We start from the raw sequence: 144179 nt of genomic DNA on the forward strand, positions 1-144179 counted from the left end.
GAAAGAAAATGAATTCCCAAGACCGAGAGATGGGTATGTAGCCTTTGTGTGTTCTGTTCCTTCTGATGCCATGTATTGGGACATTGACATCTCACTGTACAGCAAAGCATAGGGGAACAGTCATATCTATATATCATTAATTATGTTCTCGATAGAAAAGGTGAAGAAAAACCTGTGAGTGTCATAATCATCTGGGGGCTCTAGATTTAGCGTTGAATCCCAAAACTTTTGCATCACTGTATTTGCTACATCATTGGCAACATCAGAGTACTTTCAACCTTCATAGAAATATTTAACCTTCTCAATTCTCTAAACTCTCCGAAAAAATCATCACTACCATGTTCACTTTAATTCTATTTTGTTCCCATTTTATTAAATGTTGATTCTTATTCATATAAATAAAAGCATATTTCAAGAACTTCTAACCCGGAATAAATGCCTCAGTAAAAGAATATGTACTCGCTTTCACAAAAAAATTCTACTTCTATATCATAAAGAACCTCTAAAGCCTAAATGTGGTTGGAAGATGGATTATGATCCTTCCACTGTTTACAGAGTGGAAGTTCATAAGAAGCCTGATCCTAATTTATGGGACAAGGTAAATGCCAACTTCAGAACAAAAATATACACTAATATATTCCTAGATAGTTGTATTCTCTTGTTTGCTTTAATTGTACTGATTATCTTCTTTTTTTTCTTTTCCACAGTTCTCTCAACAAAAAAAGAAGGGACAGTGGCAATTGATGTTCATGAATGTGCAAAAGGCGAAACTATCGAAATTTGAAAATCGACTGCAACAATACAGATTATACTTTAACAAGCTAATGGTTTTAGATATTTCAACTTTACAATGCACATATTATATTTTTAATCTTAATTACTTCTTCAGTATTCTCTCTTGGTTTAAAGTTCACCTGTTATATATTGTTCACCTATTACAATACATGCAAGAGTACAAGAGTGGTTCAGCCCTTTTGATGACAGGAGATACCTCAAGGTTACAAGTTATGTATGATACCCTAGTTCACTTGAGCTTTCTATTCTTCTATATATTTCTGTTTCTCATGCTACTTGCTAGATTTATCACTAGATAATCCCCGGCTAGGCTTTAAAATTTGCTTCAAAAGAGTCATTTTGGGTACATTCCAATGTTCCACATGCCTGAAAAAGATCCAAGCAGGATGTTAGTAGTTATGTACTAGGATGCAGAATTCAAAACTCGGAAAAGCGCAATAGCTACTTGCAACCTTGAATTCATGGTTGTTGTTCCCCCGAAAATAAGAACTTGAATTCACACACACACGTGTATCCATTCATACATACCTGCATATCTTTCCAGATTTGTCATCGAAGTAGTACTCTGTATATGGTTTTCTGTCATCGTTTTCCTTTCCTAATGGCATGCTAAATAAGGAGGAAAGTGTTGGTGGATGAAATATCAGGTGTGGTTTTCACAGTTCATAATAACTGAAGAGGTAGAATTTGTGATTAGGACAAACCTAAGACGTGTAGCGTGTGCTAGAATAACAAACCAAGCAGACCATAATTCTCTGCCTTCATTTAACTGTATGTTTTAATATACACCTGAAAGAATTGGTTTCCATGGAAATGATAGCTGATAAAGAAGGCTTGAACATGCGTTCCCTAAGTGTTTCTACAAAAGCTGATGGTGCTGAAATACTGAGAGATCTGCACACACAAAAAACAAAGCACAGCGAGTCAAGAGCCTCCCTCAGAATATAATATTCTTCTAAAAAGCCAGCAAGTGTTTCTAGCTTACGCTTCAGTGTCTCACAAACAAGAGCAAATGTAGCTCTCTTGTTTCTGATGGAAGGACTGTAAACTAAAGAAGACAATTATCCTATAAGAATCAATATAATGCATCAAATTATAAGCATGATGATCGATATATAAAAACACCTATGCATCACAAATTCACGCGGCGTCGCCCATTTGCCGATGATCCATGTCTGCAAAAATGCATGGTTCAAGATTTGCATATCAAGTCTTGTCTGTGTACGTGTAGCTTGATGGATTTCGTGATACATTTCAGATAGTTCTTTGTTATGTACCATAGTGTTGAAGAAGAATGCATACATAAATGATGCCAAAATGTTTACCTTACAGTTTTTAGCTGCTTGATACTTGGTAACCCGTACCAAGTATTTTTGGCAGTCCGCTGGTGCTTCTTTTTGAATCTTAATGAATCTCTCTGTCGATGGTGTTAGCATCTGCGTGTAAATCGGATGTTTTCGTAAATTCTTTCAGTTCCACATGATACTAGGTCACATTAAAGTTTTAAAAAAGAGGGCATGAAAATTTTGTAACGTCTCCCCATACCAAAACTTTAACCTTGCGTGGAGCAAGATAAAGGGCGATAGCCCTGCCAAGTTTAGAGGTGGCCCCTGTCAAGCTAAATCATCTAGTACCTGAACATACTCGAAGTACCTGAACATAAGTATTGGTATAAGGGTTGGAGAAATGGAGAGGGGTCCAATAGGTTTCGTCCATGAATTCTTTGTATCCACTCCCATCTTCCTTCAACGCTGAAGCAGCCACCACAGAGGCAGTGTAGATAAGCCTTCTCACTGTTCCTGATCCGATACAAAGACTTGTAGTGCTCCTAGTTGAATCAACATTCGCATCCATCGTATTATCGTGCTGTCCAAATCAATCATATATATATAATTTTTTGCTTGAAACAAATTAAATGGGATATTGAAATATATATATAGAAAATTAAAGGAAAGACCTTGAATCCCGTAGAGTGGAGCAATGGTGTCGCAACATGGCAAACAAACTCACAACCTCGAATAGCTTCCTCGAATTCCTCCGGTTTATAAATAGAAGCAGAGCTTCAAAAATTACAATAACAAGAAACTAAGACCACATCTATAACTGGCAGGATCAAAATTCGAAGCAATCAAAACTAATCCCAGGAAATAATACTATTATACATTTAGCAGCCTGCCATTAACAACAGAAAAATTATTACTTTCAATTTATAAGTTTAAACATTTCCAAATATACAGTATTAATGTTGTTTTACGTGTATATAACACACACACACACATGTAACCAGCTGCATGGATCCAAATGTACCCCCACTGTCGTACGTACATGTGTCCTAACCTCACCTTGTTTCATTTTTCCATCACCACGTATCCTCTCCCCCTCTCATTTTATACAATGCCCGTTCCCCATTTGCCCAAAGCAGCCTACACAAATTGATTAATGAAAATTACCCCATTGTAGTTTTTGCTTACTTCAAACATATAATATATTTCTTTCTCTACTATATATAACAACATCTAACTCATGTCTCGTATCATACCAAGTTCCAAAGTTTTGGCAACCAAAGCTTTCTTCAATCCCACTTCTTTTCCTTGTAATTACATCCCACGTTTACCAGCTAAGATGAGCCTTTGTTGGTCTGGGGTAATTCCCTCCTTGTCCTGGATTTTAGCCTTGACATTGTCAATGGTGTCGGAGCTTTCAACCTCAAGAGTTATGGTCTTGCCGGTGAGGGTCTTGACAAAGATTTGCATGCCTCCACGGAGTCTGAGCACCAAGTGATGGGTGGACTCTTTTTGGATGTTATAGTCGGCTAGGGTGCGGCCATCCTCCAGCTGCTTTCCGGCAAAGATCAATCTCTGCTGGTCTAGGGGAATTCCTTCCTTGTCCTGGATCTTGGCTTTGACGTTGTCGATGGTGTCGAAACTTTCCACCTCAAGGGTGATTGTCTTGCCGGTGAGGGTCTTTACGGAGATCTGCATCTGTAAATTAAAAAAATAAAAATATTGACTTAAAAATTCAGGATAAATGGCCAATTCGCCATGAGTTAAACAACAATCGGATCATCATAAATATTAAAACAGGTAAATCATGTGTAAACGAGTCAAAAACTTCGGAAACAAATCCGATAAAGAGGAAATTAACGATCTACCGCAACCAAAATACAATCTGCCTTGATTCGGTAGGAAATATCATGTACAAATCCACACGTACAAATCCATAATCACGTAACGATAATATATGTTGGCAACTCCGACGAAATAAAACCCAATCGAAAATCGATACAAAATAAAACTAGAAATCTCGATTGGTTCGAGAACACAACCAGATAAAATCAATTAAAACCTCAACATCTACTAAAATACCACGAAGCTTGAGAACGAAGCAAGAGAAGAAAGCAACGAAACTTACACAGTGATAGTCGCGACACTGAAGTTCCGATCCAAGCTTTAAACTCACGATTGAAGTCACGATTGGCGTTGCTAAGGCTTGGGCTAGATGCAAGGAGGTCGGACGACCATTTTCCGGCAATCGATTGGCGCCGGATGTGAGCTGGGTTGAAGGGGGCGACGGGTTTGGCTAGGGCTTGCAATGGTGTCTTTCGTTTCTTCACTTAAGCGTGAAATAGTAGTATATAGGTTATTGTATGTATTATATTGTGTATAATTTTTAAAATAATAAAAATAAATAAAAAAATAACAACGACAATGGATTCCAAATGTGTTGTCTTAGACCTCCAAAAAAAACGCACATAGACAACGGTTTTTAAAAACCGTTGTCGTAGACCATAAAAAACCCGCTCATAGACAACGGTTTTTAAAAACCGTTGTCTTTGACATATATAAGACAACGGTTTTTTAAAAACCGTTGTTGTTTTTCATTAAAAAAGGGCCAACCACAACGGTTTTCGTAAAAACCGTTGTCAAAGGTCAAAAGACAACGGTTTGTGTATAAAACCGTTGTCTTTTTAGTGTGGTTGAATAGCATATTTGTTGTAGTGGTTTGTTGAGCAGATTTTTATTGATGTTGTTATTATAGATTTTCAAAACTTGAATCATCTACGATTCATAAGAAACGGAAGGTATAAGATGACATCAATAGTAGGGATTTGAAACTCGAGACCGAGGAGTCTTGATTTGCCCAAAAATCACATACTTGTTTAAATATATGTTCTTGATTGAATTTGAATTGAAATCCATATCAGGTAAATGGATATTTGAATTATATTGCTTACCTTTGATGTTGAGTCGGTTATGATCTACAAAGTTTGGATATATCCAGATCAAGATCGGTTACGAATCTTGATTCCAAGATCGGAAATGAATAAACGAATCTTGAGACCGAGATCGGATACGAAATCTCGAGGATCGAATTACTTTACTAAATAGGCATTTTATTTACGTTATAGCTTGAATTGAGATGCTATCGTTAATGCATGTTTATGTCAATTATACTAAGAATTATATTCTCACCAGAGTTATCCGATTGTTGTCTTGTTTTGTATGTGTGCATGGCAACAGATGAGACAGGAGCTAGTAAAAAACGTCATGGGTAGCTTGAGAGAAAGATTTAGCATGTGGAGACTCGGGTTTAGATGTTGAGTTTCTGTCAAGTGTTGTGTTTGGCACTAAGTTTATCACCTGTATATTTTGTTAAGAAGTGTTTGAACTTAGTAGTTGAAGGTTGGATCTAGACTTGTGAAGTTGTAGTTGTTAAAACATGTTGAGTTGCTTGTCCAAACTATTCCTTGTTAGTATAACATGTTTTGGTGATGTTCTTATGCAAATTTGAGTTGTACAATCACAAGTCCATTGGAAATCCTTATTTTGATAGCAAAAGCAGAATTGCGTTCAGACAGAACTCAGCTCGAGCGCCAGTTGGGCTCGCTCGAGCAAGCCAGGAGGGGACTGGTCCCGAACCCTTCTCGCTCGAGCGCACCATGTGCTCTCTTGGGCGAGCCACCTAAAAAAATAAAAAATTCTTGTGTTGAGTTGATTATCTTTTAATTGTTATGTTATTTCTTAATTTTTCCATAAGATGATATTAGTATCCGAGGTCCCCACAATTTCATTGACGAGTTGTAACATTGGGCCAAGCAAGAGCTACAATGACGAGATCTCAAAACCTTGGATGATACTATTGTTGTCGCCGAATCCTTGTCCGAGTACCAACGTAGTAACGATGTGTCCATCAAAATAAATATGCACGTAACTCGGGAAAAAGTGGGAGAGAAAAGAAGGAGTTCAATAAGAATTAATTTCAAGCTAGGACCCGCGACAAGAGGCCCGGGTACAAACATAACGACTACGAGAATAAGAAAAAGACTTTTGTACCCAAAGAAGGATGTTTCGTATGCAAAGGGTTGCATGCAATGAGTATCTGCTCGAATCTTGGTTCTTTGTCGGCCATACTAAAAGGAAGTGAAGAGAATGATCCAGAGGCCGAACATATGGGGTCCGTCCAAGACCTCAATGTTTGGAAAGCCAAGCCCGTGTTCACTACATCAAGCAAGGGGCTCATGTATGTGGAGGAAAATATCAATGTCAAACTTACTAAAGCAATGGTAGACACCGGAGCCATCCAACAACTTCATTACCTAGAGTGAGGCAAAACGCTTGGGATTGCATGTCACTCAGTGTGCAGGATGGTCAAAACTGTGAATGCATTCGCCCCATTTCTCAATGGTGTTGTCAAGGATGTTGAGCTATCCTTGGGTACTTGGCATGGTCGAGTGGATCTATCAGTGGCACCTCTTGATGACTTTAACTTTGTGCTAGGCATGGACTTCTTGAGAAAGGTAAGTGTTATTCTGATGTCTCACTTAGACTCTATGTGCATCTTGGAAAAGGGGTCTCCATGTATGATTCAAGCAACAAGTGCTCCACCCAGGGCAAGTTCAATGAAGCAACTATCGGCCATGCAACTAGCCAAAGGGGTGAAGAAAGGAGAACCCACGTTCTTGGCCACGCTACACTCAGGTGATGGCCTTGACACTCCTTTGCTAGAGGAAGTTCCCACTTGCATCAAGAAGGTCCTTGAAGAGAATCAAGATGTGATGCCAGCAAAGTTACCCAAAGAATTGCCCCCACGGAGAGAAGTTGATCACAAGATTGAGTTAGAACCCGGTGCCAAGCCGCCGGCCATGGCACCATACTGCATGACACCGCTCGAGCTATAGGAGCTTCAAAACAACTCCCTGAGCTATTAGATATCGGATGGATCAGACCATCCAAAGCACTATATGGCGCTCCCGTGCTCTTTCAAAGGAAGCATGATGGCTCATTGAGAATGTGTGAACTGCCGAGTGCTTAATAAGGTAACTATAAAGAACAAGCACCTCATTCCCTTGATAGCTGACTTGTTTGATGGCCTTGTCAAGCAAAGTACTACACCAAGACGGACTTACAAAAAAGGTACTATCAAGTTCAATTTGCTAAAGAGGACGAGCCCAAGACAACATGCATTACTCGATATAGATCCTTTGAGTGGCTCATCATTTCATTTGGCCTAACCAATGCCCCAGCACATTGTGTACACTCATGAACAAGATCTTCCACTTATATTGACAAGTTCATGGTAGTGTACTTGGACGACATAGTCATCTATAGCCACACATTGGAGAAACATGTCCAACATCCTCAAATTGTATTCCGAGTCTTACTAGAGAACTAGCTCTATGTGAAGAATTAAAAGTGTTCCTTTGCACAAGAGATGGTTCAATTCTTGGGGCACACGTGTAGTAGCCCGACTCTATTTTACAAGATTTTAGTAAAAATGCTTAAACATGAATTAAGAGCATAATTTGGAATTAATTGGACAATTTATAAAATTTGATCAAGGTGAATTTGGACCATCCGAACTAGGGATCAGAGGATCCGAACCCTTCGGAGGCTTGAACTAAGGATCTGAGGATGCGAAGGGATCGGACCATCTGAACCCAGTTAGGCCATACAAGTATGAGGTGTCAAGGTTGAACGGAAACCTAGCAAATCGGAGCGTTCGAAGTGAGGATTGGACCGTCCGAAGTGTGCATGTAGTGACGTGTCATGCATGCAAAGATCGGGCCTTTCGAAGTCCCCGATCGGACTGTCCGATCTCCGCCTATAAATAGGCCCTCCGAGAATCAGATTTTTCACTCCATTTACACTTTCTTCTCTCGTCGCTTAGAGTATTATAGTATTTTTGAGGTGTTTCCAGCCTTCCTGGGCTTGGTCCGAAGGTAGGCGAGGCACTCCAAGGCTCCAGGAGAGAGGTGCCCAAGTTCTAGGCAGTCGTCATCAGCGGACTGATGACGGACGCAGGTATAGATCTGGATCCTTATAGTAAATAGGGAGTATGCTATAGCGTAGTTAAGGCTTTTTAGAATAAGGTTATAATGCATGAGTACTTTGCATTGTAGTGTGGACTATAGGATTGGATTTAGTGCTGGTCTAGCTTGCCTAGTTTATTAGGTACAGAAGTATTTATTTGAGATATCCAGATGAGTATGCATGTATTATGTGTTTTGCATGTATTATGTGATTGCATGTTTATATGCTTTTATATACAGCATGTCATGACTGTATGTTGCATTAATAAGCATCTTGAGCCTTTTACCTTAGAGGTAATCAATAGTAGGGCGCTCACCTTACGAGTCGTGGATGGTTGGATACGTAAGTCTTGTGTCAGGTCACCATGATTGGTTGGACACATAAACTAGTATCAGGTCACCATTATCCACTGGGTATAGGAGCTACCTCCTGAGGCGACGGCGCAGCGTGCTATATACCCTGGGCCCGGTTTATGATAATTTCTTGACCTCAGAGTCTTGGTACCCAGTTTCACTTGCATACATGCACGTATAATATCGTATAATCATACTCTCGTACTGAGCTTATCATGCTCATGTCCCGTACTTTGTTGTATCTGGACACCCTATTCCATGGGGCAGGTCTGCGACTGGATGAGGCGGGTGGTTCCAGGAGGACTTAGGTGATGGAGGACCAGCAGAGTTATTGTCTAAGCTTATGTTTTTGATGTATTTGGATAATTGGATTAATACATTCTGGACTTTAGATATGGTTGTATAATATTTTATTTGGGATTTATTTTATTTCTGATGTTTATTTCTGATGGTTATTTAACTAAGTTAAATGCATGTTTAAGCTTCTGATTAGTAGGTGATTACAGCGCGGGTCACTACAATACGATTGAGCATACTATCGCAGGTTCAAAAAATGTTATTCCGCGAGAGCTACACCGCTGACGGATCTCCTTAAAAAGAACCGGTAATGGGGATGGTCAGATGCATGTGACAAAAGCCATCGATGACTTAAAGGAAGCGGTAAGCAAGAAACAAATTTTGGCTTTGCCAGACTTTGGCAAAGAGTTTGAAATGCACACAGATGCTTTTGACTTTTCTATTGAAGGAGTTCTAAGCCTATGAAGGCCGGAAGCTCAATGAGACGGAGAGGAGATACATGGTGCAAGAAAAGGATATGACCGCCATCATCCATTGCCTAAGGGTTTGGCAACATTACTTGTTGGGGTCTCAATTCTCCGTCAAGACCGATAACGTTGCCACTAGCTACTTTCAAAGTCAGAAGAAGCTTAGTCCTAAGCAAGCTAGGTGGCAAAACTTCTTAGCCGACTTTGACTTTGTGTTTGAGTACCGTTCGGGCAAAGCCAACGTAGTTGCCGATGCGCTAAGTCGGAAAGCACCTCCTATAGTAACAACATCTTTTGACAAAGACGTTGAAGAAGTGCTACCCAAATGCATCGAGTGACAATGCGGAGTGCAACCTAGCACTCAATATTTGATCAAGTGGAAGATATTGCTAGAGTCTGAAGCTACATGGGAAACCAAAGATGACTTGTGGCAATTCAAAGAATTGCTCCACCAATTTGAGGCAACGAGGACGTCTTCCGAATAGGTAGAGGAGAATGTCACGAACCGGCACCTTCCTGTGCATTCCGGAAATCTCTAAAGTATGGTGTCTTATAAGAGGTTGCATATATCTTAGAACATTTTAGATTATAGCACTCTAGAATTCACTTGTATATATACTCTTGTATAGAATCATGTAGAAGAAAGTATACTTGTGTAGATGCTAGAAGCTTCTGGAGAGTTAATCTTCATCGTTGGAACAAAGAGATCTTAGTCATTCATTGTAGGAAGCCGCCTCATTTGTAAATCATCAACGTGAAAGCAATACAAAAGCATTATCAAAGCTCTCTTGTGTTATTACTTTATCACTTGTACACACACTTGTGCTATAAAGGTTGCTTTGCTAGTAAACGCAAGAGGCGAAGTTAAGAAACAAAGGCCGCACGTAATCTTAGAAGGGTTAAATCCGTGACAACGATACTTCTTTAATCTTGATTTTTTTTGGATCAATTTATCATGATATGATATAACGATTAAACATGAAAAACTCGGTAGGAGGTTCTTTTAGAATGTCAGTTCACACAAATTAATGAAACTAAAAACAAAAGCAATGGTATAAACACACGTGTACGTAGACCTGGTTAAGGGCCGGGTCAAACCCGAACCCGACCCGAAACCGGCCCGTGGTCAATGGGCCGGTTAACCGGTTCAACGGGTTTGACCCGGAACCGTGACCGGACCAGCCATCGATTTTTCTTTATGAAACTCGTCGACCCGGCGGTTTTGACCCGGGTCCGAACCGACGGATTGACCCGGGTCAACCCGGCGGGTCGGCCTATTTATATAATATATTTATTATTTTGTTAAAATTTTAAATAATGTATTTAAAACCTAAACATGTTGGATTTGAACTCAAGACCAAATGGTATTGAGACATCACTTTTGTCACTAAACCAATAGATCATTTGACATTAAAATGTGATTGAAAATAATTAAATGTAATAAATTTTGTATACAAGATGTTTAAATTGAAATGTAATAGATTTTTTTTATTGAGATAGATATAGTTTTTAATATAAGATGTTGAAAGTTGAAATATAATATATTTTTTTATTGAATAAATATAATAAATTTTTATTGAAATATATATAATTTTTAATATAAGAAATGTAATATATTTTTTATTTAATAAATATAATATATTTATTTATTGAGATAGATATAATTTTTAATATAAAATATTGAAAGTTGAAATGTCATATATTTTTTATTAAAAAATATAATATTCAAAGATGTTAAAAGTTTAAATGTATATATTTTTATTGAGATAATGTAAATATAATAGAGTTTTTAAAAAATTTATTGTAAAAGTTTTTTTAAAAAAAATTAATTTTTTTTTAAAAAACAAGGGTTAACTCGGACCCGAAACCGGCGATTAACCGGACCCGAACCGGAACCGTCGGTTCACCAACTCGGACCGAAACCGGCCAAAGTCGGGCCGGTTAAGGGTTGGTAAAATACCAACCCGGACCCCACAGTTCCGACCTGGAACCGGCCCGTGGCCAGGTCTACGCGTACGAATGCAAATAAATATAATGACATACAAAATGAAATACAATATCAGATTTAATAATAATATAAATCTGTAATTGTCTAAAAAAATAATATAAATCCGTAGAATATATATATTTTTAAAAATGAAATAACATATTATAAAGAAACAACATTGATTTGAGATGCATAATTATTTATAGCCTCTGACACATACACGTTGCGTGATTTTATATATATATGTTATTTTTTATTATACTTTTTTAACCATATATAATTAATTTAATTTGAATGAAACGAAAAATGTAAATACATAGCTATTTATAATTATGTTAGGTATTAAATAAAATATTTTATTTGGTTGGTTGATTGAAAATCAGAGAAAAGGTTGATCAGGAAAAATTACTAGGAAAAATTGGGGATATGAAAATGTTGGTAGTGATGACATTTATCGATCCCATGTTAGCACCGCGGGATGCATTTTTCACCAAACACAATAATGTCAAGCTAGAGAAAAGAATGAAAAAAAAAACTCATTTTCTATATGAAGCACGAGACAAAAAGGAAATCGCAGCATCAGTGCAAATAGTACTCAAAGTAGATGTGGCATTATTAATACCGCACGATGTCCTGTAGGCAATCATAGAAATGTGAAATGTTGATTTTTTCTTTCCCAGAATAAATGCTTTCAGCACCCCCACCATGTTCACCCTGAGCAGCCATTTCGACCACCATAAAGAGCTTCTTGATGGGCATCTACAACACAATGAAATCAAATCAATTATACATGTTTGGAAGTTTTTCTTCTCCAATCTGCAGTCCACATAGCAATGAAATTCAGCTAAAAATTATGCGATGAATTTACATTCATGGACTTCAAATCCGTTAAATCTATAGAGAATAAAATCTAGTCTACTACGAATACAAAGAGATATGATAAAATATTTATCCCAAGTGTTTCTTACAAAATGTAACGGTAAATACATGGGTAAATACTTACCTCATTCAACGCATCTGCAGCAGAATCGAGATCATCACTCGAGAAAACATTAAGTTGTTGCAACACCTGTAAGGAAGTAAAAGATCAATACACAGTTCTCATGATGTGATACACTAACATATAATCAATAAAACATTATTTTCAAGGGAAGTGTGCATAACATAAAGAGTAGTAACAAAGCGTTAAAAATTAAATGTCAAGCATTTCCCAAGTCTTCAAATCAAATTTTAGGGAAAATAACATAAAAAAAACTGAGGAAGAGGCTCCTGCTGATAACCTTTTTCGCGTCTTCTGCCTTGAGAGTTGGAACATTGTAGGTGACAGAAAATGCATCTTGAATACCAACCGATTCCAAGAACATGACTTCACTTGTAGTCCCAATGACAAGGATTTTTTTCCCCTGAGAAATCAAGTAGTAGGATAAAATTATGTCTGAAACAAAAGAATAAGCAGAGTTCCAGTAACACTCCATATTATGTAACAGTTAAGTGAAAAGCAAATATTAACCAAAATTTCCAAGAGGAACAAAAAGAGGAATTTAACTCCAAAAAATACTCTAGAAGAACGGGTTGATTTGAAAAGTATTAATGGATGCGAGTTAGGACAAAATTTGAAACATACTGTTCTACATTTGAAGTGTTGTAGGTCTACAAGTTGCAGATTTTGAAAAGTTTCTGTGATTGTCATTTGTCCTAGGATGCCAGAAAATTTAGCCAAGCCCAATACAACATTGTACAAGCTTAACTTGATTATCAAGAAAATAGTTGAGAATCTATATTCGAGCTCAGTGTAACAACATAATTAAACAAATTTTTACAGGTTGGAATTGGTGTGGACACGAGTTAAACCTCAAATACCTCGACATTTCTCATATTGTTTTATCGTATTGTCTTTTATAGTACCAAGCTTTAGCCAAGAGCATAGACGACTTGTGAACATGACCAGCTCGGCTCCAAGTAGAGCTATTTTCAGGCTTGTGCCAAGCAAGCTCTTTAGTGGATCTTTAAGCCAAGATCTTCCAAACATAAAATAAAAAAAAAAGCTAGTTTTTCACAAAAAAAAAGCTAGTTTTTCACTAAACTTAACATTCTACATACATGAACAAAGTACAAAATACATTTCTTAAAAAATTACAAAATATATATAAATTAAATATTTTCAAAGATTAATCCTTCTATCCCGAACAGACTCGATTTTTGATGGGTCGAAGAACTATATACGATACGATCGATACCTCGATTAAAACTCAACTGCTAAATCAAAAACAAAACGAGATCCAGCCTTCGAAAATTTTTAACGGCTAGATTTAAGCTCATCTGGTTTGCAATCCCACTAAAGAATAAAGATGCACGATAACCATCACAACATTCACACACATGTCAATTCACTAAGATCAAATTCGATGAACCTCATTCATTACTTATGCAAACATCAGGAAAATACCTTTGGTGGAAGCCGCTTTAGGAGTACCAACAATGTCTGAGATATTAGATTTGAAAAACGGGGCCCAATTGGAACATATTCCAAAAGCCTAGAAAAACAAATATATATTAGAAGAATTCATGGATAATGCTAAATTAACCAATAGCATTCATCTCCAAATCAGCAGCGCTACCTTTCAATATCATCAAGGATAATTATGCTTAATGGTGACTTGTAAGCATCTTCAAAAACCTAAAAAAAATATAGACAAGATACTCCTCAAGCTTATGCACAGTAAAGAGTAAGTGCTCCTGAAGATTGAGGGGCATGGTTGAAATAAATGATGTCATAGATTTCCAGTGCTTTCCAATGTATAACTACAAGTTGGAGATCGAAAGTTAGGCTAAGGCGTCGGACCTTAACAATCTGAGCACATTTTGTGGCTTCACTGAGTCCAAGCATCGTTTCAGCAGATATCTAAAATTTTGCAGAGATAGATGGAGAAAAATGCTTAATGAGAGGAGTAGAGATTTAAAATGATGCTTATACATATGGTCCACAGGCATAGTAAATCACTTACAATTTTGACATAGGGGAAATCACTTTCAATTCCAATTGTTGATGCCATTGCAGTTTTACCACTGGCCAAGACGAGGGAGATTTAGTGGAGTGATAATTTACAATAATTTTAATAAGACACAATGACACTTGATTACCTGCCACTGGGACCTTCAAGAAGGCAAGTAACAAGCTGGCTTCCTTGACTAACTTTAACTTGTTCTGCTAATAGCATAGTTCTTCGATAAATGTGATCATGACGCCCACCACATTCAATTATGCCATTTGATCTGCAAGATGCATAGTTAATTATTGAATTTCAGAAAGAAACAATTGTGGTCATCCGTGGTTGAATAAAGATAATTAGTGTGGATCAGAAACTGACAGTGTCACTGTGTGTGCTTTCTTTATGTAGGAGTAACCATTAGAATTTAGAATGTTGTACATGGTATATTTTTGTCTCAATAATTATGGGAATATATTAATATGTGCAATGGCCAATGTGATAAGAACACGCTAGGCGAAGTAGGAAACTGAGCAAATAAGTTCTGGAAATTTTGTTTGACAGAGAAGGAAAAGTAATAGTTCATCGATTTAGGGAAGGAGAGAAAATGAACAAATCTTCACCTACATCAATTAAAAACATATCCTACATCACATGCCACTCAAGCAGATTACATGCAGAAAAGAGACTCCGATCCCCCGCCTTTTCTAAACCGTGTTTGTAAAAGATTGATTACTTCTTTCCATTTTCAGATTATCTATCCCCACTACAGAGTATCTTTAACAGTAGTGCTATACAATTACCATTAGGCACAAAATTAATACCATAAAACTACAGATGACATGTTACTGGCAGATAATAGAAAAGGTGCACACGCCACCCATTTAAAACAGGGTTATGCACGGTCCTTCATTCCATAGCACAACCAAACTGTTATATTAAGTTATTAACTCTGCTTGGAGATGAACCTAAAGCTTTCATGAAGATTAAAACTCATAAACTTGATGTAAATATTAATCGAAGTTCCACTAAACCTAATACGAACACATATTTGATCACATTTAACACCCCATGTTTGAGATCCTAATCAGTTCAAAGTACAGCTTCTCATAAAAATCTTTCTTTAGGTGAATATTCATACCTGCGACGTTCAAGATCATCAGTCGAAGCTCCAAATGCTGGAATGATTTCTTGAAGGGCATTCAAAAAATCATCCATGGTGACTCTTATACTTTCTTCGTCCACTGGTTTGGTAAGATCATCCATGCTTAGTTGCCTATTCAGAGCATATGAAACTGCACTTTTTACAACACCTTCAAGCTCTGCTCCACTATAATTTTTCGTCCTAGCGGCTGCATACAAGAGAAAAATTGATGCTAAAATTTTACAAACCTGCGAAATTATCTATTCCTTTCAAACATTCAAATCATGCATCAAGTGAAATGTAAATCTTCACAGCTTCTTTCTTTTGATGAAGCCCCCAAAAAAGAAAAACTCAACGCGGTGATTACAATGCATAAAAAATTTAGACAAAAAGATGAAATCAATATCAGCATCAAATCAAAGAACAGGTCAATCAAATGCATGAATCAATTAAACATTCAAATGCATGCCACGTCTGACTAGTGCAACTGCACTGGAAGGGGTGTTTCAAACTAAACAATAAAACACAACTTAATTGAGAGAAAATAATATGAAACTGAAAATATTATTAATAATGAATGTAAAGTTTTGAATGCACATGCGATGTTTAAATAGACTATCAATTCTAGTCCTAAACCAAGTGGGATACCAAGAGTACTAAGAATTATAACTAAAATACTAATGCTAACGTCAATGCAATTAAAATACTAAGAGTCCTAACGTAATTAAAATACTGACAGCGTTTGGTACCAGAGATTAGTTTGGATAGTGGTCGGTTTGATTGGTTTAACCAGAGTTTGCTTGGATTTAAAACAATTCTAATCAATCCATTCTCCAAATGACAAAACCATATTAATTGAAGGAAAACAAACCTACCTCTTCCGCTTGTAATAACTATCACTTTTTTAATCATACCCATTATTTCCAATTCTACACTTTCACTACACCCAAAAAAAACACCAATCTATTCAATCCCACCGATGATTAGAAAAGTGATAGTTATGACAAGAAGAGGAGGCAGGTTACCCATTATTTCCAATTCTACACTTTCACTACACCCAAAAAAACAACCAATCTATTCAATCCCACCAATTATTCTCAATTTAAGGATAATTTTGTCCAAAAGTAAAAAAGATTCTTAATTTATCTCACAAAAACCATACAAGCACAATATTACTTTACCACCTTATATTACATTTCTACATCAATCATTCTTTTTATCATTTATGAACCAAACATTCAATAATCTCATCCTCCTAACCAAACTTAGCCTAAGAGTTCTCTATAGAGTACTAATAAAGATCTAATACCACTAAAATGTTAATCTTGTCCTGCATCACTGACAGAAAGATTCTCTGCTTATAAATCATATACTTCAGTTTATAGGACAAAACTCTTTTAAGTTCAACCGCGCAGGGTTCACAAGTATTGTGTGCTTTCTTATTTCAATTATAGCATACCACTTCCAAAGGAAAGAGTTCAGTAAGCAACTTGTGTCGCCCAAACAACTCTAAAAATATATAACATGGGTACTTTGGTTCCTCGACAAGAAGTGAGGATATTAATTCGAATTATGAGGTACCATTGATCTACTTGCAAGAGAGAGAAAGAGAGCAGCAATCTTAGCAAATTGATATACCAAGTTCTTGTAAGTTCACATCTGGACTAAGAAATGAACTTTCTTTCATCTTGTTTGTGTGAATCTGAAGGATTTGTAGACGACCATTTTCATCAGGAAGACTAATCTCCACTTGGACTTCCAAACGCCCTGGCCTGATACCCAGAAAATAAAAATCACCAAATAGAATATCAGATTATAAAGCATGAATATGTTGTCACGATCTGAAAAGGCTTAATCAAATTACGAAGTTATGCATAAAGAGGATTTTATATGGTTAAAACCTGCAGAAACAAAACAAAATAGACAGCACAATTCACCTCAAAAGAGCTTCATCGAGTAAATCTTTCCTGTTTGTCATTCCAATGAGTAACACATTATTCAGGGATTCCACACCATCTATCTACACAGTATGTAACCATGAATGAATAAATTCCATGTACAGCCTTAGAATTTTTTAAATTTCCAATTCACCATAAACTAGAACCACAAATACCTTGGTCAAGAGCTGGTTAACAATACTATCATGGACTCCAGTACCATCTCTTGTTGAACCTCTAGACTGAAAATTAAAAACCAAGAGTCATAACTGAAATCAGATTAAGCTTGAACCGGCACAAGTATTCACAATCAAAGCATGTGATTGGACGATACATAGAAACATGCACACACCACCAATATCTATAGAATGTCCGTTAGATATATCCAACACTGAATGTCAATGGAACAATCAAGATTTTCAATAAACAATTCGCACAAGAAAAAGAAGTAGCTTTAGACTCTATCTCAACTTGAAAACTCTAATACCAAATCTCGTTCCCACCATTATATTATCTTATCTTATACTTAAAAAATGTCTGTAGTCAGACCCGATAGGTAGTCAGACAATTTGAGTGTTGGTTACAACACAGACTCTTTCCCTGCATAGTCATGCAAACACACCTTACAATGATGGCTACAGGGCGGAGAGATGCAGCTGATAGAAGAGCAAAGCAAGATAACATGAAATCGAAGAGGGAAAGAAGTAACTAATTAATATTTCTCAGTTTGGGATGTTGCCACTGACCAAACCTAATGTCAATAAAGAAAGATCTCATTATGGTTGTCCTTAACTTTATTTCGGTTTCATGTGGCCTGGATCTTGGTAGGGAAGACAAGTAAACTATGTACCCACATAAAGCAACTAGCCAATAAGATGGCCAATCAAATGAAGACATATTGAACTTCCACATAGTATATCATATACTCTTGTCATTCTCCAACACATGAAAGTAAAATTAATGAGAAATTTCAGACGAGCAGCAGCAAAGAACAGCTATCTAAAACTTTTCAAGTTACTTACCTTACAAATAGCATCGATTTCATCAAAAATTATGACATGCAAATCACTCTGATCACCTGAAAATATGAAAGAATGCGACTATGACCAGAGGAACAAGTGAGAATTATGGACTTTGGCCCTTACAAACACAATACCTTTGGTTCTTTGATCTTGTTCGGCATCAGCAAATAGATCTCTCACATTCTTTTCAGTTTCACCGACAAATTTGCTCAACACTTCAGGTCCATTCACAATCTATAATTTCCAAATCATCAATTAAATTTGGGAATATCAGAACGCTTGCTAGTGCACAGCTCATAGATCATGCAGCACAGATCTAACATCCACCCGCACAGTGTAATTCAAGGATGTCTAATTGGTTCCTAAAAGGTGCTATACATAGACAGCCACAAAATCATAATAACAAACTAAAGGTAGGAATGACTCTTCGCATGGAATACAAAATTCTCAGCAAACTGAATACATCATGATAGAAAACCAGGAGAACCAAAGGGCTCACTACATATAATCAATCTTCAAAAAAGAATGTAAGTAGATGATAGAAAACAAGGACTTAAAAGTTCTGTAATATATCCATGAAATCTTAAAATAGACAGAATGAGTAAATTTTGAACACTATCACATCGACCCATACAGAAGTCAGGTATGACAATATGTTCAAATGTCAAGTTCATTCCATTATATAGCTCGGGCTAAAATTTGCATGAGATGGAGATAACAGAATTTGAGAGATATGGAGTCGTGCCCCCATGTCCCCATTCAAGAAAGTAAAAACATTTTACTTTCTTCTTGGCCTTTGTATCTCTCACAAATAATTTTAGAATTTCTTCGTCAAAACAATATAGCAAAAACACCATTCCTTTGCAAGTTTCTTTCCGTCATAACATGTCTAGAAATACTTCATGCACACATACCTTTGGTTCTTTCCCATTCAAAACCTTTCCAATCTGTCGAGCCATTAAAGTCTTCCCAGTACCAGGAGGCCCAAAGAGCAGCATTCCCTTGACGTGCTTGATGCCCAGTCTAAAAGAAAGAATGTCATTAATGGTTATATCCACATAAACGGAATCTTCTAATGTCAGGATATAAATAAAAAAATCTAAACAATGTAGAACAAGCATACTTAGAAGTCACATGCGGAGGGAAAACCCTTGAGGCAAAAGCTCTTCTGAATATATCTGCAAACTCTGCACTCAAGCCACCTATACCTAATGATTGAAGATTGAACTCCTTATGCTTAAAGATGTTGCTGCTTGCAGCTTCACGCTGATTAACAATCTGCAATGCATAAGAAAATATGTTAACTTATTGGCCATTCTACCTTGATGCCAAAGATTCCAGGAAACATCATAAATCATTTGAAATATATCACACACACGCATATATAACCACATATTTGTCAAAAGCTAAAAACGAAACCTTTATCCCACTTGAATTTGGTGCTTCAAAGATAATGTATGTATCAGATGATATAATTCCTCTTTCGATACTATTAGACTTCTCTAGCCCCTCCACAGCAGCTTGATTGACAGTGAAAATATATCCAATGCCATGGTATTCAAATGTTATTCTTTGACCAGTTGTCATAATCTGCAAAAGAGGAGAATAGTTTTCCCTATTATTAACAAGCGAGAGCCAATAACTTAAACCCTATTTGATTGCTACACCAACAGAGTAAGATCTAAGCATATTTAAAGTATTTACATACAATCAACAATTCTCCCTTTCCTCTCAAAATTGACAAATATGCAAACCTTCCATAATTATGCCATGAGATTGCCCTCCCGGTAAATGGAAAATATCCTCGATCAATTCTAGACTAAATTTAATCCCTTAAATATCGTGCATCCATTTTAGTTCATTGTTTCGGGTATTATAAGATTCTTTCAACCCAACAAGATCAAATAAAATTCCTTTGAAAAACATCAGGATCATCCAAAGGCATGGCAACATATAAATCGAAGACAAAATATCTGGATCTTACGTGGTTGAGAAATCTCTTCCGAATCTGCTGGGACATAAGAACAGCATCCACCTGCAAGGTTATGCAATTAGTTAATACAATTAATCAGAAGCACGCTCGCTTACACATATAAAACTTTATAAGAAACATATTCATGATAAATGTACTTCGTAATAGAAGAACGGAAATCAGTAAACGGGATAAGAATTGACTCGAAGAGAGAACAAACCTGTTCGTCTTTAGCCCCTTTCTTCACAAACTCCAGTTCCAGGGTAAGCAATGCAAGGTTGAAATTTTCAGGAGGTGTAAATCTATAAATTTTAAACCACATGGTCAGGAAAAACCTAAGGATCAAAGAGTGACAGATACAATAATTAAAGTGGCATCACAAAAATTTAAAAACATTATACCTGCTTATAGATATTGAATCCCCGGTGGAAACCTTAGCATGTCGTCGCTGAATGGCATTGAGAGCAATATGGCCACTAGGTATGGATTCATGGCTAGTACACCGTGGTTAAGGTAAACCAAATGCGCGTTATTGAAAAATCTAAGATCCCAACTCCATCAGATATAATAGAAGCAATAGCAGCAGTAGTACTAGCAGATTAACAGCATAGTAATTGAGGTGTTGGTGATATAATTGTTCTACAAGAAGGACTAGCAGTGGCAAGCAGCAAAACGAATGGTAGCAATGGAATGTGCAGTAATAGAATGTTTCCGGTAACCGCCCCACAGCTATTTAACAGCAAGACTCGACTTCACACAGCCATAGAGCAAATGCAACCAAACTGTGGGACATTTTTAAAAAAGTGTTTCAACATTTTGGTTTAAGGAGCACTTCTCACACACACCAGATAAAAACAGCTAAATGATGAGGCTACTATCAAACTCCAATAGACTATTCGCCAATTTTGAGAAATGGTCCAGGGCCAAGTCATCCAACAATCCTCGTAAAGATCCAAAAACACAAAAATTAACTGGTTTAAAGACCCGCTCTTCATCAACATCACATCTTTACTGGATCAAGCTAAAGCTAAAATTCCAATAACTAGATTTTCTCCTCATAGCTTTCGCCCAAATTCCTAATCACTTCACAGATAATGAAATCGTAACAATTTTACTCTACCATCAAAACTCGATAACATCATCAAAATTTAATTTAGAAAAAAAATCGTGAATCGTGAGATGGAGGAGGTACAAAGGATATGTTACAGTGAGGACGAAAACATCGCCGATCAAAGCAAAGGCGAGCCTAGATCCAGGCACGAGGAAATTGCGTAGATCCGTGGGAGAACAGTAGGCGAGATTGGTGTAGGCGAGATCTTTCCCCGGCGTGTTGGTCACAATCATCGTTCCTCCCATAGCTTTGCTTCAAAGATCAATTTCTTTCTCTGTTTAAGTTTGGTCATTCGTGACTGAAAACGTGTTCATTTCCTTTTTTATTATATATATTTTTTTTTTTATGACATGAAAAAACTGCATCAATTTTTTTAATTATTGATTATTATCAATATTCTTACGGTAAGTTTGGGTGTTTGAAATTTGGAATTGAATTTTAAATACATAAAATTGAAATTTTATTTTGGTGTTTGGTTAAAAGTTAAAATATAGTTTAAAATTTGATAGTATAAATTTTAGATAAATAAAATTTTGTAAAAAAAAATTTGAAAAAACTTAAAATTTATAACTAACATATATAAATTTATTTTAAAATAATTTTATTATTTTTATAAACCTAAAGGTTTTTGAATCCTTTTGAAGGAAATATCAAAGATTCTCGAGAAAACGATACCCGAAATTGAATACACAGCCCTAAACCGGTATGGAATCAGCCAATTCAAACTTTTAGTTCACCTATTTCGGCCCTAATAACTACTACCATAACCATAGGAGAAGATTCGTCGTTCAAAGAGCTTTATTCGCTGTTGTTCCCCTTGCAGATTTTTATGCGTTACTCACCTGTTAAGGTGGATGTAATTGAGGAGCGGGGAAAGGGATCATAGGTTGGTTCGATAGGACTTGGGTTGATGTCTCTACTACAGCAAAGTCTGTCATGGTTGGAATCAAATAATCTTTCTACTTGCTGAGCTTCTTCATGATCGATCTAGGCCCAACTCAGGGATATTTCATAAAATTCGACTAATTTTATAATTTTAAAAATAATTTTATTATTTTTATAAACCTAGATCCCATAAAATTTGACTAATTTTATAAGGATAGTTAAATGAAATTCCATCAAATATCAAGTCCGTTTTGAAATCCCGTTTTGCCAAACACTAAAACGATATTTTTAACTTCAAATCCCATATAATTATGTGATTCCAAACATAGTGTTAAGATTCGATAAGAAGATTTGATCAAGATAAATAAGTCAAGATAATATTTGAAAGATTCGATAAGAAGATATGATCGATATAAATATGTTAATATAATATTTATAAGATTTCTATTTTATTATTTTCTCCTGAAAGTGATTGAGTTCAATGAAAATTGAATCTAATTATTGACCATATGATTCTCTCTTCTTTCAAATTCTCTCCATAGTATTGACCATATGATTAGAGGTGTCAAAATGGACTAGGTCTGTCGGATTGGCCCGCCCCGCCATACAAAATTGGTGGGTTGGGTTGACAATTTCAAAACCCGCCTAAAAGGTGGGCCGGCCCGCACCGCCCCGCCTAATGGTGGGTTGTGGTGGGTTGCGGATTGGCCTGCAAAAACCCGCCAATATATACGTGAGCCCGTCGGGTTGGCCCTCTCCGCCACCTAAAATAGGTGGGTTGGATTGGTGTTTTTCTAACCCGCCTAAAAGGTGGGCCGGCCCGTCCCGCCCCGCCTAATGGTGGGTTACGACGAGTTGTGGGCCGGCCCACCCCGCTGGCCCGTTTTGACACCTCTACATATGATTCTCTTCTTTCATAAATTCTCTCTACTCATCTCTCTTTTATCTTATGATTTATAACATGTTATCAGCACGATGTTGTAACCAACTCAGAATTATCTTATGATTTATAACACGTTATCAGCACGATGTTGTAATCAACTCAGAATGAAAATAATTCTCGTTTTATTGATGTATTGGAACAACCCAACCTCTTGTCAAATACTCAATTTTATTAGAGATATGTTCATTGATGCTCTAAAAGTTGCACAATGATAATAATTGATATATTAGTGCCCATGAAATAACATGATATATTATTTGTCACATTTTTTTAATGAAAAATGACTTGATATTCAATGATAATTGCATATGCTATGTACTAAAAATTACGAATGCGCGACAATAAGACCGCAATATCATCAACCGAGAAAGAAAATAAAAGTTAAACTCAATCAATTGAAATCATTATCTATATTGGGCAATGACACAATGATGAATTGATGGTAGCATATGTATGATGATGGAAACGAATTGATTAATGACTAATTTCAAGTTGCTTTATTTATTTATTATCGAACTAATTTATTTTTGGTAAATTAAGTTATTATTTTTGTTTAAATTAAATTATTGAAAACACTAGCATGTGTTTTGTTTTGATTCACATAAAACTATTTTGATTATATAAAATAATATACAAATTTTTTTAATCTATTCTATTGGTCAATATATTGCATGAGATATTGATTATGCGATTTGCTGATAAATTTTTTTATTTGATAATTTTTATATTTTTAAGATATATTGAGTTGTTAAATTTTTATTCAATAAATTTTGGTTAATATGGATTTTAAATTCCTCAATTTTAATTGTGAATATAAATTTTGAATTTTTTCAAAATCATTTGATTAAGCTATCATTTTTTTAAATGAATAATAAAGTATTTTTATTACATATTAATATATTACATGTTTTGCAAATGTAGTAATAAAAAATTCAATGTGAAATGACATAGATTGAATGTTATTGTTAAATGTAAAAGATCTATTTGACGCATACAAGAATTTGAAAAGGTACCTCTAATTTTTCTATGTCAATTCTTTTAATATAATAGCTTATTTATAGTATTTTGTTCAAAGAAAGACAATTATAAAAGTTGTCTAATTAAAATAGAAGTAATGTTAAATTATTGTTAAATTTAAATATTAAAAAGATGGTTATATTCTTGTTCAAATCTTTTGTTAATTAAAGGGCATAATTTTTTTATATATATATATATATATATATATATATTAAATTATTGTTTAATTTTTTTTATATAAATTTATATATAATTTAATTCTATTAATTTAATTTAATGATTTAAAATTAAATATATGTTATTAATAATAATAATAATTTTACTAGTTAACAATATCTTCGTATCTTTCTCCGAAATCGATGAGTATTGTCAATTTTTTTTTGTCAATGATTATAAATTTTAACAATATAAGACTATTAAGATACTGATGCTTAATTTAAAATTTAGAACATTTTCAACATGTAGCATCGGATAAAATTAAAAGTCGACACTACATTTCCATCAAAAATAAATAATTCATATATTTTGGGTCTTCATTTCGATTAACACTATTAATATGTCAATTTTTTTTTGTCAATGAATATAAATTTTAACAATATAAGACTATGAAGAAAATCAAACCTTGTATATTAAAATTGTAGGACCGAGTGCTTGCCACTTTATCAAAAGTTATAGCTGGTGGTAATGGTGCAACTCAAATCTTTTAAACCTCACAGCAGCCCAAGCGCCATGGTTTGATCGCTCTACCCAGCAAAAAAAATTATTGCACCCTAACAATCTCCCTCCCAATAATTGCACTCCTTTCAATCAATGAAAATCGAACACATTACTTTGACTCTAATACAAATTGTCAGGATCGGGTTGTTATTGCTACTGGGGTAGACGAGTAGTGAGTTACTAGTGTCTTGAAGCTGATTCAATGGATTAATAGCTGATTTCTACTAGTGAGTTTAGTAGTGTTAGCCAATGAAATTTTCTTTCTCATGTATCTCTAAAAGTCAACCAACAAGTATATTTGTGCGGAAGGAGGTCAACTAGAAGATTGGACTGCCTCAGTTGGTTCTACTGGTGTGTGAGTGTAAAAGGCAATAAATAACTTAGTAGATTATTTCTGGATGTTCGGAGACTCAACTGCTCCTATGTCACCCGTTCTTCTAGTTCTGCCAGAAAATACTATTAGAAAACTTTGAATATTACAACCCTTGCAATACTCCACCTCAGCTAGGACTTACCTATTGCCTAAAACCGAGACTCCTAGACTCAACAAATCAGCTCTCTACTGATTTTTACAAGAATTTTTTGATCAACTCACTCAACTGATTAGTTTACAAAGATTGTACAACTCAACACATATAGCACGATATGATCTTATCTGATATGATATACTAGCTGTGTGTGATGGTGTTCTTCGGCTTCTGTATGATCTTCTATGTAAGTGTTTGAACTTTTTTTATGTAGATATAAACAACTGAAAGTGTTCAGTTGTTCTTTGATAAACTGTAAGTGTTTGTGAGTTCTTGTAAGCCAGATCGTTCTTCTATTTTGTTGTGGTATCTTTTTATAAGTACAAGATAAAGGTCTAGATTTAAATATGTATCCTTTGTGTTGTAGCCGTTTTCTTGGTTTTTAATTCACTGTAAGAGAGTACACTTTGGCTGCGTGAGTCTAATCAATAGAGACATTTAGTTAATAGCTTTAACTAGTTCATGGAGAGCATCTACTGATCTGCTCTTCTATTTTTGCTTCTGTTTCTGTTTCTGTTTCTGCTTCTGCTTCTGTTTCTTAGTTTAAATAATCACTTTGTCTACTGATCAACTTTTACTTGACTTCTGTTGTTTCACTTGCTTCTGCTCTCCTGCTTCTGTTCTAGTGCTACTACTGATATGCGAAGATTTGTTTTGTCAAACGTCGAAACTCGAAACTCAGATATTTGATTTCCTAAAAAATTTTCCTTTCTGGTGTTTGGCAAAACTTAAGCAATGTATCATCATTTGTCATTTTATTTTTCACTTTTGACAAAAACATCAACTCTTGTAGCTTGTTGGATTCATTCTGTAAAGAGCTTGAAATTTCAGAACTCGATACATCGTTTGATCTTTAGTTCTGTTCTAATGCTTCATGATACTTCAACTGATCTTCAAATTTGCTTGGTAAACTATTGATTGTGCTTTTGGTGTTCTTCTACTAGTATCATTTGTTAGGATTTTGTTGCGTAATTTCTGCTCGCATGCACACGATTATCAAGTTTTAATATAGAGTAAATAAAGTATCATTCCCACAAAAATTATGTATTGAAAATTATATAGTGCTTGTAACTAAAATAATCTAAGCTTTATTTAGAAAATTAAATATGAAAATTTTGTTGTTAAAACTTAAATAATTAAGAAAAACTAATAAGCGAATCAAACACACTTGAGATAAAAATCACTGAGAGATAAATGTCTAGAGGATTTAATTTCACTTAGTTTCGACAACGACTACTTTTAATTAATTTATGCTCATGATTTCCTTTCATAACCAAGAACACTTAAGTATTTCTATTTTCCTCTTCCGAGCAACAAATAGAATGTATAAAATAAACTTTGATTACAATATCCCTATTAAAAATTTAAGCTTAATGATATGTGATAAACAATGTTCTTACACAAGCTCTGTTAAAGTTATACACCCACCCGAGCTATATAAACATTAACATTGTATTTTCTATTCGTCCTATTCAAAATTCCCTCTCCCGAGTACCGATTTCAATAAATATGAAAATTCAATTATTGATCAGGTAATTGAAAGACAAGCAATTTTAGAAAACACAATTAAATTAAGGGAATTCAATCAAAAAAAATTAAAAAATCGTAGAAGTTGTCTCTACTAAGCTACATCATCCTCTAGACTTGAAAATTTAGTTAATGATAAAAAATAAACAAAAACAAATCATGTTCTTCAAACTAAACATCAATTCAGAATTTAAAAAGAAAAGATAAAGAGAAACAAAGTCGAAGTAGTGTTCGCGTCCTTCATCTTCGAAGTTTTCTCTTCCTTGTTCCAGCTCTTCATATGTAGCTCTTCTTCAACGTGTGTACATCATCTTTTCTTCTTCTTTTCTTCTTCTTTCCTTCACGTTGTTGTTGTGTTTTATGCGTGAGTTGTGTTCTCAATTTTGTGCCCTCTTATGCGTCTAGTTCCTCTCCTTTTATGCGTGCTCAAAGCCCGTCAATCAAAGCCCAAAGATCCCAGACTTTCAGATTTCCAAAATTATGATTTTTTCTAATCTTCAGTCGTAGCGCGGAAGCTCATTCTCATTCAGCGCAGAAGCTCTTCATGTTCGAACCCCATGTGCTAAAGCTCTTACTCCATTGCGATCATGCGCTTCTGCTTCGTCCATATAGCTCACAAGAGCTTCTGCTCTTCCATCGAAGCGCTGTTGCGCTTCTTCTTTGAACAACAGGCGCAACTGCTCTTATTTTCTTGCGATTCTGCGCTGTTGCTATAGCACAACTGATCTTTTTCTTTGCGCAGCTGCTCTACTGCTCATAGCCAAGTGCGCGTCATTTTTCAAAAAAATCATATCTCACATTCTAACCGTTGGATTGTGACCGCTTAATTCGGTGTGATAAAAAATCTACTGGCAAGCTTACCAGGTTAAGTAATAGATAATGGACATGAGTTCAGATGTCGAACCCACAGGGACTGTTATTTGTAAGTACCAAAATATAATTATCTCTACTTAATCTAGACTAGCGAATAATAAGAATTCAGATTTTAAACTAATAAATAAAATTGCAAATAAAATTTAATTAAAATAAACTCAAGAATTTTTTTGGGTTGAATTCAAATGTGAGAAAAGCTCGATCAAAGACGCACGTAGGTACCGAACAAATCATGTAACATGTAGCCAATTCAGGACTCAGATTTAATCTTAAATTACGGTGAATTCTCCTAATTTGTTTAAAAGTCTATCTCTAGACAATTAAACCTATTAAAATGTTGACGGATCAATTTTCATAATTCTAATAAAATTCAAATGCATTAGGAACTATGAGAATTTATTTTGTACCTAAAACCGCACGATAAAATCGAATACTATTTCTAGTAAATTTTACCTCGTGTTAATTATTATAGTGATCAAAATCAATTCCTCCTCTGTCGACTTGGAATCGATTAACATGCAAGAAAATAACTGGCCAGATCATTCACAAGACATATATAAATCTAATAATCAATAATCATAAAACTAAATCTGAAAATCCTAAACAACATCCAAGTTTTCTACATAAATTTGTTCGGCCCAATTACGTGACCTTGATCGAAAAGGAACGAATACTCAAAGTTCAAAATGATTCAAAGTAAAATTTTTTCAATCCAAAACATCAACCAAAAATCAAAAATAAAAGAAAAGAAGAAGGACATAATGATAGACGATGAACGAGCCGCCTCTTGCCTCTTCAATCTCCTTGTAACTCTTAATCTGATGGAAAGAAAGTTATTTAAACGCCCAAAAATCTCCACAAGATAATGTCCAACTCAAGCAAGACTTTCCAAAATAAAAAACTCTGCACGTGCATCTCGCTCGAACGAAGGAAACTCGCGCTCGAGCGAGAACAACTCTGAAATTTTTCCTCTTCAACATACCTCGCTCGAGCAAGCACATCATGCGCTCGAGCGAGAATAACTCTTTCCAAATCTTCAACTTTCTTAAAATTCCTTACAAAATAAACCAGGAGAGACATTATGCAAGCAAATGCATGAAATATACTTAAAGTAATAAAAAAAACAATAACAATAACACATGAATTCATGCAAAACAACAATGAAATACCACAAAAATATGCATATAAAACACACTTAACAAATCCCCTATACTTAGACCTTGCTCGCCCTCGAGCAAGACATGCAAAAATAATATGCAAATATAAACATAAGTAAGGACGAATCATGAATATAACAGCCTCAGATAAGTTCCAACACCAACAACTAAAAATCACAAATGTTTCTGATTTTCCAAAATACACTGTCAGTCTAGCGTGAATGTGTGTGTATCATGCTATTTCAGTTACATGCAACTTCAAAAGATTCTGTCCTATGACTGCTTAGCTACATATGACAAATCAGTGCAAGTGTCACAATCAAGTGCTCCTTTATCCTAACAATTTCTAACAAAAACACTACTCTCTTGAGATAGATTACGCACCCCTGGATTTGTCACCCGATTTTCTTAAGCCCCAATAATTATCCGCAAACTTAGCTATAACTGTGATAGGATTCGAATTTCAATCCCTTCGTCTATAGCCTGGATGGAGCTACAATCCCATTAAACCCGCAAACTTAGCCATGGAAAAATGATTAGGATTTCAATCACTTTCCAGACCCGGATGGAATTGTAGGTAATTTTATTTTAAAATTTTCAAATTTTTAACCACATTTGATCCGCATACTTAGTAAAAAACAAGGTGATTAGGATTTCAATCCCTTGCTTATAACTCGGATGGAGTTAATGTTATTATTTTCACATGTTATTATTTTCACAAAAATTCTCATAAAACATTTTAACAGGTGCGCTCAAGATCATACATGCAATGTTAAAAAATCATCGGGACTCCAAAAACACTATCACGATCAACAAACACTTATTGTCGTGCAATGGTCAAGCAAACACAAACATCATCAAATACATCGCTGCATTTCACTAGTCTAACATGTGTGCTTAAAAATTGTTCACGATTCAACCAACAGCTTCTCATGTCCAATCAAAAACAAAAATTTTCACAAAAACAATTTAACAACTCTATCATCATAGACCAACATTCATCATCCTACTTATGCAACGAACCAAACACTAAACACAATGACATGTTATGAATACGAACTATATGCACTGATCTAAACAATATAGAAGCAAAATACAATTATCAACGATGCACAACCTAATTAAACATCCCCATACTTATCTAAAGCATTGTCCTCAATGCTTGAGAAACACAAACATAACTAATAAATAACAAATAACAAATAAAAAAGTAAACAAAATGCAAACAAAACAAAAACTCCCCTAGTTTAAGGTTGGGCGGGTGCATCATTATCCTCTTCAAGCTCAGGTGGTGGCACTTGAAAATTAGGCGCAGGAGCAGCGTACTGAAATGGTGGTGGATACGGAGTCGCAGCTGGGACAGATGAGGTGTCAAGGCCAAGGTGTGTGGTGATCCCTCGGATCAAAGCGTCCATAGCTTGAAAATTAGTGGTGGCAGCAGTCATATACTCATTTTGATAATGAGCAAACGTTGTGAGTTCCTGGATGGCTTCAGGTAGTGGGCGATGACAGGGTGTAGGTGGACGTGAGGCAGCTAGCTCGTCCTCCATGAGAAAAATCTTTTGCTCTCTTCTCTTTCTTCTTCATGACAAGGGCCCTATAAATTGGTTGCCTAGGTTGCAACCATTCCTCGTCGGCTCGAACTTGTACCCCAGATTGAATGCAGAGCTCAGAGATAACGGTCGGGAAGAAGAGGCCCACATTTGGAGTGTTGATCGATCTCCAGATCTCACTGTGAATTATGCGGCATACGTTTATCGACCACTGCAAATCCAGGGCATAGAGAAGAAGAGCACTCGCCATGTTCACATCACTAGTATGAGATATGGACATCAATATTTTCGAAGTAAGAGCAAACCATGTAGACGGCTCCACCAGGAGAAAACGTTCAGGAAAATGTAGGTACGTAAATGTTTCATGGCATGAAGCCCCGTCATAGCACAATTGCTTAATAATCTCATTGTAATCCGGGTCGGCTTTCTAACTTTGATATAGACTATCATCAAAATTTGGAGTTTAAAATTAATAATACTTTCATCAAAAGAAACAATTTTGCCCCGAACGTACGCCTTTCCATCCTCACATTCAGCGGCGTTGGCGTAAAATTCACGGACCAACAGAACAATTGCGGCCTTTGGTTGCTTATAGAAATTATCCCAATTCTGATGCCCGATTTCAATAGTCACCCACTATCTCTAAAATTCAATTCAATGCCTTGTTCGGGAATAGGGGATCGATGTAATTTGGCATGGTCATACCTTTCTTTGGCCGCTTGATTGTCAAATTTGCCAGCGATTCCCGACGAGGAGGAGGATGCTGCAACACATTTGAGATAATGATTCACCGGTGAGATGGGCACGCTTGGGCGGCATCTGGAAGGTGGCTTTGAAGAAACAGAGAGGAAGCAGGGACGACTGCTACTGGGACAGAGGTGGCCAAGCACGGTGGCTTCAGGGCGGACTAGGGTGATGAACAAGATGCAGCCACGGAGTGGATCGGCGGTGGTTGCAAGGTGAAAAATTGTTGTGGCGCGGCAGATGAGATGGAGGAGATCTGTGGTGAACTTGTGACGGTGATGATTGGCACTTGAATCCTGCAATTTGAGAGTGAAATAGAATGATAAGAAGAAGATGGAGAATTTGGGGATTTAGGGTTCAAAGGAGAAGGAAAATAAATAAGGAAAAGAAGGCAAAAAAATTCATTTGATATAACGCGCAGGCATGCTCTCGTTCGAGCGCAAGATATCACTCGAGCGAGCGTGAAAATCTATCAGAATCAGAGAAGCCCTAGCTCGAGCGCATGAAAGGGCTGCTCGAGCGAGCACTAAGTTTAAAATTTTTCCAGAAAGTTCTCGCTCAAGTGCATGATGGGCTCGCTCGAGCGATACTTTTGTTTGTCCAAAACCAAAACTCTCCTCGCTCGAGCGAATGAAAGCGCCGCTCGAGCGAGAATTTTATTTTGTATTTTTTTCAAAAAAATAAAGAAAAATTAACATAACTAATTTAAAAATCACTAAACAAACCAACATACAAACACATACCACTGTTGACTTGCAGGACCCAACAATTTAAAAGAGAAGTATAGTCGGGATATAGACTATAAATTTAGTGCTGACTGAGAGGCAACCCAGTGTTCTTTTCCTTCATTTAGTTTATTAAATTTGATCCACATTACCACTTCGATAAATTTTTATCCTCTGGCCATTTAATTTGAATGCTCTTGTTGCAAGACTCTAAATTTTCACTGTACCAAACGGTAGCACTTTCTCGATAGTAAACGGTCCTGACCAACTCTAACGCAGCTTACCTGACATGAGCTTCAAGCGTGAGTTATATAGTAAAATGGTTTGGCCTACCTCGAACTCACATGAAATGATGCGTTGACCATGCCATCTTTTGGTTTTTTCTTTGTAAATCCTGGAATTATCGTATGCATCCAACCTTAGCTCCTCAAGTTCATTCAATTGCAGCAACCGCTCCTCACCTATGGCAGTAACATCAAAGTTCAGAAATTTAGTAGCCCATAATGTTTTATGCTCAAGTTCAACAGGAAGATGACACGCTTTACCATATAACAATCTAAAGGGAGAAGTTCCTATAGGTGTTTTAAAAGCAGTACACGTAACGCTTCATCTAACTTATTGGGCCATTCTTTCCGATTTAAGTTTACAGTTTTTTCCAATATGCGTTTTAACTCCCTGTTTGAAATTTCAACTTGGCCACTAGTTTTGGGGTGATAAGGTGTTGCCACCTTGTGAGTGACCTCATATTTATTCAAAAGTGTATCAAATTGATGATTACAAAAATGGGTTCTTCCATCATTAATAATGACTCTAGGTGTACCATATCTAGTAAAGAAAAACTTTTTCAAAAATTTTACAACCACCATAGAGTCGTTAGTTCTACATGCAAGCGCTTCAACCCATTTGAACACATAATCGACCGCTACCAAAATATATTTATTTCTTTCAGAAGCAATAAACGGTCCTATGAAATCAATGCCCCAAACATCAAAAACTTTGCATACAACTATATTATTCAAGGGCATTTCATGTCTCCTAGATATATTTCCAATTCATTGACATGCATCACAGGCAATCACATAGGCATGATCATCCTTAAATAACGAAGGCCAATAAAATCCTGACTGTAGCACTTTAGCAATGGTACGACCTGCGTCGAAGTGACCTCCGGTTGAAACTGTGTGACAGTGTGAGAGTATAGAACTTACCTCTTCAGTTGGGATACATCTACGAATTATACCATCTACACAGATCTTAAAAAGAAAATGATCTTCCCACAAAAAAATATTTCAACTCAAAGAAAAATTTCTTTTTTCTGAATATAATTCAAATGCGGGGGAAGAAACTTACTTGAAAGATAGTTAACAATGTCTGCATACCATGGTAGATTCGTTATATCGAAAAGCTGATCTTCTGGGAATTCATCATGAATCACTTGCATTTCTGTTCCTTGATTCTCCAGATGGGAAAGATGATCCGCTACTTGATTCTCTGAGCCTTTCTTGTCAACAATTTCCAAGTCAAATTCTTGTAAAAATAATACCCAACGAATTAACCTAGGTTTATTATCCTTCTTTCTCATCAAGTATTTTAGCGCCGAATGATCAATGTGGACTACAACTTTACTTCCCACCAGATAGGATCTGAATTTGTCCAATGCAAAAACTACTACAAGGAGTTCCTTTTCTGTTGTGGCAAAGTTCAGTTGGACGGCTGACAGGGTGATATTGGCATAATAAATCACATGAAGTACTTTATCTTTTTTTATCCAAGAACGGCCCCCAATGCGGTGTCACTGGTATCACACATCAACTCTAAAGGAAGACTCCAGTCAGGTGCCACTATCACAAGTGCAGATAGTAAGAAGTTTAGCAATAGAAGAAAAATATTTAATAAATCTCCTATAGAAACCCGCATGTCCTAGAAATCTTCTTATCCCTTTCAAGTTTGTGGGAGGTGGAAGTTTTTCGATTACCTCAAGTTTTGCTCGATCTACCTCCACACATTTTTCAGACACCTTGTGTCCTATGACAATACCTTCTCTTACCATGAAGTGGAATTTCTCCCAATTTAACACAAGGTTACTTTTTTCACACCTCTGCAACACCTTTTTCAAATTACTAATTACAAAGACATGCATAAAAAGAAGAACCAACCACAGAAAAATCATCCATAAAAACATCAATAAATTTTTCTACCATATCACGGAAAATAGCCATCATGCAATGCTGAAAAGTAGTAGGGGCATTACAAAGACCAAACGACATCCGTTTATATGAAAAAGTACCATATGGACAAGTAAAAGTAGTTTTGTGTTGGTCCTCAGGTGCTATGAGAATTTGCATATAACCCGAATAACATTATAAGAAACAGTAAAAAGCATGCCCTGCAAGTCTCTCAACCATCTGATCAATAAAGGGCAGTGGAAAGTGATCTTTACAAGTGGCATCATTCGATTTCCTATAATCAATACATACCCGTCATCCCGTAACAGTTCTAATAGGGATTAATTCATTATTTTCATTCGCAAGAACATTAATCCCTTCCTTTTTAGGCACTACCTGAATTGAACTCATTCATTCACTATCGAAGATAGGATAGATAATACCTGCATCGAGTACCTTGATCACCTCTTTTTTCACTACCTCTTGCATCGCTGGGTTAAGTCGTCTCAGTGGTTGAGTAGATGTCTTGTGCTCTGTTTCCATCAGTATTTTGTGCGTACACATGGTTGGAATGATTCCCTTTATGTCAGCCAGCAGGCTCCATCCTATGGCTCTTATATGCTCTCTGATCACCTGCAACAACTTTTTCTCCTCGCACCCTTTCAAAGAAGACGAACAGATTACTGACAGTTTATCATTCTTTAATAAATATAAATATTTTAAATGAGAAGGGAGTTGTTTGAGTTCAAGCGTAGGAGGCTCCTCGGTGAATGGCTTCAATGGTTTTGGAATATGGCCAAGCTCCCCTATCTTGGTATTGATAGATTTTTCAAAGGGTAAGATCTCATCCAGATATCTAGCCACTTCATGGACTTCTTCACTTACATGCTCCTCATCCATTGTTCATGTCAAACAAATTTCTAATGGCTCTACGGACAAATGTTCCTGCAAAGAATACTTAACCAAATCATCATTAACATCAATTTTGAAACAATCAAAATTGTCTGCAGGATAACGAAGGCCCTAAAAAGCATTAAAAATCAAACTTTCATCATTCATATGCAATATTAGCTCTCCCTTATGCACATTAATTAAGTCCTTTTCAGTGGCTAAAAATGGTCGACATAAAATAAGAGGCATCTCACGATCCTCTTCCATGTCAAGCACAATAAAATCCACTTGAATATAAATTCATCAACCCTAACTTCTCCAATACCTAGCTTCTCAAAACATGAATAAGTCATAAGATTGATACTGACACCTAAATCACATACAACCTTATTAAAAAAATTATTTTCCAATAGTGCATGGAATTGAAAAGCTACCGGGATCTTAAGTTTCTGAGGGAGTTTATTTTGTAAAATAGATGATTATTCCTCCGACAACTTCACAGTTTCAAAATCCACTAATTTTCTCTTGTTAGACAAAATCTCTTTCAAAAATTTTGCATAACTGGGAATTTGAGCCAAAACATATGCAAATGGAATATTAATGTGAAGCTTTTTGAAAACTTTTAAAACTTTTGCAAATTGATTATCCAATTGCAGTTGTTTTGCTCTCTGGGAAAGGGAAGTTGACTCAAATCAATATTCTCGTTATTAGTTGGGTTAGAAGACTTATCATTCTTGCCCATAGGCGCCGACTCTGCATGCTTTGGTGCTTCCTCTATCCCTTTTTCAATGACTGGCTCATTTGCTTCTTCATCCTCAATTTTCTTCTCTGTAGTCTTCGCTTGCGATCTAGTAACTGCCAAGATAGCATTGACATCCCTTGGATTCTTTTCAGTATTACTAGGCAACGACCCTGTTGGCCTAGTTGACAATTGTATCACAATCTGGCTCATATGTGTTTCCAACCTTTGCAACATCACCTCTTGATTCTACAAACGAGTCTCAGTACCTGCTACATATTTCATCATGATTTTTTCAAAAGAGGGTTTTTTCTTGACTGGCTTTGAAGTGTTGTGTAAAGCTCCGAAATTATGTAATTTTAATCCGAGAATATTTAATTTGAAAATATGTGGAGTTTAGATTTAAATTCTACAATTCTACAATTATTTAGGATTGAAATTGAATTAAAAGATTTGACAAGGACTGAATTGCAATTATTGAAGTTTTTAGGGACTAAATTGCAAATTGGCTTGAATATATCCTAAATCCCACTTGTTTTTTTACATTTACAAGTGAATTGATCAGAAAGAAGGAGAAAAAATTCAGCAAACTTCCAAACGCCATTTTTGTCTCCTTAAAGATCCGGTATCTTGTAATCCAGCCGTCAGAATTCAGAACCGAATATATATTCACGATTACCTCGACGAGAGATTCATTATGGTATATATTTTTTGAAGTTCTATTGTCTTTTGAATTTTTATGTTAATATGGGTTTTGAATATTATTGATTATATGCGTATATGAGCTAGCACCGAACGTATATTCGAAGACGGATCGGAAAAAAAACGTCGTACGAAATTGTTATGATTTTATGAAGCATTTTCGACAATCCTACCTTTTGAATTGCTGTATTGAACCGTGTATGTGCTGATATGGGATATAGTTGAATTGTATGATATTGGTATATTGATTGTGATATTGATTCGGTTACCGGTTTTCAGTCGTTACGCCGTCGGTTTACAATTTGAAGATGCTTTCGATATCTTATAATTGAGTTGAAGACTTTATAAGTTGCTAGCTGATATGTATAGTTGAATATGCCTTATTTCCGATTAGATAAGAGCTTGATCGAGTCGGAAAGTGAGCCTTTGAACCGACACGATTATAAGAAGATTTGAAGCATTTTGGAACAAGATTGTAAGGTATAAATTGATATCTAATGAAAAGGGAATTTAATACTCGAGGTTGATGAATCTTGAGTATTCCCGGAGAAAATCACATACTTGATCTTGTATATACTTGATTTAGAATTTGAGTTGTTGATTCATCACAAGTAGTGGATCTTTGATTTTAACTGATGTTAGCTTGTCATCGAATTGACTACTGTATGAGAAGACCGGATATATCCATATCAAGATCGTATACGAATCTTGGTACCGAGGTTCAGATGTGAATCTTGAGGCCGTGATTGGCTTAAAACATCTCGATGACTGAAGTGGATTTACAAAGCTCTTATCGTTTTTATTTATATCTTGAATTGATATTATTGATATCGCATGTATATATCGTTTATACTGAGAATGATTTCTCACCGGAGTTTATCCGGCTATTGCTTTGTTTTGTATGTGTCCATGACAATAGGAGGGGCAGGAGCTGGTCAGAGATTACCTTGATAGCTCGAGAGAGAGATTTAGCACGTGGAGACTCGGGTTTTAGCTGATGTATGTCCATAAAAGTTGCCAAAACAATTAGAATTTGGAAGTAAAGTCTATGTGTTGAAACATATGTTGAAGAATTGGTTAAGTTACTCTTTTCATGTTTTAGATAATGAAATGAATGCAATGAAGTCTTGAACGCATGCTAAACTAATGCTATTTATGTTGTGCATAGTATAGACTTGAATTATAATGTTTTGGAACTGTTATAATGCATGAAGAAGGTCTTGGACAGGTTTTGACAGCAACAGTAATATGTGCATGTTTTGAGCAGAGCAGGCTCGCTCGATCCGTTGAACTTGACCGATCGAGCGAGGCTTATAAATTCTCAAACCCGAGAGGAAATATTTTGTGCTCGCTCAATCGGTAGAACTTGACGGATCGAGCGAGACATGTTGTTTTTCCAAATCAGAGAATGAGATTTTTCTGCCCTCTCGATCGGTAGAGTTTAACCGATCGAGCGAGGTGCAATAATTTTTTTAAAAATTTTTTTGCTCTTTCTTAGTTGCTTGAATGATGTTTTATTTAAGCTTCTAGTTATTGCCCTAATTTGAGATTAGCAACCGGAGGCCCCCACATGTTGGCTGTGGGATCAATAGGTTTCCATGAGAAATTCGGGTGACTCTTCCAGCCAGGACTATAAGTGTTGCTGTATGGATTGTATGGCTGTCTCCCTTGATTTCCCATGAAGTTCGCTGCATCGATTTCAAAGACCTGTTGCTCCTTGGGTTGCTGAAATTGTACCTGATTAGTTGGAGCTGTCTGCATAATCGCCATCTTATGTGTAAGAGCATCGATCTTAGTATTCAGCGCTGTCAGTGCATCGACTTCCAGCCTTTTTCTCTTTCTTCACATCTGGCCATCCTATATTGCTTTCAGCCATGATCCCAATAATCTCTCATGCATCTGCTGGTGTCTTTCTGAATAAACTTCCATTGGCAGCAACGTATAACATGGATCGAAACGACTGATCAGCTCCATTATAGAATGTCTACGTCTGTTGGCTCTGAGTGAGATTATGTTGAGGACTCATCCTAAACATTTTTTTAAATCTGGTCCATGCTGCATAGGGGTGGGCAACGGTCGGTTTGGTCCGGTTTTTCCCTATTACGGTTCGGTTTTTTGGTTTTGGTTTTGAAAATCTCTAATCCAAAACCAAACCATATTGTTTCGGTTCGGACCTGTTTTTTTGTAATACGGTCTGGTTTGTATGGCCAGTTATATACGGTTTGTAATCCAGAATGATGCATCACTTGATTCACGCAATACATATAACATAATAAAGAATCAATAACAATAAAACATAATTACTCCATTAAAATTAAAATTTTGAAATATAATTACGAATAATGGTAAATATGCTTTCAAAAAATATACAATTCCTTCAAAAAAATAATACTCCTTCAAAATATTTGAATTTCCAGAGTTCCAATCATCAAACTCCAAAATCCTGTTTGAAAAAAAAAAAAAATCAGTAGTTAGAAATGAATGGAATAAATTTGCTTCGATGAATAAAATATATCAGAATGAACCTTTTTTAAAAATCTAATGAATGAACTTTCAATAAAAAAATACTTTCAAGTGTTAAGTAGAGTAGTAAACTCGAAAAGTTAAAATCATAAAACAAAAAACCAAAAAAAAAAAACCAAATCGACAAACACATGATACACTTGTTGAAAAATTGATAAACAAGATAAAATAAAATAATGAAAAAATCAAAAGATAACAAAGTAGTAACTGGTAATTATTGAAATCAGAACTACCTTGACAAACTTGGATAGTTGGACAGGTGTGGCACGATGGCAATGAATCAGAGATTGGATAACTCTAAAGTAAGAATCGCGATGCCAAGTATAAGAAAGAAAGCGGCTACTGAGATTTGACTATCTAGTTGAACAAAAACCCTATTTTAATTAAATATCACACCCACTATGCCATAAAAAATTAGAACGTTTCAAAGCCTCAAAGGCCCACACTTATGGCCCAATACCCATTAAACCTTAGTTTCATTAAAAATCGGCTGGTTCGGTTTATTCGGTTATTTGGATATCCAAAATCATGAACCGAACCAAAAAACCGAATTGCATACAATTTAAAACCGAAACCGGTTGAAAAAACTAAAAAACCAAACCAAATAAACCAAATTTTTCGGTTCGGTCGGGTTTTTTGGTTTTAACCAAATTATGCCCACCCCTAATGCTACATGAAGAGACTCTCCCTCCTTTTGCTTGAATGAGATTATGTCAGAGAATAATTTTTCCATCTTCGTAGGAGGGAAATACTTGTTCAAGAAAATTTGAACAAGTTGGGTCCAAGTAGTGATAGAACCCGCAGGCAGATCGTCCAGCCACTCCATAGCTTCGCCTTTTAGAGGGAATAAGAATAACCGCAGTCACACTGCATCAGTTGTTACCCCATTAGTCTTGAAAGTGTCGCAGATCGACAGAAAACGCTCCAAATGAGCGTATGGGTCTTCCACAAATGTGCCCCCAAACCGAGCTTGTAACTGAATCATTTGAATATTGAAGGCTTCAGTTTGAAGTTATTCGCCTCGACAGCCGGGCGAACTATGCTAGAATCATAGCCTTCAACTAGTGGACGAATAAGGTCAAGAACAGTTCTATTGTCTGCCATGTCTTCTTCCGATTCAGATTCTGTCTCAGGTTCAAGATTGATAAATCTCTTAGCTCTTCGAATCCTGCTGAGCGTGCGTTCGATCTCTAAGTTAAGTGGTATGAGCTCCATAGATCGAGTGCTATACATGCACAACAAGATAGTACCTGAAATTGACAAAGAAAAGATAAGAATTCAGAATATATAATAAAATAAAATAAAAGTCTAATCTCAAGTGAAATAAAAATTCTGATATCACAAACAGTCCCCGGCAACGGCGCCAAAAACTTGACCGCTTAATTCTGTGTGATAAAAATCTACTGTCAAGCGTACCAGATCAAGTAATAGATAGTGGACATGAGTCCAGATGTTGAACCCACAGGGACTGTTATTTTGTAAGTACCGAAATATAATTATCTCTACTTAATCTAGTCTAGCGAATAATAAGAATTCAGATTTTAAACTAATAAATAAAATTGCAAATAAAATTTAATTAAAATAAGCGCAGTAAGATTTTTTTGGGTTGAATTCAAATGTGAGAAAAGCTCGATCAAGGACGAACATAGGTACCGAACAAATCATGTAACATATAGCCGATTCAGGACTAAGATTTAATCTTAAATTATGGTGAATTCTCCTAACTTGTTTAAAAGTTTTTTTTTTAGAACAATTAAACCTATTCAAATGCTGACGGATCAATTTTCATAATTCTAATAAAATTCAAGTGCATTAGGAACTATGAGAATTCAGTTTGCACCTAAAACCGCACGATAAAATCGAATACTATTTCTAGTCAATTTTACCTCGTGTTAATTATTAGAGTGATCAAAATCAATTCCTCCTCTATCAAATTGGAATCGATTAACATGCAAGAAAATAAATGGCAAAATCATTCACAAGACAGATATAAATATAATAATCAATAATGATAAAACTAAATCTGAAAATCCCAAAAAAACATCCAAGTTTTTTACATAAATTTGTTCGGTCTAATCACGTGGCATTGATCGAAAAGGAACGACTACTCAAAGTTCAACATGATTCACAATAAAAAGTTTTCAATCCAAAACATCAACCAAAAATCAAAAATAAAAAAGAAGAAGAACAGAATGATAGACGATGAAAGATCCGCCTCTTGCCTCTTCAATCTCCTTGTAACCCTTAATCTGATGGAAAAAAAAGTTATTTAAATGCCCAAAAATCTCCACAAGATAATGTCCAACTCGAGCAAGACTTTTCAAAATAAAAAACTCTGCACGTGCATCTTGCTCGAGTGGAGGAAACTCGCGCTCTAGCGAGCATACTTTTGAAATTTTCCGCACTTTCTACCTCTTTTGAGCGGAGGAAACTCGCGTTCGAGCGAGAAAAACTCTGGAATTTTTCATCTTCAACATACCTCGCTCGAGCGAGCACATCATGCGCTCGAGCGAGAATAACTCTGTCCAAATCTTGAACTTTCTTAAAATTCCCTACAAAATAAACCTGGAGAGACATTATGCAAACAAATGCATGAAATATACTTAAGCTAATTAAAAACAACAACAATAACACATGAATGCATGCAAAACAACAATGAAATACCACAAAAATATGCATATAAAACACACTTAACAGATCGAGCTGAAATTTTGACAGCAGCTTTAAAATATCTTAAGATTCATTTTGAATGGTGGATATTGGATTTTGATGTATTTAACAGCTTCAGTAAAAATTTTTAACTTGCAGCCCGGTAATTCATTAATTCGCCTCTTCTCGGTATTTTTTCTCTAATCCTTGTATATCACAAAAACAACAAAAAATACGCATAAAATCCGCTCGATACATTACAAAAGCCAATTCAAATAATATGCAAATTAAGTGCATAAAATGCACTTATCAAATTTCCTCAAACTTAGACTTTTGCTAGTCCAGAGCAAAACAATAATGTTTAATATATCGGCCTCCGAATTTTTTATATTCCATAATTTAATCCACATGTCGGCTAATTCTCTCAAGAGTTTTTCATGTGTGTGTGATTTGCCAATCTCATCTACCCACCTAACTTTTGATAAAATCATGCAATCCATAAGCTCCATCAATCCCGACCCACTGGATCAACGGTATTTCCAAAAGCAAATGTCATAAGTAAAATTGAAAACCAAAATCAAAGTCATAGACAAGATTTTGTTCATGGACGAGTTCGAGGACGTGGGCATGAGATGGACGTAGAAATGATCGCGGTCGTGGTTGCGGCCGTAGAGATGAAAAAAATCGAGATAGTTACTTCAATAACTCATCTCAAAAGGGCGTCACGAACCACCTACCAAAAGACAGCATGAAAACATGAGTGAAAATAAAAATCACTCAAAAATATCTGAGAGTGTTTGCTATAGATGTGGTACTCCAGGACATTGGTCACGTACTTTTCGAGCCCATAAGCACCTTTGTAAGCTTTATAAAGAATCGATAAAGGGAAAAGAAAAAGAGACCAATTTTGTTGAAAACAGTGACCATTTAAGTAGTTCAACTCATTTCGATGCTGCTGATTCTTTGAATGATTTCGAGGACATTGATTAATATATTGGTGTGACATGAATGTAACATATTCTATTTTTCATGTATTCATGTGTTATTATTTTATTGTATAATTATGAAACATGTTATATTTTGCATATGTATTGTCCTTAATTTTTCTTTATTGCATATTTTTTTTATGTTTAGATATGAAAAATGCTATGAGCAAAGATAAAAAAAGAAATAATCCCATGGAAGTTTGCATACCTGATAGTGGTACAACGCACACTATTTTTCGAGATAAAAGATATTTCTTGGAAGTAAAACCAACAAAAGCAATGGTGAATACAATATCAGTCATGTAAACTTGATTGAAGGTTGTGGTAAAACACAATTTTTGTTACCTAATTGTACTAAATTTCTAATAAATAATGCTTTATAATCACCACAATCGAAAATAAATTTGTTAAGTTTTAATTAAATATATTCTCATGGGTATGATACTGAGACAATAACTAAAGCAAATCAAAAATATATGCGTCTTACCACATATCAATCAGAAAAGAAATATGTAGTTGAAAAACTACCAATGCTCTCTACTGGATTGTATTATACACATATAAGTCCAATTGAATCAAACATGGTGGTTAATAATTCTTCATATTTAACCAATTGACATGATCGATTGAGACATCTTGGATCAATAATGATGCGAAGAATGATAGAAAATACACATAGTCATCCAATGAAAGACCAAAACATCTTTTAGAATAATAAGTTTCAATGTAAAACATGTTATCTTGGAAAACTTATTATAAGACCATCATCAGCTAAAATCCAAACTAAATCACCCATGTTTCTTGAATATATTCAAGGTGATATTTGTGGGTCAATTCATCCACTATGTGGACCGTTTCAATAATTTATGGTATTGATCGATGTCTCTAGCAAATGGTCTCAGAATGTGACATTTGCAAGAATAATGACTCAAATAATAAAATTACGGAATCAATTTCCCGATTATACAATCAAGATAATAAGACTTGATAATGCTAGAGAATTTACTTCACAATTCAATGACTATTGTATGTTAATGGAAATCACTGTTGAACATTTTGTTGCTCATGTACATACACAAAATGGATTAGCTGAATCATTGATTAAACGTCTAAAACTGATTGCTAGACCAATGATTACGAAAACAAAACTCTCTATTTCTATACGGGGACATACAATTTTACATGCTGCCACATTAATTCGCACTTGATAAGTGTATTTTATGCACTTAATTTATTCATGATTTTAACTGAGTTTTGATGTGTTTGGAGTGGATTTATGCATTTTTATTGTTATTTATGTTTATGTAGGAGAGTTGTAATTTGTTGGAGAAAAGAAGAAATTGTGAAGAATTTTTAATATACAAGCAGAGTTAAGAAAAATTAGAGAGATTATTGCGCAGCTGCTCTTTCCATTGCGCTTCTGCGGGAAATTCCAGAAACTTGAAGATTGAGACGCGCAACTGCATTACAAGGAGGTGAAATCTGCGTAAAAAAACAGAGAAACTGGTTTGATTCAAGCGCATCTATGCTACGGAAGAGCCGCATATGCGCCGTTTGATAATTGTGCATGAAGCGCAGCTGCGGAGGATGGGAGGCGCATCTGCGCCGATGACGAATCGTTAAAGAACAAATCACGCGCATCTGCGCGTGATAATGACCGCATCTGCGTCTGTTCGTCTGTATGGAAAAAAATTGGAGTTTTGGAAAGTTTGGAGTCTGCATCGTAGGGTTAATTGTTTGGCTTCTAAGGATGATATAAAAAGGAATTGAATGCATAAAAAAAAATCATCTATCAGCCGTCGCACACCACAAGACTTTTGAGAGAACACTTCGTGAGATTTTTGAGAGCTTGAGAATTGAAGATTGCTTGGAACGAAGACGAAGCTTTTCAACCGTACACGGAAGAAAGACTACGGCTTTGTTATCTCATCTTTATTTATTTCGTTTGATTGTTGAATTATGTTTGATATCTTAAACATTAATTGGTTGTGTTTGAATTTTGCTATGAGCTAAAATTTTTAAGTCCAGAGGTTGACGTAGACTGGTCAAGACATGTTTATGAATTTTTGATTTTATTGAATTGAGTTTCTCTAAATTAATTTTGATTCTAGTTTTGAAAGTCTTTTCAATTTACTGGCCATAAATTGATTAGTTATATTTATTTAGAATCCGAAACACGGGAGAGGGGATTTTGAATAGGATCGATAAAATTATCACTATTAATTGTTTATATGTCTCGGGAGAGTTTATAACTTTAATAGAGCTTAGAAAGAACATCGTTTTACACATATCACTACAAGTAGATTCTTAATAGGGATATTAGAATTGATCTGTAGTTGATACATTATTTGACACTCGGGAGAGGGAAATAGTATAATCTATGTGTTATTGGTTATTAATTGAAATAAATTAATGAGAATAGATTAATTAGGAATTAATATTGTCGAGACCAGGTGAAATCAAAACCTCTAGACTATTTCTCTCTACTTGATAATCTCTTAAGGATTGTATGTGCGTGTGCTTTACAAACTTCATTATTTATTTAATTTGTCTGCAAATCTCTAAAGTTTAATTTTCTAAATAAAATTAAGACTATTTTAATTACAAGTATTGAATATTTTCATATTACTCCTCGTGGGATCGACACTTTACTCATTTAATATTAAAACTTGACAACCGTGTGCTTACGAGCGTAAATTTTGCAACAAGTTTTTGGCGCCGTTGCCGAGGAGTAATTTTTGATTTTGTTTAGTCTTGTTACCAATTAGTCTAAGTTTTAATTTAGAGCTTTTATTTTATTTTAAAGTACTAATTGATTTCTTTTGTTCTTTATTGCAGTTTATGCGAAGATCTCAAAGTGCAAATTCCTTACTTTTTGATCTGGAGATCGAGCGAACTGCATGTGCTTTGAGAAGAGCGAAGAGAGAAGAACAACAAAACATGGCTGAAGAAAATGTTAATGAAATTCCCTTTGTTCCAATCAGAGATCATTTCAGGCCGACAATCCAGACTCACTACTCTGGAATCGCTCGAGGGACGATAAATGCCAACAACTTTGAGTTGAAGCCGGCATTAATCAACATGGTTCAGCAGAACCAGTTCAATGGAAGCGCCACAGCTGATCCTCACTTACACTTGTGCACTTTCCTGGAGATGACTGATACGGTAAAAATGAATGGTGTTTCTGAGGATATTATATGTTTACACTTGTTCCCTTTTTCTCTCAGGGATAAGGCACGGAGCTGGTTGCAGTCGTTGCCGCTAGGAAGCATAACTACTTGGGAGGACATGACTGTGTAATTTTTAGCGAAGTATTTTCCACCGGCCAAATTCACTCAATTGAAGATTGAGATCAGCACCTTCATCAGCATAATTCAGAACAACTATATGAGGCATGGGAAAGGTATAAATATTTGTTGAGGCGTTGTCCTAACCATAATTTTGCAGATTGGGAAGAAATCGAGCTTTTCTACAATGGTTGAACATGCCTACAAGAATGTCAGTGGACTCTGCTGCTGGTGGTACCATATTTTCTAAGGACCCTATTCAGGCCTATGAGATGCTGGAACAAATGACCATCAATAGTTATCAATGGCCATCTGAACGCATGGGAGTCAAGAAGCGAGTGTACAGTGTTGATCCTCTCACTTTCATCACTGCACAATTATGTGTTGACTACACAAGTTGCTGCGTTAAATAAAGTGAGTGTAACAGGTCCATCAGGTGTGTCAGTTGCCATCGAAGAATCTCATCTACCTGAGGAGGCTCAGTATATAAATCCCAGAGGCTATGAAAATTATCGAGGTAACCCTCCTCCCAATACTTATCATCCTAGTTTACGTAACCATGAAAATTTTTCCTATGCCAACAACAAAAATGTGTTGAATCCCCCTCCGGGATTCAATACAAACAAGGTGAAGGAAAGGCGTCTTTGGAGGATATTGTCTCTACATATGTCAATGAATCTAACAAGAGGATGTCGAGGACTGAGAATCTAATGGACAACATGGAGACACATATGTGCAGTTTGGGGGCTATGATGAAATCCATGAAAACACAGATTGGGCAACTTGCAACTGCTTTGAAGGATCAGAATCAAGGGAAGTTTCCCAGCAATACTGAAGTGAATCCAAAAGATCAATGCAAAGCGGTGGAGTTAAGAAGTGGTAAGAAATTAGCAGCTGATGAAAGAAGAGAGGAGCAGGACAAAGTCAAGGAAGCTGAAGAACAAGTAGTTGAGGAGGAAATTGTTACAGAGAAAAATAAAGAATCAGACTCAAAACTAATGTACAAGCCACATCTTCCTTACCCACAGCGGTTCAAAAAGAAAGCACTTGATGAGCAGTTTTCCAAGTTCCTAGACATTTTCAAGAAAATACACATCAATATTCCGTTTGCATATGCTCTGGAACAAATGCCCAACTATGCCAAGTTCATCAAAGATGTGATGTCTAAGAAGAGAAGATTTCAAGACAATGAAGTGGTAAACCTGACAGAAGAGTGCAGTGCAATCTTACATAAAAAAGTTGCCACAAAAGCTTAAGGATCTAGGGAGTTTTACTATTCCTTGTTTTATTGGTGGTTATAAAGTAAATAGAGTTTTATGTGATCTTGGAGCAAGTATAAATTTGATGTCTTTTTCTGTTTACAGGACTTTGGAGCTTGGGGAAGTCAGGGCGACCACCATCACATTACAGCTGGCAGATCGAAGTATCATATACCCAAGAGGTATTGTGGAGGATGTTCTGGTGAAGGTCAACAAGTTCATATTTCCAGCAGAGTTCGTGATTTTGGACATGGATGAGGATGAAGAAACTCCCTTGATTTTTGGGAGACCTTTTTTGGCTACTTCTAGAGCGCTAATAGATGTCAACAAGGGAGAGCTCACACTTCGAGTTGGTGGTAAAGCTGTGATTTTCAATATTTTTCACACCATGAGGGGCCCAAACGAGGTAAGTACATGTAAAAGTATTGAAGTTATTGATTCTCATAATTCTTTTTCATGTACAAGAATTAATGATTCACTAGAAAGATGTTTGGTGGCTGATGAGGCAGTTGATAAGAAAGAATATTGAGAGCTACATGAACAAGAAGCATTCCTCGAGGGAGCTCCGAAAGAAAACGTGGTGAGCACTAAGGAATCTGAAGCATTGGAAAATAGTGCACTAGAGGTATCGACTGAAACTCATGATCTTAAAGAATTTCCTGCACATCTATGTTATGCATTCCTTGGTGAGAATTATACGTGTCCTGTTATTATTTCTATTCATCTGTCTGAAGTAGAAAAGGATAAGTTGTTGAGAGTCTTGCGAAATTTTAAAACTGCCTTAGGATGGTCAATTTTTGATATTAAGGGTATTAGTACAACAATCTGCATGCATAAAATTTTGATGGAAAAATCTTATACTCCTTATGTTGACCATCAGTGACGGTTGAATCCCGCTATGAAAGAAGTTGTTAAGAAAGAAGTTTTAAAATTGTTAAATGCGGGTGTGATATATGATATTTCTGATAGTAGTTGGGTGTCTCCTGTTCAAGTGGTGCCTAAGAAAGGTGGGATTACTGTGGTTAAAAATGAAAATAATGAGTTAATATCCACACGGACAGTAACTGGCTGGCGAGTTTGTATAGATTATAGGAATTTGAACAAAGCTACTCGTAAGGATCATTTTCCACTTCCTTTCATTGATCAAATGCTTGATAGACTTGCTGGTTATTGCTACTGTTTCTTAGATGGTTATTCAGACTATAATCAAATTGCTATTGCATCGGAGGATCAGGAGAAGACTACTTTTACGTGTCCCTATGGCACGCTTGCTTTCAGGAGGATGACTTTTGGCTTGTGTAATGCTCCGGCGACATTCCAGCGATGCATGATGGCCATTTTTGCAGATATGGTGGAGGATGTGATGGAAATATTTATGGATGATTTTTCAGTCTTTGGGTCATCTTTTGATCACTGTTTGAATAACCTTTCCCTTGTGTTGCAGAGATGTCAAGAAAAGAACCTAGTTCTTAATTGGGAGAAATGTCACTTTATGGTTCAAGAAGGCATTGTCCTTGGACATAAAGTGTCATCAAATTGATTAGAGGTGGATCGAGCCAAAGTGGTTTCCATTGAGAAGCTTCCACCTCTGAAGAATATCAAGGGCATCAGAAGTTTCTTAGGACATGCGGGGTTTTATCGATGATTCATCAAGGATTTTTCTAAAATCACTAAAACCCTATGTAATTTACTTGAAAAAGATTCTACATTCATATTTGATGATGATTTTTTGCAGGCCTTCGAGAATATCAAGACGGCGTTGATCACAGCACCCATCATGATTGTGCCGGATTGGAAGGAGCCTTTTGAGCTGATGTGTGATGCTAGTGATTATGCAGTGGGGGCTGTGTTGGGCCAGCGAAGAGATAAGATGTTTCGAGCCATCTATTATGAGAGTCGCACCATGGATGCTGCACAGCAAAATTACACTACTACAGAAAAGGAGATGTTGGCAGTAGTTTTTGCATTTGATAAATTTCGTCCATATTTAATTGGCACTAAAGTAGTTGTTTATACTGACCATGCAGCGATTCGCTACTTATTTGCCAAGAAGGATGTCAATCCACGCTTGATAAGGTGGATTCTACTTCTACAAGAATTTGATTTTGAGATCAAGGATAAGAAGGGTAGCGAAAATCAGGTTACTGACCACTTGTCGAGATTGGAGCTAGAAGATGTTAAGGAGGAGGAAAGCATAAAAGAATTGTTTTCGGATGAACATATCTTTCAGGTAAGTTCACATATCCCATGGTTTTCTGATATCGCTAATTTTTTGTCGTGTTATACTATGCCTCCATATTTGAACCGACATCAGAAAAATAAATTTTTCCATGACGTTAAGTTCTACTTGTGGGATGACCCATATGTTTTCAAGCGTTGTGCCGATCAAGTGATTAGGCGATGTGTGGCGGGTCAAGAAGCACAAGAAATCCTAGATCAATGTCATTCCTCACCTTATGGAGGTAACTTTGGAGCAACACGGACTGCGGCTAAGGTACTAAAATCTAGTTTTTATTGTCCTACTTTGTTCAGAGATAGTTTCACCTTGGTGAAATCATGCGATAAGTGTCAGAGAACGGGGAATATATCTAGAAAGCATGAATTATCTCTCACAAATATTTTAGAAGTGGAGTTATTTGATGCATGGGGTATTGATTTTATGGGTCCTTTTCCCCTTCTTTTGGTTATACTTATATCTTACTAGCAGTCGATTATGTGTCGAAATGAATGAAAGCAATTGCCACCTCTACTAATGATGCTCGTGTTGTAGTACAGTTTCTGCTAAAGAATATTTTTACGAGGTTCGGAACTCCACGAGCAATAATCAATGACAAAGGTACGCACTTTTGCAATAAAATTTTTAATACCTTGCTCACTAAGTATGGTGTCAGGCATAAGGCGTGCGCATACCATCCCCAAACCAATGGTCAGGCGGAGTTCTCTAACCGGGAAATCAAGCAAATTTTGGAGAAAACGGTTAAGACGAATAGAAAAGATTGGACAATCAAGCTGGATGACGCTTTATGGGCCTACCGCACTGCATTCAAAACACATATTGTGATGTCGCCCTATAGGTTGGTGTTCGGTAAGGCATGTTATTTGCCATTGGAGTTGGAACACAATGAGTTTTGGGCTGTCAAGAAGCTGAACATGGATCTTGAAGTATCCAGGGAGTTGCGGAAATTACAGTTGAATGAATTTGATGAATTTCGAAGCGAAGCATATGAGAATGCCAAGATCTACAAGGAGCAAACAAAGAAATGACATGACAAACACATTGTACCGCGGGAATTCGAATAAGGTCAGAAAGTATTGTTGTTTAACTCTCGATTGAAACTGTTTCCAGGAAAATTGAAGTCACGATGGTCTGGGCCATTTACTGTGGAGACAGTGTATCCGCATGGCTCTATTGAGTTTTGATGTATAGATGGAAGGACATTCAAGGTGAACGGGCAAAGGGTTAAACACTATTTTGGCAACGAAGTACTAAGTGCTGAGAGCACGGTGCTCAAAGACCCTGCATAAGTCTGGTGAAAGTCGGGCTGATGACTATAAACCAAGCGCTTCTTGGGAGGCAACCCATGTTTATTGCTTTAATTTATTTTATGAGCGTTAAAATTTTCTTTTATTTTGTAATTTTCTTTTTAATGGTATTTAATTTTCTTTTCAGAATTTTGGTACAGGTTCACGATCATATTGAATGGAATAAGCGCAGCTGCTTGATTACAAATGCGCAACAGCGCAAAAAGACAAGGAATTTGATATTATATTGTGCATCTGCGCCCTCACACACCGCGTCTGCGCCAATTCCTCTTCCAAAAAAAGACGCGCATCTGCGCTTTCTACACGGCCCATCTGCGCCAAATTCCAAAACCTTTGGACGAAATTCACCGCATCTGCGCCCTCCCTCACCGCATCTGCACCCCAGATTCACGCATATGCGCCAGTCTTTCTTTTAAAAGCGTGTCTGAGAACCTCCACACCATCAAATAAAAAGAGACAGGGTTCTTTTCCTTTTCCCTTCATCTCGCATATACATATCTCCTGATCTTCAAGAGCCCATCGCCATGTGCACATACTACGTCCCCTGCTCATTGTCAAACTTATTCTGGACGTGGAAATTGGGTCTCCAATTATACATTCAAATCCCCATATATTCAAGCCGATTCCAGAACTTCGGGTTTCTCCGGACCGATTCCAACTTCACCATACTTCGAGGATTTCTGCTCTTTTCCTAACGCTGGGTTATTTTTAATCTGGTAATTGGCTATAATCTCTACTTTTTGGTATTTTTGGTTCAAAGTAGAGGAAGAAGAATGGTTTAGGGGATTGTGTACAACGTATTCGATAAATTATCCAAAAGAATTGGTGCATTGTTAAATTGTGGATTGTGCTTTGTGGAGAATTTATGAACTACTGAATCGAATTGTTGTGCCATGTTTGACTGAGAATATGCCTCCTAAAAAAAAAGGCAAAGGTGCCCTCGCCTCTTCTTCGTCGGCTGCCTCTTATGACAAGAAGCATTTTTGTGACGCTACGGCGGCTGAGAATTATTCCAAGCTACTTGAGAAGAACATTCATCGGGAGCGGGGTATGAACATTCGTGAGTATAATTCTACCGCATTAGTTGAATGCACGACGATGAGGTTGGGAGGATTTTGTGAAAATCCCGAATGATGCGGTTATGTCCATCGTCCGTGAGTTCTATGCAAATATGATGGTCAATCACGATAATTATAAAGTGAAAGTGCGAGGGTGTTGGGTGCAATTTGACAGAAAAATGATCAACGCTCTTTATAACATGCTCGGTGAATCGAGTGATCAGTATCGTGAATTCAAGAGCGGAGAGTTTCTAGCTGAACTTGTGATTCGCACCTTGTGCTCGGATGAGGACACTTGGAAGGTTAATAATCAAATGTGTCCTCTCACGTTCCGATCGAGATTTCTAAACCGGGAGGCTAATAATTGGCATGAATTTGTCGCGGCTCGGATGCTTCCATCTAGTCACACATTTGATGTTACAAAAAATCGAGCAACTCTTGTCTATTGTATTGTAACTGGGAAGAGAATGGATGTGGGACGTATTATTCAAGATTCTATCGTCGATGTTATAAAGGGTGCCACCACCCTTAGCTTGGTTCATCCTTCGGTCATTACAACCCTTTGTAAATGTGCTGGCATAGTTTGGGACAACAATGAGCTGATCTTATCGCCACGAGATTTGATTGATCTTGTTGGACCCTTGAGACGGGAAAATGGCAGATAGTTACCTCATGATGATGATGAGCCTATGCCACCACCTATACAGCCTTTGCCACAACCCATCCAGCCTATGCCACAGCCTTCGCAGCCTACCACTGAGCAGCATCAGTTTTCACCTTTTGAGCAAGCTGTTTTTGATCGATTTACTGCCTTGGAATGACGTATGACGTCCTATTGGGATATGACGCGGCAGCACATGGCTTATGTGCATGATTTCCACACCGTTCTTGCTCAGCGTTTTCCTCCAGCTGGACCTCTGATCCTGCTTATCCTGCTCCATCGTCCTGGTCACATACATCAATTTCTGGAGATTATTGTTCTGGTGATAGTGGAGATGATGATGATATGGATGCCGAGTCCTGACGCTCGGTATCATAGGTACATGTCCCGTGTTCTTTTTACTGTTTTCAATCATTAGGGATAATGATTGTACCTAAGTTTGGGGGGTGTTCAATTCTGTGAATTTTGTTGAGTTGATTGTTGTTTTGCTTGCGTTGATCTGATTTGCTCTAGTGTTTTGAGAATTTAAGAGTTTTTGGAGTTTTTGAGTCGTAAATACGAAGTTGAGAAAGAATTGGAAAAATTGGCCAATGTTGATAAATTTTTCTAAAATTTATCCTTGTCTTACTAACTCTGAACTGGTTTCTTATACACTCTGTGATTTCACTTTGTGATTTTTTACTTGAGTTTGAGTTTGAAATATGCAAACATAGATATGATTGAGGCGTGTTTGGATCTTTTGGGCCTAAATTTTGTTGAAATATATCCTTAGTTGCCCTTTGAGCTTTCACAAGATACATGAGTACTTTAGGTACATGTTCTGAATTCTTGTTGAAGATCATCGTTTACTACTGATGATTGCTCCTTTTCTGCACTGATGAAAAATTCATGTGATGTGATTGTGAATTGAGATTGTCTAGAACTAGTTCGTACATCCTTCGAGGAGAAATACGGGCATAACTGTGACTTAGAAATGATTTAGGAAATTTTTTTGATCTCTTTTGTGCCTTTCAAGTTACCTATTGATGCATATTATCCCTAGTACCTTGTTTGAGCTTAATTGAAAAACGAATGGCATGCGTGCAAACGTGTGATAAACCCCCATTCGGCATCTTTTCAAGGTCCTACATTCACTACATGATGAATAGCCTAAACACTAATTACTACCTTAAAGAAAGTAAGTTTTAAGTGTGAGAATTTACATGCTCCTAATGTGATATTGAAATGTGGAATGATGAGTTGAAAAAAAAAGTTGAAAGTAAAAGGCTGAAAAGAAAAGAAAGTGTAGTGAAAAGTTGTGCAAAGTTGAAAAGAAAGAAAAGAATGAAAAGAGTAAAAAAAAAATCAGTGATGAGACGAAGCTGAGTGAAAGTGAGAAATAAGAGAAGTTGGAATTTGTTGAGTGGTTAGAACTTACTCTCTTCTTTGAACTGTTATCCTTCATTTGTAGCTATAACCCAGGCCTTACGTTACAAACCAATTAAGTCCTATTGACCGAGTCACAGTCGCCCAATATACTAGTGTATAAGGGTTGCGAGAATTTAGACTATGGATGATTGATTGACACTTTTAATGAATATGAATTTTTAGCCGAAACACGCACACACTATTCTTTGAAATAACCTGATTGTGAGTGTTTTCTTTCGTTGTTTGAATATCCTTAAAAAAATTTTTTGATCCTATGTTAACCTGAAAAAGACCTCGTGATCTATGAATGTGTGAATTGGACTTGGATAAAAGTGATTTGAAATATGAGTTGTGGAGTTTTTGAGCTTACAAGACTAACCATTACTTGAGTTGTTTTTAGTGGTTGATGGAGCATATGAGCTGATTTTAATAATTCTTAAAAGTAATTCTGAGGCCAGCTGATCCATAGTATTTCATGAGTTCGTGTTGTTATGGAGTGTGTTTGTTTTGGAGTTTGAATGGTTGATTGAGCAAGTTTTGAGTTGTTTTGTTCGGGACGAACAAGATTCAAGTTTGGGGAAATTTGATAAGTGTATTTTATGCACTTAATTTATTCATGATTTTAACTGAGTTTGGATGTGTTTGGAGCGGATTCATGCGTTTTTGTTGTTGTTTATGTTTATGTAGGAGAGTTGTAATTTGTTGGAGAAAAGAAGAAATTGTGAAGAATTTTTAATATACAAGCAGAGTTGAGAAAAATTAGAGAGATTATTGCGCAGCTGCTCTGTCCATTGCGCTTCTGAGGGAAATTCCAGAAACTTGAAGATTGAGACGCGCAGCTGCATTACAAGGACGGGAAGTCTGCGTAAAAAAACAGAGAAATTGGTTTAATTCAAGCGCATATGCGCTACGGAAGAGCCGTATATGCGCCGTTTGAGAATTGTGCGTGAAGCGCAGCTGCGGAGGATGGGAGGCGCATCTGCGCTGATGAAGAATCGTTAAAGAACAAATCACGCGCATTTGCGCGTGATAATGACCGCATCTGCGTCTGTTCGTCTGTATGGAAAAAATTGGAGTTTTGGAAAGTTTGGAGTCTGCATCGTAGGGTTAATTGTTTGGCTTCTAAGGATGATATAAAAAGGAATTGAAGACATCGAAAACTTGTTTGGGTAAAATGGAAAGATTCTATCCAGGTTGAATTGGATTTGCTAAATAAACGTAGCGTTTTTGGATCTATAGTCCTTACGCCTGAAGTTGTAAAACTTGTTGGATAATGAGTTTTTGTTCGAAAGCGAAATGAGTAAAATGAAGTATTAAGATATAAAGCTTGATAAGTGCATTTTATGCACTTAATTTACATATGATTTGACTTGACTTTTGTGATGTATCGAGTGGATTTTATGCGTACTTCTTGTTGTTTTTGTGAGATGCAAGGATCGGAGGAAAAGTACCGAGAAGAGGCGGAAAATGTAATTACGGAGCTCCAAGTTTACAAAATTACTAGAGCTGCAATAGACATCTAAATCTGATCTCCACCGTTAAAAAATATTTTAGGATGTTTTAAAGCTGTTGTCAGAATTTCAGCTTGATCCAATAGCTAGAACTCATGATATGATTTTTGCAAGAATGCTGCGCAAGCTGGGTTTGCTACACCCTGAACCGGCGCACCCGCGCCCTGTAGCTCTTATTTTTGAGAAAATTATCGGCGATCAGTACACCTGCACCCAAGTATTGCGCACCTGCACCTGAGGATAGCGCACCTGCACCTGAGGATAACGCACCTACGCCCTGGAACAAAAAATGCGGCTCACCTGCGCCCAAGGGTGGCGCTCTCGCGTCTGAAGTATCCTTTTTTTGGAAACTTTTAATATCAAACTTTAAAAGGACTCTTTGGCATATATCAGAGTATTATTGAGGGTTTGCATTAGTTTTTGAAGGCTAGAGACGGCTAGATACCAAGGAGAAGTGATAAGAATCATTCTTGGCACGAAGACAGACGAAGCAACTTTCGGAGACGGAGAAGCATCATCTACTTTTGTTTTTATTTCGTTCTTTCTCCTAATTTTTTAATGATGTTCAAGAACATGCTTTGTTTGATTTTTATTTTTGTTATGAAATAATTCCTTTATCTAGAGGGACGACGTATCTTGACTTGAAACCATGTTTGTGATATTTTGTTTGATATATTAGAATTTTTCATTAGGTTTATTTGTGTTTTCCTGAATTGATTGCGTTCAATTAACTTATCACTAGTTGAATTGTTATATTTATTTGAAATCTAGCACTCGAGAGAGACGATTTTGAATAGGACGGTAGGAAAATACATCGTTGGTTTTTATTGAGTTCGAGAGGCCTATTGATCCATTGAATCCATAGTAAAAATTATTGTGTTGTTTACCGGATTTATATCTAAACTTTGATATAAATATTGAGTTTGCTATTAGATATGAATTTCTGCTTTACACTTGAGAGAGGTAGTAGAAAATAATAGGGATTCTTGGCTAGTAAACTGGAAGAATTTGTAATTAAGAAATCATTAGAAATAAATTGTGGTGAAGATTCAAGTAAAGTCGAACCTCTAACGATCATCTCCTATTGAATTTTTTTCTTGTGAACTCGTGGTTATTTAATTTTATTTTTTGCAAAATTTTAGTTTTATTAAACTCAAACCATCTTCGTAGCTCTACATAGGATTAAGATTTTATTAGTTACAGTTATTTAATATAATATCATTTTATTCATTCTCTGTGAGATCGACTTTGACTCATTTTTTTATATTAAATCTTGACATCGTACGCTTGCAAGCGAAAAACATGCAACAAAGCTCGACTTATTGCACAAGGTTTTTCTCAAAGGCCTGAGATTGATTATGAAAAAACGTATTCTCCCGTTATGGATGCAATTAAGTTTCGAGATTTGATTAGTTTGGCAGTGTCTGAAAGTTTGAAAATGCGTCTTATGGATGTTGTTACAGCTTACTTATACGGATCACTTGATAGTAATATATACATGAAAATCCTTCAAGGATTTAAGAGGCCTGAAGCACAAAGCTCAAAACCCAAAGAATTTTATTATGTGAAATTGTAAAGATCATTATATGGGTTAAAGCAATCTGGCCGAATGTGGTATAATCGGTTAAGTGAGCACTTGATGAAAAAAGAATATGTAAATGATACAATATGCCCTTGTGTTTTCATAAAAAATAACATCTGGATGTGTAACTATTGGTGTATATGTTGATGATTTAAACATCATTGGAATGAATAAGGAAATTCAAGAAGTTATATTATACTTAAAAGAAAAATTCGAAATGAAGGACCTTACAAATCGAACAAAAAGAATGTGGAATTTTTGTTCACCAGTCAAATTATACAGAAAAAGTCCTTAAACATTTTAATATGGATAAATCAAATCCTTTAAGTACTCCAATGGTTGTTAGACCATTAAACATAAAAAATGATCCATTCCTTCCATGTGAAGATGGTGAAGTTATTCTTGGTCCAGTTGGTCCAGAGGTACCATATCTAAATGTCATTGGTGCTCTTATGTATCTTCCAAATTGTATAAGACCTGATATATCTTTTGCTGTAAATTTATTGACAAGATTTAGCTCATGTCTAACAAAAAGGCACTAGAACGGAATTAAACATATATTCTGTTATCTACGAGGAACAACATATTTGAGACTTTTGTATTCAAAAGAGACCAATCAAAGTATAACTGGTTATGCTAATGCTGGATACTTATCTGATCCACATAAAGCACGTTTCCAAACTGGATATGTATTTACTCGTAGAGGCACTGCAATTTTTTGGCGTTCACAAAAACAAACAGTTGTAACAATTTCATCAAATCACGCCGAGATTATTGCATTATATGATGCAAGTCGTGAATGTGCGTGACTTAAATCAATGACACAACATATCCAAATTTCTTGTGGATTATCAGTAGACAAGGAGCCGGTGACACTATACGAAGATAATGCTGCATGTGTTGCTCAAATGAAAGAAGGATACATCAAAAGCGACAGAACTAAACATATTCCACCAAGTTCTTTGCATTCACTAAAGAGCTTGAGAAGAATAAAGACGTTAATATTTGTTTTATTCAATCAAGTGAAAACTCATCAGATCTCTTTACTAAGGCACTTTCTATGGCAATATTCAGAAAGAATAGATACAACATTAGGATGCGCAATCTACAAAATATGTGAAGAATCACTCGTGTTAACATGAGGAGGAGTTTACGTACTGCACTATTTTTTTCCTTACTATGGTTTTTATCCCAAAGAGTTTTTTCTAGTAAGATTTTTAACGAGACATCATAAAAACACGTAATGAAGACAATCATTGTATCACGATCATTATCATCACAAGGAGGAGTGTTGAAAATAATATATTATATATATGTGATGATGTTTTAATTTTTTATTATGTAAGTGATGACATATTTATTTTTAGACAATTCTCAATTGAGGATCTATAAATAGGCCTCAACATTTGTGATGAAAAACAATTGAAAAGAGAAGAATTATAAAGTGTGGAGTTTGATATATTTTGAGTTTTTGAGGTTTTATCTTTTTTTTTTTTACTTTTTCACAACATGTATAATTTTTTTTTTATTTCGAAAGGTTGGCCTTAACATGCAACCTATGATGGGTTGGATAGGGTTAGGGTTTCCAACCCATCAAGATGGTGAACCGTCCCGTCCAACCCCGCTTAATGGCAGACCAAGATGGGTCAGTCCGAATTGATATCTCTAACTAATAATATTAAAAAGATGTATATTTTTTTTGAAAGTTCATCTACGAACTCCAAAATTAAGTGTTGACTTGGAGTAATTATAGGATGAGTTGTCCATTTGGAAGCTTTTTAGGGTGCGTATGAATAAGGATATAAGAAAAAGACTTATATCGGTACAATGGAGATGGTCGTGAAATTTAAGGTGTTACATGACTCTCATTTTCTTTAAAAATTTAAAATAACAAATCTGTCTATATATTATTGCTCCCACTTGGTTTTGAACCCAAGCATGCGTTAGAAGGAGCTTCTACCAACTACAAATTTTATTAATAAAAAATTTAGTCTAAAACAGTGTACATCAACTAAAGAACAAATGCAAACTAGTTTACATGAATTACATATAAATTAATCATGAAAGATTATGTGTTTCTAGAATCCTAATATAATCTATCCCACAAACTTACGTTTCATCCATATGTTTTCTACCAGACTACCACAAACCCACATTTTATTAAAAGAATTTATCAATTACATTTTATTTAATTATTATTGAGGTGCACATGCAAGATTATCACTTCATAGAATAACCAAATTCTCTCCATGCTCGAAGGAAACCCTAGGCGTCTACCCCTTCACCACGGCAGCTCGACGGCGCCGGACCCGGACCCTTCGGATGGTGAAAAGAAATCTTATGCCGCTGACTTTATGTCGTCTTCTCCGCGAACATTACGAAAAAGCTTCCTGGTCGGAGAAGAACAGCTAGCGCCGAAGGATATGCTTTTGTATAAGAATTCTTCGGGAATTTTTTTCTCCGATGAAGAGGTTCAGGATATGAGCAAATACCAGGGAGAGAGTTTAGTGTATGTTGGGAATAATTAGGGGTGTTCTGTGTTCATTCGATTCAAACCGCCTGAACTAAACTGGTTTTTTGGATATATAAACCAAAATTGTGGTTCTCCCAAACTCCGAACCGAAAACAGAACCGAATTACAATATTTTTACATATTCTGTTAATGAATAATTTTTTGGAAAATTTAACAATTGATTCAATCAAATATTTGTGATTTACTACTTCAAATAATGTATTTGAAAATAACTACACTAAGAACAAATAAACTGCTAACGTTTTAAATTTCAATAATTATAATTTATGAATTTATAAAAAATAATAAAATATATAATGCAAATACGTGTAAAATGCATTAATACTAATCCATACCAAATATTAATTGATTAATAAAGAATTCAAATACAAAAAAGAAAAAAAAATCGGTTCAGTTCGGTTAACCGCGGGATAAAACCGAACCGAACTGAACTAAACCGAAAACTGAAAATCCGAAACCAAACTGAATTAACGGTTCGGTTTTCGGTTCAAATCGTATTTTCAGTTTCGGTTCGGTTCGGGCGGTTATCCGAACCGTGAACACCCTTAGTTGGGATATTGAGCATGGTTCTTTAATCATGATGTATTTTTCCTTTTTTGGGGATCAATTTATCATTGATAAGACGATTTGTGTGTTCCATTATAGTGCATTAAGCATGAAAAACTCGGTCGGAAGTTCTTTCAGAGTCTGTTCACACGAATTAACGAAACTAAATAAACAATTAAAACAGAAAAACAATAGTATAAATACGAATGCAAATAAATACAATGACATACAAAATGAAATACAATATCAGATTGAATAATATAAAAACTGCAAAATATATATATATTTTTAAAATGAAATAATAATATATTTTAAAGAAACAAACATTGATTTGAGATACATAATTATTAATAGCTTTCTCACATGCGCGTTGCGTGATTATATATATGTGTGTGAGATTATTTTATGCTACACCTGAAGTACTTCTTCCCCATGATGTGGTCAAATATTAGTCATTGAAGCATCCACACATATGTCAATTTTCATAAAAAATACAAGGGATCCACATGATCTAATGGTGTTGAATTAGGGGGTGAAACACTTCCGATGTAGCATAGACTAACCATATGTGTGTGTATGTGTGTAATTTTTTATTATACTTTTTTTTACCATATATAATTAATGTAATTTGAATGAAATGAAAAAATTAACATAGATATTTATAATTATGTTAAGTATTAAATAAGTTATTTTATTTGATTGGTTGATTGAAAAATCCGAGAAACGAAGAGGTTGACCAGGAAAAATTTTAGCAAAATAAAAATTGCAAATTTCACCAAACACGTCACTGAGAGGTTTAGCTTTAAGGTAAATTGAGACAGAGTGCGGTGATATGAAAATGTTGGTAGAGATGACATTTATCAATCCAATGTCAGCACCGTGGGATGCTTCAAGATTGTAAAGACCGAAGAAAAAACCACGAAGAATAGTATATAAACTCAATCCAATGGAATGCATACAGAATTGAACATGGTACGGAATTCACATTAAAAACACAAAAATGGTGTCAACTCAAATGGCATCATAAAATCTTTTAACTAAACCACGCTCGAGAAAAAAATGAAAAAAAAAATCGATTTCTATATGAAGTAGAAAGTCTGATGCATAACGAAACAAAAAAGAAATCGCAGCATCAGTGCAGATAATAGTCGAAGCAGCGTGGTGCGGCTTTACCAATACCGTAAGCAATCATAGACGTAAGCAATCATAAAAATATGAAAGGTTGATTTTTTCTTTCCCAAAATAAATGATTTCACCATCTCCACCATCTTCACCCTGAGCAGCCATTTCGACGACTGCAAAGAGCTTCTTGATGGGCATCTACATAAAAAAAATCAAATCAATTATATATGTTTAAAGTTTTTCTTCTCCGATCTGGAGTCTTTCTCAACATATATCATAAAATTTAGACCAGCGTAAGTGTGTTACAACTATCTTCTCCCACGATGAAATCCGTTAGAAAATGGTGGCAGTTATTAACATGAGCTAAAGATTATTCTATGAAACATTTATGGACTCCCAATCCGTTCAATCTATAGAGAATAAAGTCTAGTCTACGTCCACAGGGGTATAGGCAAGTTGGTAAGGCCTAAGGTGACGTGGAAAAAAATTTTCCAGCATTGCGGGTTCGATCCTCGTGTGGAACATATTTTTTATTGGAATATTATGGGGTATGCTCTGGGGGTTGGCCATGTTGTTCCCTCCCTCAGGTCCCTGCCACTCGTATGCACATCCCTCGATTTAACCTTGCATGAGCCAATGGGCCTCTGACTCATGTGGAATGGGTCCCTTTCGGGGTCAACCCTTTTAGAATAAAGTCTAGTCTACTAAGAAGGGATATTTTGGAATGATAAAATATTTATCCTAAGTGTTTCATACAAAATGTAGCAGTAAATACATGGGTAAATACTTACCTCATTAAATGCATCTGCAGCATAATCAAGATCATCACTGGAGAAAACGTTAAGTTGTTGCAATACCTGAAGTAAAAGATTAATTCAAACAACGTAAAAAATTAAAAACGTTAAGTTGTTGCAACACCTGAAGTAAAAGATTAATACAAACACCGTAAAAGATTAATACACAGTTCTCATGCTTGATGTAAGGCCTGTAAACTAACCTATAATCAATAAAACACTTGCGAACAAAGTGTTGAATTAAATGTCAAGAGTTTCCCAAGTCTCCAAATCAAATTTTAGAAAAAATAACATAAAAAAACTGAGAGGAAGAGGCTCATAAATACTTTTTTGGCATCTTCTGTCTTCAGAGTTGGAAGATTGTAGGTGAAAGAAAATGCTTCTTTAATTCCAATTGATTCCAATAGCATGACTTCACTTGTGGTCCCAATGACAAGGATTTTTTTCCCCTGAGAAATCAAGCAATAGGATAAAATTATGTCTAAAACAAAAGAATAAGTAGAGTTCCAGTAACACTCCATTTTATGTAACAGTTAAGATAAAAGCCCAAATTAACCAAAATTTCCAGGAGGAACAAAGAGTTTAATGCCAAAAAATACTATAGAAGAACGGGTTGATTTGGAAAATATAAATGGATGCGATTTTGAACAAAATTTAATACATACCGTTCTACATTCGAAGTGTTGTAGCTCTACAAGTTGCTGAGATTTTGAAAAGTTTCTATAATTGTCACTTTTACTAGGGTGTCAGAAAATTTAGTCAAACCCAATACAACATTGTATAAGCTTAACTAGATTATCAAGAAAACAGTTGAGAATCTTTATTCGAGCTCAGTGTCACAACTAACGGCAGAATTAAACAATCTTGGACAAATTTGAATTGGTGTGGAAACGAGTTAAACCTCGAATACCTTGACATTTCTGTTACGCCTTAAACGCATACAAATCTCGTGTTATGAGATTAATGTTTTTAATGCACAAATTTAAATTGTTTATTTAATATTGTACTTTTATTTCCCCTATTTAACCAAGTTTTGTGATTATCAAAAAGGGGGAGATTGTTACGCCTTAAACGCATACAAATCTCGTGTTATGAGATTAATGTTTTTAATGCATTAACAAATCTCATATTATTATGTTTTGATGATTACAAAACTCGGTTAATTGTTACTAACCATTTAAAGTGAGACTTTGCAGATTAGATCATATTAACAATCAAATTCTTGGAAGTTACTTTGAAGTTGTAAAAGAAATGGACAAGGACAAGCCAATATTATAAAGCAGAAACTTGCAAAATTCACCGGGCACTTTCCATTCATCCAAATCAGATCTCCAACAGTGACAATCAAGATCAGGATGTTTTCAAGCTTCTCTCCAAATTTCATAGCAATCCAACGGCTGGATATGGAGATATGATTTTTTTAACAAAGCTGCACAGTACTTACTTCTGCAAGGAATGAACTATGAAGACTCAACTTCAGAAAATACCTGGGAATGCTTCGGTTATTAAAATCCGATCTCCACCGATCACATGGATTTTCATGATGTTTTAAAGTCTTTATCCAAATTTCAAATCAATCCAACGGCTGGATATGGAGTTATGATTTTTGCAAATATGTTGAACAGTATCTATTTCTGCAAGGAGCTAACTGCTGAAGTATCGGATTCAGAAGACTACTGGAATCGATGGATGCATCCAAATCCAATCTCCACCAATCACTATCAATATCGGGATGTTACAAAGATTGTGTGTTAATTGCAGGCCAATCCAACGGATGGAGTGTGAGATTCGAATTTTTGAAAAGTAATGCTCAGAACAAAAGCGAGAACGTGATTTTTCGACTTCCGAGATTTACTGGACGTGTTGGATTCCTTCAAATTCAATCTTCACCGTTCACATTAAAGATTGAGATGTTTTCAAGCGACTGTCCAAATTGGATCTCAATCCAACGGTTAGATTGAGAGATATAATTTTTCTACAAAATCTGCTCAGTGCTGGAAAAAGAAGGCAGCGGCGCCTACACTTTGTCTCTACTCCTTGGCTTCCCAATAAACGCTCCAAGCACACAAATTCAAATTCAAATCTTTGCCAACTATAAATAGAGGCTTGCCAAGACCATTTAGAGACATCCCAACTCATTTCTTCTCTCATTTGCAAGCAATATTCTCTCTACCAAAGTGCTCAATCAATATTTGAGAGTTATTTGTGAAAATAGTTTGTGAGTTGGTTGTGCTATTGTTGTAAACACTTAGTATGAAGCCAAGTGTATTGTGCTATTGTTGTAAACACTTGAGTGTGAAGCCAAGTGTTTTTGTTGAGACTATCCTTGGAGCCATTAAGGCCAAGTGTTCGAGTTGTATCGGCGCGGTGATCGTGTTGAGTTGTAAAGGCTATCCTTGGAGCCATCAAGGCCAAGTGTTCGAGTGCTAGTGGATCCTTGGTTAATCGTACTTAACCAAGAAGGGGAGACGTAGACGATTTATCGTCAAACTTCCATAAACAATTCCTATCTCTCTTTTACTGCTTTATTTACTTTACGCATTTATTTACCGCTTTATATTTGATTGTTTTACTAGTCTTCCGCTTGCGTTTAGTATAATCGCTTTAAATTGCTAAAGTTGCCAAAGAACCTAATCCCCCCCCCCCCCCCCCATTAGGTTCTAACAATTTCTCATACTGTTTTATCATATTGTCGCTTATAGTACCAAGCTTTAGCCAAGAGCAGAGACGAGTTGTGAACATGACCAACTCAGCTCCAAGTAGAGCTGTTTTCAGGCTTGTGCCAAATAAGCTCTTTAGTGGACCTTTAAGCCAAGATCTTCCAAACATAAAAGATCTAAATTTAAAAAAGCTAGTTTTTCACTAAGTTTAACATTCTATTAACATGAACAAATTACAAAATACATTTCTTAAAAATTTTACAAAATATATATAACTTAAATATTTTCAAAGATTAATCTAGTCGAGCTCTAGCCCGAACAAACTCGATTTTTTAAGGGTCAAAGAACTATATATGACGATTGATACCTCAATTTAAACTTGACTACTACGTCAAAAACTCAACGAGATCAACCCTCCGAACTTGACTGCTAAGTCAAAAACTCAACGAGATCTAGCCTCCGAAAATTTTTAACGGCTAGATTTTAGCTCATCCATTTGAAGAACTATATATGACGATTGATACGATCGATATATCGATTAAAACTCAACTTTAATTAAAAAACTCAACGAGATCCAGCCTCGGAAAATTTTTAACGGCTAGATTTAAGCTCATCTGGTTTGCAATCCACTAAAGAATAAAGATGCCTGATAACCATCACAACATTCTCACGCATGTCAATTCGCTAAGATCAATTGGATGAACCTCATTCATTGCTTATGCAAACATCAGGAAAATACCTTTGGTGGAAGATGCATTAGGAGTCCTAGCAATGTCTGAGATATTAGATTTGAAAAACGGGGCCCAATTGGAATATATTCCAAAAGCCTAGAAAAACAAATATATATTAGATGAATTCATGGATAATGCTATAAATTAACCAATAGCATTCATCTCCAAATCAGCAGCGCTACCTTTCAATATCATCAAGGATAATTAAGCTTAATGGTGACTTGTAAGCATCTTCAAAAACCTAAAAAAAAAAAAAAATAGAAAAGATACTCCTCAAGCTTCTGCACAGTAAAAGAGCCAAAGTGCTTCTGCACAGTTAGGCTAAGGCATCGGACCTTAACAATCTGAGCACATTTTGCTGGTTCACTGAGTCCAATCATCTTTCCAACAGATATCTAACAATTTACAGAGATAGATGGTGAAAAATGCTTAATGAGAGGAGTAGAGAATTAAAAATACGGTCCACATGCAAAGTAAATCACTTAAAATTTTGACATAGGGGAAATCACTTTCAATTCCAATTGTTGTTGCCATTGCAGTTTTACCACTGCCCAAAACGAGGGAGATTTATGTTGGAAAACTGTGTTCAGATCAATTAGAATTGATACCCGGTGCAGCGGAAGTTTAAAATTTTATTTTATTAATATGGAACGATTCCATATCTGGGTATCAAAACTTTACGATTAAATTGTGTAAGTAAAACAAATAATCACTATTAAATATTTTACCTTAAAATCTCGAAGCGAGATTATGGACACCAACAGAATTTAATCTGCTCTTATTGTATATCCCCGGAACTGATGAACGAACGTTTCTTCAATCAGGTCCACGAATAGAAAACAAAACCCTCTGATTGACTGCACTAGAAATCAATCAGAAGTTTGCGTAGAGAATAAACAGATATGATCTGTTAATTCAGATTGTAATTTTTCACAAAAACACAACCCGAATTTTCTCCAAAAGGGACAGAGGATTTCGAAAATCCCCTTGAATAATATAGGCTGAAATTCGAAAATTGCAAGACTGAAAATCACACCAAATTTTCGAACACTGCAGTCCTATTTATAGATAATTTCTAGACTGGATTAAGTTATAATTATATCAGGACTCTAACTCTTTAAAGCCCACAATCCATAACTTAAGCCCAACAAGCCAAGCTTGTTGTTATAGAAATTAATATAAAATTCATCGTGACTCCGATTGATAAACTGATTTCATCAATGTGCACAGAAACCATTTCTGCATATTTTAGAGTCAAGATAATTTTTCTGAATCCGAATTCAGTGATTTCCAAAAATGTCCATCCCTATGTCATTTTAGGAAATTCCACTCCCTTTAGTTAAGAAGTCTAACTTCTCTTTCATTAAATTTAACTCTTTAAATTTAACTATATCTACGGGGTTTTAGTAATCCATTACTTGTGTAACCCTCAATGGTTCAGGAATACAGCTAGCCGTGGGCTCACAACTCCTTGTGACTCGGAACAACAATTTCCGACATATCCATCGAATCATGGTAAGAGCGTCTAGCAACATCGCCCCATGATTCCCTAAGTATTACTGATAGTGCCTGCAAGAACCAGTAGATTTTGGTTAGCGTACAGTACGGTCCCTTCATCCAAATATCCCGATCGAATCAACAACCATTGGTATATCGAGAGTCGTTCGAGATTCGATAACTATGCATAACATCTTGGAGATCTATTAGTGACATCGCATGTGTTACTAGGATAACCCATTAACCTAAAACACATCATGTACTCTGGCCAGAGATTCGTCACACTAATATCTCCTCAGATCGCATAGGATATCCACACTCGCAAGTATGTGGTGAATTTTTGACAACAAAGCATCGACTCCTATATGTGTCGTAACTGTACCCAATCCCGACACCTGATGACCCCAATATAGTCGGTAAACGAGTCAAAGTACAGTACTAGCATATAGAGTCTCAATGATGTTTCAAGTAATAAGGACTAATGGTGTACAACCAAAACCGCGGACTTTATTCACTCGATAAGTGATAACCACTTGAAAAGTCCGAATAGGGTAGTTCGATCATTCATCATATGAATATCCATTTGCATGCTTTGAACATCTCTATGTTCCATAACAATGAAACGTGGTACTCGGCATCGCAAATGCTAATCTCAATCTCGAGCGATCCTTATCCTTATTTGCGGACGGCTCAATTGACTAGGAACAGTTTAGAATATACAGTGACTATAAGATGTGTTTCATGATAGCCATCCCCATGTGCTACCACATCTTACATACACTATAGTATATTCAAGGTCTTTACCAAAACAACAATAGTATATCATAATATAACAATATGAAGAAAGATAAAGTCAATGCCATTATAAAAGTGTAAATTATATTAAACAAAAGATTGTTTTACATAGAGTCATAAAAGCCCTTAGCCACAAGTTGGCTAACCGGGCACCCACTCTTTCAATCTCCCACTTGCCCTAAAGCCAACTAGTCATACTACATAATCTCATTGCTTCGCGATGTTTGTCAAACAATGGTCCTGGCAAGGGCTTAGTAAGCGGATCAGCGATATTGTCTGTAGAGGCCACTCTCTCGACACTGATGTCTCCTCTTTCCACGATCTCCCGGATGATGTGGTATTTTCTCAGTACGTGTTTGGACTTCTGATGAGACCTTGGTTCCTTTGCCTAAGCAACGGTACCCGTGTTGTCAGAGTACAACGGGACTGGACCAACAGCTTCAGGAATTACACCCAACTCTTGGATGAATTTACTTATCCAAACCGCCTCTTTAGCAGCAGCTGATGCTGCAATGTATTCTGCCTCAGTGGTGGAATCCGCTGTGGTGTCCTCCTTGGAACTCTTCCAAGAGACAACACCGCCATTGAGCACGAATACAAATCCAGAGGTTGATTTCGAGTCATCCACGTCACATTGGAAGCTAGAGTCGGTATAGCCTTCCAACTTCAATTCTCTCCCTCCATAAACCATGAACAAATTCTTAGTCCTTCGCAAGTACTTAAGAATATCCTTCACGGCTTTCCAATGCATTTGACCGGGATTGGCTTGGTATCTGCTCGTGACGCTCAGAGCATAGGCCACATCCGGTCTGGTAGATATCATCCCATACATGATACTACATATGGCTGACGCATATGGCACGTGTGTCATCTTCTCTATCTCTTCGTCAGTCTTGGGACACATAGACTTGGATAGAGAAACTCCATGACACATAGGTAGATGTCCTCTCTTGGACTCATCCATAGAAAACCTTTTCAATATGGTGTCGATGTAGGTTGATTGAGTGAGTCCTATCATTCTTTTAGATCTATCTCTATAGATCTGAATTCCTAGAATATAGGATGCCTCACCTAAATCCTTCATCGAGAATCTACCTGATAACCATATCTTTGTTGACTGCAACATCCCTACATCATTCCCCATGAGTAGGATGTCATCAAAATAAAGTACTAAGAATGTTACCGCATTCTTAACTTCTTTCTTGTACACGCATGGTTCCTCCGGGTTCTTGATAAAACCAAAATCCTTTATCGTTTCATCAAATTTCTGGTTCCAACTTCTTGATGCTTGTTTGAGACCATAGATTGATCTCTGAAGCTTGCATACCTTATGCTCGCTTCCCATGGATGTGTATCCCTCAGGCTGTTTCATATAGATCTCTTCCTTAATGTTTCCATAAATGCAGTCTTTACATCCATTTGCCATATCTCATAGTCATACCATGCTGCTATGGCAATAAGGATTCTTATGGACTTGAACATTGCGACTGGTGAAAAGGTTTCATCATAGTCAACTCCTTGTCTTTGAGTATAACCTTTTGCCACCAATCATGCCTTGTAGGTCAATACCTTTCCATCAGGCCCAAGCTTTCTCTTGTAGATCCATTTGCACCCAATTGGAACAATTCCATCGGGAGGATCTACTAAAGACCAAACTTGGTTAGAATGCATCGAGTCTATTTCCGATTGCATAGCTTTAAGCCATAAAATCAAATCCGCATCAGAAATTGCTTCCTTGAAGTTTCTTGGATCACATCCAATGTCGGGTTCACTTTGATCCCCTTCAAGAAGAAGACCATATCTAATAGGAGGCCTAGAAGTCCTCTCGGATCTCCTAGTAATAGGCGTGTCTTGTGATGATTCTTGAGGTGTAGGATCACTATTTTGTATCTCGGGTTCTTCTTGAATTTCTTCGAGTTCCATCATCTTACCTTTCTTATCCAATAAGAACTCCTTCTCCAAGAAGGTGGCATTCCTTGAAACAAACACTTTTGTTTCAGCAGGATGATAGAAATAATATCCGATTGAATTCTTCGGATACCCTACAAAATAACATAAAGTAGATCGACTATCCAACTTATCTCCCACTGTCTGCTTCACGTAAGCAGGACATCCCCAAATCCTCAAGTACGAATACTTAGGAGCTTTGCCATTCCATAACTCGTATGGTGTTTTATTTACTGCTTTAGTGTGGACGTTGTTTAACAACAATACCGCCGTTTCAAGCGCGTAGCCCCAAAACGAAGGTGGGAGCTCAGTGAAGCTCATCATGGATCGAACCATGTCCAACAAAGTTCGATTGCGACGCTCCGAAACACCATTAAGCTGAGGTGTCATAGGAAGAGTCCACTGAGAGAGAATCCCATTCTCTTTTAGATAGTCCAAAAACTCGGTACTTAAGTATTCTCCACCTCGATCCGATCGAAGTGCCTTAATACTTTTACCTAGTTTGTTTTCTACTTCAGCCTTGAATTCTTTGAACTTTTCAAATGCTTCAGACTTATATTTCATTAAATATAAATACCCATACCTAGAATGATCATCAGTAAAGGTAATGAAGTAGGTGTTGCCACATTTAGTACCAATCCTAAATGGACCGCAAAAATCTGTATGGATCAAATCCAACAGATTTTGACTACGCTCAGGTTTCCCTTTGAAAGGAGATTTAGTAATTTTTCCCTTTAGGCAGGACTCACAAGTAGGTAGAGAGTTAATATCAGACATATCAAACATGCCCTCTCCCACTAGCTTGTTCATCCTCCTTGAGGAAATATGACCTAGCCTAGCATGCCAAAGGTTTGCCGGGTTTTGACTAACGTCCTTCCTTTTAATTGTTGTTACCGGTTTATCAACATAATTAATTGGAACGTCTTTTAATTTTAAGCTATATAGATCGTTTTCAAGTTGTCCATTTCCAATCAAACATTCATTCTTGTAAATATTTCAAATCTCATTTACAAAATTGCAAGAAAAACCATCTCTATCAAGCATAGAAATAGATATAATGTTTTTGACCAAATCCGGAACATATAAAACATCTCTCAAAAATAACTTAAAATTGTTCTGCAAAACTAAATAAATGTCTCCTATAGCTTTGGCTTCGACTCTAGAACCATTCCCGAGCCTTAGCTGGGTCTCACCCATCCTTAGCTTACGACTTCTTGTCATCACCTGCAAATCATTGCAAATGTGAGATCCACATCCGGTATCCAATACCCAAGAAGAAGTATTAAGCGAAACATTTATTTTAATGTAAAACATACCCTTTGCAGTTCGCAATTGTTCGAGGTATTCCTTGCAATTACGTTTCCAATGACCGGGTTTCTTGCAGTAATGACAAACGTTTTCATCTTTTATTTCAATTGAAGCCTTGGCCTTTCCCTTCTTATTTGGTACAATCTTCTTGGGCGGCGCAGAACGTTTCTTACCCTTTCCACTTGGTCCTTTCTTAGAGTTAGAAGAGGAGCCAACCAAGAGTACCGGTTTATCCTTCTTTAGTGTGGCTTCATATGTGACAAGCATATTGACCATCTCTTCAAGGGTGGCCTCTATCTTGTTCATATTGAAGTTCATCACAAAACCGTCAAACGATGAAGGAAGTGATAGAAGCAACAAGTCCGCGCTAAGTTCATGCTCCAAAGTCAAGTCGAGTGTTACCAACTTTTCAATGAGCCCAATCATGCGCACCCCATGCTCACGGACCGAAGTCCCATCTCGCATGCGGCTCGTCATGAGCTTTCTGACGGTGGCATACCTCTCCGATCTTGACTGAGCTTCAAAGAGTTCCTTGAGGTTCTTGTGAATGTCAGCAGCATTCACGGTATCCTCGAATCTCCTTTGAAGCTCATCAGACATCGAAGCCTGCATGTAGCATTTGGCCTTGATATCATGGTCCCACCATAAATCAAGTTTGGCCAACTCTTCCGGACTTGTATTAGCCGGGGCTTCCTTCGGAGGCGGCTTCTCTAACACGTAGAAAGCTTTTTCCGAAGTAAGAATAATTTTCAACTTACGGAACCATTCCGTATAGTTTGCGCCAGTCAATTTGTTTTGTTCGAGAATTGAAAACAGTGGATTGCGAGAAGTCATTGTAATAGTATACTGAAAAGGAAACAGACAATAATCAATGATTTGTTTAATTAATTTACTAAGACATAAAATATGGCGAATTTTATTTTATGAATTACACTCCCACTATTTTGACGATTTCACTACCCTCTAGTGAAAACGAGAAACATTTTCTTTAGTGGGAACATGGAGTCCAATTGACAAACTATGGTCCCGAATAATATCAGCCAATCATAATTAGCAAAAGGTAGAGCCCAATTGCTTCCAAAGCAACCTCCATGTTTTTACCTCATGTCCAATAAGGGCCCAATAATATGACGTCGTTTATTGTGACATGTCAAGATGACCCATCAATATTAAGTTGTGATGGACGGTCGCCATGTGGATCGCCAATAATATGAGCCAATCCCATTGGAGTTCCACCCAACTTACAACATGTGTCGATCCAATGTACAGCTTTTTGACGAACGGGCCCCCCAATAATATGAGCCGGACCGTATCCGCGGGTAGCATCACATACATTGATCGTTGATGGAAGGTAGGAATATTTAAACAATATTTAAAATTCCTTTTGTTTATCTTGATATCAATTTTAAATCATATTTAAAATGAGGGATTTTATTTTGAAAATTTGTCTCATCATGCAATTTATGTATGCTTGCGGGATTCATACAATTTTGTCTAAACATGCATACATCAATAATATCATATATTATTTAAGGATGATCGATCCCATTAACTAATCGACCCGTGGTTGTCAATCACGAGTCTAAGTCCAATCCTAGGTGATATGTAAGTATGCAATGCAATCATATTACATTGTGCTTCCAATTTATATTTCTTCGGTCTTCATTGTCTGCTGGGCCCACCATTTTTTCAAATCTTTGTCTCCCACTAAGTCTAATAAATTTACAATAAATTTCGATGACAAATATGAGATACATTTTAGGGGTGGGAACGGGCCATAAACCAGGCCCACTTTTATTACATATGACAATCATATTGGGCTATAAACCAAGCCCATTAATAAACACCAACAACAATAAGACAAATGTAAATCACCTAACATACACCTAAAACATTGGTCATGGCAATCGATCATCCTTTTATCCAATAATTAATTCAATAATTAAAATAATTGGATAAACATGCAATGACATCATAATTAAAAGATAAAATCATATTTTATCTTATCCATCCATAAGATCATATCTTATCATCAATTGTACCAAAATAATTAATTTTATAAAGTCTAATTTAAAGGATAAAATTTATTAATTTTCCAAAAATTCAAATTTATCCAAAAATCAATTTTAAAAATTTCAAACTCGAACAATTCGATCCGATGCCTCGTGATCTAATCAAAAACAATTTTCGATCGGATCAAACACTAGAATTTCAAAAATTCAAAATTTTTTCAAAAATTAAAATTTTAATTTTCCGGGCTGCCCGGGACAATCCCGGGCAGCCCGTGCCCCGACCGAGGCTCGGGCCGTGCACTGCCCTGGGCAGCGACAATCGCTGCCCGTGTTTTGCCCGTCAAAAATTTAATTTTAAAAAATTTGTTTTGTTTCAAAAACCGAGGCTTAAAAATTTTGTACAATCGATTAATTAAATCGTTTGATCTGAGCAACCTGGCTCTGATACCACTGTTGGAAAACTGTGTTCAGATCAATTAGAATTGATACCCGGTGCAGCGGAAGTTTAAAAAATTTATTTTATTAATATGGAACGATTCCATATCTGGGTATCAAAACTTTCACGATTAAATTTGTGTAAGTAAAATAAATAATCACAATTAAATATTTTACCTTAAAATCTCGAAGCGAGATTATGGACACCAACAGAATTTAATCTGCTCTTGTTGTATATCCCCGGAATTGATGAACGAACGTTTCTTCAATCAGGTCCACGAATAGAAAACAAAACCCTCTGATTGACTGCACTAGAAATCAATCAGAAGTTTGCGTAGAGAATAAACAGATATGATCTGTTAATTCAGATTGTAATTTTTCATAAAAATCACAAGCCGAATTTTCTCCGAAAGGGACAGAAGATTTCGAAAATCCTCTTGAAATATTTTGTAGTGTTTTTCGAAAATTCTAATAATGAATTGCATGTAATTTTCGAACACTGCACATATATTTATAGATAATTTCTAGTTATAATTGTATCAGGACTCTAACTCCTTAAAGCCCATAATCCATAACTTAAGCCCAACAAGCAAAGCCTGTTGTTGTAGAAATTAATATAAAATTCATCGTGACTCCGATTGATAAACTGATTTCACCAATGTACACAGAAACCATTTCTGCATCTTTTAGAGTCAAGATAATTTTTCTGAATCTGAATTCAGTGATTTCCAAAAATGCCCATCCCTATGTCATTTTAGGAAATCCCACTCCCTTTAGTTAAGAAGTCCAACTTCTCTTAAATTTAACTCTTTAAATTTAACTATCTCTACGGGGTTTTAGTAATCCATTACTTGTGTAACCCTCAATGGTTCAGGAATACAGCTAGCCGTGGGCTCACAACTCCTTGTGACTCGGAACAACAATTTCCGACTTACCCATCGAATCATGGTAAGAGCGCCTAGCAACATCGCCCCATGATTCCCTAGGTATTACTGATAGTGCCTGCAAGAACCAGTAGATTTTGGTTAGCGTACAGTACGGTCCCTTCATCCATATATCCCGATCGAATCAACAACCATTGGTATATCGAGAGTCGTTCGAGATTCGATAACTATGCATAACATCTTGGAGATCTATTAGTGACATCGCATGTGTTACTAGGATAACTCATTAACCTAAAACACATCATGTACTCTGGCCAGAGATTCGTCACACTAATATCTCCTCAGATCGCATAGGATATCCACACTCGCAAGTATGTGGTGAATTCTTGACAACAAAGCATCAACTTCTATATGTGTCGTAACTGTACCCAATCCCGACACCTGATGACCCCAATAGAGTCGGTAAACGAGTCAAAGTACAGCACTAGCATATAGAGTCTCAATGATGTTTCAAGTAATAAGGACTAATGGTGTACAACCAAAACCGCGGACTTTATCCACTCGATAAGTGATAACCACTTGGAAAGTCCGAATAGGGTAGTTCGATCATTCATCATATGAATATCCATTTGCATGCTTTGAACATCTCTATGTTTCATACCAATGAAACGTGGTACTCGGCATCGCAAATGCTAGTCTCAATCTCGAGCGATCCTTATCCTTATTTGCAGACGGCTCAATTGACTAGGAACAGTTTAGAATATACAGTGACTATAAGATGTGTTTCATGATAGTCATCCCCATGTGCTACCACATCTTACATACACTATAGTATATTCAAGGTTTTTATCAAAACAACAATAGTATATCATAATATAACAATATGAAGAAAGATAAAGTCAATGCCATTATAAAAGTGTAAATTATATTAAACAAAAGATTATTTTACATAGAGTCATAAAAGCCCTTAGCCACAAGTTGGCTAACCGGGCACCCACTCTTTCATTCACGGCATCCTCAAATCGCCTCTGGAGTTCATCAGACATTGAAGCTTGCATATAGCATTTAGCCTTGATATCATGGTCCCACCATTGATCAAGTTTTGCCAATTCTTCCGGACTTATATTAGCCGGTGCTTCCTTTGGAGGATTATTTTCTAACACGTAGAAAATTTTCTCCGAGTTTAGAATAATTTTCAACTTACGGAACCATTCCGTATAGTTTGCGCCAATCAATTTGTTTTGTCCGAGAATTGAAAACAGTGGATTGCGTGGATTCATCGTAATATAATACTGAAGAGGAAACAGACAATAATCAGTGATTTGTTTAATTAATTTACTAAGACATAAAATATGGAAAATTTTATTTTATGAATTACACCCACTATTTTAACGATTTCACTACCCTTTAGTGAAAACGGGAAACTGTTTTTCTTAGTGATAACATGGAGTCCAATTGACAAATCATGATCCCGAATAATATCAGCCAACCATAATTTTCAAAAGGTAGAGCCCAATTACTTCCAAAGTAACCCCCATGTTTTTACCTCATGTCCAATAAGGGCCCAATAATATGACGCCGTTTATTGTGACATGTCAAGATAACCCATCAATATTAAGTTGTGATGGACGGTCGCCATGTGGATCCCCAATAATATGAGCCAATCCTATGGGAGTTTCACCCAACTTACAACAAGTGTCGATCCAACGTACAACTTTCCGACGAACGGGCCCCCCCAATAATATGAGCCGGACCGTATCCGCGGGTAGCATCTAATACATTGATCGTTGATGGAAGGTATGAATATTTAAACAATATTTAAATTCCCTTTTTATTAATCTTGATATCAATTTTAAATCATATTTAAAATGAGGGATTTTTAATTTTGAAAATTTGTCTCATCATGCAATTTATGTATGCTTGCGGGATTCATACAATTTTGTCTAAACATGCATACATCAATAATATCATATATTATTTAAGGATGATCGATCCCATTAACTAATCGACCCGTGGTTGCCAATCACGAGTCTAAGTCCAATCCTAGGTGATATGTAAGTATGCAATGCAATCCTATTACATTGTGCTTCCAATTTACATTTATTCGGTCTTCATTGTCTGCTGGGCCCACCATTTCTTCAAATCTTTGTCTTCCACTAAGTCTAATAAATTTACAATAAATTTGTTGTGAAAAATACTCGCAAGCGTACGAGTGTCAAGTTTTAATATAGTGAATAATTCAGATATCGATCCCACAGGGAGTAAAATGAAAATCTTAGCGCTTGTAATTAAAATAGTCCAAACTTTATCTAGAAAATCAATAATCAAGAATTTTGCAATAAAATAAATAATCAATGAAATTTTGATAGCACGCACACAACTTTTAGATTAAAATCAATCAGAGAAAATGGTCTAGAGGTATAGATTTCACCTGGTTTCAACAACAGTCAATCCTAATTAATTAATCTTCATGAATTCCAGTCAATTAATAACCAAGAACACTTAAGTTTATTATTTCTCTCTCCCGAGCAACAAATAATGTTTATCAACTACAATTAAATTCCAATATCCCTATTAAAAATTTATCGCAATGATCTATCACAAAACAATGTTCTCTTTTAAAAATCTCTGTTAAAGTTATAAGCTCTCCCGAGTCAGATAAACAATTAACAGTGTAATTTCTAATGTCCTATTCAAAATCTCCTCTCCCGAGTGCCAGATTTCAAATAAATATAACAAATCAATTATTGATTAGATAATTGAAAAGACAATCAATTCTAGAAAAAATAATTAATCTAGAAGAAACTCAATCCAATAAAATCAAGAATTCATGAAAGTGTCTACACCAGGCTATATCAACCTCTAGACTAAAAAAATTAGTTCATAATAAAATTTTGAAAACAATAAATAATAAATCCAAACATATTCAGAAGTAACAAAATAAAAGATAAAAGAAACAAATCCATCGTCGACGCTGTGTCCGGACTATCAAACTCCGTCTTCGTTCTTCAAGTTAAGCTTCCAGAAATCCTTCAAGAAAAATCTCTCGTTCAATTCCTGTTCTTTGATCTCTTATGTGTATTGTGTGTGGCGGCTCTCCCTATTAAGACTCTAAAAATTCCTTTTATATCGCATCTCAAAAGCCCACTCAAAAGCCCACAAAATATAGAAGTTTCATTCCGATAAAATATTTCCAAGTTCAGAAATTGGCGACGCGCGGCCACTCCATAGCTCAGGCGGGCGCGTATAGCCTTCTGTTTCAATTCTCAAATCTCCCAAGGAACGCAGCGCGTTTGCTCTGAATGAAGCGCTAAAGATAAGCGCTATTTTTGGCCCAATTGTGAAAAGCCCATTAACCTCTCCTGACTCTGTACGTTGTTTCCTTTTCTTTTCTTCTTTCTTCTTTCTTCTCCTTTCTCTTCTAAACTTCTTATTTTTCTCCTCGAAATTCCATAATTCACAAAATCTCGATAATTTCCTACAATCACAAAAACAAAACAATACCCACATAAATCTGCTCGAAACAAATATTTAACAATTAAAATCATATATAAATTAAGTGTATAAAATACACTTATCAAAATTTCGATGACAAATATGGGATACATTTTAGGGGTGGGAACGGGCCATAAACCAGGCCCACTTTTATTACATATGACAATCATATTGGGCTATAAACCAAGCCCATTAATAAACACCAACAACAATAAGACAAATGTAAATCACCTAACATACACCTAAAACATTGGTCATGACAATCGATCATCCTTTATCCATTAATTAATTCAATAATTAAATAATTGGATAAACATGCAAAGGCATCATAATTTAAAAGATAAAATTATATTTTATCTTATCCATCCATAAGATCATATCTTATCATCAATTGTACCAAAATAATTAATTTTATAAAATTTAATTTAACGGATAAAATTTATAAATTCTCCAAAAATTCAAATTTATCCAAAAATCAATTTTAAAATTTTCGGACTCGAACAATTCGATCCGATGCCTCGTGAACCAATCAAAAACAATTTTCGATCGGATCAAAAACTAGAATTTCAAAAAATTAAAATTTTAATTAAAAATTAAAAAATAATTTTTCCGGGCTGCCCGGGACAATCCCGGGCAGCCCGTGCCCCAAAAAGGGCCCGGGCTGGGCAGCCCGTCGCTTCCCCGGGCAGCGACGATCGCTGCCCGATTTGCCCATTAAAATTTAATTTTAAATTTTCGTTTTGTTTCAAAAAACCGAGGCTTAAAAATTTTGTACAATCGATTAATTTAATCGTTTGATCTGAGCAACCTGGCTCTGATACCACTGTTGGAAAACTGTGTTCAGATCAATTAGAATTGATACCCGGTGCAGCGGAAGTTTAAAAATTTATTTTATTAATATGGAACGATTCCATATCTGGGTATCAAAACTTTACGATTAAATTGTGTAAGTAAAACAAATAATCACTATTAAATATTTTATCTTAAAATCTCGAAGCGAGATTATGGACACGAACAGAATTTAATCTGCTCTTGTTGTATATCCCCGGAACTGATGAACGAACGTTTCTTCAATCAGGTCCACGAATAGAAAACAAAACCCTCTGATTGACTGCACTAGAAATCAATCAGAAGTTTGCGTAGAGAATAAACAGATATGATCTGTTAATTCAGATTGTAATTTTTCACAAAAACACAACCCGAATTTTCTCCAAAAGGGACAGAGGATTTCGAAAATCCCCTTGAAGAATATAGGCTGAAATTCGAAAATTGCAAGACTGAAAATCACACCAAATTTTCGAACACTGCAGTCCTATTTATAGATAATTTCTAGACTGGATTAAGTTATAATTATATCAGGACTCTAACTCCTTAAAGCCCACAATCCATAACTTAAGCCCAACAAGCCAAGCCTGTTGTTATAGAAATTAATATAAAATTCAACGTGACTCCGATTGATAAACCGATTTCACCAATGTGCACAGAAACCATTTCTGCATCTTTTAGAGTCAAGATAATTTTTCTGAATCCGAATTCAGTGATTTCCAAAAATGCCCATCCCTATGTCATTTTAGGAAATCCCACTCCCTTTAGTTAAGAAGTCCAACTTCTCTTAAATTTAACTCTTTAAATTTAACTATCTCTACGGGGTTAGTAATCCATTACTTGTGTAACCCTCAATGGTTCAGGAATACAGCTAGCCGTGGGCTCACAACTCCTTGTGACTCGGAACAACAATTTTCGACTTGCCCATCGAATCATGGTAAGAGCGCCTAGCAACATCGCCCCATGATTCCCTAGGTATTACTGATAGTGCCTGCAAGAACCAGTAGATTTTGGTTAGCGTACAGTACGGTCCCTTCATCCATATATCCCGATCGAATCAACAACCATTGGTATATCGAGAGTCGTTCGAGATTCGATAACTATGCATAACATCTTGGAGATCTATTAGTGACATCGCATGTGTTACTAGGAACACCAAGTAACCTAAAACACATCATGTACTCTGGCCAGAGATTCGTCACACTAATATCTCCTCAGATCGCATAGGATATCCACACTCGCAAGTATGTGGTGAATCCTTGACAACAAAGCATCGACTCCTATATGTGTCGTAACTGTACCCAATCCCGACACCTGATGACCCCAATAGAGTCGGTAAATGAGTCAAAGTACAGTACTAGCATATAGAGTCTCAATGATGTTTCAAGTAATAAGGACTAATGGTGTACAACCAAAACCGCGGACTTTATCCACTCGATAAGTGATAACCACTTGGAAAGTCCGAATAGGGTAGTTCGATCATTCATCATATGAATATCCATTTGCATGCTTTGAACATCTCTATGTTCCATACCAATGAAACGTGGTACTCGGCATCGCAAATGCTAGTCTCAATCTCGAGCGATCCTTATCCTTATTTGCGGACGGCTCAATTGACTAGGAACAGTTTAGAATATACAGTGACTATAAGATATGTTTCATGATAGCCATCCCCATGTGCTACCACATCTTACATACACTATAGTATATTCAAGGTCTTTATCAAAACAACAATAGTATATCATAATATAACAATATGAAGAAAGATAAAGTCAATGTCATTATAAAAGTGTAAATTATATTAAACAAAAGATTGTTTTACATAGAGTCATAAAAGCCCTTAGCCACAAGTTGGCTAACCGGGCACCCACTCTTTCAATTTAGTGGAGTGATAATTTACTATAATTTTAATATCACACATTAAAACTTGATTACCTGCCACGGGGACCTTCAAGAAGGCAAGTAACAAGCGGACTTCGTCAACTATCTTTAATTTTTTTGCTAATAGCATAGTTTTTCGATAAATGTCATCATGACGCTCACCGCATTCCATTATGCCATTGAGTCTGCAAGATGCATAGTTAATTATTGAATTTCAGGAAGAAACACTTGTGATCATCCATGGTTGAATAAAGATAAAAGGTACCTAATTAGTGTGGATCAGAAACTGACAGTGTCACTGTGCGTGCTTTCTTTATGTAGGAGTAACTATTAGAATGTTGTACATGGTATACTTTTGTCTCAAAAATTATGGGAATAAACAATGGCCAATGTGACAAAGTAGGAAACTGCGCAAACAAGTGCTGGAAATTTTGTTGACAGAGAAGGAAAAGAAATAGTTCATAGATTTAAGGGGAAGGAGAGCAAATGAACAAATCTTTACCTACATCAATTAAAAACATATCCTACATCACATGCCACTCAAGCAGATTACATGCAGAAAAGAGACTCCGATCCTTTGCCTTTTCTAAACCGTGTTTGTAAAAGATTAATTACTTCTTTCCTTTTTCAAATTATCTATCCCCACTACAGAGTATCTTTAACAGTAGTGCTATACAATTACCATTAGGCATAAATTAAGACGATAAAACTACAGATGGCATGTTACTGGCAGACAATAGAAAAGGTTCACATGCCACCCATTTAAAACAGGGTCATGCACGGTCCTTCATTCCATAGCACAACCAAACTGTTGTATTAACTCTGCTTGGAGTTGCCAACCTAAAGCTTTCATGAAGATTAAAACTCATAAACTTGAAGTAAATATTAATCGATGTTCCACTAAACCTATGACGAACACATATTTGATCACATTTAACACCCCATGTTTGAGATCCTAATCAGTTCAAAGTACAGCTTCTCATAAAAATCTTTCTTTAGGTGAATATTCATACCTGCAGCATTCAAGATCATCAGTCGAAGCTCCAAACGCTGGAATGATTTCTTTAAGGGCGTTCGAAAAATCATCCATGGTGACTCTTATACTTTCTTCGTCCACTGGTTTGGTAAGATCATCCATGCTTAGTTGCTTATTCAGAGCATATGAAATTGCACTTCTTACAACACCTTCAAGCTCTGCTCCACTATAATTTTTCGTCCTAGCGGCTGCATACAAGAGGAGAAAAAATGATGCTAAAATTCTACATACCTGCGAAGTTATCTATTCCTTTCAAACATTCAAATCATGCATCAAGTGAAATAAAAATCTTCACAGCTTCTACTTTCTTTTGATGAAGCCCCCCAAAAAGAAAAACTCAACGCGTTGCCAATTGATTACAATGCATCAAAAACTTAGACAAAAAGTTGAAATCAATATCAAAGAACAGGTCAATCAAATGCATGAATGAATTAAACATCCAAATGCATGCCACATCTGACTGGTGCAGCACTGCACTGGAAGGGGTGTTTCAAACTAAACAATAAAACTCAACTTAATTTAGAGAAAATAATATGAAACTGAAAATATTATTAATGCTGAATGTAAAGTTTTGAATGCACATGCGATGTTTAAATAGACCATCAATTCTAGTCCTAAACCAGTGGGATACCAAGAGTACTAAGAATTATAAGTAAAGTACTAATGCTAATGCAATTAAAATACTAAGAGTTCAGTAAGCAACTTTACTTTCTTCTTGGCCTTTGTATCTCTCACAAATAATTTTAGAACAATATAGCAAAAACACCATTCCTTTGCAAGTTTCTTTCAGTCATAACATGTCTAGAAATACTTCATGCACACATACCTTTGGTTCTTTCCCATTCAAAACCTTTCCGATTTGTCGAGCCACTAAAGCCTTCCCAGTACCAGGAGGCCCATAGAGCAGCACTCCCTTGACGTGCTTGTGACCCAGTCTAAAAGAAAAGTGTCATTAATGGTTATATCCACCTAAACGGAATCTTCTAATGTCAGGATATAAGTGAAAAAATTATAAACAATGTCGAACACAAGCATACTTAGAATGCACTTGAGGAGGGAGAACCCTCGAGGCAAAAGCTCTTCTGAATATATCAGCAAACTCTGCACTCAAGCCACCTATACCTAATGATTGAAGATCGAACTCCTTATGCTTAAAGATGTTGCTGCTTGCAGCTTCACGCTGATTGACAATCTGCAATGCATAAGAAAATATGTTAACATCATACATCATTTGAAAGATATCACACACACACACACACACACACGCATATATAACCACATATTTGTCAAAAGCGAATTAAAAAGGAAACCTTTATCCCACTTGAATTTGGTGCTTCAAAGATAATGTATGTATCAGCTGATATAATTCCTCTTTCGATAGTACTATTAGACTTCTCTAGCCCCTCCACAGCAGCTTGATTGACAGTGAAAATATATCCAATGCCATGGTATTCAAATGTTACTCTTTGACCAGTTGTCATAATTTGCAAAAGAGGAGAATAGTTTTCCCTATTATTAACAAGGGAGAGCCATAACTTAAACCCTATTTGATTGCTACACCAACAGAGTAAGATCTAATTGCATATTTAAAGTATTTACATAAAATCAACAGTTCTCCCATTCCTCTCAAAAAGCAACAGTGAGGACAAAAACATCGCCGATCAAAGCAAAGGCAGATCCAGGCACCAGTAAATTGGGTAGATTGGAGGAAGAACAGTAGACGAGACGAGATTGGTGTAGGCGAGATCTTTCCCCGACGTGTTGGTCACAATCATCCTTCCTGCCATAATTAACTTTGCTTCAGAGATCAATTTCATGTCTATGTATATAAAAGCAGAAGCTCAAATATATGGAAACTTACCGCCAATATTCAATTACTGATAATAATAGTTTTTTTTTTCAAAATTTTAAATTGGATTGAATATTATGGTTATTTTTTAATTTCACTTTTTTTTTTATGTACAATTATCCAAAAATTATATAAATGATAATATATCTATTTTCGTCTTTCGGTTCAAGATTAGAATATATATATATATATCTATCTATATATAAAAACAAAAAAGTATGCTAAAAAAAAAACATTTTCCCGCCTAAAGCAGGTTACTAAGTACGGAAATATTGCATAAATTTTACATTTACATTGAAAAGATATTAAATGTAGATTAGCAAAAATTGTGCGGGATCCAGATGAGATAATAAAGATATTAAATGTAGATTAGCGGAAAATTGTGCGGGATCCAGATGAAATAATAAATAATCGATAAATTTTGCCTTTTATTAAAGTAAAAAAATTGTTGCTGAATAAAAAAATTACACAAAAATCAACATGATTTTCAGATCCATTTCACGTGGTAATTCAATAAATTCCAAGATAATACATTTTAAAAAAAATCTGAAAACTCATTTTAACATGATATTTTAAATTTTAAATTTTTAACAAACAAAAATCCATTTCAAGATCATGTTTAATTTAAATTTGTTAAATTCAGTAATCAATCCATAGAATAATATAAAGCTAAATATTTGCTTAGGAAAAAAAAACAAAATCAGCATGCTTTTTAATGTCATTTCCCCGAATACTTCAAAGATAAGACATTTTTAAAAGAATCTGAAAACTCATTTTAGCAAGATATTTAAAATTTTAAATTTTTAACAAACAAAAATCCATACAAGATCATATTTAATTTAAATTTTTAATCTATATAAAATCTATATAAAATAATATAAAGCTAAACATTTGCTTTGAAAATAATCAAAGAAAACCGATTTCATTTCTCCATCTCACGTTATATTTCAGCTTAGTCAGATTTTGATAAATGACACCCATCTTCAGCGCAATTCGTGAGGTTTCTGCAAACATGAGTTCATGTGCAATGAAGTTGCGCTAAGTTCATCTATACGAACCCAAGTCAAAGAAAAACGAAATTTTTAGTATAGAATGTGTCTTCCATGATCGTGAGGTAAAATTTAGCAATTTTTTTTTTTTGCTATACATTAGAAATATAAATATAAACCGTATTTGTGTCGTATTCTATAGGGTTCACGCATTCATGGAACGATCACAAATACGGTTATGGACAAGTTCAGGCAAATTCTTAAAGAGAGACATTTGTATGCTCTTAAAGATATTATTTAAGTATTCTTACAGAATACATTTAATTTTACCAAATTTTGTATGTGTAAAATTTTAACTTTTAACTTATATATTTTTAAAACTAATATTTTCTTTATTTATATATGTAGGTGTAGATTATTGGGATATTGGCGATCCAACATATGCATGTGGTTTTTGTGGTGCAATATTCTGGTATGAAGAAAGGTTATGTCGATACTATAATGCCAAGAATCCTAAACATTCTTTGTGTTGTATGCAAGGAAAAATCCAACTTCCACTTTTGAAAAAACCCCTTCAAGTGTTGCATGATTTGTTGTATGGGGTGAGCGCTAAAAGCAAACATTTTCGCGAAAATATTCGATCATACAACAACATGTTTTGTTTCACGTCCATGGGTGGAAAAGTAGATTCAAGTGTAAATCGGGGTGGTTCACCTCCAGTGTTTAAACTACATGGTCAGAATTATCATTTAATTGGAAATTTACTTTCATGTGAAGGGTAAAGCCCAAGTTTGCTCAATTATATATTTATGACACAGAGAATGAAATTTCTAATAGAATATCAGTTGCCAGGTATTTTTCTATATCCATATTTTTTTTAAAATTAAATTTATCCATACTAAAACATATATAGTTGTTTGACTTATATAGATATGAATTTTTTTTACAGGCAACGAAATGAAACGGATGAAATCCACACTGAAATAATATGTGATTTGAAATCTATGTTAGATGACAACAACGTTTTGGAGAAGTCTTTTAGGATGGCCAAGGAAAAGATGATGCAGGAGAGACGATTAGACGTGAGATTAAGGTTGATAGGTAGAAGAGGTGGGGACGCAAGAAGGTATAATCTTCCTTCAACATCCGAAGTTGCTGCATTAATTGTTGGAGATTTTGATGAATCTTTGGGCGATAGAGATATTTTAGTAGAAACGCAGACGGGAAAACTTCAATGTATCAATGAATTGAATGCTTCATATCTTGGCCTTCAATATCCTTTGCTTTTCCCATATGGTGAGGATGGCTACAGAGAAGATATATCTCTGTCTTCTTCTAAATCAAGTGCCGGAGGAGGAAAAAATGTCAGTATGAGGGAATTTTTTGCGTACCGACTCCATGATAAAAATTGTGATTCATCGACAATTTTGTGTTCCAAAAGACATTTCCAACAGTTTGTTGTCGATGCATACACGATGATTGAATCTGCAAGGTTGACGTATATTAAGATGCATCAAAAGCAATTACGATGTGAAATATACAAAGGCCTCCATGAATCTCTTTTGCGTGGGGAAACAGATGCGTCTAGGCAAGGAAAACGAATTATACTGCCATCTTCTTTTACTGGAGGGGCAAGATAAATGATTCAAAACTATCAAGATGCAATGACTATATGCAAATGGGCTGGATATCCAGATTTATTTATCACTTTTACATGGAGTTATTTGCACCCAAACACCCTTGTGAAATATTGAAAATGCATACTTCTCCCCTGTGAAATGTTAATAGGCATCTTCAACCTTAACCTTTTAAAAAATTAGCACACTCGCCCCTTCAGATGAGTGATTGTTGCGCACGCGCCCCTCATGCGACTGGGCAAATATTTTGATATTTTTTTTGCACCAAATACCCTGTGAAATATTAAAAATGCATATTTGACCCCTGTGAAAATAATTTTTAAATATATTCAACCCATAATACACAATTTTTATTAAAATCTAATTATAAAATACTTAGCAAACACTTTTTGTTTTATTAATTTTATTTTTATTTTTAAATTTATTATGATTATATAATTATTTTCTAAAAAAATATTATTGTTTTATCTTGTTATCATTATTTTATTAAACTTTCTTCTTGTTTTCAACTTTTCCATTAAACATGCATTCATAAACAAGTATTTAAATAATTTCAAGTGCCAAAATATTGAACTAAACCGATAAGTTCAAACATATTGCTTTTTCAATTTAGGACTATATATTATTGAACCAAAATTTAAATTTTTCGAGAATATGCATTGCAAAATCTGCAATAAATAATAAAAAATAACATGCTTATATAATTCTAAATCGAAAAAGTAACATTCATGAAATTATCATTTGGTTCAATATTTTAGTATTTTTAGATATTTTAATCCTTATTTATGAATCATGTTTAATGAAAAAGTTGAAAACACGGAGTGATTTGATAAAATAATGATAACGAGATAAAATAATAATTTTTTAGAAATAAATTAATTAAAAATTTAAATTTAAATTAAAAATAAAAATAAATAAAATAAAAAATGTTTGAAAAATATTTTATAATTAGATCTTAATAAATATTGTGTATTATTATTTAATGAAAATTCTGCAATTCATTTTAAAAAATTTAGATTTTGGTTCAAAAATATATAATACTAAATTGAAAAGTAATATGCATGAAATTATCATTTTGATTTAATATTTTGGTACTTTTAGGTATTTAAATCTCGTTTATGAATGCATTTTTAATTGAGAAGTTGGAAACAAGAAGAAATTTTAATAAAATAACGATAACAAGATAAAATAATAATATTTTTTAGAAAATAATTATATAATCATAATAAATTTAAAATTCAAAATAAAATTAATAAAACGAAAAGTGTTTGATAAATATTTTATAATTAGATTAATAAAAATTGTGTATTATGGGTTGAATAAATTTAAAAATTATTTTCACAGGGATCAAATATGCATTTTTATTATTTCACAGGGGTATTTGGTGCAAAAAAAAATATCAAAATCTTTGTCCAGTCGCATGAGGGGCGCATGTGCAACAATAACTCATCTGAAGGGGCGAGTGTGCTAATTTTTTAAAAGATTAGTGTTAAAGATGTCTATTAAAATTTCACAGGGGAAAAATGCGCATTTTCAATATTTCACAGGGGTGTTTGGTGCAAATAACTCCTTTTACATGCAACCCCAAATGGCCCGAGATCGTAAGATTTGTCGAGGCTAAGGGTTTGAAGACTGAGGATCGTCCTGATATTGTGAGCAGAATATTCAAAGCTAAATTGGATGGCTTGATCAAAGATCTTCGTAAGATCAGTATTTTCGGTGATGTTCAAGCAGGTAATAATTTTAAATATCTTGCATCAAACTATATATATATATATATATATATATATATATATATATATATATATATATATATATGTTTGTATTGATTTATGTATGACTTTTTTTAATAATAATTTAAAAAATATTTATTAACCTTATTGCAGTTATATATACGATGGAATTTCAGAAGCGAGGATTACCTCATGCGCACATTCTTCTCTTTCTCCATAAAAAATACAAATTTCCAGGTGCAGAAGAAGTAAACGATATAATTTCAGCTGAAATTCCAGATGAGAAAGAAGATCCAATTTATTATGCAGCTGTGCGTGACTTCATGATTCATGGTCCATGTGGTGTGGTGAGAAAGAATTCTCCATGCATGTCAGATGGTCGTTGCACAAAACATTTTCCAAAAAAATTTGTTGACGTCACATCAGTAGATGAGGATGGATACCCAGTCTATAGACGTAGAGATAATGGGCGAACTGTTCAGAAGAATGGTGTTGATTTGGACAACAGATATGTCGTGCCACATAATCGTTATCTATTGATTCGTTATGGAGCTCATATGAATGTTGAATGGTGCAACCAATCTTGAGCCATTAAAAATTTGTTCAAGTATATAAATAAGGGACACGATGTGACTCCATCATTTTATCAGAGTGGTGATGATGAGAACTCAGGTAAGCATGTTGATGAAGTTAATATGTACTATGATTGCAGGTATATTTCCTCATGTGAGGCTGCTTGGAGAATTTTTGGATTTGACATTCAATATAGAGATCCACCAGTTGAGCGACTGAGCTTTCATCTTCCGAATGAACAAAATATAGTATTTTCTGACTTGGACCAAATCGAAAATGTTCTTGATCGTCCTACTATTAATCAGAGCATGTTTCTAGCTTGGTTTGAAGCGAATAAAAAATATCCCGAGGCAAGAGAATTAACGTATGCTCAGTTTCCAATGAAATTTGTCTGGAAGCAAGATGCACGTGAATGGGTTCCAATGAAACGAGGATTCTCAATTGGGCGTATCTTTTTCGTTCCACCTGGATGTGGGGATTTGTATTACTTAAGATGTCTATTGAATGTCAGTCGCGGTGCAAAATGCTACGATGATATATCTTTTGTCAATGGTGTTCAATATCAGTCCTTTCACGATGCTTGCTATGGATTAGGGTTGTTAAACGATGACAGTGAGTATATTGATGGTATTGTTGAGACAAGCCAATGAGCTTCAGCACAATCATTGAGAGTTCTTTTTGCTACACTGTTATCATCAGATTGCATCAGCCGACTCGAAGCAGTTTGGGAGTCATGTTGGACATACTTATCAGATGATATTTTATACAGACAACGAAACTTGCTAAAACACCATGGTAAGCATTAGGTAATATCATGACTTTTATTTTATAATATTACTATTTTACAACATTTGATCATTTTATTTTTCTATTACAGAATTGCAATTAAACGAGGACGAAATTAAAAATTATGCATTGGTGGAAATCGAAAAGCTTTTGCGAGGTTGTGGAAAGAGTCTACGTGATTTTCAGTCGATGCCATTTCCTGGTGATCAATATTTCCAATCCTCGAGAAACAGGTTAGTACAAGATGAGTTGTGTTATGATAGAAGACCTTTGTCAGAACAATATGAACATCTTCTGAAAAATTTAAATCATGAGCAACGTCATGTACATGACACGGTGATGGTGTCAGTTGATTCAAACAAAGGTGGAATGTTCTTTGTTTATGGTTATGGAGGTACTGGAAAAACATTTGTTTGGAAAACCCTATCGGCAGCCTTGAGATCGAAGGGAGAAATTGTATTAAATGTGGCATCCAGTGATATCGCGTCTCTTCTTTTACCTGGTGGAAGAACTGCTCATTCTCGATTTGCAATTCCTTTTAATCCTAATGAAGAATCAACATGCAATACAATATCAAACAAGGGAGTCATCTTGCGGAACTTATTGTGAAATCCAAACTTATCATATGGGATGAAGCTCCAATGATGCACAAATTCTGTTTTGAATCACTTGACAAAAGCATGCGCGACTTAATGAGATTTGTCAATTCTTCAAACTTTCAATTCCCATTTGGAGGCAAGACAATTGTATTCGGTGGTGATTTTCGACAAATTTTGCCTGTTATTCCGAAGGGAAGTAGACAAGATATTGTTCATGCTACTATTAATTCGTCATATCTATGGAGATACTGCAAAGTTTTGAGATTGACTAAGAATATGCGTCTGAATTTGGCTTGTGATGAAGGTGCTGAAATTAAGAGATTTTCAGATTGGATTGCAAATATAGGAGATGGAAAAATTAAAGAACCAAACGATGGTTATGTGAACATTGATATTCCTGATGAAATGTTGCTGAAAGTCTGCAATGATCCTATTGCAACTATAGTGGAGAGTACATATCCGTTGTTTGGTATTATGATAAGTGATACAACATACTTTCAGCAAAGAGCTATATTAGCACCAACTCTCCATAAATGAATACATGACATCACTAAACAATTCAGAGGGAAGATTGTATTTAAGCTCTGATTCTGCGTGCCATTCGGATAAAAATGTTGATATATTGCATGATGTCCATACGCCCGAATTCTTAAATGGAATTAGATGTTCTGGAGTTCCGAATCACGAGCTAAACTTGAAGGTTGGAACTCCGGTTATGTTGTTACGAAACATAGACCATTCTCTTGGATTATGCAATGGAACTAGATTGATTATAACGAGGCTTGGGAACCATTTTTTGGAAGGACAGATTCTTACTGGAAGTAATGCTGCTGGTCATATAGTTCTTATTCCAAGAATGTCATTAAATCCTTCTGATCCAAGACTTCCTTTCAAGTTCCAGCGAAGACAATTTCGTTGATTGTTTCGTATGCAATGACAATTAACAAAAGTCAAGGACAATCATTATCTCATGTAGGACTTTTTTTTAAGAAACCTGTTTTCAGTCATGGCCAACTGTACGTTGCTTTATCCAGAGTTACAAGTCCTAAGGGCCTCAAACTTTTAATATGTGATGCAGATTGTAATCAGGAAAATTCAACGACAAATGTCGTATTCAAAGAAGTTTTTCATAATTTGTAATGATTTTTTTTCCTACGTCACATGTAGTAGTCATTGTTAAGTTAGCTTGTGTATACATTTTAATTCAATTGCCAAAATTATAGTAATATTTAATGTTTAATAAAACTATATACGAAATAAGCTCTGTGCATCGCACGGGTGGAATACTAGTTTCTATATAAAAGTAGAGTTGTCTGATATATAAAAACTTGCCGCCAAAACTCCATTACTAAAAAATAAAATAATCATGATTAATGATAATAATAATTTTTGCTTCAAAATTTGAAATTTGATTGGATATTATCGTTATTTTTTAATTTCAGTTAGTTTTTTTTATCTACAATTATCCATAAATTATATATATTATATATATATATATGATAATATATATATTTTCGATTCAAAATTTGAAATTTGATCAGATATTATCATTATTTTTAAATTTTAGTTGTTTTTTCTGTTTTCATATATATGTGAAAATATCCATAAATACTATATATATATATATATATATATAATAATAATAATAATAATATAATAATAATAATAATAATATCCATAAAAAGAGATTTTTTTTGCCAAAAATAGTGATTTCCTCCCAAAACATGTATACTATAAAAGGAAATAATTTTTAACATTAATTATATTCACCTACCAAATCTAAAATTAATTTCAAAACTTTTCAAATTCATATTAAGAGGGTGTTTGGGTGAGCTTATAAGCGCTGTTTGTATGAGCTTATAAGCTCTCCAAAACTGTTTGGTAATTTTTTTTAGAAACAACTTATAAGCTGTCGAAATAAGATGTTTGACAGCTTATAAGCTGTTTTTTAAAAAATAGATACACCCTTACTTTTTAACAAAATGTCTTATTTTAATATTTTATTTTTCACAATTAACCTTCTATATTTTCACTTATCTCCAACATACCCTTCACATAATTTTTCCCTTTTCTTTGAACGATCCAGCCTCTCCTACGCCTTTGACTCTTCTCTCCCAGAACAACTATCTCCGGTACGCCCTTCTATCTTCTCTTCCCACGCACGAATTTTCTCCGAATCGATTAGAATTTTATTTTGGTTAGTCTAATTTCTTTTGATATCGATCTATTACAACAGCTAGTGCTATAAAAAAATTAAACATTGATTCATGACATGGAGGTTGACCCATGTTTTCTACTATCGTTTTGCTTATGGTGGAGCCAAAAACAACAAGGAAAAGAAGAAAGTTTCTGGAGCAGCCTCACTGAAGGAAGACATTCACTCTCTTTTGAAGTATTTGAAAAATAAGAGCACCACAACCTGTTCACCTTCAACAGAGAAAGATATTGAATCTGCAATGGTGATATTAAAGAATCTTCCTGGAATAGAACATAAAACTTAACTTTGGTGTTATGCTTGTAACTTGTTAAGCAAAAAAGAAATGCGAGTGATTTTTCTCAATCAACCTGATGATGATTGTTGATTGGCATGGCTAAAATATAACCATGTCATGAGCAAGAAAAATAACTAACTTTGATAGTGCTTTGTTTGCGCCTTTATTAGTGGTTTTGTTGCATCTTTAATCTTCTTTTGTGTTTGTTTCTTTATTATTATTGTTTGATTGTAAACATGATACAATATTTTGTTGCATTTATTCAATGTTTTATGTTTTGATCACATCTTATAACTATTTATATTTGTTTTTTCTTTGGCATGAATTAATTAGTTTAATGGAGCCTTGGGATGTTCGACATTGTGCTTTAAATTATTCAAATACATTTTGTGAGGAGGAATCAATTGAAGATGTAGATGGATTCCAAGACGAACCAGAATAATTGATTGTAAGCAAAGTAACAACACTTAGCATTTTAACGTATTACAAGACTTACATTCATAAAGTTCCATGTCGCACATCTGACCGAACAAGTAATAAATTCGTAGAAGAAGTATTAAATGGGCATGAAATAAGGTGTTACCAAGCTTTTCGTCTGACAAAACCTGTATTCTTGGATTTGTGTCATGAGTTAACTCAGAAATATGAATTATATCCCACCGGGGGAATGTCGATCTATGAGAAAGTGGGAATTTTTTTGATGACTTGTGCTTATGGTACAAATAATAGACTGCTACAAGAGATATTTAATCATTCAGGTAAAACCATATCAAGACATTTTCATAGAGTTCTAAAAGTTGTTGGTAAGCTAGTTGAAGATAAGCTAGTTGAAGATATAATTAAACCCCATCCCGAGTATAACGAAGGCAAAGGATAGCATATGCCTCTACATCAACGATACAAGCCATTTTTTTATTTATGTTTTATTTATTTTGAATATTATAAACATCACATGTTTGTATATTAAAATTATTTATTAATGTGATTTACTAACGTGTTTATTTTTAAATGATCAATAGGATTGCATTGGGGCAATTGATGGTACACATGTTAAGGCACGATTACCGCAAGAAAAAACAATCCCATATATTGGACGCAAAGGTTTTCTACGCAAAATATTCTTGCAGTTGTGGATTTTAATATGTGTTTTACATTTGTGTGGGTTGGATGGGAAGGAGCTGCTCATGATAATAGAATATTTGGAGAAGCTATTCGCAAGCCGAAACTTAATTTTCCTCACCCAAAAGGAAAGAAGTATTACTTGTTTAATGCTGGATATTCACATATGCCAGGATATATGGGTCCTTATAAAGGTGAAAATATAAGGTACCATCTTGAGGACTTTCGACGAGCTAGGACCTTGCAACTACGTGTACCAAGAAATTTGAAGGAAAAATTCAACCTTTTCCACTCTTCATGCAGGAATTGTGTTGAACGTACATTTGGAGTTTGGAAAGCAAGATGAAATATTTTGGCTGATATGCCTTACTATCATATTGATACACAAAGAGAAATTGTACTGGCAACAATGGCAATTCACAACTACATAAGAAAGAAAAATGTTTCTGATTAAGCATTTCAAATGGCTGAGTATGAAAGTTATCAACCATCAATTGAACGTAACATATCTACCGCAACCTCTATGGCTGAGAATGAAGATAATCTTGCAATGTATACTGGATGGCGGTGCGTCATTCAATTGCTATGGAAATTGCAAGAAGTCGACGATAATTTTAGCAATACATTTTTTTTACAGTAGAGGCATGTGTTTAATATTCGATCATATTTTATTAATAGCTTAAAATTTTGAGTAATCAAAATCATTTTGTTGTTTTCATCAATTCCACAATATATTCAATTATTGCTTTCTTTATCAATTTGTTATATATATATATATATATATATATATATATATATATGTAAAATTTAAAATAATGTTTTGTTCTATAATATTCTTATAATTTTTTAAAAAAATTAAACTATCAAGATAGTATAGATTAATTTTAAAAATATTATAATATCAAATATTTAAAAAAATTCAAAACATACGATTTTTATAAATTAAATTATAAAATAGTATATATATAATTTAAAATAATGTTTTATTCTATCATTTTTTTATAATTAAAAAAATAAACTATTAACATATTATTGAGTAATTTTTAAAATATTACATATTTTTTAAAAATATTCATAGCATACGATTTTGAAAAATTAAAATATAAAATAGTTTTTATTTAATTTTAACATTTATCATACAATTTTAAAATTATTTTTGTATATATATAATATTTACATCACTTTCATATTAATATACCCTTTTGGTAATTTTGACAATAAAAAAATCTTATAAAGCCAAACACATCAATATCTTTAAGTTGTTTCAAATAAGTTCATCCAAACACTTTAACAGCTTATTTTTAAAATAAGACATAACAACTTATAAACTACTAAAACAACTTATAAGCTCCTACAGCTTATAAACTGTTTTTAATAAGTTTAGCCAAATACCCTTTAAATTAATATTATGTATATTAACATATGTTTAAATGGTAATAGACAATGGCCAACCAACTTAGGCAGAGAGTTTTGCAACACATACTTTTGGCATGTTTTTGCTAACTTTTATAATCTAAAAACAAACCAAGCTTCACCAACAAATCAAGAAACCCACACGAATTTGGGCATTCTTGAATTCATCAACTTTATACCAACTAAATTTGGCATTTTTTCTCATGTCAAATACCACAAATTTTTGCTGCATCATCTTCTACATATCTAATGATTAATTCTTTGTAAAGGTTGCTATTTATTTTCTAATGGATTCTTGGATTCAAGAACTTCATTTTCCTCATCTAAATATTCCTATAACCATAGACCGCATGGATTCGGTCTCACCTGCAGAATCTAACCCAAATAACAATACCCTTTACCTCTCAAACCTTGATGACATGATCGGTGTCCGAGTTTTCACTCCGACGGTGTACTTTTATCGTGCCACCGGGTCGAAACACCATCAAGAATCTGTCACGCGGGTGCTCAAAGATTCTCTTAGTCGGGTGCTGGTGCCTTACTACCCTTTCTCGGGTAGATTAAGAGAGACAGAGAATGGGAAGCTCGAGGTGTTTTTCGGACCGGATCAAGGCGCGCTTCTCGTCCAGGCACATTCCGAGAAGGCTTTAGATGATCTTGGAGATTTAACAGTGCCAAATCCTGCTTGGATAAAGTTGATTTACAGGTTCCCCGATGAAGAACAGTACAAAGTCATCGACATGCCGTTACTAATAGCTCAAGTCACTAAATTCACTTGCGGTGGCTTCAGTCTCGGCCTAAGAATCTGCCATTGCCTCTGTGATGGCCTCGGAGCCATGCAGTTCATGAAAGCATGGGCTGAGACGGTAAAAGCCGGCTCTTTGGTTGTTAATCCGAAGCCAACTTGGGGCAGAGAAACCTTCAGGCCTCGCGATCCGCCAGTGGTCGAATTCCCTCATGCCGAATTCAAGCAACTAGACGATGGATCGAGCTTAACAAGAAGTCTCTGGGAAGTGAAGCCGGCTCAAAAATGCTACCGAATAAAACACGAATACCAGGCCCATTTAAAGAGATCAGCGCAACTATCTGGAGCATCAGATTTCTCATGCTCCACCTTCGACGCAGTTGCAGCTCATGTATGGAAATCTTGGGTAAAAGCCCTGAACGTGACGCCCCTGGACTACCAACTCCGCCTCACGTTCTCCGTCAACACGCGCCACAAGATCAAGAACCCGCCGCTGAAAGACGGGTTCTACGGCAACGCACTATGCGTCGCGTGCGCGACCAGCACGGTGGCGAGGCTGGCCAACGGGAGCCTCAACGAGACGGCCCGGTTGGTTAACTCGGCGAGACTAGGCATCTCCGAGAGATACGTGAGATCAACTATTGATTATGTGCAAGTGAACAGGCCAAAGAGGCTGGAATTTGGTGGTAAATTGAGTATAACTCAGTGGACTAGATTTTGTATATATGAATCTGGTGATTTTGGATGGGGGAGGCCGGTTTACGCCGGCCCGATAGACCTTACTCCGACGCCACAGGTTTGTTTATTTCTGCCGGAAGAAGGAGAATCTGATCAAGCTGGTGGAGCTATGGTGCTTTGCATTTGCTTGCCTGAATATGCTTGTTGCAGATTTAAAGAGTACTTGTTGAGTCTCAAACCAGCTGGAAATTAATCAACTACAAACCTAACCAATATGCATGTTATTAAACTTGATTTTATATGTTATACTATATACTAATATTGTTGTTGTTAATGAAGAAATATTTTACATATGGATCTCACAAGTTTAAACTTGATATCAATTCCAAGCACATAAATCATGACTCACCAGTACCACACTAGAAAAAGGTTGACAACCTTCAACAAGCAGCTAGCTCCCCATGCATGATTCACGTCTCTCAATTCTGGTTTTTGCTCCTTTCGAAATCCAAGAATCATCGCACATACAACTCAATCGACAAAAGAGCCTAGAATAAACAGATTCAGTAAAATCTTGAAACAGAAGCTGAAAATTTTGAAGTTTTTTTTTTTTTTTTTTTGTTTTTGTTTTTGCTTTTCATCACCACGTAGTCGCTAAGAAATCGAGAGAAATGGCTGCACAAATGGGGGCTCTTGTTCTGAATTTTCTCCTGTTTGCAACTATGTATTGGGAGAAAAGGCATGTTTCAGCCATGGAATCAAGGGTTTCAAATCGTCCAGTACTGTCATCGACGGTTACTGCGATGTATTTGCTGGGAGACTCCTCAGTTGATTGCGGAGAAAATACTCCGTTTTACAATATTTTACATCAGAACTTGTCCATGTATCCGTGCAATGGCTCTGATTCAAGTCTTGTTCCTCAGTTTCTTGGTAACTCTGCTTTTCTTATATATTTTGCACACAATGGGTTCAAGAAATTTGTGAAAAGATACGAAATTTCTCGGTTATTACTGCCTGATTCCACTGAATTGTAATGGGTTTTCTTGAACTTGATTGGTTCCATTATGGGTTGTTTCCGTTGGTGCAAATTTTCTTTAATCCGAACAGTTAAAAAATGCCCAATGTCAGAGTGTATGCAACTGCACAGTATCAAAGTGCGATCACGGATAGCTGAATTGTACCTGTAAATTCGAATAACATGGTAAACCTTTTTAGGTGTAGTCGATGAAATGAGTGAGTCTGGTGGCTAATCATCTGCGGCTCTTCAATTTTACCAACCATATTAAACTTTCTATGCTCAAGAATTTCGAATCGACTAATGAGTATTAGCATTTTACGCATCGTTCTCATGTTTGTATGAACAAAATCGCTCCTTGGTGCAGCTAATAAGATGGGATTGCAAAGTGCCAAACCATTCTACGGTCAGAATGGCACGATTTATGGGCTTTTAGGTGGAGTGAACTTTGGATCAGCACAAGCAACCATTCTTTCGCCCCGTAGCCGAAGCTACCAATCCCTTAACCAGCAGCTACGACAAGCATTCGAAACAATTCAGCTTTTACAGCTGCACCTTGGTGAGGAACCGGCCAAACATTTTGTCAAATCTTCGTTGTTCTATCTATCATTCGGAAAAGATGATTTCATCAGATACTTCGTTGATAACTCTTCTGGTTTTCGTATCAAATACAATGGGACAGAATTTAGTCGGATTTTAGTTCGTCAGATGACAAATGCTGTGAGAAATCTTTATGCCAGTAATGTAAGGAAGATAATCTGCTCTGGAATTCTACCGTTGGGGTGTGCACCGCATATACTAGTGAAACGTGATGACTCTAATTCCTCGAATGGCGAGGTAAGGGGTTGTCTCGATGAGGTTAACTTGATGATCTTGGAATATAACAGAAAGCTGGAGGAGAATATTGTGGCCATTAATGCGGAGTTGCCAGATGCACATATTATCTTCTGTGATGTTTACCGAGCAATGATGGAGTTCATTGACAATCCTAAGCCTTATGGTACAATTAAACTTTCTTCTTCAACTGATTACAATCACACATTTTGGGACTTCGTAGTTGAGGATCCTGTTGCCTATATGTGATCGGTGTTTTCATATTCAGTTACATTTAATTGTTCTTACTAACCTTGTATGGATGCCGCAAGGTTTAAAAGATTGAGTTCCAACATTATGGTCAGTTATATCATTTGGTACAATGGCAGACGATTGTTCCTTCATGTATGGCTGATTGGTGAAACTTTTGCAGGGATTGAAGATGTGAACACTGCGTGCTGTGGATTAGGCAAATATGGTGGCGTGAGCGGATGCATCTCCACAGACATGGCCTGCCAACGGGCTTCAACTCATATCTGGTGGGACTTATACAACCCGACAGCCACCATCAACTCGTTGATAGCTGATTCAGCCTGGTCCGGCCATCCATTATCTGCCATTAGCCGCCCCGTTACAGTCCAAGAACTCGTCTCAAACGGTGAAAAACCTTAAAACTCTGTACTTGATAGGTGTCTTTTTTTATTTGCAAAAGAATAGTGTGAGTAGAAAAGTGCTAATTTCATATGACATGTTGAAGATAGGTAATCATAATGTAAACCAAATTTGCCTTTTGGAAACATTATTGAAGCCTTGAATGGGGCATATAATCAAAGCATAAAAATTGTACGGTAACAGTAGACAGAACATGAAGAGAATATAGATAAATGATAGGTGAAGAAATCGGTCACCATGAATACATTCCGCGATTAAAATTTAGAAGAAATATTTTAATAAAAGTATTGCTAGTCCGACAAGGAAATGTAGTTTTGGACCTCCATTATTCTGATTTCCAGGAGCTGAGTTTCCTGGCGAAGGGCCTTTCGCAGGTGTAGGAGCTGATACAGGTTCACCAAAAGCTACACAAAATAATAATAATATGTTACAGTAAGCAAATCAGGAAGAAATTTAGTATATTCTAAATGGAATTCTTGAAACACTGGTTTCTTCAAAAAGTAAAAGGATAGGATGTGAAAATGTACCTGCACAAGCACTGATTGGTGGGGTGTTGACACGACAAACAGAAGGCAACATGAGGGCCTTATATTTGTCAATTGTGAGTCCTAATTTACTGGGATTTGAAAGCAATTCACACAGACAAACTGGTTTAGTATTCACCAGATGTGATAGCTCGGGGCAGCAGCCAGGATCCGGCTCGGTCACGTTGCTACCTTGTTCGACGTAGGTGAGACAATCAGACGTGTTGAGTATATATGATAAGCAATCTGAAGATGGAGAAGGAGCCATGGGGGCCGAGGGTTGGGCATTTGTGCATGGTAGTAGCGGTATTGCGGCCAAGAACAGGGCGGTGATTACGAGTGGATAGCTGGTGGTTTTGGCCTTGTGCATGCTTGTTGTTGGCATCATTTTTAGACGACTTCGAAAAAGTGTGGAGGGAGAGCCGTGTTTTAGTTTGAGAAAAAGTTTGGGTTTTGTTAATGCTATGTTCTAGCAACTAGCAAGTAGCAGCCTCTTCTTGTAGCATAATAATAGAGTTTGCAAAGTCTTAACAGAGAAATTTCCTAAAGGGTATTTTGGGAATATATCTACTCCATCGGTCCATGTTATCTAGACTTCATTTTCCATTATGGATGTTCAAGATATAGTCGATCCAGTTCCTATATTAGCATTTTTTTCTCTTGGTTTTTGCTAATAAACCACCATTAACCATGTATATCATGATTTGCATATCATCAATAAAAGATTTATTATGACCGTGCAAACTAAGGTAAGGTAAACCGCATTGGGCTTGGACTAACGCAAGAGCATGCACTGGATCCCGGACTAATGCTAGAGCCTGCAAACTAGGTTAAGGGTATAAGCCACATGTAAAACACACTAGGCAAGTATGTACGGCAGGCTAGTCCAGAAGATGTTGCCAGAAGAACCGAACCTCCGACTTCTGACCAAGAGTTCACCTGCTTCATCAACTCGGATACTCATTTAAGAACATCAATAGAGAGTTTTTGTATATATTAATAATGAGATGTAAGCTCCTTGTTTAAAAAAGTAATATTTAGTGCCCAAAGTGCAAAATATAAGCTTGATGAAGAACAACAGACAAAATAAAATAGAGCAAGTAGTCTTACATCTCAAAAAAACAAAAAAACAAAATAGAGCAAGTTTTTTATGAAACAGTCTCACGAATATATATTTGTGAGAAAAGTCGATCTAATTTATATATAAAGTGAAAACTGAAAAGTAATATTTTTAATGAGTTGTGTCGAATTAGATATCTATCTTACAAAATTAGCTCGTACAACCGTGTCATTAGGGGCGGATCTACAATGTGACCCAGGGGGGTCGTGAAAATTTTTGGAAGCAGTAGAATGAATATGCATTTTTTTGTTTATTGTATATATATATATATAGTTAATGCATTCAATAACTTAGATATGTGGTCTAGTTGGTTAGGTAGTTGAAGTTTTGGAAAAGTGCAGGTTCGAATTTCCACACCTACTTTTCTTTTTTATTTTTAGGTTTGGGCAACTTGAGATTCAGTCCCCCACTTTAAATATAAGTTTAGATTCAGTCTTTATTTCAGAAAATTTATTTCAACTCCCTGGTCCCACATTTATTTTCATTGATAAAAATCGGTACAAAATGTTAAATATATAGTACAAACATATGATATTTGAGTATTAATAATTTCAGATCTGGTATAAAAATTAAGATTTTGAGTATAACATTGAAACAAATTTTTTAATAATAAAAGCTTACCATACATACATATTTATCTACAAAATATTTATATTAACGCATTTGTTTATTATGAATCAGTACAAATATCAGTATTTTGAAAATCACAAAAATTAAAAATTTATGCGCACTAATTTTAAAAATTTGAGTACAAAAATATTTAATTTACGTATTGATTTATATATTTATGGCATCAATTGCCTCAAATGGAGTATAAAAATCACGATTTATATTTTCAGTTTTAGAGAGATGAAATATAACACAAAATATTTATACCAAGAAAACTTGTTTTTATACCAGATCTGAAATATTTAGTACTGAAATTTTATATATTTGTACCTTATTTTCAATTTTTTATACCTGTTTTTCAATTAGAAAATAACTTGTGGGCCCAGGGAGTAAATACAAACTTTTCTTGAATCAGGGAGTGCAGTAAAAGAAAATATCTGACGGGGACTGAATCTTAACAAAACATATGAAATGGGGAGTTTTTACCCATTTTACTTCATTTGGAATTTTTTTTAAAAAAAATTGATTTGCTTTTATTGAGTCTACCCGATTAATTTGTTGTTAATTGTATAATTTATTTTATTAGACTAATTTAATCTCTATTATTGAACTAGCATTTGTTTAGGTGACTGAACTTTTGGTTTTTTTTTTCCGTATCTATGCTATATATAAAGAAAAAATACCTTAGTGATCGCTTGATATGCTCACACTTAATTTTTAATAAAAAAAAACATTCAAATTTATCAAATTGCAAAAAAGAAATCATATTAAAATCAAATATTTTAAAAAATAAATCTATATTATACACACATATAACATAGTATCTGTATATAACGTTACACACATAATGTGTGTGCGCTGCGGGTAGTTAACGTTATGCGTGGCATCTCCCATAAACTAAAACCTAAATTTTTAAATTTTTAAATTTTATTTTCAATCATTCTTTTTGTATTGAAAAAATCTAGAAAATTAATAAAAATAACAATATTTTCAGGATTTTATATTAAATTTTAAAATAACGTGTGAATGATTAAAGTTTTAGGAAATTAACGCACATACCACAATTCTGAAAGAGCAAAAAATGACGACCATCGCTGAAAATTGATAGCTCCGTCATTATCTCACACTACCATCACCTAATATGCAACTCCCTCAAAATTACAATTTTGGATCCACCCCTACGTGTCATATCAGTTTTTGTGTATTAAAAAATAAATAATTCTGTATCTAGGTGGGCAAAACTTGTTTGTGGGGAATTGAATTAGTCTACGCCACCCTCTTCACGTAACAATATTTTAATCGGTAACTTATTTTGGTGAAATTTCCTCCTTCCACCGTTCCACGCATGTAACCACTATTCTATCCTAAATCGGATTATAGAGTGCATTTTATATTTTTTTTCAACGTCAGAATTGGTGAGAATTTTAATAACGATTTTTACATATAAGAAATATAAATGCTATATTATAAAATTAAGTAGCTATGAAATTATTGATGTTGGCTTGAAGGAGGCTTAAGCATACATCTATTATTAACATAAGTATGGTGCAGGCTCCATCTACTTAACTTGTTCAACTCTATTTATTGAGTTGGTTAGAAGTCCTTTTAAAATCAATAATACTTAGTACAATAATGACCAGGAAATAAATTTATCTCATTTTATTTTTCCCTTTTTTTTATGGGCTCGTCACCCCAATCACAAAAAATCCTAAAATTGGAGAATATCAATGAAATTTGTAGAAACTTGAATTATTTTTGCCCTTTTAACAGCATGCAATTTTTTGTATCAAAATGTAATAACCACTTATGAAACAATACAGATCCAAGAAAGTAATGACAGCCGACAGGCATATGAAACTCAGATTTGGCAAATCGGTGGAATATGATAGATAGATAGATAGATAGATAGATAGATAGATATGTAATATATAATTTTGTTATGATGTCCACTTTTCGTGCCCACTCAATGTGATCAACATGAAGTGACACTCAAGAATGGTGTCAACTCGATGGCATCATAAAATCTTTTCACTAAACCACGCTAGAGAAAAGAATGAAAAAAACTCGATTTAATTTTCTATATGAAGCAGAAAGTCTGATGCATAATGGGACAAAAAGGAAATCGCAGCATCACTGCAGATAGTAGTCGAAGCAGCGTGGTGCGACGTTAATTACTAATACCGCACGATGTCCTGTAGACAATCATAGAAATGTGAAATGTTGATTCTTTCTTTCCCAGAATAAATGCTTTCAGCACCTCCACCATGTTCACCCTGAGAAGTCATTTCAACGACCATAAAGAGCTTCTTGATGGGCATCTACAACACAATGAAATCAAATCGATTATACATGTTTGAAGTTGTTCTTGTCCAATCTCCAGTCTTTCTCAACATATACCATAAAATTTAGACCGGTGTAAGTGTGTTACAACCATCTTCTCGTTCAATGAAATTCGTGAGATAATGGAGGCAGTTATTAACGTGAGCTAAAGATTATGCGATGAATTTACATTTATGGACTCCCAATCCGTTCAATCTATAGAGAATATATAAAATCTAGTCTACTAAGAAGAGATATTTTGGAATGATAAAATATTTATCCCAAGTGTTTTTTACAAAATGTAGCAGTAAATACATGGGTAAATACTTACCTCATTCAACGCATCTGCAGCAAAATCGAGATCATCACTCGAGAAAACGTTTAGTTGTTGCAACAGCTGTAAGGAAGTAAAAGATTAATACACAGTTCTCATACTCGATGTGATACCTGTAAGCTAACCTATAATCAATAAAACATTATTTTCAAGGGAAGGATATGTGTGCATAACACAACACTGCAAGTTGTAACCAAGCGTTAAAAATTAAATGTCAAGCATTCTCCAAATCAAATTTTAGGGAAAATAACATAAAAAACTGAGAGGAAGAGGCTCCTGCTAATAAGTACCTTTTTGGCATCTTCTACCTTCAGAGTTGGAACATTGTAGGTGACAAAAAATGCATCTCGAATACCCAACGATTCCAAAACATGACTTCACTTGTTGTCCCAATGACAAGGATTTTTTTTCCCATGAGAAATCATGCAGTAGGATAAAATTTTCTCTGAAACAAAAGAATAAGCAGAGTTTCAGTAACACTCTGTATTATGTAACGGTTAAGAGAAAAGCACAAATTAACCAAAATTTCCAAGAGGAACAAAAAGAAGAATTTAATGCCAAAAAATACTCTAGAATAACGGGTTGATTTGAAAAGTGTTAGGAAATCAAAGTTTTGGTATTTGAAAAAAAACTTTTCACATCAACAATTGAGAAGCAGAACAAGAGCAGAAGTTGCGAAACAGAAGCAGAAGCAGAAGTAAGAAGAAGAGCAGAAGCAGATGAACAGATCAGCAGATGCTCTCCATGAACCAGTTAAACCTATTGACTAAAGGTCTCTAGTACACTGAGTAGACTCAAATTTGCACAACCATATTGTACCTTCTTACAGTGAACTAATAGACAAGAAAATAGCTAGTTACCAACGGATGCATTTGAATCAAAGATGGTCGTTATATTGCACTTATAAATGGAGACCACAACCTACAGAAGAATTTGCCGGCTCCCAAAACTCACAATCACTTAAAACTTATCACTTTTAGTCATTCATATCCACACAAGAAAAGTTCAAATGCTTACATAGAAGATCATACAGAAGCCGAAGAATACCAGCACATGCATTAAGTCTATCAGATCTCTTAGGATCATATTGTGTCTTGTGTTTAAATACAAATGTTGTATTTGTAACAGTTGAGGTATTACAAAACTCTGTAACCTGATTTCAGTTGAGGCTGAAACCAGTAGAGAACTAGGAGTCTCAGTAGGCAATGGGATAAGTCCTTATTGAGGTGGGTCATTGTGTCAAAGTCTTCTAGTAGTACCTTTTGAAAACAGAAGAAGGGGTGACGTAGGATCAATTGAGTCTCCGAACATCCAGAAACAAATTGTTGTGTTGATTACTTTCTGCTGAACACACACACACACACAAACAGTAGAGCCAACTGATGCAAGTTCAATCTTCTGGTTGACCTTTTTCCGTACAACCGTATATTTGTTGGTTGACTTTCGGAGATACAAAATAAAAAGAGTTCAGTGGCTCATACTACTGAACTCACTAGTAGCAAACAGCTACTGCTTCTTTGCAATCAATTTCAGACCAGTAGTTACTCACTACTTGATCTACCCCAGCAGCAATAGCTTTTCGATCTTGACAAGTGGTATCAAAACGAGTTCTTTTATCGCTTCTGAATGATAAATCATACCAGAACACCTTGTTCAACACCTAGGTCAATTGAATCTTCAAGAAAACCAGAAGACCACATATTTCTCTACTATTCAAGGGACTCTACAGAAAATCCATTCAATGTTGAGCAAAACAAATGCCAACAGATCAATTTACTGTTGAACCTTGCTGCTCAAACCCTCCGACTGCTTCAATAATGACAAAACAATCTTGTGCTTTACATTGCATGAAAAATGTATTTTCCTGATGTTTGCAAAAGTAATGAATGAGGTTCATCGAATTTGATCTTAGTGAATTGAAATGCGTGAGAATGTTGCGATGGTTATCATGTATCTTTAGTGGGACTGCGAACTAGATGAGCTAAAATATAGCCGTTACAAATTTTTGGAGGCTGGATCTCGTTGAGTTTTTGATTTAGAATTTGATTTTTACTCAAGGTATCGATCGTATCAATCGTCATATAGTCCTTCAACCTTTCAAAAATCGAATCTGTACGGGCTAGAGCTCGACTATATTAATCTTTGAAAATATTTAATTTATATATATTTTTTAATTTTTTAAGAAATATATTTTGTAATTTGTTCATGTATGTAGAATGTTAAGTTTAATGAAAAACTAGATTTTTTAATAGATGTGTCAAAACGAGCTAGGGGGCGGACCGACCCACAACCTGTCACAACCCACCATTATGCGGGGCGGGGCGGCCCACCTTTAAGGCGGGTTGGAAAAATCCCAACCAATCCACCTATTTTAAGTGGCGGGACGGGCCAACCCGGCGGGCTTACGTGTAATTTGGCGGGTTTTGGCGGGCCAACCCGCAACCCACCCCAACCCACCATTAGGCGGGTGGTGCGGGCCGGCTCACCTTTAAGGCGAGTTGGGAAATTGCCAACCCAACCCACCTATTTTGTATGACGGGGTGGGCCAACCCGACGTGCCTAGCCCATTTTGACACCTCTATTTTTTAACATTTAGATCTTTTACGTTTGGAAGAACTTGCCTTAAAGATCCACTAAAGAGCTTGCTTGGCTCAAGCCTGAAAATAGCTCTACTTGGAGCCGAGCTAATCATGTTCACAAGTCTTCTCTGCTCTTGGTTAAAGCTTGGTACTATAAGCGACAATATGATAAAACAATATGAGAAATTTTGATATATTCGAGGTTTAACTCGTGTCCACACCAATTCAAACTTGTCCAGGATTGTTTAATTCTGCTGTTAGTTGTTGCAATGAGCTCGAATATAGATTCTCAACTATTTTCTTGATAATCAAGTTAAGCTTGTACAATGTTGTATTGACTTTGACTAAATTTTCTGACACCCTAGGACAAGTGACAATTATAGAAACTTTTCAAAATCCCAGCAACTTGTAGAGCTAGAACAATTCAAATGTAGAACAATATGTTTCAAATTTTGTCCTAAATCGCATCCATTAATACTTTCAAATCAACCCGTTCTTCTAGAGTATTTTTTGGCATTAAATTCCTCTTTTTGTTCCTCTTGGAAATTTTGGTTAATTAGTGATTTTCTCTTAACCGTTACATAATACGAAATGTTACTGGAACTCTGCTTATTCTTTTGTTTCAGACATAATTTTATCCTACTGCTTGATTTCTAAGGGGGGAAAATTCCTTGTCATTGGGACCACAAGTGAAGTCACGTTCTTGGAATCGGTTGGCATTCGAGATGCATTTTCTGTCACCTACAATATTCCAACTCTAAAGGCAGAAGATGCCAAAAAGGTACTTATCAGCAGGAGCCTCTTCCTCTCAGTTTTTTATGTTATTTTCCTTAAAATTTGAGTTGGAGACTTGGGAAATTCTTGAAATTTAATTTTTAGCGCTTTGTTACAACTCGTAGTGTTGTGTTATGCACACATCCTTCCCTTGGAAATAATGTTTTATTGATTATAGGTTAGCTTACAGGTATCACATCGAGCAAGAGAACTGTGTATTAATCTTTTACTTCCTTACAGGTGTTGTAACAACTTAACATTTTCTTGAGTGATAATCTCGATTCTGCTGCAGATGCGTTGAATGAGGTAAGTATTTACCCATGTATTTACTGCTACATTTTGTAAAAAACACTTTGGATAAATATTTTATCATTCCAAAATTTCTCTTCTTAGTAGACTTGATTTTATTCTCTATTGATTGAACGGATTGAGAGTCCATAAATGTAGAGTCATCGCATAATCTTTAGCTTACGTTAATAATTGCCTCCATTCTCTCACAAATTTCATCGCACGAGGAGATAGTTGTAACACACTTACGCCGGTATAAATTTTATGGTATATGCTGAGAAAGACTGCAGATTGGATAAGAAAAACTTTAAACATGTATAATTGATTTGATTTCATTGTGTTATAGATGCCCATCAAGAAGCTCTTTATTGTCGTCGAAATGGCTGCTCAGGGTGAACATGGTGGAGGTGCTGAAAGAATTTAATCTGGGAAAGAAAAAATCAACATTTCACAGTTTTATGATTGCCTACAGGACATCGTGCGGTATTAGTAACGCCGCACCACACTGCTTCGACTACTATCTGCACTGATGTTGCGATTTCCTTTTTGTCCCGTTATGCATCATAATTTCTGCTTCATATAAAAAATCGAGTTTTTTTCATTCTTTTCTCTAGCGTGGTTTAATGAAAAGATTTTACAATGTCATCGAGTTGACACCATTCTTGTGTTTGGTGAAAAATGCATCCCACGGTGCTAACACTGGATTGATAAATGTCATCAGTACCAACATTTTCATATCACCACATTGAAGAAGGAAACCTCAAACTATCTCAATTTACCTTAAAGTTAAACCTCTCAGTGATGTGTTTGGTGAAATCTGCAATTTTTATTTTGCTTAATTTTTCGTTTCTCTGATTTTCAATCAACCAACCAAATAAAATAATTTATTTAATTAGGTAGTGTTTGCAACCTCTAAATATAAGTGATTATGAATTTTTTTTCTGAACAGTGATTATGCATTTTTGTCTTCACAAATTTGTTAAGAAAAAAATTCATAATCACTTATTTTTTGAGGTTGCAAACATTACCTTAATAGCATATATAATATTGAATAATGTCTGAAGAACAAGGACAATATTAGAAAAAGTTATATTACATGTTCGTTAATATTTGTATATCAATTTTTACATCACAAAAACTTCAACACAAAATTTCTATTTGTCAAATCTTATATAAATTGAAGACAAAATCTGTGATATAATAATAAAATCTAACGATATAATTGATGTAAATATCGATGTACACAATATTGAATGTACTTTTAGCATTATTCTATTAAAAATATTGTTAATGAGAATCTATATAACATCTTAGCAAATTTAGATGACAAGGATAAAATTTGTTTCTAAAGTCACACAAACTCTAAGAGGTTCTAACAAAGAGTTTGATGGACAACCACAAGATAACGAGCATATATACGTATTTAACGTATGACAAAGTTATCATCACTCTTTCTCCAGATTGATTTTAACAGTTCCAAATACAATCCTTGATTTTGATGCAGCATGTGCTATTATCGTTTTGTATTTTTTTTAATCACCTAATGCTTCATCGTCGTTGATCTCTATTAGAATTCATAATATTTCTAGGGAGATAAATATAATTAGCACTATAAAACACGACACACAAATAAATGTTAATGTTCAGACAAAAGAGCAAACCAAGAAACCATCAGGTAAATCAATGAAAACAAATATGTCTTGTTTTTACGACCCAAATGTTACAAGTGAAGAATATTTTTAAATTCCGACAATTTACCCTTTTTTTCTATTTGACCAAAATATGTTCATGTAATTTATATATACGTGATATATAGCTAGGTAGAAGACATCATTTACCATAACTATGCAAAATCTTCCTCGGGGCGTGGTGGGTTGAAAAAACAGTCGTAGTTTGCATAAATTTTAACTGCGATAATTCTGTTCGAACGTAGACAAAAAAATCAGTTGATAAATGCATCATAAGAGTAAAATAAACCGTGTAAATAATGAATCTTATTGTTATATTCTTGCATTCTCTGATTGAAAAAGAGGACGATTTGATTCCATAAGCTTCATCATCTGCTCCTCATTCAAAAAGCAAGGTCGTCCTAGATATTAATATTATTGGTCACCAGCTTATGATTGAAAGTGTATTTACCTTGATCATATAAGTTACTTACATACACAAATTGTATAATTACACTCACTCGTATCCAATAAAACAATATTTTTTGTTTACAATGATACTCTATTTCTTGGTGAAATCAAACAATGACGTGATTTGTTTGAGCGCATCTATTATATCTTAAACGAAAAAGTTAAGAAATAGTTTGATCATCTTATCTTTGATTTCTCGAAACAAGAGATCCATGAATAGGGATCTTGATGCATATAGATACAAATGGTTCAATTGGGGCAAGAATTTCCAAGAAGATTTGGTACGGTTCGTTTATGAGAAAAATGACTGTTTTTAAATAGTGTTAATTCAATCGATTACGTATTAATCAATATTCGATTGGTTGGTTTGAGGTTATTGGAAAAAAAATATTTGTGTAATCCACTTCGTTTCTTTTTGTCCAAGTGAAATATTTTTTCAAGTAGTCCAAATAATCAAAATACGCCTAGTTATCTTTATTTTCACTCAGGTGAATGTAATTTCACAAAAAATTTTGGAAGCCAAATTTAGTCACGATATTGTTAGTTTCTCCAATAGTTCTTTAATGGCCGTACCTCGTTGGAATGTTAGCTCAAAACTCAAGTTAACATTTGCATAATTCAAGTTGATGGCTTTGACAAGAGGATCATATATAACATATAAACTTGTTTGTCTCTATTAATTCTTGAAAATGGATTATAATTTTCAAGAAAATAAATCCATGCATCAATAATCAGAGAGCCAACCAAAGGTGACATTTAGAGTATAATGACGTAATTCATTCAGATTCAGAATAACATATCATAAAGATGAAAAATCATCGTAAAGATGAAAAATTTTAAATAATCATGTATATATAATAAATATTAAATCAAGGTTTTAAAATAAAAAAAAACTAATTTTTCAAACAAAACAAATCGAAAACCAATTTTTCGGTTTTTGACCAGCTATGCTGGTTCAACCGTTAAAACGATTTTTGAGAGTGTTTCGGATCAAGTCAGTGATCGATTTTGAGTCAAACCGATTGAACCGATCGATACAGCCCGGTTTTCAAAACATAGCATTTAATTGTTAATATCACAACAGACACATTATCATTTTTAATGTCACTTAAGCATTTTTAGCTGTCACGTCAGCATTTTCTGATTTCACATCAACATACTATGAAAAAAAGACTAAAAATTAATTATCACTTAACTTATAGGACCAAAACTCAAAATTAAATACTTACAGGACCAAAACACAAAATGAGCAAACTTACAGGACCATTTTGACTAAACTTCCCTTATATATATATATATATATATATATAGAAGTCTGAACATAAGAGCATGTTTTCCAATTGTGTATTGACACATTTAATCTTCTACAAATATTTCTACATTTACCTTGGCCCACCAAATTATTAGCTCACATCTTTCTCAACTAACTACCTTCATTTTAACTAAATTATTTACTTTCATTTTGACCAAATTATTTAATTATTTCGGATTAATTTTTTTTTTTTCAAAAAAATCTTTCCTCCTTTATTTTGCTTTTATTTTTTTACTATGAAGTGTGAACTATCTAAATTTTATAGTGCTATAATATTTCTCATTATTCATTATTCATTATTAAATTTATAATGCTTTAATGGTTGTTTCACTTAAAAATTAACCCCCTCTGACCCACCTAACAAAATATTTTTACCTTTATTTTGACCAAAATATTTACTTTTCTCGGATTATTTTTTTAAAAAAAAATCTTACATCCTTTATTTTGGTTTTATTTCTTTACTATGAAGTGTGAATCATCAAAATTTTATAGTTTATTTTAACTAAGTTATTTACCTTCATTTTGATCAAATTATTTAATTTTTTTTGGGATTAATTTTTTTTGAAAAAATCTTACCTCCTTTATTTTGGTTTTATTTTTTTTACAATTTAGAACCAATAATTATAAAAAATTAAAAATAAATTATTTATCTCTTCCATATAAATGTACAAAAAAAATCAATAAGATAGTAGATAATTCAACTTAATGTTATATGTTCAACTTCTTTGATAGACGTCCTTTATTGGTTAGTTATGAACATTATACTTTGATACATATTAATGTCATCATTAGTTATCATTATATATATATATATATATATATATCTCTAAATTGTTGATTTATTTTGGTTTGTAATTACTTTTTTTTTATTGTATGATGATGTGTGAATGTGTAAACATTTTTTTAAAATATTTGTTTCAATCCACATTGTTCTATATGTGTTATGCTTATTATATTATCATTTGTTAACATCAACTTCTTTGTTGTCCAGTTTAAGTTGCCGGGGTTCAGAACTTTTCCATTTTATTGTTGTAGCTGTGCAAAAAATAATAATAATTTGGACGTGATATATGAATCCGACGACAAATGAGATAGCAAACATTGAGTTTCATTGTTTGCTGAATATTTATAATTTAGTTAAACCACTTCAAGAGTCGATATTTATTACGTTCTCTATAATAAACTCAAAAATATTGTGTATTTAATCACCCTATACGATGAACTAAGTATAAGTTATATTAATTTTTAGATATTATATATACAAAAGACAAAAATATCATATATTGGATTAAACGATAATTGAAAAGACTTACAATTAAGTTACAACCAGATGCATATTTAGAGACTAGAGTAGAGGAAAGGACTTATCACGACATGTATGTATACAATTTTTTTTCTTTCCAAATCTAATTTCGTATATATATATATGTACGTATGTATGCATATATGGTAACATGTAGCTCACTCAAACCTATTTGGAAATATGTATATATAATATTTTATTGGAGAAGCACATAATAATGATGTTAAGATTCACGAGACAATGATTATTCAAACTCATGATCCTTGTAATGCAAAGACATTATAGTCCGAAGTTATACCCTTATTTGTTATATACTAGCAAAAATAACGTGCGATGCACGTTTTTAAATATAATATGAATTAAAAACATATATATATATATATAGTTAAAAAAAGGGCAACTTGTAGATAACTCCCTAAATCAAACATAACTTTCAATTTACTCCCTATATTTGTCTTTCCGAAAATGCCCTTGTCGTTATTTTAATCATTATTATTTCTTGAATTATCAAATGTGGAATCGGATTCAAAATCTGATTCACTTGATTCATCAAGATAATAAATATTTTCATCATCGGATGAAAATTCAATTGTTTCTACGGGATAGAATCCAATAGTATATATTTCTTCAAGAAGTTTAATTTTATTTTTCTTTTCGTTTCGTTTTGGACATTCATTCGCATAATGTCCTTCTTCGTTGGACAACCAACATGTGCAATTCTTTTCTTTACCCTTTGGGCAAGGTGGTTTTTTGTTATCAAACTTTTTATAAAATTTTCTTTTATAAGGTTTTCTGAAAAAATTCTTTTTAAATTTCTTTTTCTTATAGGGAATAAATTTCTTATTAAAAGATTTATAAGGTTTATTAAATTTATTCTGTTTCTGTCGTTTTAAATATTTGTGTGAAATGTTTGTTTTGAAACCGTATTCTTTTACTGTGAATTCCATTTTGTCACAACAAAGTTTATTGTTTTGTTTGTAGGATTTAGAGATTCTTTTATTTAGTGTTACTTCATGACATTTCTTTGTTATTATGTCTTTGATGAATTTAATAGCTCCTCCTAAAGTTTTAGCATAAGGACTAGTTAAGAATTCATCTTTACTGTGTATAGATATATTAGGTATCTTATTAAAGATACTTAGTTTATAATGTTCCTTTTTATCAGCATCTATTAATTGATAATAGTTTGTTTCATAATCACAAATAAATTCTTCTAAGTAACATAAATTGCATAATTTAATATTATCTAATATAAAGATTGCTCTATTTTGTTCTATATTCTTAGCTACCAAATTAGCATCATTATTAGAAACTCCTAAAAATTCTTGGTGCAAGGCATCAACAAATAGTTCGAAATATCGATGTCATGTCATTCCTTGTGGTAGATTAGTAATTACTAGGTTTTCAGCCCAAGTTCTTACTGCTCCTACCAGTGTCATTTTTATCATCCCATGAGTTAAAACTTGAATATTCTCACTTTTGTCTAATAATGGTGTTAATTGAATTTGTACTGATAGTTCATTTGCCCAATGATCTATCTTTGATTTTCTTTCTTTGGCTGTTGAACATCCTAAATCTAAGATATATTGTTTCACAAATCCTGATGTTTTTGATTCTCTAAGAATATCTCTAACATCTTTATAAGATCCAGAGTATTGGTCTCTGTTATATTTAAATTTTTCATCATCTCTTCCACTACTACCTTCTATATTCGTTCGTAGATTTAATCGTGGTCTAGAATCATCTTTAGATTCTGATTCTGAAATATCCATATCTCTGTATTGTTCTGAGTCCTGATGTGAATGATATAATTCTGAATGATATAATTCTTCTGTATTTACTCATATTTGTTCAAAATCAGATGAGTCGGTTTCACTAAACATCTCCATACTTATGTTTGCCATAACTAAGGGGATTTTTATACCATGATTTAATTTTGAATGGTGGTTCTTCTTCCATTTTTCTTTTTCCTTTATCTATTGGAAGAACTTCCTTAAGATAGTTTAATATTTCATTACTATGTCTTTCTTGTTCAATTATTAATCTAGTCGTTGCTAAATCAATATATTCTTTGAAATTCTTCTCTAATTCTTGTATTGATAGATTGATCTTATTAATATTATTTTCTAAATCTCCTAGATCTTTTTCTAATTTTATTAAGGACGTCATTGCGATGAGGTTGACTCATTAACAATAGCTTGTTTAATTTTAAGAATATTTTGATTCATGCTTCCAATCTTATCAAGAATATCTTCATCATTTCTAGCAAATGATATTGATCTTCTTGGTACAGACTGTTTTGTGATTTGGAGGTCATCTGAACTTCATCTTTTATAGGAATTTATTTCTTCAATAAATGTTTTTCGAGGGTGTTCAATTTTTGTAATATTTTCAAACATTCTTTCAACAGAAATAGTTGGTTTTGTTGAAATTATTCCTGTTTGAGAATTATTACTTATTGCTAAACCGACAACATAGTAAATATTGATCGGATGGTTTCCTGTTAACATAAGATTATTTCTATAAAAGTAATAATCTAATGTTAAAACGTCATTTATGTTTTTATCAAAAAGAAATATATTGTCTTGTGGATAAATACAAAATTTCATCTTTTTGTAACATAAATTTCCTTCAATTTTTCCAAGGATAGAATCCTCGAAATTACGTATTCTTTTGTCACGAACTGTTATTTCAATTGGTATATCTATTCCTTCTCGGTAGTGAGCTGATATTATTATTTCAATTCCTTCGATATGAACATATTTCAGTTCAGATCGTTCTTTTTCACTGGCTTTTGCCATGATGGTATTAATATCTTGAGTTGTTAATAACTTCAGAGTATTAGACCTTGATTCGTTATTTATTTTACAAGATCGTTCTTTTGTACGAATCGAATAATAAATTAAATTTTTTCTGGGATTAATAAAATTTGAAATCTTACTTAGTATTCCTAGTTGGTCTATTAGATTTGTTTTTGAATTAAAAAACCCTGTTTTCTGTATTTCAGCAAACTTGCTTTGATTGAATATAATATTCAAATTATACTCTTGGTTTTCTTCAGATTCTTCAGATTCATCGACCAGGTTGTTTTGATTTGGAATTGTTACTTCTGTCATTTTAACAGATGATAGAACTTCTTAATTTTCTTAAGGCTATTAAAATCTTTTTGTCGAATCTATCTGTTCTAATAAACTCTGAAAATCTTCGAAACTATCAATTGAAGATTGACAATTTTTAAGATGTTTCAAATTGTTTTCACAATTTTCTATATCAAAATTTATATTTTGAGAATATAAATTAAAGATATTCATTTTTGTATTTTCATACATTTTCCATTTAGTAAAAATTGTTACTTTTATTATTTTGTTTTTGTTGATCGGATTTCGATAACAAAGTTTGCTCTTATTCATAACATATTGTTATGTCTTCAATTTCATCGTTTTCAGAAATTTGAATTATCATTTTCCAGTTGCTTGAAAAATGTTCTTTTTTATGATTTTTGAAATAAAAGGTTTGGAGATCTTTTATTTTATTCCATAATTGATCTATTTGACGTAAATCTTTTAGTAAGATTATTTTATCAAATAAATTTTTAATCTCAATATCTAAAATTAATTAAGGCATTAATAATTTGCTTTATTTAAGCTCTGATACCAGGTTGCAGGTTGCGGAATTCTTCAAATTCTTATGAATTTTCTTATTCATGGATTTACATATCTGATTCATGGATTTTCAGATCTGATTCATTTATAACAGATAAATATTTTCATATTAGTTTGGTTTCATTCATGGATTATTAATACAAATTTTAGTTGATAAATTGATTCAAATATGATTAAATCAGAAGTATTTAAACGATATTCACGAAATGTATCATATTCATGATCATCTTCTATTTCGAACCAGTTTTTTATTATTAATCTTCCATTTCTTATAAAGGATGATGACATGATTAATGTATTTTGACTATTTCTATGAATTAAGGGCTGCAGGAGGTTTAGGAAGGTTATCTTGTTTGAATGAATCTTGGTTTTGAGCAGAGGCCAAATCCTTGCTTTCCCTTAACGATCACTTGATCAACTGGTACTTGCTCTATGGATCTCCAGGTTTACTCTTAACCATGAATATTCAATGATTGGTTTCCAACCTTATCCTCCTTACGCCCTGCTTGTTTAGTTATTAGCCATAAGACTTATTTTGTTTCTGATTTTATGTTTCTTAGTTTCTGATAGTTTTCATACTTCTTGTATGAACCAGATTGTAAGAAACTTTAAGAAGAGAGAGATACTCAAACTTCACTTACTTCTTTTTTTTACAGCACAAAACATCTTCTTTTATAGGCGTGGAGAAACGCATACATAATTAAAAATAAAAGAAAAGAGGGGGACCACCCGACACTACATAATGGAAACAGCTCATTTTACATCTGAGTGGATGTCTTTAACATGTGGTGTGGTCCACGATTTCATTTGTTTTTACATTGTGTCACTCTCTGAATCACTGGTGCATTCGGACCATTTCTTTATTGGTTTGTCTTCTTTGACAGCTGGTTTGTCCTCTTTGACATCTGCTTCTTCTGTCTGAATGGGTTGGCAATGTCCACATTTGTGAGTGGATATCATTGTTCTTAGTCTTTGACATAACATTTGTTGGGTTTCTCGGGTCATGTCAACTCTTGCTTCATAGATTGGAGCTTCGAATTGAGCTAACATGGCTTGTTCTTTCTTTTGGATTGTCTCCTTGTGTCCAGTGGTTAATAAAATTTTACTGGTTGCAAAATTTATTTTAACCTTTGAGTTTCCATCAATCTTTCCTGTCTTTGAGATCATATCAATCAATGTCTTTATTCTTATCTCAGGAAGTGTTGAGATATCCATTACTGGTTTCTCTTCATTTGATCCTTCGAATAAGAACTTGTCTTTTTGTTTTCGACATTGAATATATACCATTGGTTGATAGAATTTGTTATCATCCCAATCTGGAAGGGTTGAGTGAATACTCAATGTTAATACTGGATCGTCCTTAAAGACTGCTTTCTTGAACTGGATGATACTATTTCTCAACTAATATGGAAATAGTTCTATTTCTTGATTGTTGGGACTGACTTCCAATCCACTTAATAATCCATTTGAAAAGAATCTTGCGACTTCATACGCTAGAGCACCTTGCAGTGTTCTTTCTCTTGATATGCTTTGTGTGTCACAAGTTTGTAGCCAAGATTCTGCAGATGGTTTGGCTATTCTCAAATAGTTTAGTGTTTCAAAGAATTCAGTCTTGAGTTTTTCTGAAAAATTTGTTTTCTCAAAAATTGGTTTTTGTGGTCGTAGATTGACCATCTTTCTTTCTTTCTTTTCAAGGGCACTTTTAAACGTCCTTTCTTCTTTTTTATTTTTTTCGGTGCTGGCTGTGGTCACCGGTTCTTTTTTTTTTCTTTTTCTTTGTCAGTGTTGGTTGTGAACACTGACTGTTTCTCTTTTATCTCCATTATTTTGTCAAATGGAGTTGCCATTTTGATTGGTGTTCTTGGTGAGGATGATGATGATGAAGTTATCATCTTTTCTTCTGTCCTTTGAATTTTTCTACTCAAATTTCTTTCTTTTAGTTGAAGAATTTGAATTTCTTCCTGCAATTCAATCAATTGTTCTTTTAATTGACTTAGTTTCTCCATCTTGATTATACTCTGCACAAGAAAACATATTTATATATATAATGGTTAGTAAAATAACTCTTTTCGTGAGTAATTCGGATAGTTTTATTATGCGTATCATTGAATTTATAAATTCTTTTGCAAGAATTGAATCAATATTAAATTGATTATTTTACTCAGAGAGTAATTTATGTTTCTGAATATAAATCTCATTTCATCAATTTATATTCCCCATGCTTTTTGAGGCATGTTCGGATGACTGAAAGTCATAAAATAATTCATGTTTCTGAATATAAATCTCATTTCATCAATTTATATTCCCCATGCTTTCTGAGGCATGTTCGGATGACTCACAGTCATTTTCTGGATCACTTAGGATCTCCTTTATTATTCCGTTACTACGGATAGTATAGTTTGGGTGAAGTTCTCTGGTTAATGCGTTGGGTAATGAATTATCCGTTCCTTTAACATGTTGGATCTCGAACTGATAATGGTTCAATTCCAATTGTCATCTAATTTGCCTTGCTGCATTTCTCCCTGCATTTCTTGATATTTTCCTTGTTTTGAAATATGTTAAATTCATATTATCTGTTCTTACTAAAAACGGTTTAAAAATAAGATAAATTTCATAAGTTCTAATTGTGAATATTAAAGCTAATAATTCTTTTTCATTCGAATGATAATTTAATTGTGCACCTTGAAAAGTTCCTGATGTATAGTTGCATAATTCTTCATTATTTCTAGTAGCTGTTTTAGTAAGTTCTTCTAAATTTCTTTCTCCAATATAAGATTTTAAACATGCTCCCCAGTATTCATCTGAAGCATCTGTTTCAATTATTATTTTATCTTTATTTGAAGGAAAATATAATTCAGGAAGATTACTAATTATTTTCTTTTTAATAGTGTCTATGTAATTAGTATCTTCTTTCGACCATTTCCACTTATAGTCCTGTTTAAGTTTTACCTGAAGAGGTTTTCTGATTTCTGCAAGTTTCTTAATGTAATTTCCAGAATAAGTTAATAATCCTAAAAATCTTCTTAATTGATCTTTATCCTTGATTTCACTAGGAAAATCATGAATTTTCTTAAGTATATGCGGTTGTAAATAATGTTTTCCATCTTCTATTTGTAATCCTAAATAATTTATTTTTGTTTTGAATAATTGTGCTTTCTTTTCAGAAAGTATAATTCCATCTTTATGACAAATATCTAAAACTGTCATGAGATCTTTATAATGTTGATATAGTGTTTTTGCATAAATTAATATGTCATCTATATAAACACAACAAAAATCTATATATGATTTAAAAGATTCATCCATATATCTTTGAAAGATACCTGGTGCTTGTTTAAGTCCGAAAGGTAATACAGTCCATTGATACTGCCCTTTTGGAAAACTGAATGCTGTAAGTAATTGTGTTTGTGGTTCTAGTTGAATTTGCCAGAATCCTGATTTACAATCTAAACTGGAAAAATATTTCATTTCTCCTATATAAGATAGTAAATCATTCTTATTTGGGATATAATATCCATCCATAATTGTTGCTTTATTCATCTTTCGATAATCAATTACCATTCTTTTCTTATCAGTATCTTTCTTACTGACATAAAAGGCTCGTGAAGAGTGTGAACTTTTACTAGGGATGATTATCTTAAGTTTTAATAATTCTTGAACTTCTTTTTCAAATATTTTTGCATCATCCATGTTACATCTTCTTGGTGCTTCACGGATTGTGATATTAGAGTCTTTGAGTTTTATTGAAGCAATGAATTGTTTTCTTTTCTTAATTTTGTCCTGAGGATTTTCAGAACATATGTCATGAAATTTCCTCATGATTTATTTTTCAAGATTAATCGTTAAAATATTTTCTATTTTTAGTTCTATTGGATTTGTATTTCGTTTATGAAAATTCTTTGTAAATCCTTCATTTTCTAAGCGAAATGCTGTTCGTATTTTGGGAATGTAAATCATTGATGATCCTTTGTTTAAAGTTATGTGATCTTCAAATTGTGTAAAGGAAAGATATTCTCTTAAAAAATTATTTCCTATTATAATGTCCATTCCTGATTCTATTTGATATATAATGGGTATTACAAATTTTGTTTCTTCTATTTCTATTTTTAATTTTTCTACTACTGTATTAAGCATGATTATTGATCCATCTCCTATTCGAACTTTTAATCATTTATCATATTTCTTCCAATATTGATTTGGAAGTATATGCTTGCTTTCTAAACACATACTTGCTCCTGTATCAACATAAGAATGTATATGATATGGTTTATGTTCTTTGATTTTAATTTGAATTTTTATATATATACTATTTGGATTAGTTTTGTTTTTATTATCCATTCTCTCATTTTTATTTTTTTTAAAGAGATAAGGGTAAAATTGGTATTTAGAAACAAAAGTTTCTCTCTCCAGGGAGTTGAAAGTAAGTTTTATTTATGTAGGGATTTATAAATAAGTTATAAAGTGTTTTAGGGAGTGATTGACAATTTTAATCTCTAAATCATGTGTTATTAACAAATGATAATATAATAAGCATAACACATATAGAACAATATGGATTGAAACAAATATTTTAAAAAAATGTTTACACATTCACACATCATCATACAATAAAAAAAAAGTAATTACAAACCAGAATAAATCAACAATTTAGATATATATATATATATATATATATATATATATATAATGATAACTAATGATGACATTAATATGTATCAAAGTATAATGTTCATAACTAACCAATAAAGGATGTCTATCAAAGAAGTTGAACATATAACATTAAGTTGAATTATCTACTATCTTATTGATTTCTTTTGTGCATTTATATGGAAGAGATAAATAATTTATTTTTAATTTTTTATAATTATTGGTTCTAAATTGTAAAAAAAATAAAACCAAAATAAAGGAGGTAAGATTTTTTCAAAAAAAATTAATCCCAAAAAAAATTAAATAATTTGATCAAAATGAAGGTAAATAACTTAGTTAAAATAAACTATAAAATTTTGATGGTTCACACTTCATCGTAAAGAAATAAAACCAAAATAAAGGATCTAAGATTTTTTTTAAAAAAATAATCCGAGAAAAGTAAATATTTTGGTCAAAATAAAGGTAAAAATATTTTGTTAGGTGGGTCAGAAGGGGTTAATTTTTAAGTGAAACAACCATTAAAGCATTATAAATTTAATAATGAATAATGAATAATGAGAAATATTATAGCACTATAAAATTTAGATAGTTCACACTTCATAATAAAGAAATAAAACCAAAATAAAGGAGGTAAGATTTTTTTGAAAAAAAAAAATTAATCCGAAATAATTAAATAATTTGGTCAAAATGAAAGTAAATAATTTAGTTAAAATGAAGGTAGTTAGTTGAGAAAGATGTGAGCTAATAATTTGGTGGGCCAAGGTAAATGTAGAAGTATTTGTAGAAGATTAAATGTGTCAATACACAATTGGAAAACATGCTCTTATGTTCAGAATTCTATATATATATATATATATAGAAGGGGAATTTAGTCAAAATGGTCCTGTAAGTTTGCTCATTTTGTGTTTTGGTCCTGTAAGTATTTAATTTTGAGTTTTGGTCCTATAAGTTAAGTTATAATTGATTTTTAGTCTTTTTTTCATAGTATGTTGATGTGACATCAGAAAATGCTGACGTGACAGCTAAAAATGCTTAAGTGACATTAAAAATGATAATGTGTCTGTTGTGATATTAACAATTAAATGCTATGTTTTGAAAACCGGACTGTATCGATCGATTCAATCGGTTTGACTCAAAAATCGATCACTGAATTGATCCAAAACACTCCCAAAAATCGTTTTAACGATTGAACCAGCATAGCTGGTCAAAAACCGGAAAATTGGTTTTCGATTTGTTTTGTTTGAAAAATTAGTTTTTTTATTTTAAAACCTTGATTTAATATTTATTATATATACATGATTATTTGAAATTTTTTTTTCATTAAAAATATTATTTATTAATATTAGAGTTTATAATTATTTTGAATATATTTATGTAGTTATTTAGTTTTCAAACTATGATAAATATATATTTCTATTTATATAATTTTTTTAGGTTTTTTATAATTTAAAATATATTATTAATTATATTATATTATATAAACGGTTTTTCGATCCGACAATCCGATTAAAACAGTCCAATCAGTTGTACCGTTTTTTTAAGTTAGATCGGTTTAATCACCGGTGCAGTTATAAAAACATTGTTTAAATGAAAAAAAAACTAAAAATCAAAATATAACTAAACTTACAGGACCAAAACCAAAAATTAAATACTTACAGGACTAAATCACAAAACAAGCAAACTTACAGTACTATTTTGGCTATTATCCCTATATATATAGACACACACACAAATGTTTATTTCAATCAAGTTTAAAATGAGCTTGCTATTTTCTATTTTATGTTATGAGTTATATTGATTTGAAGTTTGATTTTTAATTATATTTTTTATTTATTCAATAGTTAATTATTTATAATTATAACTAATTAGTGACAATGATAATAAATTGAGAAAAATGTGGATAGGTGGTATCAGAGTAGGTGAGCAGACGCTCAAATGCCCTTGTACATAATTCACTCATCCATATTTGATGCAATTTTGTTTTTTAACCCCAAATCTCCATCGGCACAACTTGGATAACTATTATATTTGTGAAAAGTTATGAATTAATCAAGATTTATTTTTAATTGTTTTTAATTAAAAATCGTTCTTTTCCCCCTTTCCATGAGATATAAAACAATTAATATAATTGTTTATAATCCATAATTCACTCATCCATATAATTGAAAAGTTATAATTTGTTATAATGATAACTAATTAATGACAATGATAATAAGTTGAGAAAAATGTGGGTAAGTGATGGACTAAGCTCAATACTCATAATGTGCTTAATATTAATATTTAAACATAGAAGTGTGATTTATTTTTAATTGTTTATAATTAAAAATCGTTCTTTTCCCCCTTTCCATGAGATATAAAATAATTAATATAATTTTTTATAATCCATAATTCACTCATCCATATAATTGAAAAGTTATAATTAGTTATAATGATAACTAATTAATGAAAATGATAATACGTTGAAAAATATGTGGGTAAGTGGTGGACCAAGCTCAATACTCTGAGAAAAATGTGGATAAGTGGTGGACCAAGCTCAATACTCATATTATGCTTAATATTAATATTAATATTTAAACATAGAAGTGTGGATAAAAGGGTATTTTTGTCAATGCACAATTGGAAAACAATGTCTTTTATCCACACTTTTATAGTATATATATATATATATATATATATATATATATATATGTATAGATATAGATATATAGATATAGATAATAAATTAATTGGTTTATGGGACAATATATAAATTTGTTTTTATTCCATATGTGACTGAAGACTTTTAAAAAAAATCATATATTAAAAAAAAATCTAAATTTATAAAAAATTTTGGCAAATTGATCCGGATACCGCAAATCAAGTATTATTGTATGGAATGATGTGCACATAAAAAAGGAAATTTTTAGCTCTGGTTTATTTCATTGATTAGGCAACTCTTGAATTTATAATTTTTGTAAAACTACAACCGAAAGGATTAAGGAGTTGATTGTAAAAAATAAAAATAAAATAACATTTGAATTATATTAAGATTTTTGAACAAGTAGCATTTTTGAAATTCATACATTAGTCTTTATTTCAAAATTTAATTGTAATTTCTAATAATCTGTCATTGAATAAACCAAAGTGATTCCAAGATTAAAAGTTAAGTTACCGATGGTTTATTGGCTGGAATAACTTATAATAAGATGAATGTCATGTGCAAAAAAATTATTATTATTATTATTGTTGTTGTTGTTTTTTTTTTTTTATATCATTTTATGGTTTTAGTGAAAAAATACTTTGAACTTTTTATATGAAACTTTTCCGGTGTACTATTAAAAAAATATTGTTTTTCCCCCAAAATCTCATTCAATTAACAATTGACCCTCTTGTCACCTTGTCATCCTATAATGTATTATTTATCACATGAATCACTAAAGGAAATTCAATAGGCTAATCTCTCAGTAGCACACAAGTCACGGGAAAAGAGAAACCATCAAGAAAATAATTAAGCAAAACTTAAACTACAATATAAACTAACCATTAATGAAGAGTGTATTATCAGATCTTCGGGCGAATTGCCGCTAAAACACGGGTGAAAATAAATAAGCAAACAACAAACAAAGATAAGCAACACAACATCAACAAAATGCGAGCAAGAAAAACATAAAACTCCGTGACAACATGCCAAGAAATATAAAGCTGGATAACAGAAAGGCAAAAAGAAAGAAAATAAAACAAACAACAGGCCACGAATCCAAAAAGCGTCGTGGTCCGTGATCCTTCGACCATGGGTCATGCATCTAAAACAAAATAAACCGAGAGCAAGCGGCGAGGAAGAGAAACAACAATAATTTTTAAAAAAAACGAAATGATAAAAAAATGTATGTATGAAGACCGTTTAATAAGGCATATTAAAACAACATGCATAATTAATTAGGAAAGAATTCAACCGACACGAAGGCATTATCTCTAAACAATGGACCGATACAATCCAAGAGAGCCAATCGACACAAAACTAATGCATTATCTGTGAACAATATATATATATTTTTGAAGATTTATCTTTGAATAATTTTGAGGTAGTTATTAATAGTCAAACACAAAATATTATAATTATAATCGAGAATTAAACAATGCACCGGATGAAAACGAAATTATAATAGTTTGGAAACAATTAATGTACCGAATAAAAACTAAATCCGAGGCCATCTCTGCACACCATGGGAAATGAAGAGGGGTTTAAGTTAAATACACAATTAAAACCGATATATTTATAGGGAAACTAGGAGGGTGCATGTGCGTTGCATGTGAAATATATATATCGTGTTTTTGTTTGTATGAATTTATACAATTTAGTGTACGTTTTATGTTTCTTTAATATAAGATGTTTGTTAGTGACTATAACAATCTAGTTAAACAATGATAGATGAAAATCAAAGTAAATGGTTTTAAATTGCTACACAAGTTAACAGAATTTAAAACAAATTGAGTTTGATTGGTTTCCCATAGATAATGAGAATAGTTTCTTATTTAGAGGGTGTTTGACTAAACTTATTAAAAAGAGCTTATAAGCTCCTAGAGCTTAAAATCTGTTTTACGAGCTTAAAAGCTGTTAGAACTTATTTTAAAAATAAGCTGTTAAAGTCTTTGGATAAACTTATTTTAAATAACTTAAAGATATTGATGTGTTTGGTATTATAAGATCTTTTTATCGTCGAAATTACCAAAAAGGGTATAATTATATGAAAATAATGTTTCGAGTTATATATATATGAAAATAGTTTTAGAATAAATATATATTAAAAAATAAAATTGTTATAATATTTTATTTTAGAAAAATTTATGTGATTTGGAATTTTTTTTAAAAAATAATATTTAATATTTAATGGGTGGAGGATATGATGGAGATTTATTAAAATATATAAGGATATTTTAGAGAAATAGAATGTTAAAATAAGATCTTTTTGAAAAAAGTACCTCCCCCCTTACTTTTTTAAAAACAGCTTATAAGCTGTCAAACAGCTTATTTTGACAGCTTATAAGTTGTTTCTAAAAAAAATTACTAAACAAATCCGGAGAGCTTTTAAGCTCTAAAACAGCTTAAAAGTTGTTTTTAAGAGCTTAAAAGCTCTCCCAAACACCCTCTTAATACACATCTAAATTAGCATCAGTATTTTTCTTTTTTATGCTTATTTTTCCTAGTTTTTTCTTTGATTTTGAGGCAGCTTGTGATCTTTTCCTCTTTGTATAATCACCCAATGTTTCGTTGCCATCGATCTCTATTTGTTTCATCTTTCCTTTGCTGTCTTTCGTGGGTTTTTTTATTGATGCATTTGTCTTCTTTTCTTGTATGATGATTGATTGGTTTTGAACCTTGCTTTTCTTCGTCAATCTTTGTTTTTCGGTCTTTTCTTCTTTGTTCAAATTGTCACTGATTTTCTCCAGACCATCAGCTTCTATGGAACATATGGTGGATCGTGTGTCCACAGAGTGATCGAATTTAAATAATATGTTGTAGTCGCCATCCAACAATGTGTCGTGTATTTTGTATTGCCGTATCAGTTGCGAGCGGTAGGAATCACGTAAAAAAGCAAGTGGTTAGATTGAATCTGAGAATTTGGGATTTATATCCAATATTATGTATGTTTCCATATTATGTCCTTGCTTGATTATGAATTTTGATGTAGCAAAAAATGATATTACCCGATTGGATAAAATATGGGTAACTTATGGAGATCTGGATAGCCGGATTAATACTCGAACTGTTCCAAAGACCAAACTTCGTGGGTTGTTACCTGCATCACAAAGCAAAGTGAATGGCGTCGGGGGTTGCCCGGCAAAGACACTCCGACGCTCAAGTTAGTATTTGCCCAATAAAAGTTCTAGAGAACTAGAGCATGTGACTATAGAGTGCGTACCTTAATAATGAGAGAACTTGAGCTATTTATAGATAGTCAAAGAGTTTCATGGGCTTGAGCCTCTTATGGTCTTTTAGGTATTAGGTATTTATGGGTCTTGATAAAGGTCCAAATAAATATCGGAGTAATATGGGACCCATATGAATCGAGTCATTGGGCTTGGGCCCGGGAGAAAGTCAAATTGGGTAATAACTCATCATAAGCCCCCCACTCTCGGACATATCGTTTTAGCGAGATGACCGAGAGTAGAAAATTTGGAGATACCGTTACAAAATAATTGTAGTAGGAATGTGTTGCAATTGAATTGCAGATAGGAGGAAACAAAGTCCTAGTTTAATACTAATTGTAAAATTGCAATAGAACACTAGCTGCTATCAGCATAATAAATTCACCACCCTAGTGTGTTCATCACAACGCGCTAATTCAAAATGATTTCTAAAATGTTTCTTTCGTATTCGTGTGATCGCGCTCCAAAAGTAGAGGAGATAAAAACCATCGGATAGACATGTCAGTTATCAATTAACTTCCATCACGTGCCCCCTTTTTATTATTATTATTATTATTATTATTATTATTATTATTTATAATATACGGTTTTTTGAAGTCTTCAGCTTTCTCTCTTTTTTGTTTTTATTTCACGTTTTCTTTTCCCATTTGTTTCTTCGTCGTCAACGTGATATCATGTATGTATGTATCTATGCTGTATGACTGTTATCATCCCTCCCTCTCCATGTTCATCATCTGTCCCATTATTAACGGCGAACGAACGGCGGTGGCGGGAAACGCGCGAGTCTTAGTGGTTGGCGAGGGGTGGCAACGGCGGATGTGGGGTGGTGTTTTCTGCGGGTTGGGTTCTCGAATGGCAGCCATGGAAATGCTTTCTCGAGCTCGAAAGCGTCCAGATCTGCCTTCGAATTTGGAGGGTGTCTAGGGTGGAATTGATGGGTGGCGTGGCTGTGCTACTGCTTGAATCTCCCGGCGGGTTCCATCCAAGGAATAGCTTCCAAGCTTCCAGATCTGGATTCGATGGTATGGTTCACAGGGGCATGGTAATCGGGGAGGGAGGCGCCGCTGTCGTACTACGGGATTGCCGGTGTTACAAAGGCTTTAATCTCAGCCATGGTTGCGTTTCTGGGTAAGGAACGAGGTCAAATCTGAGATGGTGGTGGTGCGGCGAAGTGGGGTTAAATTTTCCGAGAGGTCGGCCCCTGTCTTTCAAGTCTCAGCCATGGATATGTGTTCACTTGTTGTGGATGCGTCCAAATCTGGACTTGAAGGGTGATGACGACTCAAAATGGTAGACCGGAAGGTATCAAAATCCCGTTTGGTTCGAAGACGTGGTGGCAGGGTGGTGGTTCGGCAATGGGCTCCCATCGATTTCCAGCCATGGAATAGCTTTCGAGCTTTCCTGATCTGGCTCGATGGAGGCGTCGATGTGTTGTTTCTATGCGAGGAGCGTAGTCGGGCGAGGAGGGTTGTGGCGGCATGACCTTGATGGATAGATGCATGTATATACACATATATGCATATACATACATGTTGTTTGTTGTTGTATGTGTTTGATAATAATTATTATTTTATTCGTGTTTAAAGTATGGTCTGCTTAATCAGAAAATCGTGAGAATTTTGATTTTCTTACTTTTACAACTTTTGCCTAATATTTTAAAAATATTATGATTTGGTTAGTTTCATTGAGTAGTAGTGGAAAGTTTATACTAGATATATATATTTTTTAAATATATATATATATATATATATATATATATATATATATGGTGGGGTGTCCGTTCTAGGATAAGGTATTGTCCTTGTTGAGGGCGAACCGAAATACTAATGTTTTTGTTGATCTAGCAGAACCTAGCGATAATAGTGAGTGAATTTTCATTATTTTTGAAAATTGGACCGTGTGGTATAACGGCAGTTATTGCTTTTGCCCACATATGGGGGTTGGACCGCAACTGCTATTTCGACGGATGCGTTAGGACTGTCACTTATAATATTTTTGACGGAGAGTTTTCCTAACGCTTGGGAGATTTTTGTCTTCTAAACAATCTAGTGAGGGAATGTGTTTTCTGCAATCCCTCGGAGTCGTATTTTCGATGAAAACCCTTGAGTTAGTGTATTTCATGTAATCTCTTAGGTTGGTGCATTGTATATAACCCCTTGGGGGCTATGATTCTGTATAGTTTTTAGGACTTAGTAAATTTTTTATGGTTATCATGACATGATGAATTTTGTGACAGTTGTTATGACTTAATAAATTTTTTATAGTCGATATGACTTTTTCTGAAAATTTTTTATAGTCTCTATGACTTCTTCTGAAAAAAAATTTATAGTCGCTATGACTTGATGAATTATTTATAATCACTATGAATTTTTGAATTATTTATAGTCACTATGACTTTTTTGAATTGTTTATAGTCACTATGACTTTGTGAATTATTTATAGTCACTATGACTTTTTTGAATTGTTTATAGTCACTATGACTTTTTTGAATTGTTTATAGTCATATGACTTTGTGAATTATTTATAGTCACTATGACTTTTTTGAATTGTTTATAGTCACTATGACTTTTTTGAATTTTTTATCGTCACTAGTACTTTTATGCATTAAGGTTTGATAAAAAAAATATTTGATTGTTTATAAAATTTGAACTATTAGTCTTTCCTCGGAACTATCTTTGACTTGTAACTTTAAGCAAATTAGACAAGAAAGGCTGTTATTCATTGTTGTTCCTGCTCTGAGACAATGATCTCATGCTTCCTAGTAAGACAATGATCCATTTTCAATCCCCTTGATACTTCATTTCAATCTGTAATATGCATTCTATATCCAAAAAAAAAAAATGATATCAATGATCATATTTATTAGTTACATTTTTATCCTCATTTATTGTCAATCAATTACAAGGTTGAAGAAATGTTGATGTTTGAGAATTGAAGAAGGTAAATCACAATCAATTAGATTTGTTGAGTAGAAGTTATTCGAACCTCTGTTAAAGTTGTTGTCTTCTTAACAACTTCGTCAATGGTTAGACATTGTGTTTCAATGAACATCTTCCTCCTCATCCAAATTGTATTTAGTTTGTCGCGCCTTGTTTCTGTATCTAACATGTTTATCAATATTTGTATGTAAATAAGGAAGGTGATTTCTTTTTCAAATAAGTTGTGAAGTCGTCTCCAAAAAAATTTACCTTGAGTTCATAGCATCTGCCTGAGTGCAAAGGGGGAAGAGAAGAGGGGGAGGGGGGGGGGGGGGGGGGGTTAAAAAAACAGTTGTAGTGTTTGTTGATGCCAACTGATGTACCCCTGTGTGCTTGTAGATGGGAAAACAGATTATTAATAGTTCACAAAACATTAATAAACAATGAACACATTGAATTTTTACTGTTGTATTCTTGCTTCCTGAGATTGATACAACTAATAATTGGGCGATCTGATATCCTATGCCGCATTATTTGTGCTCATTCACAGCAAGGTCGTCCCAAAGATTAATGATAATGGTTGTCCGCCTAGCATTGAAAACATTCATAAGTTGATTGCATAAGGTTTTATAATTGTACACATCGTATCCAATAAAACAATCTCTCCCTTGTACCCAATGATTCCTTCTGGTTTGGTGAAACCAATCGATTGTTTGACATTTTTCACCGCACCTATTATATCTAAAAGGGGAAATACGGATTTTCAAAAATTAATATTTTTCAAATCAAAGTTGTTAAAATGAAGCAAAATTTACTTATGACCACTTATGTTGATTTTCTTTTTCGCTTAGTTGAGGTGTGATTTCATTGAATCTTTTGAAAGGAAATGTTAGTTTTGGGATTGATAGTTTTTCAAGTAGTTCGGTAACAACAATACCTTGTTGGAATGAGAGTCATAATTTGTGTGACATTTTCAAAGGCCAATTTGATGTCTCTAACGGCTGACAGAGACGTATTTATGTATGGCCCATACTGGGCTGTAGCCCAATCCATTTTTTTGGTTTGTAATGGTACCGTTAGATTTAAGCTCAGTTCAATTTATTTTGGTAAAGATGTCACTAGCTTTAAAGAAAATATATTATTGGGTCCGCACAGTGGAGGTTCAGAGGAATTTATTTGACTTTTTAACTGATAATTTATAATTAATTTTTGCTTCTTATCATGCTTAAATTCCCCCCACTATCCTTGAATTCCATGCCAAATTTGCTCAAACTTCAAAGCGCGTGACCCTTATGTTTTTCTAACTTATATTTACCAAAAGAAATTATTAAGTTTTTTTACTAGTGTGTAAAGTGTTTTGGACATATTAATTATTATAGCTTTCATAACTAGAATTAAACTTATAGTAAATTAATAGAAAAACGATAGAATTATTATTGATCTATTTTATAAAAAAATTTATTTAATAGAATTTAATTTTGAAAATATATTTAAAATATACTTAAAAAACTTGTTTTAAAAATGTAAATTTTAAATCTAAATGAAACTTGTTGGTAGATTTCGAAAGTTACATGTTAATTTAATTAATATGAACATTTTGAAAATTGATTTTGGTGAAACTTCTTTTTTTAAAAAAAATTATACATTTGGGAGGTTAGTTTTTTTATAAAAAATAAAATAAAACTGACAGATGTTATTTTGCTGACGATCTTCTTACTATCTTAAATTCGATTTATTACATTAAGTTCCAACCCATCCAAACTCTAATTTCTGGATCCGTCCCTGATGGCTGGATTGTGGATTATATAAGTTTTATCTGTCTCTAACATTCCTTGAAATTGCTTTATTACAGTCGAGAATATCAACCCATGAATCAACGTCCCCTAAAACTAATGTGTATAGTGAGCTTCTTAAAATAATATGCAGATACATTTGCAGCCAAAACACAAGGGCAAATGAAAAAGCAAGGCAATACTGCAATAGGAAAAAACTTAGCTAGACCCGGGGTAAACATAAAATTGGGGAAATTGATCACGAGTAGAGAAGGTGGAGAAAGAGCAAGTAACAAAAAGTGTGCAGAGACCCGTGATGAACGGTAGAGAAAAGTGCGAAGAAAAACCAAAATTGATCAATTTCAGTGAATTACTTAGTAAGGGCAGCTCCAACGCTTTGCACCATTTTAGCGCAGCAGAGGAGCTCTAAACCTGTGCCCCCCCTGGACCCTATATGGGTCCGCCCATGTGTTGTACCTCTAGCATTATTCTTAATTTTTTTGCATACACGAATTGGATTGACTTTTTTTTTTTTGGTTGGGTAATTTTTTTTGGATTTTGTTAAGAACTATCTGTTACATTCAATTATCTTTTTTTTTTTTCTAACTGAGTTTGACGTTGATGTTTTATGAAAATTGAATTCTGGACAATCTTTAAAAATTGAATAAAAAAACTAAGATAAGATTGGAGAAATTGTTTTTGAAACAGAGCATATATTCTATTAGGCAGCTCATTGTCACTGTCCCAAAAATAAAGTTGAAAATACTTAGGTCCATCTTCGCTGGGTCCAAGAGCGGAACAATGAAATGATAGATTAGGAAGTGAAATAGACATATATGAGTGGCACGTGTGCATTTGAGTAAGAATGAAGATAATTAAAAATAGTAGTCAACATTGCATTAAATTTAGTAAACTCGTAACACCGGGAGAGTCTATGCTAGCACAAGCAACGGTTGTTGTTTGTTTTTTTTTGTTTTTTTGTTTTTGTTTTTTTGCATTTCAGATGTTCACATAAACATCTGAAATGCCAAAAAAAAAAAAAAGGTCGTTGGATCTCTACATGAGCAGTGCTCATGTGGTAGCATAGACTCTTCCCGTAACACATGTTAGGAAAATGAAGAGGAGGAAAGCAAAGTATAAAAGAAAAAAAAACGTGTGCATTTGAGAAAGAACAAGGGTGAAATAAATGAAGTGGGGGGATAACAAAGTAAAAACATAAATAAAACTGGTATATTTATAGGAAGCACAAATAAAACTGGTATATTTATGAGCAAATTGGTGATAAATCCCCAAACTTAAACTTGACTTTGCCCTAGCTCCCTACCCATAAGATTCTTTGCAATAGCTCCTAGGACCCCAAAACTTGAATATTTAATTGTTTAATTCTTGTACTGGATTTATGCTTTTTTATGCTAAAAATCTAAAGACTTTATGCTAAAATCTGAAGATTTTGTGCTTATTCCTGGTACAAAGAATTATCCGTAAAAATGATATCAAAGCCTTAGGTTAATTATTCAGACATAATATTATTCGTTAATTCATGCTTTTCTTTGTTGAGGAGAAGATTTTTTTTTAAAAGATGACTTCAAACGAAGGTTTGAATCAAGAGGATTTTATTCATATGAAATCCTATAAACAAGTTAATCTATTCACAATAGATTACTTACAACAGGTTGTGAATAATGCTCTTAATTTTGAAGAGATAAAGAAAAATGATTTCTAACTCTCAATTTTTAGAGATTACCCCAGATTCCTCTAAACTCTTCGGAGATCTTAGAGAAATTCAAAAGACGGTACAATATTACAGCAATCAGCTGTATGAAATACCTCGGCAAATTGAAGAAATCCTTAAGAAACAAGAAGAAATTCTTGGAAACCTAAAGGATCTTCAAAATAAAATCATAAATCTAGAACAAACTTCGGGTTCTAGAAAAGGAAATACAGAAGGAAGGTTATCACTCTCATTTGGTACCGAACCTTTGTTACATCAGAAAGGTAAAACCAAAATGGTCCAAAAATCTTTAACCAATGATGAAATGATGATTAATCTTATAAAAGCAGTATCAGAGAAAAATACTATCTGATGATTACTTTAGAAAGATTAAATCTCGAGAATCTACAAGATCTTGCGGATTTTTTTGCGAATCTCAAAGTAGTAGATCTAAAAATGAATTTTCCTGAGGGTGAACAACCCATAGGGAATCCCCCAAGATATGTGGTTAAAACAGAATAACCACATAGTGAGTTCCAGGTTGAAGAAAATTCACATCCAGCAGGAACCAGATCGAGAAGGAGTAAAATCCCACTCCATCAAACTCCTTACGGAAAAACTGTTTTAGATCCAATACATCCTTACGGGGTTATGTTAAACCTTGATGTTTTGGACTTTAAAAACAGAGAAGATCTTATAGATGATTGGACGTCAGCTATGAGAATAGCAGCAGGGACATTAGATCTCAATAAAAAAGGATTCATTAAACTTCTAGAAATGAGTCTAATGGGATCTGTTAAGATCGCATGGGAGATGACTATGCAAGAAACTAAGGAATCAATCTTAGCAGGAGAATCCCTCAGCGAGATTGGAGAAAGAATGGTCACCCTATTTAAAGCACAATTCATAGGGGTAGACTATTTCAATAATCAAGATACAGAGAAAAAGAAAAGATATACTCAAGCTCTTTATAGCCTCGAGTTACATGATATCTGCTTAGTTGATGAATATATTATGTTATTCACTAAATACAGGTGGAATTCGGGAGTCGAGAAAAATATAGCTATTCAGCTATTTTTTGCAAAAATGCCAAGTCCCTGGAGAGAAATGCTGATTAAAGAATATGTTCCAGGCAATCTTGATACATTGGCAAGACGTGCCTCTTTTTTGAAAGAAAAATTAGCAGAATGGTGCCATATGGCAGCATTACAAAAGAACTACAAAAAAATAAGGGTTATAGATAAATGTACACCTTTGTGTTGTAGAGAAAATGATCTTCCAACGATCATTGGAAACAGATCACAGGGATTTAAAAGGAAAAAATTCAGAAATAATCCCTATAATAAAAGAATGAAAAGTTCTTGGAAACCAAGAACATTTTGGTACAAACAAAAGGCCAGATCCTATAGATCAGGTAGAAGAAGAGGACCTACAAGAACATCCCCAGCAACAGGCTCATCACAAAGCAGGGGAAGAACACCATCAAGAAGAACTTTCAGAAGAACTCATACAAGAGCAAGTGAAAGTTTCAAGGATTGCAACTGCTGGACATGTGGAGCAAGAGGACATATATCTACAAATTATCCAGAAAACGAGAAAAAATGAGTTAAACTCTTTGAAACAACACCAGATATGGATGATGCGGTCTTCTTTCAAGATCTAGTCCAAGTATATCAATTTGAGGATATCCCCTCAGATGAAAGCATATACGAAGAAGAGATATTGTTTAGTCGAGAAGTTTTTGAAGATGAATCAGAATCAGAATCAGAGTAAAGAGGAAGTGTTTCGCCATGAAACACATGAAAGTTTGGATGGGTTCTTTAGTCAAACCACGATATCTCATAATATGGTCCAAAGGATTATGAGAGAAAATCCAACATTACAGAAGTACCAAGGATTTTCGACAGGACAAGTTGAAAGAGTCTTAGGAAACCTAGGGCTAAGACAAAGAAGACATAATTTGATTTATAAGGTATCCAGAAGGGAAATGGCGATCCCTATGGAATTAACCAGTAATCAAATTGAAATGCAGTTAATTTCCTTTGAAGAAATTCAAGAAGAATTAAAGAAATTAAAAGCAGAAGTAGCAAAGACAATGTCTTGGATTCATATTGGAGCAATCCAGATTATGATCAAGACTACTTTTAAAGAGGGAATAGATTCACCCATAGATATCGTAGTATGCGATAAAAGAATGGGGAATATACAAGATGCGGTTCTAGGAACTATCTCGAAAAATTTATGTGCAGGAAAAATTGTGGGAGTTATTTATCCAAGAATAGCCTACAATTTAGCTGATAGAGATTTTAGTCGAGCCTTGACTTTGCATCAAAACTTCAAGGAAAAAAGACTAATGAAGGAAGGTAATAGGCCATATTCTATTACGTATCAAATTTCATATGCTCTTTCTAATCCTTACCATTCTGAATTATTTATTAGAAATGAGTTCATTGAAATTCCTGAGATCTTTGGGAAAGTTGCTCAAGCAATATACCCGGAAAGAATCGAGTTTCCTTTAATTCAGGAAACAGACATTCAAATTCAAGACAGACCGGTTCTATACAGAGAACTTAAAATAGAACCCCGAAGATTATCTTTCCAAGGAGACAGAATGAAAAGCAGGAGATGGGACAAATCTCCTATTCAAGAAATTCCACCAGAAGAAAAAGAGTTTTCTATAATAGGAAAACTTAGATCTCCAGAAGGATGGAAAGAAGTGAAAATAGTATTCGAAATTACAAGTCATCGAAACTTGTTCCCTTGTAACTCGATTTACTATTTGGAACAACAAAAAAAAGGAACTTACCAAGGAGTGATAAAAATTTGAGAATTGGAAGTTCAAATCTGGGGAATTTCAGGAAAAGAAATGGATCAACTCATTCTTGGTCTAGAATTCCTGGAGGACCATAAACCATGGAAACACCTTGAAAAAGGAATAGAGTTCATGGCAAAAGAAAAGACTTGGAGGATTCAATAAGAATTCTACGAAATGGAAAACCAAGAGAATTAGATAAGGGACAATCCCTTAATCAGATTCGAGAACTCCGTTCACAGAGAGAGGAAGAAGCAACAATTGAAATTAGTAAGTCATGAACATGATTTACTAGAACACATTGAAGAAGTAGAAAGGAGTAACCATACTCTACCTTCTGAGGCCTTAGGGAAACTAAAGGTAAATAGTCTTAACCGGATTACTGAGTTACAACACAGTCTGTTAAAAATGGCGGGGTCATTTAGTAATCTCTTTAAAAAATGACAACAAGTCCTTTATCCATATACATTCCGATAGGGATGTTATATGAACAATATAAGGCTGAGTATTTTGCAGCTTATATTGACTCAGGAGCAGGAATTTGTACAGCAAAAAGAGGAGTCTTCCCTGAAGAATGTGAAGAGAAATTGCCAAAAATTGTTGGACGAGATTTCTCTCGAAGAATTTTAATTCTTTGCAAAGGAATAAAACAAGCAGAGATCCTTATGGGAGGTGCAGGTCAAACACCTTGGTACAAGGTAAAAACACCACCAATCTATTTCCATGATACAAGAGCTGATATCCTGTTAGGAAATAACTTCTTACAAATGTTTAAGAAGTACACACAAGACAATGAGTCAAGAAGACTTATGTTCACTACAATTTGTGATCATAAAATTATTGTTCAAAGACTCAAGGTTGTTTTATCGACAATTGCCGATAATATTTCGCAGCCAGCGTGGTGATAAATGACAACTTTTTCACCCAAAAATGAAAGATCCAAGAAGGTTTGGAGAAACCATGTTGAAAATAACAACAGAACAAGAACTCCAAACGGAGGATATGGAGCTTCTCAAGGTAACTCTAAATCATAGAGATATAGAGTTAGAGAATAAAGTATCCCTTGAAGATGTCAAAAAGAGGCTCAAAGAAAGTTACAACGAGCATCCTTTGGCATGGTGGGGTAGAAATCAACTCAAAGTCAGTCTTACTCTAAAGAAAGGCAAAAAGTATGAATTCGTCAGATATAAGCCTATCCCGATGAACATAACAGATCAAAGGGATATGAGAATGATTATCAAGGAACATTTGGACCTTGGTTTAATCAAAGAAGGAGTTTCACCATATAGCAGCCCAGGTTTTCTGGTTAGAAATCATGGTGAAATAAAAAGAGAGAAACCCAGGCTAGTTATTAATTACCAAGGTATTAATAAAATCCAGGAGTTTGATGGATACTTCATACCGAGTAGAGAACACCTAATTAGCTGTGTACGAAATGCTAGAGTATTCTCAAAATTTGATTGTAAGTCTGGATTTTACCAGATTCGAATGGAAGAAGAAAGTAAGAAATTCACAGCCTTCTCTACTCCACAAGGACACTATATTTGGGAAGTTATGCTTATGGAATTAGCTAATGCACCCCAGATATTTCAAAGAAAGATGGATAACATTTTTAAAGATTATTTCAACTTTATGTTTGTTTATATTGATGATATTCTTATAGCATCAAAAAATATAGACGAACACGTTAAACACTTAGAGATTTTATCTAAAATTTGTAAACAAGAAGGACTGGTTTTATCTGAAAAGAAAGCAGTCATAGCAACGAGGAAAATTGAATTTCTCGGTATTGAGATTGATGAAACTGAAATAATTCTACAACCCTATATTGTGAAAAAGGTAAAGAATTTTCCAGATAAACTCAAAGATGTAAAACAACTCCAGAGTTTTCTTGGAGTAGTTAATTTTGCAAGGATGTTCATTAATAATCTAGCAATATATAGAAAGGTGTTCAGTCCTTTGTTAAAAAAAATGCTAGGTTTATATGGACCGATGACCATACTAAAGGGGTAAACCAATTAAAAGAGATATGTAAGAATCTCCCAAAAATGTCTATACCCGTAGATGAAGATGATCTGGTATTATTTACGGATGCCAGTGACGATTGGTGGGCAGCAGTCCTTACCAAGATCACTCCAGATGGGGAAATACCATGCAGATACTGTAGCGGTCTTTTTTCAGAATCTGAGGCCATTAGATGGCATATCAATGAGAAGGAATTTTATGCAGTTAAAAGGGCTTTTGAAAAATGGTCATTATTTTTACTTGCTAAAAAATTCACTCTGAAGGTTGATAACACCCAGGTAAAAGCTTTTCTAAAAAATAAGATTGAATCTAAACCTGAGAAAGCTAGGTTATTAAGATGGCAAACATTATGTCAAAATTATATTTTTGATATTGTTATTATTAAATCTCATGAAAATATTCTTGCAGATTTCTTAACAAGATATGGAAGGCAGTGATGTGGATTCCATCATGAAAATGCAGAGGCATCTCAGGGAACACCTTGGGTTGCTTCAAAACGAGTTCAACCAGTTAGCCATTAATGCTAAAATGGCCGGCAGGTTACAATAAGGTGATCGGATCAAAGTATCTAATCGAATTACAGGATGTATGCAAGCTCAAACACAACTATGGGCTGCTATTCAAGGGCCAATTATGAATGTTATAGAGAAACAATGGGTTTCTCATAAACAAGATATGCTAAAACCACTGGTTTTACAAGAACAAGAAATACAACCACCGGTTGTGAAACAAGATATTGAGGAATCTAAAACTCAAGAAACAAGTGCTAATCTATCATCAGCCTTTGATGATCTGGATGAAGCAACAATTGATGAGGATAACTCATCAAGTCAACCCTCCGCCTCTGGGGTAAAAGAGGAAGAGATCAATCTTAGGCCCAACACTGGCAAGGGCAAATCTAAGATTGATACTAATCCATCTATTATTTCTCCATTCCAGGTTTATCAACAAAGGTGGGAGAAATTGAATACAAGGAGTGAAATCAACCCAAACACTTGCAGGGTTGATGTTGCAGGAATATATCCAAGGGTTTGGCTAAAAAACAATGTCAATCCTAAAGATGTAAAACTCTGGTATGAATTTGGGGCTTTGGCCTCAGTTTATACAACATCACCAAGCTTCCCAGAGATATCACAGTTACCAAAATGGATCCAGGAATCAGTCCAAGAAACATGGGCAAATAATGATCATTTGGCCAGAGGAGATGTGCTTGAGTTATAATTTTTTAGTGCAGCTCCAGAACCAACAGTGAAAGGATCACACGAACCCTTTCATTTTATCAAGCTGAGGAGACCTGATATAAACAGTCATAAACTTATCAAAGATCCTAAAACTGAAGAAATACCCTTGGTGTCCACTTTCGGGAAAAATGAGATCTCAACCAGAAGGGCATGGGGTATTTGGGTCTGTCTTACTGAGATGGATAAAGTCAAGTTTCCATTCAAATTTTATCAGAATTCTATGAATGGATCGTTCCTATTAAACACAATGACAAGAAAAACTACAGCATTTTCGGAAGAACTCTTCGAAAAGAAGAGAAATTTTTTGTGGAACAACAAGCTGCCGGGGAGTAAAGAAACTCGCCAAAAATTCTGTAACATGGCTCATATTGGACGATGGTCAGAGCATATCTGCCCAGAATGCCCAAATCAGAAGGAGCCAGAATTTGGAAAAACCTTTAGACCCCGAACGGATCGAAAGGATTTTTTCGAGACAAGCAAAGGTGGACAAGGACCACCGAAGATGCGTTTTCACAGGGGCCTACTTCAAAAGCAAAAGATGCCCCGACAAAAATAAAGCAGGCATGTGAGGAGAATAAAGCCAAAAGAAAGTGGCAGACATGTGATTCCTCCACTAGTAAAAGATGCCATCAATAATGGCATAAAAAATTCAAGACAGCTGCCTCCTCCACTAGCAAAAGATGTCATCAATAATGACATAAAGAAATACAAGACAGCTGTGAGATTTCCTGAAGTTTCTCGGTGAAACGAGTGGAACTACAGCTATAAATACAGGCATTTGAGGAAGCTGAAGATATCGATCATTCCCTTCAGTTTTCTTACAAATAAATTGTTGTAATATTTCTCTTTCTATTGTATTAATTTTTTTTTTTTATGTATTTCAAGAACAAGGCTACTATGAGTAGCTAAACAAGTTGCCTTCTCCTCTTCAAATGAGTTGATTTATGTAATAATATTATGTCTGAATAAATTTCCCAAATCTCTCGTTCTTCATGCTCATATTTTATAATTAAATTTATATATCATACGCCTTAAGGTAGAAAACGAATTAAGGCTGTGCTGGGTGTCGTTGAAGGATCTTATGCAGAAACCATCTGTTACGACTGCGTGGTTGGGGTGTGAGGAGCACTTCGTAAAACTCGGCAGGTATGACCCGACGACATTATGGTCAAAGAGGTATTTAAATTCAATTTATCTTACGGAAGCATGTTGGACCCTTAATCCGGAGTATATCGGCTGGAAACCTTGCGTAACTGATAGTCTTGCATGGTCGGGACTGGTTCGATAGGTATAACAAAGTCACGTACAAAGGATAAGTTTTATTTAATTTTTAATTCAAAAATAGGGACCACTAGGGAGTGAAAATAAAGAAAAGAGTGGGTAGAGAGTTAAGTTAAAGAGAAGTTTGGTAGTGAGAAGTTTAAAATAATTTGCCATATATTTATAGGTATATAAATATAAATATAAATATCATATAAAATAAAAATAATATAATATAAATATAATAATATAGAATATAGAATATAGAATATAGATATATATATATATAATAAAAAAAGTATTTTTATGAGGTTTTCAAAAGTAATGAATGAAGTTCATCGAATTTGATCTTAGTATGGGTATCATGCATTTTTAGTGGGATTGCGAACCCTTTTTTTTCAATATTTCTTTGTTTTGAATCAACATTCACATTTCTATGATTGTCTACAGGACATCGTGCGATATTAGTAATGTCGCACCACGCTGCTTCGACTACCATCTCCATGTTGCGATTAACTTTTTGTCCCGTTATGCATCACACTTTCTGCTTCATATATAAAATCGAGTTTTTTTTTTCATTTTTTTCTCTAGCGTGGTTTAGTGAAAATATTTTATGATGTCATCGAGTTGACACCATTCTTGTGTTTGGTGAAAAATGAATCTCACGGTGCTAACATTGGATTGATAAATGTGTCATCACTACCAACATTTTCATATTACCACATTGAATACAATTGAAGAAGGAAACCTCAAACTGTCTCAATTTACCTTAAAGTTAAACATCTCACTGATGTGTTTGGTGAAATCTGCAATTTTTATTTTGCTTAATTTTTAGTTTCTTTAATTTTTCAATCAACCAACCAATAAAATAATTTATTTAAGTAGTATTTGAAACCTCTAAATATAATTGATTATGGATTTTTCTTAACAGTGATTATGGATTTTTGTTTTCATAATTTGTTTAGAAAAAATTCATAATCACTTATTTTTAAAGGTTGCAAACACTACCTTAATACCTAACATAATTATAAATATCTATTTTTTACATTTTTCATTTCATTCAAATTAAATTAATTATATATGGTTAAAACAATATAATAAAAAAATAACACACACACATATATAATAAAAAAAGGTATTTTCCTGATGTTTGCAAAAGTTGTAAGGTCCAAAAAGTCCACTAGCTTAATCACGATTAATTGATTTACTTATATAATTTAATGCATGTTATTTATAATATTAATTGTTATGTGAATTATGTGTTATATTATTTTTTTAAAAAAAGTTTTAGGTTGGGTTTAATTTTGGGTCGTAGGGACGAGCCTAGCCTTGAAACGAGTTAAAAAAATATTTTAAGTAAAGTTAGTAGATGCAGAAGTGTTGGGATCGGTTCAGAGGGTAGAGGGGGGGGTGAATACACTCTGAAACTTTTCTTCTACTTCTTTAGAAAGATCAAGTGAGGTTTAGTTCACTTAATCAGTTTTCTCAACTTCTAAAATGTTTTGAACAACTTAAATAGTGCGGAAATAGTTCAAAGGTTTTAGTGATGCAAAGTTTATAATGCAATGTATGAGCAGGATGTGAGATAAGTTGCAGTAAATGCTAAAGCACGATTTTATGGAAGTTCGAAGGCTTAATCCTTCTACGTCTCCCCTTCTTCCACTTAGGAAGGAATTCACTAGAAGACTTTGGTTATTACAACGTCTTGTAATACACCCACTTCAGACTTAGGACTTATCCAATGCCTAATCCGAAACTCCTAGATTTACACAGATAAGATTCTCAGTTCTTATCAGACTGGTGGAAGCTTTCAGAGCAGCTTCAAGTCTCTTCAACACTGAGTATAGTTGAGTTGAGCTTCTCAGACTGCAGAGCGGTCGAGAGGCTTGAAAACCCTAGGATGATCCTTGACGATCAGATATGTGAACTGTAGGCGAGGGTTTATTTGAGCAGCAGATGAATGATCTTGTAAGTGTGCTCAAGTATATCAGATGAGGACTTCTGATATTAGTCAAGTGATTGAAATTTTTCTGAGTTGCTTGTCTCTCTTCGTTGTCTTGTCTCACTGCATATTGTTGTTTGAGCAATCTTCCCTTTATATAGGTCAATCATCAACGTCTTTATTTTGAACGTTCTGATGCTGCATTGAATGCACATTTAATGCTCATAAATGCATTGATGATTCTGCATGAGGATCGTACACTGCAGACAACTTCCAGGATCCAAAACTGGAATAAACGGTCGAATGCTTTATCTGCAGTCATTCTGTGTTTTTGCCATTTTGGTACAACCTGTTGTCTTGATTTGCAGGAGTCAACAAATCTTCTGAAACGCCGGTTCTGCTTTTAATAAAAGATCCTGCAAAGAACATCTTGTCACAGGTACTTGTCTCGAGATATCTAGATAGGCAGTTGGCATTCTACCGGTAGAGATATTTGTCCTCTGCTGGTTTGAATAACCAGTCGATAAGCTTGTGACTTCAACCGGTCGAGAGATAAAGGCGGTTGACAAGCTTCCGGTAGATAGATTTATCCTCTGCTGGTTTTGATAGCCAGTTGATAGGCTTGTGACTTCAGCCGGTCGAGAGCAAAGGCGGTTGACAAGCTTTCGGTAGAAGTTGTAGTAGGTTCCTGAAATACAATGGTTGGCAGCACATTCCTATACAATGAGTTGTTGTTTGTTATCACCAAAATATCGGATTCAACAATTTCCCCCTTTTTGGTGATGACAAAACTTAAGTGCTCCAAGAACAATATGAAAGCATAAAAATGAACTTCATTGAGAGAATGAATTTCATTAAGTACAATAAGCATTTTTATTACACCTACAGAAAAAAAGCGGCTGCGATAAGTAAAGAAGAGATAAGTTGTTCATCTTTTGAACCAACTGGCTCCTCCTGACCTATCGCCTTCTCTTCTTCTTCTGTCGGCTTCTTCTTTTCTTCTGGACTCTTCTTCACGTCTTCTTGCCTCTGCTGCTCTACGTTGCTCTTCTTCCCCCTTTTTGGCATCACCTTGGTTGAGCCGAAGGATGACCTCAGTGAGTTGAGTGCCAAGGCAGGCTTGCATAGTGTCTATTTTTGCATCGATTTGAGCAAGTAGAGTGGCTTGCATAGTGTCCATCCGATCATTCAACTGCTTATGAAGGCGATTTTCGGATCGGATAACTTGTTCGGAGACGGTAGAGAGCGTGTTGATTTGAGTGCGATGATGATTAGTGATCTCTGTGGACAGACGAGCAAGGTCTCGAGACACGGTCTCGAAATGCCGAATCATCGTCTGGCGTGAATTATCGACCGATAAGGATGAGTTTGTTATGTCTTGAGAGAAGGACCTAACCGTTTGCATGAGCTCATGAAGCCGATTTATCAAGGTATGATCTAGAGCTGCGGCCATGGCTTCAATTAAAGAATCATCAGTCTGAATCATTTGCCCTTCTGAGTCATTTCTTGGTGAAACCGGGCTAGACTCACGATGATGTGGTGCGGGTGAACTTGCTGGAGAGCTACCCGATGGACCTTCCAATAATGGTACAGTTGGAGATGTAATAGTTTCGACTGCAGCCAATATGGTTGGTGGAGTACCAGGATCAGCACTTGGTTCATCCATAATGAGATCTTCCATAAACTTTTCAGTAGATGGAGACGGTTGAAGTGCTGGATCAGCATCAGTCACTTGCTGTTCTGGAGATGCAGGTGATACAATAGTGCTTGATATCTCCGTTGGGGGCACTGTTGCTTCACTACTGCAAGGAGCCTCTGTCACAGAGGTGACAGGTATCTCTTGTGCAACCACTTCTAAAACATCTTGTGAATGACCGGGAGAAGTGTGAGCGGTCGTCACGGGAGAGGAGCGAGCAATCACAACTGCTTCCGGTGGAGTAACTGCTTGGACTGCGGTTGAGGAGGGGTCGACCGATGAAGATGCTGCTACACTCGATCTTAGAGCATATGATTGAAAGAGGTCAGCAGTGATGAGATCGGTCAAAATCCCATCTGAAGAAGGGAGAGCATAGACGTCTTCTTCACCCTGATCTTGGGTGAGAAAGGTTTTCATCATCACTTGTGCTTCCAGCACATAAGCTTGCAAACAGGCTGCTGAAGCTGGTGTTTTGACATTGTTGAGAGCTTGGAAGTGCTGAAGTAGTTGAGTGATTTGACGTAGACTATCCTGTAGTCCAGTCAAAATCACAAAGTCATCGGCAGCGGTAGGACTCTTGGATTTGAAATTCTTGACACGCTCATTAATTAGCAGTGATAGCAGGCTTCCTCGAAGCTTCAAGTCTATGAGATGTCGTC

General features: G+C 34.5%; 5 protein-coding genes and 2 pseudogenes across 5 annotated transcripts; 4 read left to right on the plus strand and 3 right to left on the minus strand.

Annotated features, from left to right (window-relative positions):
• Positions 1–11732: 11732 nt before the first annotated feature.
• On the minus strand, positions 11733–21664 carry LOC140881174 (vesicle-fusing ATPase). Its single transcript, XM_073286267.1, has 21 exons — positions 21473–21664; positions 20673–20768; positions 20492–20573; positions 20284–20334; positions 19719–19889; positions 19423–19577; positions 19214–19322; positions 18434–18533; positions 18300–18355; positions 17454–17519; positions 17278–17360; positions 16979–17112; positions 15338–15548; positions 14351–14482; positions 14215–14275; positions 14052–14111; positions 13828–13886; positions 13656–13743; positions 12490–12612; positions 12213–12278; positions 11733–11968 (listed from the first exon to the last, which is right to left on the minus strand). The coding sequence occupies exons 1-21, from the start codon at positions 21625–21627 to the stop codon at positions 11825–11827; spliced, it is 2202 nt and encodes a 733-aa protein (XP_073142368.1). The 5' UTR covers positions 21628–21664; the 3' UTR covers positions 11733–11824.
• A 24122-nt stretch (positions 21665–45786) lies between these two features.
• LOC140877291 (uncharacterized) lies at positions 45787–50515 on the plus strand. Its single transcript, XM_073280829.1, has 10 exons — positions 45787–46001; positions 46153–46388; positions 46620–47205; positions 47357–47607; positions 48451–48611; positions 48696–48746; positions 48987–49253; positions 49368–49481; positions 49566–49745; positions 50132–50515. Exons 1-10 carry the CDS (start codon positions 45787–45789, stop codon positions 50513–50515), a joined length of 2445 nt encoding a protein of 814 aa, XP_073136930.1.
• A 10765-nt stretch (positions 50516–61280) lies between these two features.
• LOC140877292 (vesicle-fusing ATPase-like) lies at positions 61281–83331 on the minus strand (annotated as a pseudogene).
• A 1236-nt stretch (positions 83332–84567) lies between these two features.
• On the plus strand, positions 84568–90820 carry LOC140877293 (uncharacterized; annotated as a pseudogene).
• Positions 90821–94853: 4033 nt separating this feature from the next.
• LOC140884877 (omega-hydroxypalmitate O-feruloyl transferase) lies at positions 94854–96456 on the plus strand. Its single transcript, XM_073291758.1, has one exon. The coding sequence runs from the start codon at positions 94992–94994 to the stop codon at positions 96378–96380; it is 1389 nt and encodes a 462-aa protein (XP_073147859.1). The 5' UTR covers positions 94854–94991; the 3' UTR covers positions 96381–96456.
• A 362-nt stretch (positions 96457–96818) lies between these two features.
• Positions 96819–98627, plus strand: LOC140877294 (GDSL esterase/lipase At1g71250-like). Its single transcript, XM_073280831.1, has 3 exons — positions 96819–97057; positions 97510–98142; positions 98389–98627. Exons 1-3 carry the CDS (start codon positions 96850–96852, stop codon positions 98625–98627), a joined length of 1080 nt encoding a protein of 359 aa, XP_073136932.1. The 5' UTR covers positions 96819–96849.
• Positions 98628–98888: 261 nt separating this feature from the next.
• Positions 98889–99419, minus strand: LOC140877295 (non-specific lipid transfer protein GPI-anchored 2-like). Its single transcript, XM_073280832.1, has 2 exons — positions 99155–99419; positions 98889–99031 (listed from the first exon to the last, which is right to left on the minus strand). Exons 1-2 carry the CDS (start codon positions 99417–99419, stop codon positions 98889–98891), a joined length of 408 nt encoding a protein of 135 aa, XP_073136933.1.
• Between the last annotated feature and the right edge of the window lie 44760 nt (positions 99420–144179).

Source organism: Henckelia pumila, chromosome 2 (genome assembly GCF_033568475.1).
Source record: "Henckelia pumila isolate YLH828 chromosome 2, ASM3356847v2, whole genome shotgun sequence".
Taxonomy (NCBI): domain Eukaryota; kingdom Viridiplantae; phylum Streptophyta; class Magnoliopsida; order Lamiales; family Gesneriaceae; genus Henckelia; species Henckelia pumila.

Excerpts from the sequence above, each read along its gene's own strand:
- LOC140877295 (XM_073280832.1), bottom strand. The coding sequence starts at position 99,419 with ATGGCTCCTTCTCCATCTTCAGATTGCTTATCATATATACTCAACACG. Across the intron at positions 99,032-99,154 it reads ACCAATCAGTGCTTGTGCAG|CTTTTGGTGAACCTGTATCA; the intron begins GTACATTTTCAC and ends TATTTTGTGTAG.
- LOC140877291 (XM_073280829.1), top strand. The coding sequence starts at position 45,787 with ATGGTTCAGCAGAACCAGTTCAATGGAAGCGCCACAGCTGATCCTCAC. Across the intron at positions 47,608-48,450 it reads GCTCACACTTCGAGTTGGTG|ACTATAATCAAATTGCTATT; the intron begins GTAAAGCTGTGA and ends ATGGTTATTCAG. Across the intron at positions 48,612-48,695 it reads TTGCAGATATGGTGGAGGAT|AGATGTCAAGAAAAGAACCT; the intron begins GTGATGGAAATA and ends CTTGTGTTGCAG.
- LOC140877294 (XM_073280831.1), top strand. The coding sequence starts at position 96,850 with ATGTATTGGGAGAAAAGGCATGTTTCAGCCATGGAATCAAGGGTTTCA. Across the intron at positions 97,058-97,509 it reads TCTTGTTCCTCAGTTTCTTG|CTAATAAGATGGGATTGCAA; the intron begins GTAACTCTGCTT and ends TCCTTGGTGCAG. Across the intron at positions 98,143-98,388 it reads TGACAATCCTAAGCCTTATG|GGATTGAAGATGTGAACACT; the intron begins GTACAATTAAAC and ends AAACTTTTGCAG.
- LOC140884877 (XM_073291758.1), top strand. The coding sequence starts at position 94,992 with ATGGATTCTTGGATTCAAGAACTTCATTTTCCTCATCTAAATATTCCT.
- LOC140881174 (XM_073286267.1), bottom strand. The coding sequence starts at position 21,627 with ATGGGAGGAACGATGATTGTGACCAACACGCCGGGGAAAGATCTCGCC. Across the intron at positions 20,335-20,491 it reads AAGGGGCTAAAGACGAACAG|GTGGATGCTGTTCTTATGTC; the intron begins GTTTGTTCTCTC and ends ATAACCTTGCAG. Across the intron at positions 12,613-13,655 it reads TAAAGCGGCTTCCACCAAAG|GGGAAAAAAATCCTTGTCAT; the intron begins GTATTTTCCTGA and ends TTGATTTCTCAG.